At 41.1% G+C, this 144179-nt stretch overlaps 3 protein-coding genes across 11 annotated transcripts in view; 2 read left to right on the top strand and 1 right to left on the bottom strand.

The window, feature by feature from the left end:
* The window catches only part of MAVS (mitochondrial antiviral signaling protein), an 11783-nt gene extending 9824 nt beyond the window's left edge, over window positions 1–1959 (top strand). For all 5 annotated transcript variants that reach the window (XM_060613241.2, XM_060613230.2, XM_060613247.2 and 2 more), the window contains one exon: window positions 373–1959. In XM_060613241.2, the coding sequence (XP_060469224.1) occupies window positions 373–810 (438 nt within the window). In that variant the 3' untranslated portion in view covers window positions 811–1959. The remainder of the gene's footprint in view (window positions 1–372) is intronic.
* Window positions 1960–28483: 26524 nt separating this feature from the next.
* PANK2 (pantothenate kinase 2) lies at window positions 28484–59966 on the top strand. 2 transcript variants are annotated; one of them, XM_078444236.1, is made up of 7 exons: window positions 28484–28860; window positions 45469–45821; window positions 50292–50545; window positions 51622–51798; window positions 53854–53977; window positions 55849–55974; window positions 59407–59966. In XM_078444236.1, the coding sequence occupies exons 1-7, from the start codon at window positions 28593–28595 to the stop codon at window positions 59455–59457; spliced, it is 1353 nt and encodes a 450-aa protein (XP_078300362.1). In that variant the 5' UTR covers window positions 28484–28592; the 3' UTR covers window positions 59458–59966. The 2 variants fall into 2 exon arrangements, with proteins under 2 accessions (XP_078300362.1, XP_060469316.1); XM_060613333.3 differs by lacking the exons at window positions 28484–28860; window positions 50292–50545 and having other exon boundaries at window positions 45592–45821.
* Window positions 59967–62906: 2940 nt separating this feature from the next.
* Window positions 62907–141575, bottom strand: RNF24 (ring finger protein 24). 4 transcript variants are annotated; one of them, XM_078444238.2, is made up of 8 exons: window positions 141366–141575; window positions 116052–116187; window positions 95685–95856; window positions 94202–94351; window positions 88036–88078; window positions 85516–85557; window positions 69903–69982; window positions 62907–68930 (listed from the first exon to the last, which is right to left on the bottom strand). In XM_078444238.2, exons 4-8 carry the CDS (start codon window positions 94342–94344, stop codon window positions 68792–68794), a joined length of 447 nt encoding a protein of 148 aa, XP_078300364.1. In that variant the 5' UTR covers window positions 94345–94351; window positions 95685–95856; window positions 116052–116187; window positions 141366–141575; the 3' UTR covers window positions 62907–68791. The 4 variants fall into 4 exon arrangements, with proteins under 4 accessions (XP_078300364.1, XP_078300365.1, XP_060469378.1 ...); XM_078444239.2 differs by lacking the exon at window positions 116052–116187; XM_060613395.3 differs by lacking the exon at window positions 95685–95856 and having other exon boundaries at window positions 141366–141573.
* Window positions 141576–144179: the final 2604 nt, after the last annotated feature.

The raw sequence follows: 144179 nt of genomic DNA, 5'->3' as shown, positions 1-144179 counted from the left end.
ATGGCCAGGCCTCTGACCCTGTGGCTGCTCCATGGCCTCAGCCCTGGCAGAATGTTGAAGTAGGATGGGGCCACAACTGCCAAGGGCTCTAGGAGGGCGGGGGTGAGCTCACAAGCAGGCCAGTGAGTAGGGAGAGGGGTACCTTGGAGAAAGTTACCACTGATACCACTGCAGAGGCTTGGACACCTCCTCTCTCAGTGCCCTCCTGCACCATCATTGGGTTGAGTCTCCAAGAGAGGGTGGCTTCCTCCCATACTGTGGGCTGGGAATTGGAGGGTTGAGATGCTAGTTCATGTATTGGCTGGGAATGGGGCCACCCATTTGGGTGTCCGGCCATCCCCAGTCCCTTCCAGCCCTTCCTTTCTTTCTCAGGAGACTCCTCCAGTGGCTCCAGAGCCCACAGGCACCTCCACCAGAGACAGCTTGCCCAAGCCAGACCACAACTCTGCCACCTGGGGCTCCGAGTTGGAGCTGAGCAAGCCTGGCCGGCTGGTCTCCCACATGGACAGTGAGCCGTTCTCAGGCTGCTCTGCGGACCTGGCCCTCAGCTGCAGCAAGTCCTTGGGCGCAGGGCCTGACAATGTCCCAGAGGAGAATGAGTACCAGTCAGTGGATTCCATTAGGATCCAAGTGGCCCAGGATCCCAGCATTGACCTGGTAGAGGGTAGTCCCGGGCCTCCTGCTGCCCCACAGCCCTCAGTCAAGGACAAGTTTGTCCCGGCCAGATTCTATGCTCCATGGCTTGGGGCAGCTGCAGCTGGGGCTCTCTTCGCCATGCTCTTGGCTGTGCTGTATAGGCGGCGCCTGTGAAGCCCCTAGGGCCTCCCTGTCCCGAGTCTGCTCCCTTCCCTGCAGGACATCTAGCCCAAGCACGGACTGTGCTATCTCCCCGTCTTGTCCCTTTCATGGGGCTCGTGGAGCCTGGGCCTGAGGAGAGCCGGGGGGGGGGGGTGGTGGGGGGAATTGAGTGCAGACCAGATTTCTGTCCCAGCCCATGCCTTCCCCATGTACTCCAGACCTCACACACCCCACAATCTGGGCTGTGGCCTTTATTCTCTGGAGGAGGTGAGGTACCCCCATCCAGACCCTGTTTGCTCAAGTCCACAGATGAGGTGGTGCTGCTAGATCATGCAGGGGGTCAGAACCCCCCCCTCCCACCCCGTCCTGCCCTGGTGCCTGGTGGCCAGCAGATGTGCGGGGTGGGGGATCCCACAGGACCTTGCTCCAGACCCTAAAAGCCCCAGGAACATAAGGGTGATCCATTTCCAGGGACCTGGCTGCTTGAGGTCCCCCAAGAAGCGAGGGAAGTCCAGAGGTTCCCCTGGACCCCTAGGGAACCTAAGGCAGCTGCTAGGCCTGAGGACTGTCTCTGAAGCCCCTCTCCAGTCTCCTCACCCCCATTTTCCCTTTCCCTCCCTCTGGTCTCCGTGGTCTTTAGCTTGGTGGTGGTGGGGAGGGGGGTTTGGGAAGGAGAGACCTGCCAGGGTAAGCTCAGGCCAAGGTTTGGATTTCAGTTCCACCCCTTCCTGGGCTGTGTGGCCTTGACAAGATGATCAGACTTCTCTGGTCTTGCTTCCCCACATGGCCAGTGAGTATCATGGCTCATTTCCACTGGGCTCTTCTGAGATTGAAGCACACAAGTGTTTGTCAAGTGCCTGCCTTCCCCAGAGTAGGTGACTGCTGATAGCTGCCCCTACCTCTCCCCTGCCAAGCCTGGTAGACATGAGGGTATAAGAGGCAGAATGCCCAGTGGGTAAGGGTGCAACTCTGTAGTTTGGGGTGGCCTGGGCCTGTACCCTACTCGAACTTTCACTCACTCTGTGCTCTGTCACTGTGCTCTCTATTAACCTCTCTGTGCCTCAGTTTCCTCAGCTGTAAAATGAGGATGAATAGTAAAATTTTATATGTATATAAATATCTCCTAGTGTGATGAGGATTAAATGAGTTTATCTATATGAATCTTAGAATGGTTCCTGGCATTTATTAAGTGTTGGATACATGGTGCTGTAAATGTGGAGGGGTTGGAGTGATTGGCTACACCTTACGAGGCAGATCCAGACCCTGCTACCTCCCCTCACTCCCTTTATATTTGTTTCTTATTCATCTTGTGCCTTGGGGAGCGGGGAGGGAGGCATGTCTAGTGGCAAAGCAGTGCAGGGTGAGGCCTGGGGCCCCCCAGCAACCAGATGGGTTGGGGAATATCCTCATGGGTTCTTTTCAGGCAGTCATCTCTGGACAAGAAGCAGGCATAGGAGACCCAGAAGCCACTTCCATTCCTGTTCTCTGCACGAGACAGACTAGCACTCTGGGGGGATACTGGGGGTAGTAGCTGTGTACTCCCCCAAATGTCAGCTGGTAAGTCCTGTACCCTGCTTTGGCTGCTAAGGCCTTTCTTTGCACTGCCCTAGGGGGCTTCAGTGACCTCCACCTTGAATGACCTCTCCTCCCTCTGAATTTCTTTTCAACCCTCAATCCAAACCCAATAGCCTACACCCTAAAATCAGGAGAGGTCCTTACCCAAGTTGTCCGCACCACTCCCCATCACCTTTGCTCTTAACCAGCCCTCTTTTAGCCCTCCCTCATTCTCAGATACCCAGGTCAGTAAAAAATTCATGGACAGGTACTAGTTTTATTATTTTTTAAATTTTCATTCATTCATTCATTCATTCATTCATTCATTCATTCATTCATTTAAAGTAATCTCTATACCCAACTTGGGGCTCCAACTCACAACCCCAAGATTAAGAGTCATATGCTCTACTGACTGAGCCAGCCAGACACTAACCCCTGGTACTAGTTTTAATGTGTTACCCTCCCAGGATAGCTTTGGAAAAGAGTATCTCAAGAAAGTAATGTGTAGTCCCAAAGGACGTTACTTAGCTGGTGGAATTTCAAGCACAGTGACCAGCCATGTGGGAGAGACCTTTGTGTAAGGTGTATAGGAATCATTCAGGGACCTACCAGGCATTTTTCAGATTTTTAAAGATTTTTTTGAAAGATGGAGAGCACATGAGTAGGGGGAGGTGCAGAGGGGGAGAGAGAGAGAGAGAGAGAGAGAGAGAGACAGATAGAATCTCAAGCACAGAGCCTGACATGGGGCTCAATCCCATGACCATGGGAAAATGACCTGAGCCAAAATCAAAGAGTCGGATGCTGAACTGACTGAGCCACCCAGGTGCCCCCTACCAGGTAGTTTTCAAATGATGCTGCCCAGAAGCCCTAATCCTGGCCTACGTGAAACAGCATCCCTACTTTGGCTGTTGTCAACTGAAGGCCTCTAAAATGCCAACTTGAAGCAGGGTTGGGAATTGGCCAGTGCAGTGAGGCCTGTGGCCAGGAGAGGACTTGGGATAGTTGGTAAGATATGTCAGATTTCAGGAATCCTGGGGTTTGAAGTGAGGCTTTCAGCTGCAGGAGGGTGTGTAGGAGGAGGATGACACAGGTAACTCCCACCACCATGGCCTGGACCACATGGAGGCCAGAACCCCAGGAGAGGACAGAGAACCTCTACCCTCAGTAGACTGGGAAACTTGGCACCTATACTGGGAGACTTGGTAAAGCACACTTCACCTCAGGGTGAAGGCCGGGGTGGGGCCAGAGGCTCAGTGCCATCCTGATCCGTTAGGGACTCACCACCTGTCAAAATACAATCCCTCTCTACCTTGTCTCTCCTGCTAAAACATTTCCCTCAGAACGTCTGAGCCACCATGGCTTTTTTCTCCTTGGGAAATATAGACCTTGCTTGATAATCTACTGAAGCCAGACCAAGGCCGTACCTTCCCCCTTTTCCTTGCTGGATACGCTCAGATTTAATTGGGTTTAGGGGGAATTTCTGGTCAGAGATCAAGAAGATGCCCTTTGCCCTGCCAGGCATTAGATCATTCATAGCTTCTTTTAAGAAACATTATTTCTGACGGAAAGCTTTCAAACACACAGAAATAGAATATAAGAAATGTATATAAGAAATATATATAAGAGAAAACAGAAGGAGAACCTGCCATGTGCCTACCACCCAGCTTTTTTTTTTTTTTTTTTTTTTTTTTTTAATGTTTATTTATTTTTGAGACAGAGAGAGACAGAGCATGAACGGGGGAGGGGCAGAGAGAGAGGGAGACACAGAATTGGAAGCAGGCTCCAGGCTCTGAGCCATCAGCCCAGAGCCCGACGCGGGGCTCAAACTCACGGACCGCGAGATCGTGACCTGAGCTGAAGTCGGACCCTTAACCGACTGAGCCACCCAGGTGCCCCCACCCAGCTTTAATAATTACGGACTCATGCCATCGTTGTTCATCCCTGCCCGATTCCCCCTTTTCTGTACAGGCTCCTTTTGTAACTCAGAGTGAGGGGTTCAGAAACCCAAGGGGCACATGTGGGTTGGGAGAATTTTGTGGTAAAGGCCCTCTATTTTTTCCCAAGGCAGCATTAGGCATTCCCCTGTTGGTTTCTTGGCCATGTGTGGCATCCCATTTGAACTAGTTCAAGGAGTGAGCAGCACTGGGTTCCTGTCCTAGTGGGAGGGGACCAAAGGGGGTTCTTCCACTGACAAGCTCCTTGGAGGTGTCTGGCTACTGCTTCTGTCCCAGAGAGGCAACAGTTGGGGGTGTCCCGTGGCAGCTTGCCCATTGCACCAGGGGCCTCCTCCAGGTTCTGACAGAGCCCTTCCAGCAGGCAGAAATTACCCAACTGGGCCGGTTCAAATTCCACAGCATGTTTCCTGCTCTAATAGGAGTCTCCCAGGAATGGAGTCGGTCAGGCCTTGAGGTCACTTGCTTTCCATTGAAGGACTGTCACCAAACCGATGGCCGAGAATTGCCCCCTACCTCCCCACAGGAAAAGTAGTGTTGGCATTCCTAGTCTGATCAGTGGTGGAAGGGATTCTATAGATGAAAATCACACGCTCTCCCTGTGCTCACCTTTCTGGTCTTTTCCTTGTAGCCTAGGGCCGTGAAGTTTACACCTGGTATTGGGCATGGTCACCCAGTATTCCTCACTCCTGCAGCTGCTGTTAATAACAACAGCAATAATAAAAAGGGCCACTGCTTACCCCATACTTTGCTGTGTGCCAGGCGCTGGGCTAAGCACTTTAAATATATTAACTCATTTAATCCCCAAACAACCCTATAAAGGAGGTACCATTATGACCCAATGTATAGCTAGTCTGCAAGACTGGGAGGGAGGAAGGACCAGAGGAGACAGTACAAGGGAAAACTCTGACCCCTGAGCCCCCAGAGCTAGACATGTTCTACGCTCATGACCCACAGCTGATTGGATGCCTTGGAGCCGGGACCCCAATTGAAGTGAGATTTCACACCAACACATTCCTGCCCAGGGTGCCAAGATCTGCCCCATGGTGTAATAGTGTAATAATGTGCAGTATTATAATTAATAGTTTTGGAGATATTGTAACAATTGGACTATAATCGTTGTATGTGTGCTCAGGCTTAATGGCCTAAGGCTGTGTGAGGCAAAGCAGTCGGCTCGAGACTAAAATGCCAGGTCTCCAGAGGCCAGTTTGGTGTAGCATACATCGTTTATTAAAGGATTCTCCAGTGCCAGGTCTAAGGCCTAATATGAGTTAAGACCCTTGGGGCGCCTGGGTGGCTCAGTTGGTTAAGCGTCTGACTTTGGCTCAGGTCATGATCTCTCAGTTTGAGCCCCACGTCGGGCTCTGTGCTGACAGCTCAGAGCCTAGAGCCTGCTTCAGATTCTGTGTCTCCCTCTCTCTCGGCCCCTCCCCTGCTCACACTCAGTCTCTCTCTGTCCTTCAATAATAAACGTTAAAAAATTTTTTTTTTTTTTAAAAAGACCCTTGCTTACTCTCCAGTGGTTGGGAATGGCTCACAAAATGTGGTGGAGACAAATGGGCTTTCATATCATATTTTCATGTATTTATACAATATTTTGCACCTCCTGTGTGCAGAGTATTGGGAAATGCCTTGGAGACACAGGATAACAAAGCAAAACCCCACCCTAAGGGCCCCCTTCCACCACCTATTGTTTCCAGTCCAATAGTGAGCGGTCTAAAGGGGGATGCCTGAAGCAAAGGTGGGGGTAGGGAGAAGGGACAAGTGTTGTTTTGATCAGTTATACACTATTAATAATTACAATAACTAGGGTTGCCTGGATGGCTCAGTCAGTTAAATGTCCAACTCTTGGTTTCGGCTCATGTCATGATCTCACTGTGTGCAAGATCGAATCCAGCGTGGGGCTCTGCACTGACAGTGCAGAGCCTGTTTGTGATTCTCTCTCCCCTCCCTGCTCCTCCCCCTCTTGAACACACGTGCACGCACTCACACGCTCTCTCTTCCTCTCTCTCAAAAATAAGTAAATAAACATTAAAAAAAATAATTGCAATAACTAAACCCAGGAAAACAGTAACACTTAGAAACTATAGGGAATAAGGAGAAAATGAAGTGTAAATTTACAAAGACGCCTAAGCAGAAAGGCTATATAGTGAAAGTGTCTGACAAGATCAAGTGCTGGGGCACCTGGGTGGCTCAGTTCGGTGAAGTGTCTGACCTTGGCTCAGGTCATGATCTCACGGTGAGTTGGAGCTGTGTGTCAGGCTCTCTGCTGTCATCACAGAGCTTGCTTCAGATCCTTTGTCCTCCTCGCTCCCTGCCCCTCTCCCACGCGCACGTGTGTGCTCTGTCTCTCAAAAATGAATCAACATTAAAAACAAGCAAAACAAGATCAAGTACTGATGAAAACACAGAGCAACTGAAACTTTCACAGACATTTGGGGGGTATATAAATTGGTAAAACTGTTGGCAAACTGGCAGTACCCTACTGACAGTGACCATATGCATAACCTAGGAGGTAGCAATTCCGCTCCTGGGCATGAACACAACAGAAACAAGAGCTTATGTCTACCAGAATGTGTGCAAGAATGTGTCTTTTTTTTCTTTTCTTTCTTTCTTCCTCCCCTCCTTCCTTTCTTTTTCTCCTCTTCCTCCTCCTCCTCTTCCTCCTCCCCCTCCCCTCCTCCTCCTCTTCCTCCTCCCCCTCCCCTCCTCCTCCTCTTCCTCCTCCCCCTCCCCTCCTCCTCCCCCTCCCCTCCTCCTCCTTCTCCTCCCCCTCCCCTCCTCCTCCTCCTCCTCCTCCTCCCCCTCTCCTCCTCCCCCTCTCCTCCTCCTCCTCCTCCTCCTCCTCCTCCTCCTCCTCCTCCTCCTCCTCCTTCTTTTGTGCAAGAATGTTTCTAACTGCACTGTTCATACTAGCCCCAAACTGGTATGAGTCCCAATGTCTCTCCAAGGTAGAGTGGATAAGATAAGCTGTGGTAAAGTCACAAAGTAGAATGCCAGCATATAGAAATGAGTACAAATGAACCTATTGCTCTACACAGCAACGTGGATAAATCTCACAGACCCGCTGTTGAGCAAAAGAAGTCAGAACGCACACACAAAGGTCATCGCTGTGGGATTCTGTTTCCATAAAAAGTACGGAGATTAGCAAAAATGATCCATGGCTTTGAAAGACTGGTTACCTTTGGGAGGGACAGGGAGGGACATTCTAGGGGGCAGCCCTACCTCCTGATGTAGAAGTACAGCATGATTCCTGAATATGTTCGGCTCCTGTCCAGACTCCCTGCTGGAGATACAAAAATAAACCAAGATCACCCACACGAGAACACACGGAGGCTGTGCATTCAAAGCTTGCAAAAGAGTCGGCCACTATCACTTGCATTTGGCAGGAAGGGACTCCAAGGCAGGAAGGCGGAAAGTGTTCTGGTGGAAAAGAAAGGGAGCTCCAGGTGTGTTATGATTGGAGGTTGTTTGCCCCGGATGCTGGAGGCTGGCTAACTAGAAGGGGCGCCTCGGTGATTGGCTAGGGAGCATATTTGGCTTTCTCTGGTTGGTCCTGAGTTGCAGAAATCGGGACCGGGAAGAAGCTGGCAGACACGGAGTCCTGATTGTTCTGAGCCCACCGCTGCAGACGTTATGGTTTGGCTTCCCAGGCTGGTTACTGCAGACGTTTGGGGTAAGAATGCTAGCGTCGTATATGTGTTGGCCACTGTCTGTTTGCATATTCAGTCTCTCAGGGAAGAGTATGGGCTCTGAGAGGGGCCTCTGCTGCTGGAACAGGAGGAGAGTGGGCACATGCACATTTCCTTCAGCTCCCTATCCCTCCTTGGGATAGCTGCTATTGGAAGCCTTCTTTGGTTAGACCCCTCTCATTTACTAGGCTTCCTAAGTTCCCATGGCTTGCCTCAAACCCTGCATTTAATTCCCATTTCCTTGCCTGTATTTTATTTTATTAAGTTTATTTACCTTGAGAGAGAGAGAGAGAGAGAGAGAGAGAGAGAGATGAGGGGCAGAGAGACAGGCAGAGAGAGAATCCGAAGGAGGTTCCGCATCGTCAGCGCAGAGCCCGACTCGGGGTTTGAACTCACGAACCGTGAGTTCATGACCTGAGCTGAAATACGAGTCGGACACTTAACTGACCGAGCCACCAGTCTCCCCTACTTGCCTGTGTTTTAAAAGCCCATACCGAATATCTTTTTTCTATATACTCAATGCTGTATCTATAAAACAAAACAAAACAAAATAAAAACAGGGACTCCCGGGGAGCTCAGTCAGTTAAGCCTCTGACTCTTGATCTCAAGCTCAGGTCTTGATCTCATGGTTATGAGTACAAGCCCCACATCAGGTTCCACGCGGGGCGTGAAGTCTACTTAAAAACAACAACAACAACAGCACCCAAAATGCCTGCTCCCACCAAACACAGCTTTCTATTGAAGTAAAATATACCTAGTGGAAAGTGCACTCAGCAAGGAGGTAGGGGTCTGCGGCAGGAAGGTGGAAGTAGGCAGAGAAAGCCGGTGGGGTGTGAACAGCGGAGAAGGCGAGGAAGCTCTGGCTTATAGTTCTGGGTCCACAGCCAACTCCTGTCATCCCTTATCATTCTGCACCCACAGACGTTGAGGCTGGACCAAGTGATGTCAAATCCTTCCTCCTCCAAGCCTCAGCCCCGTCTGCCCTTGACTGTCCTTGGCACGGATGGCTGTATGGGCTTCCTCCCCCTCCTGTTTTCTCTTCCCCCATCCCCAGGTGCCATTCCATGCCATCTGAATCACTGATTTCCTAGCAATCAGACACTGTCTTCTATTTAATCAATTCACTTGTATTTAACATAAGAAGAAAGAAAAATCCTCTCATTATCACATGCAGCTGGAAATCGGCTTCTTGCAGGAGGCTGATCCAAAGGAATGGGGAAAGAGAGAAACTGGTAATTGTGGAAAGAATGACTTCTCCTACTGGCTGTCACGACGTCCTTAGAGTTGTGAGTCCACGGACACTCGTTTGCAGTCATTCAGCTGTCATCACTGCTAGAACTTCAGATCCTTGGACATTTCCTGCATTCAACTTGCAGTTATGAGGGTCTACTGGGGCCAGATGTCTGCTTGTAGCAAGCTTACGGCAGTGAGCAGAAACAGAACTTTCAAGCTGGGGCGCTTGTCCAGGACCTCTCCCCCTCTTCTCTCCTGCCCTCGTTCTCAGTTTTCCACCCAGAGAGCGGCACCTTGGCTCTCAGGGGATGTGGCAGCCTGTTACCTCCTGGACTGGCTCTGCAGACTCCTTCCCATCCAGTCCAGCAGGGGTCAGTCTCCTCCCTGAATTTTCACCTTCTTTATAATCTAGTCTCTTTAAAACCTCTTTTGATTACACAGGTAATACGTGAAAATGTGCTTGCTGCAAAACATCAAAGCTCCCAGCCAAACAGAGTTACGTAGGCCAGAGTTTCTCAAACTTCCGTGTAGACACAACTAGTCTGGAGATCTTATTAAAGGCGGGTGTGACTCATGGAGTCACTGCATTTCTTTTTTTTTTTTTAATTTTTTTTTAACGTTTATTTATTTTTGAGACAGAGAGAGACACAGCATGAACGAGGGAGGGGCCGAGAGAGAGGGAGACACAGAATCGGAAGCAGGCTCCAGGCTCTGAGCCATCAGCCCAGAGCCCAACGCGGGGCTCGAACTCGCGGACTGCGAGATCGTGACCTGAGCTGAAGTCGGACGCTTAACCGACTGAGCCACTCAGGCGCTCTGAGTCACTGCATTTCTAAGGAGGCTTTGAGTAAAGACAAGGAACAGTAATTGAAAATGTCCTTCACGCCTGGGTGGCTCGGTCGGTTAAGCATCCGACTTCGGCTCAGGTCATGATCTCACGGTCTGTGAGTTCGAGCCCCGCGTCAGGCTCTGTGCTGACCGCTCAGAGCCTGGAGCCTGTTTCAGATTCTGTGTCTCCCTCTCTCTCTGCCCCTCCCCTGTTCATGCTCTGTCTCTCTCTGTCTCAAAAATAAATAAACATTAAAAAAAAAAAAAAAAAAAAAAGAAAATGTCCTTCACTCCCCTACAAGTTCGAGAGACATCGTTCTTTGTCTATGTGCTGTGCCATTTGGTAATCCTAACTTAATCCCATCCTTGGTTTGAAAGTGAGGACTCTCTGAGGTCCTGTTCAGAGCAGTAGGGGTGCGGGGTGTTCTAGCCTCTAGCTTCTTCTGTAGTTCCTCGTAGCACCCCACAAAGTATCATTGCCAAGCTTACTAGGTCTTTGTTGAATTGAATTTAGTTCATACAACAATCCAAACGGTTTGGTCCTTGTTTCAGTTGGTTGAGGTTCCTCAGGTTGTGGATTTTTTTTCCTCTCCGTGTGCGGGATGAGGCAAATCGCTGATGAAATGGAGAACAGGGCAAAGCCAGAGCCAAAGACCCACACAGTGCTACTCAAGACCATTGGTCAACTGCTGTCATCAGATGACCTCACTGTTACTCACTAAGTCACGACTCTACTCTCCCTACAGTCATCCAGCATTAAGGTATGTACAGCGCAGTTCCAGTAGAGGTGTATCTGCTAATGAATGCTGGGTATAAGAAATGATGCCAAAATTGAGTAGCTTAAAACTTAAAAGTAGCTTTAAAAAATTTAGTTATTCCGTGGTTTCTGCGGGTTAAGATTTCAGGTGCAGGCCCTGTGGGTCATCTGGCTGAGGGTCTCACAGGAAGCTGCCATTGAGGTGTTGGCTGGGGGCTGCAGCCATCTTAGGGCTCAACCTGGAGACGATTCACTTGCAAACTCGCTCATGTGGCTGTTGTAGGATTCAGTTCCTCGCTGAATTGTTGCTCTGTGGGCCTCACTTCCTTGCTGGCTGCTAGCCCCGAGGCTGCCCTCCACTCCCTGCTGCACAGGCCTCTCCATAAAGCAGCTCCCAACGCAGTAGCTTGCTTCATTCCGGCAAGCGGGAGAAAAGAGCTAGAGAAGAGTGAGAACAAAACAGAAGTCACTGTCTTTCAGAACTTAACATTGGAAGTGATATCTCATAAATTTTGTAGTCGCACTCAAGGGGCAATTTGCCAACACGTGGCGGACACTGGGAGCATTAATGTAGAATGTACATTAATGTACATTAATGCGCATTAATGAGCATTAATGAGCATTAATGTACTATAGGATGGGAAGTTAGCTCTGACCAGCAGCAGAGCATAAATATTAATATTTATGCTTAATTCTTAGACCCAGCATAAATATTAATATTATTCTTAGACCCAGCAATCCCATTTCTAGAAATCTAAGCCAAAGATACACTGGCAAAAATAAACAAAGATGTATGTACAAGGCTAATTATTGTGGTACACTTTGTAAATGGCAAAGGACTGGAAGTAACCTAGGTGTCTGTTAATGGGACATTGGCTGAACGAACCATGGTATCAGTGCTCTGCAGCTGTACGTAAGGATAAGAAGTATCCATATGCTGCTGTGGCGTGAACTACATGTTTAGTTAAACGAAAAAAAATCGTGGAGGGGTGCCTGGCTGGCTTAGTCGGTAGAGCATCTGACTCTTGATCTCAGGGTCGTGAGTTCAAGCCCCATGTTGGGTATGGAGCCTACTTAAAAAAAAAAAAAAAAGGGAGGGGGTGGCACCTGGGTGGCTCAGTCGGCTAAGCATCTGACTCTTGGTTTCAGCTCAGGTCATGATCTCATGGTTCATGAGATGGAGCCCCACATGGGGCTCTATACTGACTGTGCAGAGCCTGCTTGGGATTCCCTTCCTCTCTGCCCCTCCCCAAATAAATAAATATTTTTTAAAAATGGGGCACCTGGGTGGCTCATTTGGTTGAGCATCTGACTCTTGATTTTGGCTCAGATCATGATCTCACAGTTGTGAGCTCTAGTCTTGAACTGGGCTCTGTGCTGCATGTGGAGCCTGCTTAATATTCTCTCTTTGCCTCTCCTCACCTCAAGAAAAGTGAAAAAAAAAGAAGTATAATCTTTTATTTAAGAAAAAAACAAAGTTTTTAGTTAAGAGTTGAGGCTTGATGCCCCATGTGACTCTACTGGGAGAGGACTTTAAAATCTTGGGTCTGGGGGCTCCTGGGTGGCTCAGTTGGTTAGGCAACCAACTTCCACTCAGGTCATGATCTCACAGTTTGTGGGTTCAAGCCCCGCGTCGGGCTCTCTGCTGACAGCTCAGAGCCTGGAGCCTGCTTCGGATTCTGTGTCTCGCCCTCTCTCTGCCCCCTCCCCTGCTCCCACTCTGTGTCTCTTTGTCTCTCAATAATAAATAAACGTTTAAAAAATTTTATTAAAAAAAAATCTTGGGTCTGGTTTCCTCTGGACTCTTCTCCACACAGTTTTCCCTTTGCTGATTTTGCTTTGCATCCTTTCCCTATAATAAATCTTAGCCATGAGTATTACCCAAACAAAAAGAATTTGGACTGGAATCTCTTGTCTATTTTCATGAAAGGGTAAACAAAAACTAATTGAAAAACTGGTTACCTGAGGTGCCTGGATGGCTCAGTCGGTTAAGTGTCTGGCTTTGGCTCAGGTCATGATCTTGTGGTTCGTGAGTTTGAGCCTATACCAGGCTCTCTGCTGTTGGCATAAAGCCTGCTTTGGATCATTTGTCACCCTCTCTCTCTGCCCCTCCCCTGCTCATTTTCTCTCTCTCTCTCAAAATAAATAAATAAACTTTAAAAAAAAGGTTACTTATACAGAAAGGGCAGGAACAGAGAAGAAGGTTCAAGGATAGAAGCTAGACTTTTCTGGATGTACCTTGTTTTGTAGATTAGACTTTGGAACTATGTTACTATTTTACATAATTATATAACAAAGTTAAATTTAAATTTTTTTGTATTTCTAAAAATTGAATCAAAATGGGGGAAAAAATAACCCAATTGTGCATGGAATTGATGCCGAACCATACAGAGAGGAATTATTTCAACTTTAAAGCACAACAATTTGATGTTTCATCCCCAGTGCAATATATTCTAAGGACAAAAAGAACTGCAAAGAAATCTTTTTTTTTTTTTTTTTCAAAAAATTTTTTTTAATGTTTATTTTTTTTTTTGAGAGAGACAGAGACAGGATGCGAGTGGGTTAGGGGCAGAGAGAGAGGGAGACACAGAATCCGAAGCAGGCTCCAGGCTCTGAGCTGTCAGCACAGGGCCCGATGCGGGGCTCGAACTCACGAGCCGTGAGATCATGACCTGAGCCAAAGTCGGATGCTCAACCGACTGAGCCACACAAGCGCCCCCTGCAAAGAAATCTTAAATAGTATTTAGTAATCACATTTTTGGTAATAATGTTGATATTTTTATCCTGAAATTATTATCTCTAATGATAAAGCAAATAAGTAGTGAATGTTGTTAAGAATTTAGATTTTCAGGGTAAGATAAAACTGAAGAAATTAAGAACTCGATAACCTTAAAAATGAATGGAAAAATATTAGTATAGATTTATGATATACTTTTCTCTTTAAAAATACATTTTCTAGCTCTATCTGCCAAAAGAGACTAGAAACAACGAACAACCCAGTAGCAATGTGCATGCCTAGTGTCCAAATTGTGGCCTCTAAACAACATTTCCCACTGATAGAAATAATTACTCCTTGGAGAAATGTCTGATTCAAGATCTGGGCAGGAAATTTACAGGGCTGAGACTGGAATCTCCTGTCATAGCAGAGAACAAAGAAGTTATTTAAGACTACTAGAGCAGGGGCACCTGGGTGGCTCGGGCGGTTGTGCATTCTACTCTTGATTTCAGCTCAGGTCATGATCTAATGGTTTGTGAGATTGAGCCCTGCATAAGGCTCTATGCTGACAGCATGGCGCCTGCTTGGGATTTTCTCTCTCCCTGCTCTCTGACCCTCCTCTCTCCCTCTATCTCACTTTCTCTCTCTCTCTCTCTGTCTCAAAATAAATAAACTTAAAAAAACAAACAAAAAACCTACTAGAGTCATGTTTAAATGACTACAGAATGAATCTGAGGGGCTTCCATTGGCCAAATGTGGGACAATTTGAACATCAAAAAGAAGAGTGACTCCAATGGATTGAAATTCATCAAATGTTTTAAAAATGCCTGAGTTCATAATAATACTACAAAGAAAAAAAGATGCTAGAAGACCAATTCATTCTGAAAACCGGTCAATAAAGAGAAAAAAATCAATCCTGCCTTAAAAAAAGAATGGGGTGGGGTGTGCCTGGCTGGCTCAGTAGGTACAGGGTATGACTCTTGATCTGAGGGTCATGAGTTTGAGTCCCATGTTGGGTGTGGAGCCTACTTAAAATTAAAAAAAAATTTTTTTAATTAAAAAAAAAGAATCAATCTTGCTTTTTCTATACAAGTCGTACTTTAGGATACCAAAGACTTGAAGGTTCTTTATAAGAGAATTCCAGTTAATTAAGTGCAGAAGAGAGAAAAGAATTGGAATATCACAATTTTGCAGCCTCTAATAAAATAGTGACTATCACCATTAGGCGGTATCATCAATCGTTGCTAAAACCAGTCGGTAAAAAGCTGATGGACAACTTTATAATGGATGGACCAATCTGATGATCCCTGACCAAACGACCAATCTTAAAGTCTTTTTTTTTTCTTTAAATATTAAAAAAATTTTTTTTCAACGTTTATTTATTTATTTTTGGGACAGAGAGAGACAGAGCATGAACAGGGGAGGGGCAGAGAGAGAGGGAGGCACAGAATCCGAAGCAGGCTCCAGGCTCTGAGCCATCAGCCCAGAGCCCAACGCGGGGCTCGAACTCGCGGACCGCGAGATCGTGACCTGAGCCGAAGTCGGATACTTAACCGACTGAGCCACCCAGGCGCCCCTAATCTTAAAGTCTTAATGCAAATAATTAGTTAATGTTAAGAAATAGGATTTTCCTGTTCTCCTGATTAAATGAATAGGAGGTAAATAGCACCACCTATGAGGAGTTATTTTAAATAATGCAAACCTGAATCTCATCAAGCCTTTAACCTACAAGGATGGAATCATCAAAATCTGGAATGTAGGCGTTCTTCAGGACAAACAACCTGGCTTCTTCAATAAACAAATGGCAAGAAAAATAAATGGAGAAAGAACTTATAGGTTAAAAAAGATTTAAGAGACAACGCAATGAAGTGCAATATGTTGACCTTGTTTGGAAAAATGAATTTGCCACAACCATTATAAGAGCAAGATTGACAATCAGGGAGATTTAAATAATGTGATGGCTCATGGTACTTGAGTTTTGTACATTTTTTATTTTTCATAATCAGAAGTTAAGCCCACATCTTTCTTTTGTGTCCTGATAGCATGAGACTTCCCTAGGTGTCTTGCTGAAACTACAGAGCCATGGCACCCCCATCATCTCTTTGAGCTACCAGCTAGTAACTGCATCAACAAAGGAATAATAATAGCTGATAATTTGTTAAGCACTTACTACGTGCCAGAAACAATTCTAACCGCTCCACATATCTTGTTTAACTTTAACCCAAAGCCCATTACGCTTTTTTTAAATCTTTCTGTTAAAATAGACAATATATATTTTTTTCAGTGTATACTGTGGGAATCACTCCATTGCATCTCAAGATGTTACAATTCCTTTTGATGGCTGCATAGTGTTCCATTGTGTGGACCTGCCATTGGTTATTCAACTGAGGTTAGCTAGGTTAAGCAGCTTGCCCCAAATCCCTCAGCTGGTGCCTGTAGAATTAGAACCAAGGTCTGGCTGGGGTGCCTGGGTGGCTCAGTCGTGAAGCGTCTATCTGACTTTGGTTCAGGTCGTGATTTCATGGTTCACGAGTTCGAGTCCCACATTGGTTGAGCTCAAGCCCTGCTTCTCTCTCTCTCTCTCTGCCCCTTGTTCTCTCATGCCTTCTCTCTCAAACAAAACAAAACAAAAACAAGGTCTGACTCACTCCAAAGCCTGTATTCTAAACTCGTGCTTCCCAAACTTTAATACATACATGAATCACCTGGGGCTTTTGCTAAAATTGCAGATTTTAGGTGGGTCTGGAGTGCGGCCAGAGATTCTGCATTTCCTACAAACTACTAATTATGCCAAAGCAAGGCCAGCCTAGAAAACTCAGCCAGGGAATGAAAAACTACTGATGCCTGAGTCCCACCCCCAGAGAGGCCAACTAACTTCATTTGTCCGGGATGTGGCCTGGCTTTCTTTCCCCCCCCACCCCTGGCAAAGTTCCCCAGGTGATTCTTGGGTGTAGTCCGGACTGAGAACTACTGTCTCAGAAGCCTGTTTGTTTTGAGGAATTCTTCCACCATGACTAATCTGCAGCTTATCAAGCTGGCTCCTGGGCAGTTAACTGGCATCAGGTGCTTTAGAGCAGCCTGGTGCCGTTTTACAGCCTACTTCAGTGACCTTATCAGGAGTTCTTTTACATTTGATGGCCTGCTGTTTGCCAGCTACATATCTATTGGGTAGGGGAGACTATAGAAAAATGATAAAGTCATGGCTCCTTCTCTCAAGGTGTTTACAACCCAGCTGTTTTTACCTCTGGGTAAGCCCCAGAAACAGTAGAAAGAACAGAGAGCGTTGAAGTTTACGGGCCCAAAGGACCATACCTATCTGTGCTTCTCTGAGAGACAGCTAGGAGTCAGTGATCAAAAAAAACTTTAGAAGTTTTTAAACTTTTGAAGCTGGTTGGAGAATATGGTTTTAGGTCTATAGCTAAGTGCTTTAAGCCTTGAATTTGACGGTCTTGTCTACCTGTTCATGGTGGTTCTGGATACTGCAGGCCTCCCCCCAGTCCCCACAAGGGTAGGCCCTTACGCGGTGGCAGATGGCAGACCAGAAAGCACACGCCCCACAAGCCCCCTGACACCCGCAGGGGCGGGAGTTAGGGCCCAGCCAAGCACGCTTGGTTCCTTGTTTCAAATTTACCAATCAGATAATGCATTCCTCTTCCTACGGGGAGGGAAGTGTCCTTACCTTGAACCGAACAGGCAGCTGCCTTCTCTGGCCACACTTAGGGCCAGCCCCAGTGCCACATGATAGTTGTGCACATGACAGGAGCTCGGTGGCTCTTTGGGTCTGTCAGGTTGATTCATTGGCTTCCCAGAACCCCAGCTGCTCCAATCTCTGCAGTCTCCAAGAGAGTTAGGTCACTACGCATACCTTGTCATTCCGTACTGATAGGGTGTTTTAGATTCCTTCGGGCTTATAGTTAAGGTTTCATTCATTGGGAGCCCTTTGATTTGAAGACATTTCAGGCAGGGAACAATATGATTTCTATTTTATTCAGACATATACTCAATCAAAAATATTCATGAAGAGCCCTGTGCTAGGCCCTTTGGGCACAGTGACAAACCAATGACCCAGGGTCCCTGCATCATGCAATTGCAGTCTAGTGGAGAGATGGGTGTGAGAGGAGAAAACAAACAAGTATACAATAAAAAAGGTTTTGGACTTTGGTTCAGGTCATGATCTCGCGGTTTTTGTGAGTTCGAGCCCCGCGTTGGGCTCTGTGCTGACAGTTCAGAGTCTGGAGCCTGCTCTGGATTCTGTGTCTCCCTCTCCCTCTGTCTCTCCCCTGCTCACACTCTGTCTCTCTCTCTCTCTCTCTCTCTCAAAAATAAAATAAACATTAAAAAAATAATAAAAAGGGTTTGCGTCCCTTGAAGGGAACTATGGCAAAGAAGAAATGAAGGAAATTTTCTTACAAAGTTCAGCAAACATTTACCATTTGACCCATTCCTACAGATGAGATCATATGTCCCCAGAGAGACATGAACACACATTTCAGAGCAGTTTTATTCAAGATAGCCAACAAGTGTAAGTGACCCAAATGTCCACCAGCTGGTGAATGCATAAACAAAATAAGGTATTTCCATATCATGGAGCAGGAGTAAAAAAGAACAAACTCCTGAGACACCAACAGCCTGGATGAATCTCAAAAATGTCACACTGAAAGAAGCCAGATTCAAAAGAATATGTACTAAACGATTCCATGTATATAAAACCCTGAAAAAGACTGTAGAGAGAGAAATCAGGTCAGTGGTTGCTTGGGACCCAGGGGTGGGGAATGCTAGGGAAGGGGCACAAGGGAACCTTTGGGGTGATGGGGGAGCCTTGATGTGGTGATGGTGCCCACATTTACCAAAACTCACCAAACTGTGTGCTTAAAATAGATGCATTATATTATATATAGTAAATTGTGCATCAATAAAAGTTGATTAAAATGTAACTGGAGTAGAGACGAAGGAAATAAAAAATAGAAATGGGGACGAGCAGGAAGGAGAAGGCACATGTATTTAGAGAAGGTGGGGTAGTGGGGGGCTCTTGGAGGGAGAGGACATTAAGCTGAGGCCTATGCGTGAAGAGGGCCAGAGGAGGGAAGCATGAAGATGGGTGGTGGGCTGGAGCGGGAGAAGCTCTCCAGGCAGTAGGAATGGCAGATACAAAGGCCCTGAGGTAGGAAGAGCCAAGGAAAATTGCTCTTGCTATGATAATTAATTGGACTGAGAAGACTGACCTGGAGATTTTTGGCCTACCTAAAAGTAACAAAGTACCTTTGAAGAATTTGAGTATCACCCCCCGCCCCAACCTGCAAACATTAACAACTAATAACGAGGCATCCTCTTCTATTCATTGGTACAGGACCCATAGTGACCTCTTGATGACACTTTATAAGCCATTCATTTAAGTTGATGTTCAAAAGGGGTGCCTGGGCAGCTCAGTCGGTTAAGCGTCCGACTTCGGCTCAGGTCATGATCTCATGGTTCATGGGTTCGAGCCCTGCATCAGGCTCTGTGCTGACAGCTCAGAGCCTGGAGCCTGCTTTGGATTCTGTGTCTCCCTCTCTCTCTGCCCCTCCCCCACTCATGCTCTGTCTCCCTCTGTCTCAAAAATAAATAAACATTAAAAAAAATTGAAGTTGACGTATGAGGGTATTGGTGAGTCATGCAAACAGTATTTCACTGAAATGCCTAATTTCACTTTAATATATACTGGTGTTCTCTTTCAGTGAATTTCACCAGTGACAGGGATTCTGAAAGGACAGCACAATAAAGTTCTATGGTAGCCTCCATCTGCCACAACGAGGTAGATGATTCTTCCTGTGTACATTTGTCTCTCCAGTTGCCTGAAATCTAATGATCCTTGAGAAATGGGCTCTGAGCCCTTTGGTGGGAAAGTTATAATTCAGGATATTGGATCATGGGAGAGGACAGGATGAGAGGCCTTGATAATCAGGGCTTGGTTTCCATCATTATTGTTTTAAGACTCTGGTTCCAAGTAAGAGAAGACAATGTCAGCTAGATTAAGAAAAAAAGGAGTGTTTTTCAAAAACATTTTTTAAATGTTTATTTATTTTTGAGGGGGGGAGGGGCAGAGAGAGAGGGAGACACAGAATCCAAAGCAGGCTCCAGACTCTGAGCTGTCAGCACAGAGCCCAAAGCAGGGCTCAAACCCATGAACCGCGAAATCATGACCAGAACTGAAGTCAGACACTTAACAGACTGAGCCATCCAGGCGCCCCATAAAAGGTTTTTTATTTTTTTTTTTTTTTATTTTTTTTAAATTTTTTTTTTTTTTCAACGTTTTTTATTTTATTTTTGGGACAGAGAGAGACAGAGCATGAACGGGGGAGGGGCAGAGAGAGAGGGAGACACAGAATCGGAAACAGGCTCCAGGCTCCGAGCCATCGGCCCAGAGCCTGACGCGGGGCTCGAACTCACGGACCGCGAGATCGTGACCTGGCTGAAGTCGGACGCTTAACCGACTGCGCCACCCAGGCGCCCCTAGGGTTTTTTAAAATTTAAATGTTTATTTATTTTGATAGAGACAGTGTGAGTGGGGGAGGGGCAGAGAGAGGGGGAGAGAGAGAATCCCAACCAGGCTCTGTAACATCAGCACAGAGCCCACTATGGGGCTCGAACTCACAAACCACAAGATCATGACCTGAGCTAGAATCAAGCGTCAGATGCTGGGGTGTCTGGGTGGCTCATTCAGTTAAGCGTCTGACTTCAGCTCAGGTCATGATCTCGTGGTCTGTGAGTTCAAGACCCACATTGGGCTCTATGCTGACAGTTTTGAGCCTGGAGCCTGCTTCACACTCCGTCTCTCTCTTTCAAAAATAAATGAACATTAAAAAAAGAAAAAGAGTTGGACGCTTAACTGACTGAGCCCCCCCAGGGACACCAAGAAATGTATTTTAATGTTACAGGAAGGGACCCAAAGACAGGAAAGTAATCAGCCCAGGAAAGGATGGAAATGGGCAGGCCTGGAAGAACTGGAAAAGCACTCTCGTTTTCCTGTTTCGCTCAGCGCATCTGTTCATTCTTGGGTCTCTCTGCAGACCAGCTTTCTCGGTTCTTTTGCCTGCATGGGGGATGTGGCATCACACTTGGAGAAGTGACTCCCCAGTCCAAGCTGGTGGTGTTATGCAGTATGAACAGAGTCGTTGGGGCCTAATCTATAGGTGGGTAGGGGGATTTCTGGGAGAAGAAGGAGTGGTTGTGAGGTGGCAGGTACCAAACATTATCTACGGCAAAGATTTTAGTATTTTAAAGGATCCTGAAATTGTTATTGCCACTGTAATCATTTGTTAACACATTGCGTGTGTGTGTGTGTGTGTGTGTGTGTGTATTACACTGTGAAAGGCACTGTGGGGAATATGAAGATGCAAACTCTTATTCTAAGAGCTTTCGTAATTTAGTTGATATTATAAAACATGTACACCAAGGATGTGAAAGAAGTATGTGATACATGTCATTAAAGGTGACATATTATAAAAGATTGGAAGGTGGTCGTTAGTGAAGACTTTAAGGAGGAGGTTATCTTTTGGGCTAAACCGTGGAAGTTGGGTTGGATTTTGATAAGCAGAAATGTCGCGGGAAGGAAGTTTGTGTAGGGATGAAGGATGAGGCTTATAGCTGGGTAAGAGTCAAGTCTGTCTGGAGAACTAGGAGATTCGTTTTGCTAGAACATGCTACATAAGCATATGGGAAGTAATGAGGAAAAGTGGAAAGATGCTAAATGTGGGGCTTCTTGGATTTTTTTTTTAAGTTTATTTGTTTATTTTGATAGAGAAAAAGTGTGAGTGGGGGTGGGGTAGAGAGAGAATCCCAAGCAGGGATTTGAACCCATAAGCTGAGAAATCATGACCTGAACTGAAGTCAGATGCTTAACCAACTGAGCCACCCAGGAGTCTCAGATATTCAGTGTTGTGGACTTTGTTCTGTAGGCCAAGAAGCTATCAAACCCTTTCATTTATTTTTTTTTTATTTAAAAAAAAAATTTTTTTTTTTTTTTTTTTACATTTTATTTATTTTTGAGACAGAGAGAGACAGAGCATGAACGGGGGAGGGTCAGAGAGAAAGGGAGACACAGAATCTGAAACAGGCTCCAGGCTCTGAGCTGTCAGCACAGAGCCCGATGTGGGGCTCGAACTCACAGACTGAGAGATCATGACCTGAGCCAAAGTCGGACGCCCAACCGACTGAGCCATCCAGGCGCCTCTATCAAACCCTTTTAAACAGAAAGGAGATTATATGAGAACAGTGGTTTAGTACAATTAACCTGGGAGCAGTGGGCCTGGAAAGTAAACCAGAAGCAGAACAAATGTTTAGGAGGCAACTGAACTGTTACTGAGTAGGGCTTTTAATGGGTCTAATTTGATAGCCACTAGACATTTGTGGCAATTGACCACTTTTTTTTTTTTAGTTTAGTATTTCTGGGGGGCATCTGGGTGGCTCAGTCTGTTAAGTGTCTGACTTCAGTTCCAGTCATGATCTCGCAGTTCGTGGGTTTGAGCCCCACGTTGGGCTCTGTGCTGACAGCTCAGAGCCTGGAGCCTGCTTCAGATTCTGTGTCTCCCTCTCTCTCTGCCCCTTCCCTGCTCATGCTCACTCTCTCTCTCTCTGTCTTTCAAAAATAAATAAACATTAAAAAAAGATCCTTAAAAAGACAGTTTATTTTTTTAGTAATCGCTATACCCAATGTGGGGCTCGAACTCATGACCTAGAGATCAAGCATTGCCTGTTCTTCCAACTAAGCCAGCCAGGTGCCCCTACTGATTTTTTATGTAGGGCCACATGTGGCCACATGAGAAAAGAATGTTTTAGATATATTGGGTTAAATAAAATATACTAATAAAATTAATTTTACCCATTTATTTTTCCTTTTAAAAATGTGGCCAAATCCTATATATACAATGTTTTTCCTGTACATACACACCTATGACAAAGTTTCATTAAAAAAAAATTTTTTTTTTAACGTTTATTTATTTTTGAGACAGAGAGAGACAGAGCATGAACGGGGGAGGGGCAGAGAGAGGGAGACACAGAATCTGAAACAGGCTCCAGGCTCTGAGCCATCAGCCCAGAGCCCGACGCGGGGCTCGAACTCATGGACCGTGAGATCGTGACCTGAGCTGAACTCGGACGCTTAACCGACTGAGCCACCCAGGCACCTCAAAGTTTCATTTTTAAATTAGGCACCGTAAGAGATTAATAACAATAAAAACAAAATAGAGCAATTGTAATAGTCTATTTAAAAAATTTTTTTTTAATGTCTATTTATTTCTGAGACAGAGAGAGACAGAGCATGCATGGGGGAGGGGCAGAGAGCAACAGGGAGACACAGAATCTGAAGCAGGCTCCAGGTTCTGAGCTGTCAGCACAGAGCCCGACACAGGGTTCGAACTCACAAACCGTGAGATCATGACCTGAGCCAAAGTTGGTCTCTCAACCTACTGAGCCACCCAGGTGCCCCAATAGTCTATTGTGATAAAAGTTATATGAATGTGGTCTTTCTCTCAAAATATTCTTTTTTAAATTAATTAATTAACTTATAGAGAGCGAGTGCGGGAGAGGGGCACAGGGAGAGAGAGAGAGCGTCTTAGGCTCCATGCTCAGCACTGGAGCCCGATGTGGGTCTTAATCCCACAACCCTGGAATCATGACCTGAGCCAAAATCAAGAGTCACCGTTCCACCAACTGAACCATCTAGGTACCCCTCAAAATATCTTACTGTACTGTACTCCCCCTTCTTCCTGTGATGATGTGAAATAATACGATACCAACGTGATGCGACGAACTGTGGTAAATGACGTAGGTATTGTTGTCAATATGTATTGACATAGCAGTTCGCTACTATTGACCTTCTGACAGTATTTCAGAAGAAGGATCATCTACTTCAAGACTGTGGCTGACTGCGAGTAACTGAAGCCCTAGAAAGTGAAGCTATAGATAAGGGGGGGGACCTACTGTAGGTTTATTTGGGAACAAAGATAGTAACAGCCGTCAAACTCTTAAAACGGAAAGAACTAGATCTCCATTGCCTTTAATATAACAGAGACGTGGGGGCACCTGGGTGGCTCAGTTGGTTAACTGTCCCAACTTCAGCTCAGATCATGATCTCGTGAGTTCGAGCCCTAAATCAGGCTCCTTTGCTGGCAGTGCAGAGCCTGCTTGGGATTCTCATTCTCTCCTCTCTCTCTGCCCCTCCTCTGCTCACGGTTTCTCTCTCTCCCTTTCAAAACACAACACAATACAATACAACAGAGATGTGACTTTTATATCTAAAAATGAATTTCCCAGTGTGTCTAAGGAAAAAATTCTGTGAAAAAAGGGTTCCATGGTCAATTACATTTGGAAGATAGCTACATACCTTAGCCTCCTCTTGGAGATTTATCATGCCCTTCAGAATATTAAAGCTTTAAGAAAATGACTTAAGTTTATCTTATATTTCCCAAACTTACTTGGGCACAGTGCTAAGCCATTAGTTGTTATCTGGTAATAGTATCCAAATCAGGGATATTTAGTTGAAGATAAGATAGGCCTTGGGGTACCTGGATGGCTCAGTTGGTTAAGCTTCTGACTTCGGCTCAGGTCATGATCTCGAAGTTTGTGAGTTCGAGCCCCATGTCGGGCTCTGTGCTGACCGCTTGGAGCCTGGATCCTGCTTTGGATTCTGTGTCTCCCTCTCTCTCTGCCCCCCCCCCCCGCTCATGCTCTATCTCTCTCAAAAATAAATAATAAAAAAAGATTTTTAAAGAGAGATAAGATAGGCCTTGAGGTTGAAAACAGAAAAAGTTTTCAATCCTTTCAATACTTGGGAAAGGATAGAATCTTCCATGTCTAGGAAACTGAGTTGTTCTAAACTCATTACATTTCATCTTCGATTTTCTATCTTTATCCTCCTGAGACAAGTTGAGCTTTATTTCTGAAAGCAGGTAATATTCATATTGCCTGTGAGCTCTGGTGAGACCACTAGAATGCCACATGCTAGCTATTGTGTGTGTGTGAATGTGCACATGCACATATAACACACATCTCTATCCCTCTTCAATAGCGCATTCTGGGCCAGGGGCCAGGCCTTGGAAGAATGTCTAGGGGCTTAACAACTTCATGTTCTTCATATTTTTGTCCTTTGGGAGAGATAATAGCCAAGGTTTTCCCAAATTTTCACCATTATACTCTGGAAAAAAAGACCTTGGACTTGACAGGGGCCTAATTCTATGCTTTTCCTTTTCCTGGCACTAATACAGCCCAATGAAAGGAGAGAGAACTTGATCCATAAACCTCTGTGGCTTGGTGCTCTGGTGATCATACTTCTGGTTTTTTTTACTCCCCAGTTGCTCTACTTTAGCTGCAAGAGACCTCAAGGGAAACTCAGAGAGGGGTCTGTCCCCTGGCTCTTAGGAAGCAGTAAGAGATGAGAATGTGAAGCTTCTCGCATCCCCTGGGATCCAGAGGGCAGACTGTGGGCCCTAAGATGGCCTCCAATGACTCTCTTCTTCCTGGTATTGGTGTCCTTGTGTAGTATGAACCCACTTTGAAGAGGGCTGATCTGTGTAATAACAGGATATTGGATATTGCAATAGGGTGTTGCAGAAACGATGGAAGTATGACTTCCCAGGCTAGATCTTAAAAGATATTGTGACTTCTGCATGTTTTTCTTTGAATCACTAGCTTTGGGAGAAGCCAGCTGTCATGTTGTGAGGACATTCAAGCAACCCTATGAAGAGGCCCATGTTGTGGGAGCTGAGGCCTCTTGCCAACAGCCAGTACCAGCTTGCCAGTCATGTAAATAACCCATCTTGGAAGGGCACCCTCCAGCCCATATGCCCTCAACTGACTGCAACTTCATGAAAGGCCCGGAGCCAGAACCACCCAGGTAAATCACTCCCAAATGCTTGACCTACAAAAACGGAGATAACATATATTCATTACTGTTCTCAGCCACTAAGTTTTGGGGTTATTTCTGACCTAGCAGTAGGCACCTAATATGGTAGATGTGTATTCTATATGATGTTTTGTCACTGAAATGGCTCTATCATTAATGGCTCTATCAATGGCAAATCACTACTTTAGAATTTGATTAGTTCCTCTGAAGCACTATGCTTACTATGACCTCTGTGCTTATTCTGATGTATATACCAGAAAACTGGTTTCTCCCCAAGGGTAAACTGAGACAAATGGTAAAAAACTTAATGATTCTGTCCCTCTAAATGATGCTGTGTGTTATAATAACCACAGAGAAAGGAAACCTTTTTTTTTTTTTTAAATTTTAAATGTTTTTTAATTTTATTTTTTGAGAGACAGAGTGCGAGCATGGGAGGGGCAGAGACAGAGGGGGAGACACAGAATCCAAAGCAGGTTCCAGGCTCTCAGCTGGAGCCTGACTTGGTGCTCGAACCCACAAACGGTGAGATCATGGCCTGAGCTAAAGTTGGACGCTTAACCGACTCAGCCACCCAGGTGCCCCAAAAAGGAAACCTCTTGTTACTTTCATTTGACTTTTTTTGGGAAAAAAAAAAAATGTAAGCTTAATCATGGGCTTCCTTGGTCCAGGACAAATCTTCAATTTTTAAAAAAAATAAATGCCATATTTAAGTATAACACACATAAAGTGCACAAGTGAACATCTTGATGAAATATTGCAAAGTGAACACACCCACGTAGCCATCACCTAGACCAAAGAAATTGAACCTTACCAGCCTTACAGAAGTCTAATCTGTTGCCCTCTCATGCCTACTCTCTTCCCTTCCCCCCACCCTCAAACACCATTATCCTGACTTCTCACATCATTTATTAACGTTGAACTTCATGTAAATCATATGGTATGCATTCTTTAGTGTCTGGTTTCTTTTGTTCAGTTTATTTGCATTTTTACTTTTAGGATTATAAACATCTTGCCTAATTGTCATTAGTATATGCTTCACCTGTTATTTTGGATAAACTTTAATGATAGCCACACACTGTAAGCTTACACCAGGGAATGAAGAAACATATTTATTTAAGATGACAAAAAGCCTTCCACTAATTTATTGGAATTTTACTGAATCTGTGCCTTTTGGTAACTGTAACGCAGAGGGTAGCTGAACTTCTCAGGAATCCAGGCTCTATCATTTAAGCTGTGTGCCTCTGGTTAATTTGCCTCATTATCCAAGTGTTGCTAGATGAAATGACATGTAAGGGCATTACGTGCACTGCAAAACACACACACACACACACACACACAACCCCCCCAAAAAACCTCTACACCTATTTTCGGTGTCATTTTGATATTGGGGTTCATCTTGGCAGCCTTAGGTGATGATTCTTGATTCTTCAGGATGATCTATCACAGCTCAACAGGCTTGGAGGAAAGCTCCCTCAGGTCAAGGAGGACCAGATTGGTGAGGTGTAGGCAGAAAGATAAGCAATACTGGGGACTGGGATTTTGAAGGCTAGCTACAGGTGTTCTTAGTTCTTGTAGGATCCATCTGGGATGGGTTCTTGCAGGAGCCGGGATTTCCAGAGTTTGGATACAGGGTTTCCAAGGTTATTCCTACAATGAGGGGGAACTAGTTTGGAGTGAGCCTGGGTAATTCTACTCAACAAGCAAGAGAGAAGCTTATCTTTCTCGTTCTGTGGGCTACTAGCAGTTATTACGGCAAAGGTAAAAAAAAAAAAAATGAGGTCTGGGACGCCTGGGTGGCTCAGTCGGTTGAGCGTCCGACTTCAGCTCAGGTCATGATCTCACCACTTGTGGGTTCGAGCCCCGCGTCGGGCTCTGTGCTGTCAGCTCGGAGCCTGGAGCCTGCTTGGGATTCTGTGTCTCCCTCTCTCTCTGTCCCTCCCCTGCTCATGCTTTGTCTCTCTGTCTCAAAAATAAATTAATAAAAACATTAAAAAATTAAAAAAAAAAATGAGGTCTATCACCCAAGGGACATTACAGTGTCCCGGGAGAGGCACTTAGGAATAATTAGTAAGAAAAACTAATAGTCCTGTTAAACTTGACGGACTGAGGGAGTGCCTTGAGGGTACAGAGCAAGGTGGGGTCATTCCAGGCTTGGATAACCTTTGGAGAAGGGATGGGTGGCAGGGCCTTAGATAGGTGTGAATGGTCAGTATCTCAGGGCTGGAGGTGACTGTGGTCTCGCCCCCCAAAAGGGAATAAGATGATTAACGCTCGCGCGCGCGCACACACACACCCCTTACAACCCAGGTTCCAAGGCAGCCACCAAATCCTTCTATGTCCCCCTAGTGCACCGCACGGAAAAGGAATCCACACTGTCCTTCAAAACGCAAACCCTACTCCCCGGCTCCCACACCCCCTCCTTCAGCACTGAAGGGTGGCGTAGGATTTATAACCCACCTCTTTCTTCCAGTTGCCATGGAGACCAGCCCCAGACCTTTCTTTCCTTCTGGTACCGGGTACGTTTCTCCAACGCAGGCGGAATGGAGGGGGCTTAGCCCAACCACGCCAGTGGCAGTGCTGGGGGAGAGGGTAAAAAAGAGCGCGGAGGGGCTGGTGGTCTCGACGGCAGTGGCGGAACCAGGCCAAGGGACAAAGGCTAAATCAGCCGCGGTTCAAGCCCTTCGGTCTGCCAAAGACTAGCGGCCAGACGCTGGGGGGCACACTGCTGGGCTGGCGGAGGGCGCGGGCAGGGGGAGAGGGATGCAGCAGCGAGGCGGGACTCAGGGGCAGGGCCCCCCTGACCTGTCCGCCAGTGCGGGCGGGTGAGCCAGCCCCTCCACCCACACGTCCATTGGGCGGCGCCGCCATCACTCTCCCCTCGGCAACACCGCCTTCTTCGCGGCTAAGCTTCGATCCCCTCCCCCGCCACTCTCCGCCCCGCCCCGTCCTGGGAGCCTTTCATTGGACGGACGCGCGGTCGATCCGCCTCGAGTGAGGGAGGCGATTGGACGCGAGGCCTTCGGGCCGCCCCCACCCTATTTGGATTGGCTTGCTGCGCGTTGGCGCAACGGAAGAGGCGGACGGTGGAGGGGGCGCCTCTGCTTGGGCTGGACTGCCGCGGAGGAGGCGACGAGGGTTTCGGCGCTGGGGGGGCTGGCTTGGGCGGCAGCGGCGGCTGCTGCGGATGGGAGCGGGCCGGCTCGGCGTGCCCATGGAGCGCCGCGGCAGAGCGGCCGACACCTCCGCCTCGGCGGGGGAGCCGGCGCCCGAAGGGCCTGATGGGCGGCGGCGGGAGCTGCTGCGGCGCCGGGCGAGTAGCGCGTCGGAGCCCCCAGTCGGGTCCTCTGCCTCGGCTTCGGCAGAGGGCATTAGGCGAAACCGGCCCGGCTCCTACAGCGGCGCTCCCTCGGCCTCCCGCCAGCGCGTGGAAAGCCTCAGGAAGAAGCGGCAGCGTAAGTGCCCGGGGGGTCGTCCTCGCGGCTCGCCCTGCCCCCTTCCGGCGCGGCCGCCGTTTTTCCCGCGCGCTCGTGTGGGGACAGTGCCCCCGCACGGTGGTCCTAGGTTGGTGCATGGGCTGACTCTCGGCTGGAGGCCTCAGGTCCAAGTTTGGGGCATTAGGGTCCGGCCCCCGCCCAGACCTCGGGCGCAGTGGTCCGCCCTTGACGGTGGTGGAAGTGGAGCGTCTTTACTCAGGACCCTTTCTTCCTCTCCTTAGCTCCTTGGGCATTCTTTGCCCGAGAGTCACATGATTTTATCGTCGAGAAGGCTTCTTTTGACTCATTCTCACCTCCTCCTTTCCCCCTAAATCCTTTGAATCCCCCGTGTCTGTTTTCCGTGGGTCCCAAAGAGCGGTGTCCAAGACGTTAAATCCCTTTAATCTGGAGATTTCGGCCTTCCTAAAAATGGTTAACTAGCCCTTGAGTTGCTGCAGGCCTAAAACTGGATTCCGTGTTCTGTGCACTTAAGCTTTGGCTGCTTTTCTTCCCGTGAGAATTCGGGTCATCTCTCACCCAGATATCTCTGTTTTCTTTGCATCTATTTGCTGATACTCACGATTCAGGTCTGTAGCATTCTGGGCATTAAGGCTTTTTATTTTGAGGGAATCTCGCCTTGGCAGTTGCACATGCTCTTTCTGGAGAATCGGTTTCTCCATTTTCTTATCAGGCTTCTTTTCCTGCGTTGTGTTCTAGTCCATACATTTCCACCCCTTTAAAGGTCTTCAGTTAGCATCCTCAGTCTAGTAGCTATTGCTACTGTTGAAAGTATCCACTGTCTTAATACTCTAATATAAGCTTTATCATTTAGTGACGTTTTACATATGGTTAGATTTTTGTCTTGTTGCCAAATTCCTCTTTCAGGAAATCAGTCTGTTTTAAATGCAGGTTACGAGAGTGAGGTCTTTATTGGATGGTCTTGTACCTCAGCCAGCCACCAGGTTGCTGTACTTTTACATGATTTGGATGATTAAATGTTAAATGTAGCCCTGTTTTGCTGTGAAAAATTTGGGAGTCTGAATTACTTTGTCTTTTCCTGTCTTGAAAGAAATTTGGAAAACAGATTAACTGCTCTCAATCGATACCATGTTTAGAACCAGTTACCTGGTTTGTGTTTTATTTGAGAAGCACCTGATTTTTTTTTTTTTTAATTTTTTTTTTTAAGTTTATTTATTTTTGAGAGAGAGAGACAGAGCATGAACGGGGGAGGGTCAGAGAGAGAGGGAGACACAGAATCGGAAGCAGGCTCCAGGCTCTGAGCCATCAGCCCAGAGCCCGACGCGGGGCTCGAACTCACGGACTGCAAGATCGTGACCTGAGCCGAAGTCGGACGCTTAACCGACTGAGCCACCCAGGTGCCCCGAGAAGCACCTGATTTTTAAGCAATGCAAAACGTTAATGGTTTTGTACTACATCATCAGAGATGGTTGTAAATTTCAGAGATTCACAGCCCTCTAGCCAGCTGTCTTTTAGCCATTGACCATAAGAATTCTAAATAAGTACTTTTTTTTTTATATTAAATATAATTTATTGTCACATTGGTTTCCGTACAACACCCAGGGCTCATCCCAACAGATGCCCTCCTCAATGCCCATCACCCACTTTCTAAATAAGGATTGTGTTTTGGGTGTTTGCGGAGGTCAGGCACTCTACTGAGAGCTTTAATAACTCATTAGTATTCATAACTTGTTTATTCCATTTTACAGATGAGAAAACGGGGGTACATTTGCCCCCTGTCAAATGACTTGTGAGTAGTGGGATAGAAATGTAAATTCAGGAAGTCCAGCTCCATACGTCCTCTCAACCACTGTGCTTTATTGAATTGTGTATATTCTATTAGCTGTTTCTTCATTGCTCTAAAGCTAAGCATAATCACTATCTTTTGTGTTCAAGACTTACCTGGGGTGAAAATTTCTAGCTACTGTGGAAGTACTTCCAAATTTTGAGCATAAAAATGACCTTGGGAGTTAAAAATGCAGATTCCTTGGGTCCAACTCCATCTTTTTGAATCAGAATCTGGGGAGGGTTCTAAGAAGCTGCATTTTAAAAAATTCCTCATATCATTTAGATACAGCTGCTCAGAGACACCTGTGGAAAACTCTGGTTTAGATTGTATTGGGGGGTGGGGGTGGTATGTAAGGTGGTTTTGAGATGTCTTTTTTTTTTTTTTTTTTTTTGTTTTTAGAGAGAGAGTGCACCTGCAAGCAGGAGAGAGAATCTCAAGCAGGCTCCATGCTAAGACCGTGGAGATCATGAACTGAGCTGAAATCAAGAATTGGATGCTAGGGGCACCTGGGTGGTTCAGTCGGTTAAATGTCTGATTTTGGCTCAGGTCATGATCTCATGGCCTGTGGGTTCGAGCCCGCGTGGAATGTGGTGCTAACAACTCCGAGCCTGGAGCGTGCTTCATATCCTGTGTCTTCCTCTCTCTCTGCATTTCTACCACTCTCTCTCTCTCTTTCAAAAATAAACAAACAAACAAAAAAAATTAAAAAAAAAAAAAAAAAAAGAATTAGATGCTTAACCGACTGAGCCACCCAGGCGTCCCTGAGATATCTTTTAAGGAACCAAGACAGATATTCATGTCGGATTTATTTATTTATTTACATATTTATTTTTGTTTTTATGTCTGATGTTTGTCATGGTTGCCTTTATTGCTTTCTCTGATAAATCATGAAAAGCCATCTCTCAGGTAATGAGACCTGCCAAAAAGGTTATTTCTTTCTTCCATTTGTTTTTTCTGTTACTGTCCAGGGGTGCACCTGTTAGATGGAGAGGCAGCCTCTTGATTTCTGAACCCTCCAAGAATGGTTTCACCTCTGAGAGAATTCAGTAAAGACTAAATAAATCTCCGTATTTATTTTTGGTAAAGTTGGGTATAGGGTGGTGCCATCTTTCTTTGGAGGTTAGAGAGCTTCATTCTGATGTCCTTAAACTACTTGTCTAAAGGTAGGAGACTAGATGTCATTTGAAACTAGAAGGAGCTATTCAGTTTATCTTAGGAATTCTTGTGGGCCCTGGTCATAGTCATGTTCTGCCACACATGTTCCCCAGAACAGTGTAATTCTCAAACCTGTTCCCATCCCATTAGGGATGAGGCTAGGCATGTCTGTGTGTAAGAAGTTCTTTAAAAGTTTTAGATTAGGTAGAGTATGTCTCACAGGACAGAGAAATACCAAGTAAAGATTGATTTAAAGTGATGGAAACCAGGGGTGACTGGGCGGCTCAGTCAGTTAAGTGTCCGACTTCGGCTCAGGTCATGATCTCACGGTTTGTGGGTTTGAGCCCCGCGTCAGGCTCTGTGCTGACAGCTCGGAGCCTGGAGCCTGCTTCGGATTCTGTGTCTCCCTCTCTCTCTCTCTGCCCCTCTCCCGCTCCTGGTCTGTCTCTCAAAAATAAATAAACGTCAAAAAAAAAAAAAAAAAAGGAAACAAAGATGCTAATGATGGTAATGTACTGCTTGTGTTAGACACTGTGTCAAATATGTTAAAAACCTATCATTGAAGTCTCACAGTTACCCTATGTGGTAGGTATTTTTTATCTCTAGTTTCCAGAAGAGGAAACTGTCAGTGAAATTTTTCCTTTGTCCAAGGGCATGTAGTGAGTTAATAATGAATCTGTGTGGTTAGGTGTCTGACTTTCAGACCCAGTGTTCTTGACTTTCCCTATTTTTGAGTAGGGGAAGGTACATGCAGCATAACCCAGAGCAGTGGTTCTTACATGGAATTACTTAGAAGCCTAAAAAAAAAAAAACCAAAAACCCATTCAGGTCTGCAAACAAGTCTAAGAACATGCACCTGTTAATTTTTTTTAATGTTTATTTCTATTTGAGACAGAGCATGAGTGGGGGAGGGGCAGAGAGAAGGGGACAGAGGATCTGAAGCAGGCTCCATGCTGACAGCAGAGATCCCAGTGCGAAGCTCTAACTCACCGTGAGATCAAGACCTCAGCCGAAGTTGATTGCTTAACCAACTGAGCCACCCAGGCGCGCCCCCCTGCTTTTTTAATGCATCTGTTAATTTTTAAAAAAATTTTACTGAGGCATAATTACATACAGCAAAATGTATACTTTGACAAATGTATACAGGCATGTCACAAGAGAACATGCATTTTAATCAAGGGTCCCAGTTGTGCAGCAGATGTGTTAGAGGTGTGGAACCTGGGATGGGAGTATCCCATGTGGCTGGTGGATGAGCTGGATTTTTGAAGGTGACTTCAAAGCATGAAGCATGTTGTAGCACTCCAGGGAGATCTTTGGGACACGTTGATTTTCGACTCCTGTTAGTCGTGGAATATCCTTAATTTCCATTGATCTAGAAAAAGCTTTTAGGGGTGCCTGGCTGGCTCAGTTGGTAGAACATGCGACTCTTATCTTGGGGTTGTGAGTTTGAGACCCACATTGGGTGTTGAGATTACTAAAAAAATAAACTTAAAACTCTTTAAAAAAAAAAAAAAGTTTCTGTAGCTTGATAATGCCAGCCTAGCAAATGGTTGCTTTTCCTTGGCTTTTGGGGAGCGTCAGTGTTGGCAGAAAGGAATTGGTGCTGGGGCCCTGGGAGACTGCCCCTTATTAGGTGCAGTGTTTCATCTTCAGTTAGGGAATTAGGGAAGACTGCCCATTAGGAGCTCAGTGAAAAGATTTCTGTTGCTTCGTAGCCTATGTTTGAGGTACAGAATGGGAGAGGATGCTTTTTAACCTTTTTATCAACTTTAAATCTAAATGAAATCAAAGTAAACATGGTCCTTCACTTTGGTTGTTCAAAGAATGTGAAGCATTAAGCAGGGCCTAAAAATAATCCAAAGTATGCAGCTGTGTAAAATGGTACAGTATGTTATTTTAGGGGCCATGTGTATTTAGGTAATATGATTGTTCAAACAGTGTTAGCATCCCTACCCTTTTTTATCTAGGGGGTACCATAAAGGAGAAGTGATGTATGCTATTAAAAATCTTTTGGGGCACCTGCGTGGCTCAATCACCCGACTCTTTTTTTTTTTTTTTTTAATTGTTTTTATTTATTTTTGAGAGAGAGACAGAGATAGAGTGTGAGTGGGGAAGGGGCAGAGAGAGATGGAGAGACAGAATGTGAAGCAGGCTCCAGGCTGTGAGCTGTCAGTACAGAGTCTAATGTGGGGCTCAAACCCACGAACTGTGAGATCATGGTCTGAGCTGAAGTTGGACGTTTAACCAACTGAGCCACCCAGGAGCCCCAATTGCCTGACTCTTGATTTCAGCTCAGGTCATGATCTCACGGTTTGGTTCGTGAGTTTGAGCCCTGCATTGGGCTCTGTACTCATAGTGCCCCTCTCTCGCTAGTGATCTCTTTCTTTCAAAAGAAATAAGTAAACTTAAAAAATCTTTTAGGGGTTCCTAGGTGGCTCAGTTGGTTAAGTGTCCAGCTTTGGTTCAGATCATGATCTCATGGTTCCTGAGTTTGAGCCCCCCATCAGTGCAGAGCCTGCTTGGGATCCTCTGTCCCTCCCTCCCCCTCCCCTGCATGTGCGCAAATGATTTCTCTCTCTCTCTCTCTCTCTCTCTCCCCCTCTCCCCCTCTCCCCCCCTCTCCCCCCCTCTCCCCCCTCTCCCCCCCTCTCCCCCCCCTCCCCCCCTCTCCCTCTCTCCCTCTCTCCCTCTCTCCCCCTCTCCCCCCCTCTCCCTCCCTCTCTCCCTCTCTCTCCCTCCCTCCCTCCTTCTCTCCCTCCCTCCCTCCCTCCCCCCCTCCCCCCCCCTCAAAATACTAAAAAAAACCTTTTGCTTAAACACATGTTAAAAGGAGAGAGAAGGAACAAGACAATAGACTGTAGGCTGTTAGGACCTTATCAAGCAGAAAAGAATAGTTATTTTGGTCATTTAGAAGAACAGTGATGTTTCTTAGGCTTAAATTTATAACCTGGTGAATGTTTTTTCAGGTTCATACCTTGGGATATTTTTATCTTCAGGCACGGTTCTTAGTTTATTATGTTCTTTCTCAGTGTATGTCAGTGAGACTGACCAGCATGTGAAAACTTCTCTTGTAAATAACAGCTTAAAGTTTGCTTTCTAAAAGTGGAAGCCATCTTTAGTAGTCTAGTAGTTTATTAGGTTTTGTGGGTTTATATTTCCAAAATGTAGAATTTATTATTGAGTCTACTGGTTTGATAATATATATTATATAGGAATCTAGTCCCCAAGTTAAAACTATTTTGAGAATAATAGTTTTTATTTAATTAAAAAAAAATTTTTTTTTATGTTTATTTTTGAGACAGAGAGAGACAGAGCATGAACGGCGGAGGGTCAGAGAGGGAGGGAGACACAGAATCTGAAACAGGCTCCAGGCTCTGAGCTGTCAGCACAGAGCCTGATGCAGGGCTCGAACTCACGGACTGCGAGATCATGACCTGAGCCGAAGTCGGACGCCCAACCGACTGAGCCACCCAGATGCCCCAAGAATATTATTAAAGTAGGCCTTTTAATTGGTGCCAAAGATTGCTGCCTAGATCGGCCCAGAGATTTGGGTTTGCAATATCTTAACCACATCGGTCTGGTAAAGATGTGGTTCATAGTATTGGAAAACAGCACATTCTTATACACCATTTATTTCCCATTTGAAAGCCTTTCAGTTGTTGAGACCTATTATGAGACAGACGTGGTGCTACAGATGGTTTTACATAAATAACCTGTGAGGCAGAGTTTAAATTCTAAGTCAAGTGTAGATTGTCTAGACTGAGTGCCTTGGAGGCCTTAATACCAGGATATATGTGAAGGGTTGCAGACAGACTAAAATATCTGTGAAAATTAATGGAATAATTCAGTAATTGGAAGTGATGAATAAGTATTCTGTTGGTGAGATATGAAGACTGATGGTATAGCAGAAGTTCCTTTTCCCACCAGAAACAGTGTTTTGAACAAGGATTAGAAAGCTTATTCCAGTATTCATTCTGTTATAGTATATGAGGCAGTCTGCAGTCAGTGATGGGAATCTAATCCCTTTGGGCAGTTGAATGTTTTGAAATAACAATTATATGGCCTGGCATAATTCTCTCAGCCATTATCAGAGAACATGTGTCTAATGGACCTCCTGTGCTTCTCAGTGTTTCTCAGTTCTTGGGTACGTAAATCGTTTGATGAGTAGTACAGAGAAAAATCCAGAAACCGTTAAAGTCTGTAACAAGCATATGAACTGAGCTCTGCCCAAGACTCCTTATTTTTCTTTATATATTGTTGATCCTCCTAATTTTTTAAAGTATGTGATTTTTATTAAACTCCTAATTTTATTTTCTTATTAACTCAAGGGTGTGTGTTTTGTGCTCTTAGGTTTGTATAGACACTTGTTGAAAATGCTTGTGAAAGGATTTAGGAAATCTGGGTTTGAGTCCCTACCTCTGCCTTTTCTTGATTGTGACCTTGGACTCTTGTGCACTTCAGTTTCTTAATCTGTAAAGTGGGATGATTATAGTACTTGCCTTATATGATCGTTGCAAACATTAAATAAATTTATGCAGTCAAGTGCCTAATAGAGTGCTTGACTGTTAATAACCATTTAATACATAATAGCTATATGTTAATGTTTAAATTTTTTAAATCTAAGGAAATGGGAGTAAAGCTTAAGCTTTACTCATTTTAAGCATTTAAGCATTTAAGCTTTAAGCATTATAAAATCTTCCATTGGTCTTAGGTTTGTCCAGACCTTCAGATTCCAGTCCTATTAAAAAAAAAAAAAAATGTTTATTTATTTTGAGAGAGAGAGGGAGAGCAGGGGAGGGGCAGAGAGAGGGAGAGAGAGAATCCCAAGCAGGCGCTCCACGCTCCCAGCACAGAGCCTTATGCCGGGCTCGAACCCACGAACTGTGAGATCATGACCTAAGCTGAAATCAAGAATCTGACTCATAACCACTGAGCCACCCAGACTCCAAGATTCTAATCCTATTGATGTGATATGTTTGTTGGTGGAGTGCTGTGTCTGTGGTAATTACAGGTTGGTGGCCTCCTAAAGTTGATGGTTAAAAGAATGGCACAGGGTGCCTGGGTGGCTCAGTTGGTTAAGCCTACGGCTCTTGATTTTGGCTCAGATCATGATCTCACCGTTCATGAGCTCGAGTTGGGCTCTGCGCTGACAGTGCGGGGCCTGCTTGGAATTCTCTTTCTCTCTTTTCTTTCTCTGCCCCTCCCCTGCTTGCTTGCCTGAGCATATGCCCACTCTCGTTCTTGCTCTCTCTCAAAATACACATTTAAAAAAAAATGGCACTACAGGTCGGAAAATAGGAATCTAATCTCCTTGCTTCAATCCTATTTAGCACTATTGCTTTCTTGAGTGAAGAAACTTTTCTTATAGGTGCCAGGGACAGACTTTTCATGACCTGTGCCAGTTTGGGTCAGGCCTGTCATTGAGAATGGAATTTTTGTAGGTGTAAAAAAAATTCAGGACTGTCCCTGCCTGGGACTGAGGTGGAATGGCTTCTGGGGAGTCAGCCATAGTGTTCTCATTAGAATTGCATTGACATTGTTAGGTTAACTTGGAGAATTGACATTTTAATAATACTCAGTGTTTTGTCCTGGAACAGGAATCTTTCCGCTGCTCTGATTTTCAGTACACTATTTTAATAATAGCTATTGTACATATTTAGTACTAAGATTTGTCTCTAAGTATTGTTGTTATTTTTTGGAATCTAACGTGAAAACCATCTTTTTGCATTCCTGAGAAGAATATCTGTTGACTATGGTTAATTACTCTTACTGCACAACTGGACATTGTTTAGTAATTTAATGCATTTTGTTGTGAGAGGTTTCTTTTCTAGTTTATTTTTTTCCAGAGAGAATGTGGGGAGTGGGGGGGGGGGGGGAGAAAGAAAGAGAAAGAAAATCTTAAGCAGGCTCCACACTCATTGCAGAGTCCAACATGGGGCTCAATCCCACGAACTGTGAGATCATGACCTGAGCCAAAATCAAGAGTGGGATGCTCAACTGACTGAGTCACCCAGGTGCCCGTCTTTTCTAGTTTTGATATGAGGTTAGAATGACTTAGGAATCTTTTTAGATTTTTCTGTAACCTAGAAGCTCTTAAAGGTTTGCCTGGAAACCATTAAGGCCTGGTGCTTTTTTGTTCTTGTTTGGTTGAAAGATCTTTCACATCTTTTTAAAATTTTTCAGTGCTTTTGATTTGTGTTTTTGATCTTATTTTGAGCCACTTTTTGTACTCTATTTTTTCTTGCTAATTTTCTGGTGTACATTTTAAACTTAATATGAAATTGTACACTCATGTAGTCTCTGGTTACATACTCTTATCTTTGATTTTTCTTTTTTTTTTTAAAGAAAAGCTATATCTTCTTTCTTTTTCTTGGATATACTTACCAGAAATTTGTCTGTATTAATGGCTTTTTCAAAGCTTGATGTTATTGGTCAGCTCTCCTGTGGTGTTGTTCATGATGATCATGTTTTTCTAATTTCATTTACATCTCTTTAAAACATTTTTTTCTTTTTTTAATGTTTATTTCTGAGAGAGTGTGAGTGGGGAAGGGGCAGAGAGAGAGGGAGACATAGAATCTGAAGCAGGCTCTAGCCTCTGAGCTGTCAGCACAGAAGTTGGACATCCAACCAACTGAGCCACGCAGGCACCCCTACATCTTGCTTTTGTTCTTAATAATTCCTTTCTGCTTATTTTGGATCTAATTTATTCTTTTTCTAGCATTTCAAATTGTGTGAGTTGTGTGTGACATTTCCCTTTTTATTCAGGTTTTCTTTTTTGCATCCATTTGATAAACTTTTAAGGCCAGAAATTTCCCTTCGGGTACCATGGAGGGTGTATCTTACTGATTTTGATACATAATGTTCTTATTGTCATTCATCCAAAAATAAATTTTGTTTTGATTTCTCCTTTTATTTCAGAGTTAAAAGAAGTGGGTTTAAAAATTTTCAGGTGGAGAGATTTATTTCTTTGTGTTTGTTGGATTAATTCATAATGTTGAGTTATTGTGGAAAGTGAATGTGGTTTGTTTTTGTTCTTTGGAGTTTGAGGTTCTTTAAGCTTGTGCAGTTAATTTGTATGGTTTATAGGTATTTGAAAGGAAGGTGTATTTGTGTTTTTTTTTGATAGGGTTATTTATGTTTCATAGATTGACCTTACTAGCTTTATATTCAAATCCTCCATACCTTTATTTTGTGTGTGTGTGTGTGTGTGTGTGTGTGTGTGAGAGAGAGAGAGTACAAATTTCTGATACCTGTGTCATTCTCACATTGTTGTGTAGATTTGTCAGTTTCTCCTTGTTTTTAATATTTTTGAAGCATTTGTTAGGATCACATCAGTTCTACTTCTTTTATGCTCATGATACAGTTTCTTTTTATTCCCTTTTAATCCTTTTTGTTTTGAATTTTATTTAGTCTGCTAGTATTGTACTTAATTTCTGTTAACATTTGCTTAATACGTGGAGTAGCATTATTCAGGAATTCATTTTGCTTACCCAGATTCAAGTATATATATATTTCAAGTCTGTTAAATAAATGGTGCCAGTGATTCTACCCACCAAATTGGTCAGTGAATGTATAATGGCAAGTGAGTGTAAGATGGGAGTTGTGAATCCTATTTCCTTGGTAGATAGCTGTTTGGAGGGGCACCTCTCATGTGAGCAAAGTAGTCCCTGTTAAGTGCGGTGCTGGTCTTGATACATAAGGTTTGACTTTAACTTATCATGGTTCCTAAATATGTCACCTGTTCTATCTGGTATATCAGTCTCCAGTGAGGTGCTTAAGATTTTGATTTGAGTATTTTTGACTGAATGCTGTTTTCATCTTAAAGCATCCAACTCTTTATGATAGGACTCTCTCTGTGTTTTGCCATATATTTACCTCAGTCTACTTGTATTATCTTAAATGTATATATAATATATAAGCATATAATCAAATTTCTTCTGTAGAAGGGTAATTTGACCTATTAGTGATTACTGATGTATTTGTGTTCATTCCTGTCTTTTTTTGTTTTGTGTTTGCCATATTTTTTTTCTTTGTTTTTGAACTGATTTGTTTCCATAGTTGTTTGGAGGTCATATGTTCATTTTCTTTTCTTCTAGAGTTACCTGTACATTTTTGATGTATTTAAACTATCACTTTTTTCTCCTTATTTAGAATTAATCAGAATTTGTATCTTCTTTTCCCTATCAAGACAGAGCTACTGTTTGCTTCACTTGTCTCTCACTTCCCTTTTCAGCTTCCTATGTTGAAATCATATATTTTAGTTCCAGATTGCTGATTTTTCAGAAAGTCACATGTATTGTTTCCTTTGCTGATCATTGTTTCTTAAAGCTCATATTTGGATGCTTTTAAAATTATATTGGAAGGCATTTACTAATTATTTCAGAGAAGGTCCTTTTTTTTTTTTTTTCTTTCTTTTCAGAGAAGGTCTTTGAGTAGTAAACATTGAGCTCTTTCATGTGTGAAAATTTCTTTTGCACTCCTCCTTGAAAGCTGATTTGGCTGGATATGTTTCAAAGTCTTTTTCCTTATAACTTTGAAGCTAGTGCTCCATTATCTTCTAGCATCTATGTCGCTGATGAAAAATCCATTTCCACCTTTATGTGATTTATGTATCTTTGTAGGAATATGCTTTTGTCTTTGGAAGTGTTTAGGATTTCTTGACATTTCAATAGAATGTGTCTAAGTCTGTCTGTCTGTTTGCCACTAATTGGTTCTGCTTGACACTTAGTGAACCTGATGATTTATGTCTTTTCCTCCTCTGCCTTCCCCAGGAAGTTTCTGGGACTCACAGAAGTTATGGTTCTGTATTTCTATATATATCTACTTTTCCTTCATACCTGAGAGGATTTGGGGAGAATTTCTTAGTTTTGTTTTCCATTTTTTTCTTTGCCTATTTTGCTGTTAAATACATCTTTTGAGCTTTATTTTGGAAATAGATTTTTTCCTTTTTCTTATTTTATAAAACTCTTTATTGAGGAACAATTTACATACAAGCAACTGCATCTATTTAAAGTGTATAGTTCCATGCATTTTGACAGATATATAGACACACCCATGGAGCTCTCCCTTCACCTCCAACAATCAAGATTTGGGTTACTACCAAATGTCTATCAACTGATGAAGGGATAAAGATGTGCCCCCCCTTTCCCCCCCGCAATGGAATACTACTCCACAGTGAAAAGGAATGAAACCTTGCCATTTGCAACAATGTGGATGGAACTGGAGGACATTTTGCTAAGTGAAATAAGTCAGAGGAAGACAAATATCATGTTTTCACTCATTCGTGGAAGTTCAGAAACTTAACAGAAGGCCATGGGGGAAGGGAAAGAAAAAAATACATGAATAGTTACAAACAGAGGGAGGCAAACCATAAGAGACTTTTAAATACAGAGAACAAACTGAGGCTGGAAGGGTGTGGGGAGGCTGGGGGGTGGGGAAAATGAGTGATGGGCATTGAGGAGGACACTTGTTGGTATGAGCACTGGGTGTTGTATGTAAGTGATAAATCATGGGAATCTACTCCCGAAGCCAAGAGCACACCGTATACACTGTATGTTAGCTAACTAACTTGACAATAAATTACATCTATATTTTAAAAAAAGGTTTGGGTTAATACAGAAAGTTTTCTTCTGCTCCTATAGTCCTTCCCTCCACTTCCTCCCCCAGCCTACAGTCTACTTCCTATCAAATGCAGAAATGATTGCTTTGCATTTCCTGGAGTTTCATATGCGTGGAATCATATAGCATGTAGCCTTTGTGTGAGGCTTCTTTTACTCAGCCTGTTTTTGAGACTGATCTCTGTCAAGTGTATACTAGTTTGTCCCCTTCCCTCTTTTTTTGGTTTCCAAAGCTTCACAACCCCCAACTAAGAAATTAACACTGATACAGTTCACAGACTTGACTTAGGCCTAACCAATTATACAAAAACTCTTTTGTGTGTACGTATTTAGTTCTGTATAATTTTATGTGTGGATTCGTGCAGTTACAACCACAGATGGCAATCATTTCTTAGTTTCTTCTTATTTTACCCCTGAGGATAATTATGATTCTTTTTAAGTCTCCTGTTTGTTTCTGAAACTCTTTCTAAAGATGTTTAGTTTCTCGTTTTTGTGGTGTAGATATCCCTTTTGGTGATTCTAATTTGTGAAGTGATCATCTCTATTTTGAGGATTGCTTTTCTGTCAGTGGATGCAGTATCTCTTTACCAGTTTCTGAAGGTGGATTGTAGGGATGTATGTCCAGATACATGTCTCCTCATTTCTTCTGGGGTGATAGTAGCTACTTGGGTGGGTGCCATTCTGAGTCTTTGGCTGAAGTGCTTGTGTTTTTTTTTTTTTTTAAATTTTTCTTTTTTTTCAACGTTTTTTATTTATTTTTGGGACAGAGAGAGACACAGCATGAACGGGGGAGGGGCAGAGAGAGAGGGAGACACAGAATTGGAAACAGGCTCCAGGCTCCGGGCCATCAGCCCAGAGCCCGACGCGGGGCTCGAACTCACGGACCGCGAGATCGTGACCTGGCTGAAGTCGGACGCTTAACCGACTGCGCCACCCAGGCGCCCCATGAAGTGCTTGTGTTTAATGAAGACTTTGCCTCTGGAGGGGTGGAGGTGTGGGGAGTGGTTCTCAGTAGAGGGAAGTGGTTGGTCTGTTCAGTTGCACCAGATGCATTCCCCACCAGATCACCCATGACCACCAGAGCCTGTCCCTGTTTCTCCATGGCAGCCACTCCTATGTACAGCTTGATGGAGCACCCGTGTACTCTCCCAGCCTTCATAGCTGCTCCCAATTTTTATTTTATTTATTTATTTATTTTAGAGAGAAATTGAGAGCTTGAGTGGGGGAGAGGGGCAGAGGGAAAGAGAGAGAGAATCTCAAGCAGGCTCCCTCCTCAGTGCAGACCCAAAGAGGGGCTTAATCCCTGGGATCATGAGTTGGATGCCCAGCTAACGAAGCCACCCAGGCAGTTTGTTTATTCCCAGTTTTTTTTTTTTTTTTTTTTTTTTTTTTTATAGCATTCTTCTTTTTAGGGTTCTGGACAGTTACTGCCCTTATCAACTTAGTTTTGCTGATCCTATCGTTTCTTGTTTCCCGGAATTATTTTGGAAAATAATACATCAATAAATCTGTATCTTTAGTCATTTCTGTGATCTAAGCTAGGAGGGCAAGGCAGTCTGTGCAGTCCATTTTGATCTGATCTCCTGAAGCTATTTTTTGGGAAGGATTTTTTTGGGAACAGATATTAACTCTAAAATATGTTACCATAAAGTCCTTTGAAACCTTTTATTTTAGGGACATCAGGTTTTGAGAAATTGACCACTGGAGCTTACATGTTACATAAGGTTGGGAATTTCCTCTATATCTAGTTTGCATACTAAACCAGAGCTCTGAAAAGTTTCAACATTTCTTCTTTGAGCCAAGAGGAAGGATGTAGATTTTCATTCTCAATCTTTTTTTTTCTTTTTTTCAAAGTTGAGATTCATGGGTAGTCATTTTGTTGTTTTTTAATATTTCATTGTGTAGTTTGGGCTTATTTGTGCAAGAGGGCTGGGTTGACTCAATATTTTGATGTTTTTCTTCCTGATCTTTGTGACTTTTTTTGAAATAATACATTTTTAAAAATATGTTTTTTATTTTTATTTTTTTAAATTTACATCCAAGTTAGCATACAGTGCAACAATGTTTTCAGGAGTAGATTCCTTAATGCCCCTTACTCATTTTGCCCACTCCCCCCCATACCCTTCAGTAACCCTCTGTTCTCCATATTTAAGAGTCTCTTAATGTTTTGTCCCCTTCCCTGTTTTTATATTATTTTTGCTTCCCTTCCCTTATGTTCATCAGTTTTGTATCTTAAATTCTTTGTATGAGTGAAGCCATATGATACTTGTCTTTCTCTGACTGATTAATTTCACTTAGCGTAATACCCTCTAGTTCCATCCACGTAGTTGCAAATGGCAGGATTTCATTCTTTTTGATTGCTGAGTAATACTCCAGTGTGTGTGTGTGTGTGTGTGTGTGTGTGTGTGTGTGTGTGTATGTATATATATATACACACACATAAAGATATGTGTATATATACATATATATACACATTTATATACATAAAAGATAAAGAAGATTGTGTGTGTGTGTATACATATACATGTATGTGTATACACACACACACACACACACACACACACACCACATCTTCTTTATCCATTCATCCATCGATGGACATTTGGGCTCTTTCCATACTTTGGCTATTGTTGATAGTGCTGCTATAAACATTGGGGTGCATGTGCCCCTTTGAAACAGCACACCTGTATCCCTTGGATAAATGCCTAGTAGTGCAATTGCTGAGTCATAGGGTAGTTCTATTTTTAATTTTTTGAGGAACCTCCATACTGTTTTCCAGAGTGGCTGCACCAGTTTGCATTCCCACCAGCAGTGCAAAAGAGATCCTCTCTCTCCGCATCCTCGCCAACATCTGTTGTTGCCTGAGTTGTTAATGTTAGCCATTCTGACAGGTGTAAGGTGGTATCTCATTGTGGTTTTGATTTGTTATTTCCCTGATGATGAGTGATGTTGTGAGCATGTTTTCATGTGTCTGTTGCCATCTGGATGTCTTCTTTGGAGAAGTGTCTATTCATGTCTTTTGCCCATTTCTTCACTGGATTATTTGTTTTTTGGGCGTTGAGTTTGTGTGATAAGTTCTTTATAGATTTTGGATATTAACCCTTTATCTGATATGTTGTTTGCAAATATCTTCTCCCATTCTGTTGGTTGCCTTTTAGTTTTGCTGATTGTTTCCTTCCCTGTGTAGAAGCTTTTTAAAAAAAAAAAAAAAATTTTTTTTTTAATGTTTATTTTTATTTTCGAGCATTTTGAGAGAGCATGAGCAGGGGAGGGGCAGAGAGAGAGAGGGAGACACAGAATCAGAAACAGGCTTCAGGCTCTGAGCTGTCAGCACAGAGCCCGACATGGGGCTCGAACTCGCAGACCACGAGATCATGACCTGAGCCGAAGTCGGATGCTCAACCGACTGAGCCACCCAGGTGCCCATTGTGCAGAAGCTTTTTATTTTGATGAGGTCCCAATAGTGCATTTTTGCTTTTGTTTCCCTTGCCTCCGGAGACGTGTTGAGTAAGAAAGTTGCTGTGGCCAAGGTCATAGAGGTTTTTGCCTGTTTTCTCCTCGAGGATTTTGATGGCTTCCTGTCTTACATTTAGGTCTTTCATCCATTTTGAGTTTATTTTTGTGTATGGTGTAAGAAAATGGTCCAGGCTCATTTTTCTGCCTGTTGCTGTCCAGTTTTCCCAGCAGTATTTGCTGAAGAGACTGTCTTTATTCCGTTGGATACTCTTTCCTGCTTTGTCAGAGATTAGTTGGCCATACGTTTGTGGGTCCATTTTTGGGTTCTCTGTTCTGTTCCACTGATCTGAGTGTCTGTTTTTGTGTCAGTGACTTTTTTTTTTAAAGATATTTTCCAGATCAGACAGAATCCTGTTTCTTTTCCCAACGCCCTTTTTGTTTCTCTAGTCCTTGGAAACCTCAGGGTATGAATAAATTGCTAATCTAGTACGTATGTGTTTAGTTTTCAGAAAAAAAAAAGTTGTTCTGACTTTTTTTTTTTTTCCCATTTAGTTTTTCCATGGTTTGGCTTGGATATTGGTGGAACCCTGGTTAAGCTGGTTTATTTTGAACCCAAAGACATCACTGCTGAAGAAGAAGAAGAAGAGGTGGAAAGTCTTAAAAGCATTCGGAAGTACCTGACCTCCAATGTGGCTTATGGGTCCACAGGTATTCGGGATGTGCACCTGGAGCTGAAGGACCTGACTCTGTGTGGACGCAAGGGCAATCTGCACTTTATACGCTTTCCCACTCATGACATGCCTGCTTTTATTCAGATGGGCAGAGATAAAAACTTCTCGAGTCTTCACACTGTCTTTTGTGCCACTGGAGGTGGAGCGTACAAATTTGAGCAGGATTTTCTCACAGTATGTATTTTTTTTAGCTTACATACAATTTATGGTAATCTGATCGTTAAAAATAATACCAGTAGCAAGTGGTGGAATCATTTCCATTTCTAATGGAACTTGAGTTTTCACCCAATTAAGATTAGAGAGATGTAAATCGAGTCGTAGTCTGGAGTTGCCATCTAGAGATTATAATAAGCTGTGATAAGCAGTCTGAGGAACTACCTACGAGGAACAGGTCATTAGGTCTGAAACTATGAGGGGCATCTGGCTGGCTCATTTGGAAGAGTGACTCTTGATCTTGGGGTCATGAGTTTGAGCCCCATGTTGGGTATAGAAATTACTATTAAAAAAAATCTTGGGGCACCTGAGTGGCTCAGTTGGTTGAGCTTTTCACCATTGATTTAGGCTCAGATCACAATCCCAGCATCGTGGGATCAAGTCCTGTGTCAGGCTCTGTGCTGAGTGTGGAGCCTGTTTGGGATTCTTGTTCTCTCTGTCTCTCTCCCCCTCCCCCTCTTGCCTTCTGCCCTTCTCCCCCGGTCACTCACACTGTCTTTTTCTAAAATAAAAAATGTTAAAAATCTTGAGCAATGAGATTGGAAAAATAATTTTGGGGCACCTGGCTGGCTCAGTTGGTGTAATATGTGACTCTTGATTTCAGGGTCGTGAGTTCAAGCCCCACATTGGGCATGGAGCCTCCTTTAAAAACAAAAAAAAATTTAAAAAAAAAATGTCATTTCATGTCATAAAATTTCTTCCAGGGGCGCCTGGGTGACTCAGTCGTTAAGCATCTGATTTGGGCTAAGGTCATGATCTTACGGTTCATGAGTTCAAGTCCCACATTGAGTGAGCTTGAGTCTTACTTCTGGTGAGTTTGTGCCCTGCATCGAGTGAACATGAGCCCTGCTTTGGGTGAGCCCTGTTTCTCTCTCTCTCTCTCTCTTCCCCTTACTCACTTGTGCCCTCTCTCTCTCTCTCAAAAAAAAAATTGTTTCCAATTTTGTCTACCACATAATTTCTCTTGTCCCCCTCAATTGTTTCCTGGCAAGGTTACTATTAAAAAAACAAGGAACGCTGGTCCAAAGCAGTGGCCTCTTGGTCTCAGGGCTAGTCTGAAATGGTTAACAGCAGAGCCTTCTCTCCCCAAATGCCTTCTGATGTGTACTGTTCTGCACTCTTGTTATATGTGTCTCTGAATCATGTCTGGATGCTGGGGGAGTGCCAGTGGGTGTCTGACTTTGTTTTCATTTAGTAACACTGTGTGCAAGGCCTTGAGGCTAGGTCCATTGAGGGTGGATGTGGTTGTGGGGTTAGGTGGGAGAGTAGACAAGTGAATTGGCCAAAACTCTGACTTTCAGGGTCAGAATAGATTGAAAATATCTTCAGTGTCTATGGTTTTTAAAAAAAAAAATTTTTGTGTGTTTATTTACTTTTTGAGAGAGAGAAAGAGAGAGACAGGGGTGAGCAGGGGAGGGGCAGAGAGAGGGAGACACAAAATCCAAAGTAGGCTCTAGGTTCTGAGCTGTCAGCACAGAGCCTGATGAGGGGCTCGAACTCATGGACTATGACATCATGACCTGAGCTGAAAGACACTTAACTGAGCCACCCAGGCATTCCCAGTGATTGTGTTTTTAATGCCACTAATGAGAATGTTATTCTAGAGATTCTGCCTTTGCCTTTGTTGTTTTACCTTTCTTTTTTTCTCCATGTGTCAATGTGTGGTTTGTGACATCCTCTTTCTTTGTCTTCTTTCTCCTGACTTCCTCCTGTTACTGACCATAATCCTAATATAGAATTGACATGAATTTTTATCAAGTTTTAATATTCTTTGCCTGAATTTCTTTTGGTGGTTGGTTTTTAGTGGTTTCTCTTCCAGCAGTGAGGAAAGAGGAAGTTTAGTTGGAGTAGAGACGGTTCCCTTCCTTTGTGGAAACCTCATAGTGGACTCTGGATCATAACTGATGGGTAAAGGAGAAAACTTTTTGCAGGACCCTGTATAGATGCCCTTTGGAACATATTTGAAAACCATTCAGGCTGTTTCCAGAGGTTCAGCATTGTATGGTAATTCAAGGGGACGGTGCAAAGTGAATTTTAGACCTTAGAAATCAGTTCTTAGGCTTTCGGGTTTCTCATTTGAATGCAGCAGTGCTGTCCTTGAAAATTATAGGAAAATGAAATGCCTATCAAATGCTCTTTGTGCATTAAGAGTAACTAGTATTTAATAAACCACAGTGGAATGTTTTTTTAAAATACTGAGTTTATTTTGTTGCCTTTTTTTTTTTTTTTAAATTTGAGAGAGAGAGAGTGCAAGCCGGGGAGAGGGGCAGAGGGAGAGAATCTTAAGCAGGCTCCACGCTCAGTGTGGAGCCCGATATGGGCCTCTATCTCACAACCAATCTCATGACTGAAATCATGACCTGAGCTGAAATCAAGAGTTGGACGCTTAACTGACTGAGCCACCTAGGTGTCCCTACTTTGTTGACTTTTAATGTGAATCAAATTTCTTAACATACTGGGTTTGCTTGTTGGTGTAACACATTATGTTATGAATACCTTGCATTAGTGAAATTAGCTATGCATTTATTCGTCTAACTATCACTTAGGGGCTGGGATTCATTAGGAATTAGCAGGACACTCAGGATGACAGGAATTCTAGAAAGGAAAAGGAAAAAAAAAACTAGAAGGAAAAAGGAGACCAACTGTTTGGGCTCCACTAGGCCACCAGTGTAAAATGATGAAATGAAATGAAAATACAGAAAAGGAGATACAGAAGAGGAAATTCAGATTCACATGCAGGAAGTTGGTTTTGAATTCATCTCAGTAGAGAGGGCATGAACAGGTGCCATAGGGACAGTGATGAATACTTCAAGGGCTTGGGTTTGGTCAGAGGAGTAATTTAATATTCTTACTTAGGGATTAAGGATTAAGATGAAGTTACCTGTTAATTTCCCTCTTTGCTGTGGATCAGAATAAATTGAGTAGAAATGTAATCAAGTGAGAGTTGACTTAAATGGGGAGGACTTGCAGGGCTGGACCCACTTGTAAACAGAAGTAGGTGCTGTAAGGGGGTTAGGAGGCAGTTTTTACCTTTGTCACTCAAATATGTGGAGTGTATGTGCTTGCAAACATTCACGTGGGTTAGAAGTTCAGGAAGTAAAGTGGGGAGTTTTTTTTAATGTTTATTTTTGAGAGAGAGAGAGAGAGATCAAGCAGGGGAGGGGCAGAGAGAGAGGGAGATACAGAATCAGAAGCAGGCTCCAGGCTCTGAGCTGTCAGCACAGAGCCTGACACAGAGCTCGAACTCATGAACCTGGAGATCATGACCTGAGTAAAAGTCAGATGCTTAACTGACTGAACCACGCAGGTGCCCCAAGTGGAGATGTTTCTTTATGCCATCTCTCCAGAGTCACCACTGTTAGAAGTTTATGTATCTTTTTAGTGTTCTCTGCATGACTGTATGACACACACAGGTGCATGTAAACTTGGCTTTACACATAGGCAAGTTAGTTAGGGTCACGTATTATGAAGTGTTTCTCAACTTGCTTTTTTGACTGACAGCATGTCTTGGAGTTCTTCCCACCTCAGTTCTTAATTACTGAAGATCCTTTTCGTTCTTAATTGATCCTGTACATTGCTTTCTAATATGAATAATAATCATTCTGTTATTTAAGTGGATTACATTGGTAACACTTGGGAATTTTGATACTGCTAAAATCTTCTCATCCTCCAGGGACTATAGTTGGTTTATTTTTTATTCATTTAAAAATTAAAAAAAAAAAGTTTATTTTTGAGAGAGAGACAGAGTGTGAGTGGGGAGGGGCAGAGAGAGGGAGAATCCAAAGCAGGCTCCAGGCTCTCAGCTGTCAGCCCAGAGCCTGATGAGGGGCTTGAACTCAGGAACTGTGAGATCATGACCTGAGCTGAAGTCAGACACGTGTCCGACTGAGCCACCCAGGTGCCCTGTATTTGGTTTTAGATAGTGAAAAACCTTATTACCTTCTAATTATATACTTTGCAGCCCTTTGACGTCTGTTTATTAATAACAAAGTGAGGCCTAGTTTGATACTGTTCTACAGCTTCGAAGACGGTTGTTCAGAGGGTAGATGTCTGAGTCCTTGTGGCTCCTGCCTTGTGTCACCAGGTGTTTGAGTCACTTGAATTTCTTGGAGTTGGCTTTCTAATAGGGCGGTGATCTCACCTGTGCTCCTGACTCATGGTCCCTGTGAGTAGATATCTTGTTTTCTGCTTGGGTTTTGGGCACATTTCTCTAGCTGCTGCAGTGGTTTGTAGGTGGAGTGTATTTGGGTCTGTCTAATCAGATCGTCCCTATGTTTTTTGTCTCCAGCTTTGTTCTGTAAATCATATGTACGAATAGTACACATCTGTGAGCACTTCTATGGTTTGTTTAATGTAGAAGGGTGCCTTATTAAGCAGAGTTTTTATTTTTGGCTTGTTAGAAAGTCTGAATGTATTTTTATTTCATTACAGATAGGTGACCTTCAGCTTTGCAAACTTGATGAACTAGATTGTTTAATAAAAGGAATTTTATACATTGACTCAGTTGGATTCAATGGACGGTCACAGTGCTATTACTTTGAAAACCCTGCTGATGCTGAGAAATGTCAGAAGTTACCATTTGATTTGAAAAATCCATACCCTCTGCTTCTGGTGAACATTGGCTCTGGGGTTAGCATTTTAGCAGTATATTCCAAAGATAATTACAAGCGGGTCACGGGTACCAGGTAGGTCTTTTATATAAAGGTCATTGTTCTTGATATTGTGATGAGCTAAAACTGAGTTTTCAGGTATTGCATATAAGTACACCTTTAAGAATGTGTTAAAATTATGTGAAAAGTAAAAAAAAAAAAAAATGTGAAAAGTGGTTTTTTTCTGGAATTATGCAAACAAATATCATTTCTCTTTGAAAATTCTGATTTCTTGACTTTAATCTGTATTGTTCAATATTTCATTATCATAGTTCGGTAAAATATTTCATTGGCAGATTCGTTGAAGCCCACAGTCCCTGCCCTCAGATAGTATATGATGTGCATATACCATAAAGTTACCAAAGCTACTAGTTAGCATCTATAAGGAGAAGACAAGGCAAGATCCCAGCTTTGAAACTTGGCCTGGATTTTATACATACGTGTGAACATGCACACACTCACACTCACACACCCACGGGATGATCTGAGATCTAGAAGGTGAGGTACTGAGCAACAGAAACATGATTGGAGGAGGGTAAGCCGAAAGGGGTGGAGAAGTGAGTGGCAGGCAAGAGTGAATATGCTGTGGTTTAAGGATTAGAGATCGTTAGATGCAAAACAAGGAGCTGGGGTTTGGGATAAACAAGGTTTTTTAACAGGTGTGAATTAAAGAATGAGAGGAGTAATTTGGGGGGAGAAAACCGTTAATGGAGGAGTTCTTTGCGGGGTGGGGGACTGATGAGCCAGGATGACAGGGGGTTTAGAGAGACAAAGGGAGGAGGTGTTAGCGTGGCCTGGGTGTGTGGCGGGCAGATCTGCGCCCAAAGCTCCTGACACTCAGCAGATGCCCATACTGCACTGGGGGTGCAGGCAGGGAGGTGAGCCCAGTGTTTTGCCTCACTGTTTTTGGCTCACGTGAGTATGTACCTTCAAGGTATGTATCAGGTGCCCTGAGTTTATCTTTCTGCAGTCTTGTCTGCCAGTGGCATCTGCAGGATTGGGTTAGGGCAAGAGTGAGTTGATGTACGGATACAATTTTCAGTTCATAAATAATTACCTTCCCGTTCTTATTTTTAAAATGTTCTAATACTGTGTTGTTTGTTTTTAATCAGTCTTGGAGGAGGAACTTTTTTTGGTCTCTGCTGTCTTCTCACCGGCTGCAGCACTTTTGAAGAGGCTCTGGAAATGGCATCTCGTGGAGATAGCACCAAAGTGGATAAACTAGTTCGAGACATTTATGGAGGGGACTATGAGAGGTTTGGACTGCCGGGCTGGGCTGTGGCATCCAGGTAAGGGGGCGTGTGTGTTCTGAGAAAGACAGGAATAAGATACTAAATATTGGATGTATCTTTTTCCTTTTAAACGGTTTTATCCAGCTATAATTTACATACTGTAATGTCACCTGTTTAAAGTGTAAAATTTAGTGGTTTCAAGTATATTTACAGAATTTTGCAGTCATCACCATAGTCTAATTTCAGTACATTTTCATCATCCCAGAAAGAAACCTTCTATCCATTAGCTGTCACTTCCCATTTCCTCTACCTCAGTCCTTGGTAAACACTCATATGTTTTCTGTCTGTAGATTTGCTTGTTCTGGACACTTCATATAAATGGTGTCCTATTATGAGATTTTTGTGACTGGCTTCTTTTCACGTAGCATGTTTTCAGGGTTCATCCATGTGGTAGCATGAATCAGTAGTTTGAATTTCCATGTGAATTAAAAAAAATTTTAATGTTTTTATTTAGAGAAAGAGAGAGAGCATGAGCAGGGGAGGGGCAGAGAGAGAGAGAGAGGGAGACACAGAATCCGAAGCAGGCTCTAGGCTCTAGGCTCTGAGTTGTCAGCACAGAGCTGGATGTGGGGTTTGAACTGGTGAACTGCAAGATCATGACGTGAGCTGAAGTTGGATGCTCAACCAACTAAACCACCCAGGAGCCCCTCCATGTGAATTTTACCATCACCTTGTCAGTGGCTGCAAAAAAGGCATTTAGGATTTTGATAGGGATCCTGTTGAATTTGTAGGTCATGTTGGAGGGTATTGCCATCTTAACATTATCAAGTCTTCTGATCCAAGATAAAATGTCTTTCCATTTATTTAGAATTTTACTTTTTTTTTTTTTTCGTTTTAATGTTTATTTTGTTTTGAGGGGAGGGGCAGAGAGAGGGGGAGAGAGAATCCCACTGTGAGTGCAGAGCCAGATGCAAGGCTTGATCTCACAAAGTGTGAGATCATGACCTGAGCTGAAATCAAGAGTTAGATGCCTAACTGACTGAGCCACCCAGGCGTCCCCTGGAGTTTTGCTTTCTTTCGCCAAAGTTATATTTGTAGTTTTCAGTGTACGGTTGTTACACTTCTTTTGTTAAATAGATTTCGAAGCATTTTATTCTCTTTGATGCCATGGTAAATGGAATTCTGTAAAAATTTTATTTTCAGCTATTTAGAACACTTGTTTTTTTGTATTGGGACACATTAAAATTTTTTTTTAATGTTTATTGTATTTTGAGAGAGAGTGAGAGTATGAGTGGGGGAGGGGCAGAGAGAGAAGGAGACACAGGATCCGAAGCAGGCTCTAGGCTCTGAGCTGTCAGCATAGAGCCCAATGTGGGGCTTGAACTCACGAACCGCACTTAACCGACTGAGCCACCCAGGCACCCACACGTGATTTTTTAAAATGATAGTAAAGGCCCACATATATATGTGCTTATGTGCTAATTTCAGGGACTTTGTAAATGCTGCACATTTTATGTTTGAGTTTGCAGCTTTTGTGCACTGTTAATCACTTGCTTTTCTGATTGGGTTTGTGTTTTGATCGGTTATTAATGTAGCAGTGCTGCTCTACAAGTACTTTGAAGTACTTGGTCTTCTAGGGAAATCTGACACTCTTCCGTAGTTGACTCTGGGACGCCACTTTGCTTTACTCTGATAAAGCAGTTTCCGAGCTGCGAACGTGACCATTCAGCTGATCGGTATGGCTGCGCAGCTGGGACCGAATCGCCAATAGAGGTGTCTCCCTGGAGCTGTCCTCTGGCTGTGGAAGGCACAGTGGCGCCTTAGAGTGGATCTGATGAGGTCCTAACTGGACGTACAAAGATCTGTTATCAGTGCTAGATGTCACTGGGAGCTGTGGGGAAAGGCATTTACTTACTCAGAATGCTTGAGCGGTTTCTTCCAAGTTGCATTTCTCTTTGAACAGATGCTCTGTTATTTTGTAATAAATGGTTTGAAGATTTGAACAGTGTCGCCCTAAAAGTCGCATTTATCTTAGTAGAGTAACATTCAAGTTCCGTTGGGCTGTGTTGCCTTTTGGTTCAGTGGCCGCATGTTTTTTTTCTTCCTTCACAGCTTTGGAAACATGATAAGCAAGGAGAAGCGAGAGGCTGTCAGTAAAGAGGACCTCGCCAGAGCAACGTTGATCACCATCACCAACAACATTGGCTCAATAGCAAGAATGTGTGCCCTTAATGAAGTAAGGGGACCTGGATTTCTTTAGATGCTCTGAGGAGAATACAGAACTTACTAAGTGGGCCTCAGCCCTGTGTACAACGTCTGTCTTGTCCGCACAGTACCTGAGTATAGTTGTATGGGGTGGAGTTTCATTGGCCATGTTAAAGCTCTTCAAGTGTAGACTGCTCTTAACTGATGTTTTTTCCTCAGTGAAGATAAATATTGCCACTATGTAAAAGTAAAATCACATCTTTTGAGGGGAAAGTAGGAAGGTAGGAAGGCAGTGAGAAGTCCTGGTGATGGGGCAGCAGGGGGCGGGGGGGGGGGGGGGTGGGTGGGTTGTAGGCAGGGTAGACAGCAGCCCCATCGAGCCTGGAGTCCCCGGGAAGGCATCCGGAGGAGTCGCCGAGGCCGGGAGAAGAGAGCGGGCAGCCGAGAAGCGCTCGCCCCGTGCGCCGCCACGAGCTGTCTTTGTGCTTTCAGCTTCTTTACAGTGCTGCCTTGTAGCATTCGGGTCAAGCAGCATTGTACAGGGCTATGAAAGAACCGAGAGCGGCCTTCCCCGGGGTCCCGATGCTGCGGCTCCGCCACTTGTCCCTGCTCACGCGGTTTTGCTTACATTTACTCTGCTCGGTGGATCGTGTAGGCATGCGGCTTAAAAAAGAAACTTCGAAAGGCACAAAAGGGGATTGTCTCGTTTTTAATTAAAAAGCTACTGTATCAGCATCAAGTAATTAAAAACATTCTTCATTTGAATATGTTAGTTACTGTTTTCTTTATCGCTTGTTCCTTTTCCTGTGCTTTTATAAGATATATTAATTGGTGTCGGTGTACGTGCCAATTGACATTTTTTACTCAAGTATTTAAAATTACACAGCTGTGTTCTTGGTTTGTTTCTGTGTCATAAGTCACTCCCGTAGAGCTGGGTGTGGGTTGCTCGCCAGTGATCGTTCTGCAGTAAGGCATTTTTAAGCGTGAAGCTTTTCTTTTGAATTTTACTCTTTTTTTTTTTTTAAATGTTTATTTATTTTTGAGACAGAGAGACAGAGCATGAACGGGGGAGGGTCAGAGAGAGAAGGACACATAAAATCTGAAGCAGGCTCCAGGCTCCAGGCTCCGAGCTGTCAGCACGGAGCCTGACGTGGGGCTCGAACTAACGGACCGAGAGATCATGACCTGAGCCGAAGTCCGACGCTCGACTGACTGTGCCACCCAGGTGCCCTGGTTGAATTTTACTCTTGATGAGGGACTTACTCAGGAGCGAAGTCTCTCATGTAGAGAATATGACTGTACTTACGCGTTTTGGTAGGAATTGCCAAGATGCTTTGCACCAGGGCCGCATTAACTTAGATCTGTTTAGGCAGTGAACGAATGGGTTGGTGTTACCACAACTTTACTCACACTGGGGTAGAATTCCAGTTAGTTGTTCTGCTGCTAGCTTTTAGTAGGTTTAAAATATTACTCTCTCGGATTACTGGTGAGGTTGAATTTTTGCCCCTTATATTTCTTGTATAATTTGCTTATTTGTGTCGCTTTCCTTCGTTTGAATTGGGGGTCTTACTTTTTTTTCTTTCCTTTTTTTTTTTTTTTTAAACTTTTCTGTATAAAACTTTTACCAGAAGTTATTGTTTGTCATACTTAATACAAATGTTTTTCCTAATTTGTATTCTCTTGTGACATTTTCTGGCATGGCTTGAGGTGGGTCCAGAGTTGTCTGGGTTCAAATTTAAGTAGCCTTGGACCAACTAGATTAAATGTAAATACTTTTTAATTTTTTTGCTCAGCAGTCAAGTTGCTGCTAAAAACTATGCACGTGGTGCTCTGTTTGGGGTAGCTTTTACGAGAGAACAGAAATTAAGATGAAAACTAATTACCTTTTTTTAATGTGCTCAGAACATTAACCAGGTGGTATTTGTTGGAAATTTCTTGAGAATTAATACGATCGCCATGCGACTTTTGGCATATGCTTTGGATTATTGGTCCAAGGGGCAGTTGAAAGCACTTTTTTCGGAACACGAGGTAAGCGGACTTATTTCTCGCGATGTGTTACGAGTGTAAAGGGCATGCAGTTCCCACCGCTTGGAACTCGAAGTAGATGTGAAATGGACTGCACTGCAGTTCTTACTTAATTTTTTGTAGACGTATGATATAGGGTTTAACTTTGTAATGTTCAAAAGCAATTTCTTACCTGATTTACTGCAAGGGAAATTTTTGGTTAACTGTGAATGTCAGCAATTTAAGATTAAAACAAATTTATTTCTTTATTTTGAGAGAGCACGAGCACACACAAGTCGGGGAGGGACAGAGACGGGGAGAGGGAATCCCAAACCGGCTCTGTGCTGATAGCACAGAGGGGCTCAGTCTCATGAACTGTGGGATCATGACCTGAGCTGAAATCAAGAGTAGGACACTTAACCAACTGAGCTACCCAGGCACCCCTGAACGTTAGCAATTCTAAAGAAAAAAAACCTTGATAAACATTCACCTCTATTTCTAGTGTTACTTTTTTCCAAACCATCCATTATGTTTTTCCCATTACATTTTGTAAATGCACTTGGGGTTCTGCTTTTTTCATTTTGATGTTGGCTTTTGTGTATTGATACAGTTCATGGGCCACTTATATAAGATGTGTGTTCTGAAAACAGAGAAATACATTCCAAGATTAGAACCACATAAGAACCTCATACCTAGACAGGCTAGAAATGACAGAATGGAAGAAAATCATTGAATTGCTCCACTTGAAATTCTGTATGGGAAAGTGCCTTTCTATTTTTCCAGTTTGGGGAAAAAAATAGGACCATAGCTATGGAGGGGAACCTCTCTTCTGTCCCCTTGCTTGTGGGGCATTTGAACTATTTATTTCCAGTGTTGCTGGATCTTAGTGCTATCACAAACATTTTTCAGAATTGTTTGTGTATATTTACTTAATAGTATTTATAGGAATCGGCAGAATAAGATTTGAAGTGCTACAGGGATTGCTTTTTCCGTTAAAGTTGCTCTGAGTTTTTCCTGTTTAAGTGCCCTTATTAAGTTCATTGTTAAAATTCAAGGTGCACAGATTCCCCTTATCAAAGCTTAAAGGTTAGTCATCTAATTGTTTATTTTATTAAAAAAAAATTAATTGAATAAATTTCACATGTAACATTGTGTAAGTTTAAGGTTTACAGCTGGTCACTTTGATACATTTATGTGCTGGGAGGTGGTCGCTGGTGTGGCCACCTGGCCTGATGTGATGGTGCTGCATTATTACTGGCTTTGCTTGTCCTGCTGTGCATGAGATCTCTCTGGCTTATTTACTGCCCGTCAATTTGTACGCTTAAACATTTTTTGCTTTTAATGTTATTAATAAATCAGTACCAAATTATCTTTCAGTTTCTTACATCTTTTATATATATCTTGCTTTTTGTGATTTTTGACCTGTTCTATTTTGCTTTATGTTAGAATAAAAAGAAACTCTCTTTAATGTTACATTGCAGTAGAACTTTCCTCCTGCTCCATTTCTACCTCTTGAAACTTTCCTAGGCAGAATGTGGAGATTCATTTCTTAGGTTAACTTTTCTTTTTTTTAATCTTCACACCGTAACAGTTATAATTTGAACACTTTGTGGAGTCTTGGTTTTACGTTTTGTCATTCTTACTGCCTGCTGACTTCATGTTCCTCTCTGGTTATGCTTGCTGGCCCCGCTGTCTCTTTTCCAGTTGCATCTAGGCTTCTGACTCCAGGGTTGATCGCCGCACTTGTGGAAATTTGATATGTTAGGCTCTGACATATGAAGCCTTTTCCCCTGTGAAGTCGGGAAGTGAAAGTTTTGTATAGATTTCTCTCTGCCCTCTGTCTGCCTTTGCTCTTCTCATCTTAGCATTTTGTAGCTTGTAACGACTTACACCTTCTGCTCGGTGGTGGGTTTTGGGTCTTCAGTGGAGTGCATTACATTGGTTAACTTCATCTCTTCTTTTGTTGCAAAATAAAAGATCCAGAAGGCCACGGGAAACAGAGTGCGTAGCCAGCTACTAAAACGAGTGCCCGCCGGTGAGCCCACCTGAGCCCACCCTCCGCCAGCTGGTGCACTTGTGGGTGTCCTCTCAGGATGCTCATCGTGTAGCTGGCTGTTTTTAAAACCAAGAAACAGAATGAGAGGAGAGGCTTCAGCTTCTCTCTTGTGTGGCCACGTTTCTTGGAGAAGCTTTCCTTGGAAAACGGAGTGGACTTCAGTTGTTTATGATATTTAGAGACCGTTAGCACGTTCTTTGCAATCCGTCAGCATGTCTTTCAGGATCTTCCCACTTTCCTTTTTAGTCGTTTTTGTCTTTCTTAAAGGACTTTGCTAACTGCCCGGCTAGCTCAGTCAGTAGAGCATGAGACTCTTAAAGGACTTTGCTGTGGCATCTTATCCCTTGGAGACCTTGACGGATCCTGTATCCGGGTAGGACTGTTCTCTGAGGCCCGCAGGCACTGTCTTTTTACCAGTGTGGGTTTTGTCTCATTTTTCTGTTACAGTCCTTTTCTTTTTCTTGTCTGTTTTTGGGTTTTCATGTCTTGGTTCTTGGTTGTATTTGACCTTGGCTACTTACTTCTGGAGATGGGCTTGCATTGTCCTCCTTCAGCTGCTGCTTCTCGCTCTCATGCCTCTGCTGTCTCTCCAGGCTCTTCTGTTGCTCTTTCACATGGTGCTTTTCTGTCTGTGTCCCCCTCTTCATGTCCCATTAGGGCACGGTTGTCTACTCCTCTGCTGCCCGCCTCTGCCAGTGCTGCCCCGACCACTGCCTTGCTCCAAATGCAGACATCCAGTTACTTCCTGGGTGCGGCTGCTTGGCTGCCTGGGGCACTCCGGCCTTGCACGTGCTGTATGGAAGCCGTTCTTGCTCGCCACATCTCTTGCTCCTATACCCTCGTGGCTGTCACCAGATGTATGGGGGACACCTAAGCCTCCCTGCTGCCCTCTTCCCCTTCTTCAGGCAGGTCTTGAGTCAGTCCCAATCTCTTCTTGCTCCTTTCCATCCCCAGCCCAGTCAGGCCCTCCCCCTCCATAACCTGCCCCTGCCACCCCCACCCCTACCCCCCCAGCTTTTCCTGCCCCATCAATCTTCAGGTCCCGTCTTCCCTTCATTCCTTAGTTGTCTGGAAATGCTCTGGGCCTCTGCTGCTTCTCACATCCTCCTTCTGCAGGAGGCAGCCCAGGTACGGGCTCTTTCCAGAGGGAACTGAGCTGCCATGGGCTTCATAGCTCCTGCAGCCCTCACCGTGGGTTTTGGTCTCACATGCTGGCATGCCCGGGTGTTTTATACATCCAGCCCTCCTCCTCAGCCTGGGAGCTCCTTGGAGCTCAGCAAAATAGGTGCTCAGTATCGGGAATTAAGGGCACTGTTGGCTTTAACACTAGTAATCATATTTAGGTAATTTAAATAAGTCTAAGGAAAATTGCTCTCATTTGTGGTGTACTTTTTTTTCAGGGTTATTTTGGAGCCGTTGGAGCACTCCTTGAGCTGTTGAAGATCCCCTGATCACCTGGGGAGGGTTCCTGGAACATTGCACAATGGGATCTGTGAACTTTTGTTTTTTAAGAGACTCAATTTTATGATGGTGTACTACCCAAATCAAAGCAAGGAAGGATGAGTGTATTTTTCTAAGTCATCAAGATAAATCCTTAAAAATTTAGTCGAAACTAGTAACCACTAAGGAAAGATACATATAAAAAAAAGTGGACATGTCCACGGCAGTGAGGATTTGCTGTAGTTAAGTTGCTCTTCAGTATAGCTTTGTTAAACCTGCCATGTGTTTTTGAAATTCCCCGTGTCACTTACTGGGAGCCACTTCAGGGGAGAGCTGTTCAGTGTTCAGCTGGCTGGTTTTGTGTCTTGTTGAACTTGCTAAATGTAAGGCAAGTACTGTATCTTGTAATCTCATCACAATGTAGTCAGTATAGCCTTGGAGATCATTATCTGTGAATTAACTCTGGTGTTCATTTAGCCTCTGTGTGAACATATTGAAAAACATGTTTTATTTAAGGTTCTGCAAACTTAAGAGTAATTCTGTACTTGTAATTTTGGCAATTGAGCAACTTTGGGGAAGGGCAGTTCCAGGTTACTCTACACTGCAGATCCTGGGAAGGTGTGTCTGGAAAGATGGGACTTAGTCCACCCTGGGAAGAATGCCCTTGGGGCGGCGTGGGGGGGTGGGAGGTAGGGAGTTAAGCGGAGTTAAGCTAGTAGAAAAAGTGCACCTGGAAGACTAAAACCAGATTTCTCGAATCGACATTTTCAGGGAATCGGGAAGAATCTGATTGTTTCCGGCTGGTAGAAAGTGAGGAATTGAAGTCCATTGATTAACTCCTGGGGGCAGGGTAGGGAACTTTTGCCTTCCTCTCCCACTCAAGGTTTTTACTTGCTGGAAGCTGGCAAGGCTGGCTCTGAGCTTGGGATAGGACTGAGTATGAGGGCTGCATGTGTGAGGCTCAAAAGGCAGCTTGAGGAGTCTTGGTAGATAGAGATTTAAGATGGAGTCTCGGTAGAGATTGACTTAGAGCGTTTTCTTTCTGCTGTGCAGAATAATTTAAATAACCCTTCCCCTTGGAGATAGAATATTGTTTGGAGTCATATCTTGTGTATTTTTGTGCCTGCATTGCTGTTGAAGGCCATGAAAGGTCTGTATAAAGCAGGCTTTGAACTAGAAGGTAATCTCAAGGCCCTGCAGCCTCCTTGCGCCTGGCAGGGACCTAGGTTGGAAGAGTGCAGGGCTGGGTCACCAAGGGAGGAGGGGCGGCCGGATCCCTTGGCACCCTTTTGTGTTGGCCGCGTGGGGGCAGCAGAGGCACGTGCCAGCTCTGGGACCAAGGGCAGCTGCCTGCGGGGCAGGGAGTGGCCATTTCTTAAGGGCGCCCCTCAATGCAGCTGGGCATCAGCGGGTTGTGGGTACTGTCAGCCTGGTGCAGGCCAGCAGAACTGGAGGAAAGCTGTGGGAATGGGACTTGTGGCTCCCGGGAGCCAGTCAGCCTCTCTTTTGCTGCTGTTGGCCTTTGCGGGCCTCTGCCCGAGTCCCCTCTAATCTCGTCTGCGCTTGGTGGCCCCACCTTCCCTACAGCCATCAAAGACCATGTCCCTACCCACCTGCTGATACGCAGTTGTGCTCTTGGGAGCCCCTGTGCCCCAGACCCTCCTCCCCGCTTGCTCTTCTCCAGAGGAGGTGGGGGAGGGAGGGAGCCTGCTTCCCTGGTGGAGACCCGGGCGCCTGTGCTGGGGTCCCCTGCTCTCCCCACACGTACTGTGCTCATGAGGCTGTGACCAGTGCTTACATGGCTGGCCTCATACAGCCTTTGTTCTCCCTGCAGTTTAATGGGAACAGACCTGCCTGAGGTCACACAGCTAGACCTGGGCAGAGCCGCCTCCTGCATTGCGTTCACCTTCCGTGTTCTGCATCCTTGCCACTTCCTGCTCTTGAAAGGCTGCCTCTGTGACTTCTCTGCACTTTGTGTCCAAAGTGTCACTGCCTGGGAGGGTGCCTGATCAGTCACCAGTGGGTCGTTACTAAGTCTAACGGACATTTCACGTCCTCTTCTTCCGTTCTAACACAGCAGACCCCTCTTGCTTTTCCTTCTGCCTCCCAGGCCACCTCTGCCCATGCCAGCCACTTCTCCTCTGAGGACAGATCTTGCCAGCCCCCTGGGCGCAATTCTGGACTTCCCTAAGCAGTCATCAGCCCTGGACATTGATTTCCAAGGTAGCGGCCCCTCACAGCCCTTTCCTTTGAGTTGTAGCCCCCCGGCAAGGACTGCCTTCCCCTCTTAGCACTGTGTGTCCCCAAGGCCATCTCTGCACGGGAGTTGCTCACATTCTCTTCTGAGCCTGATCCCAGTTTACTGCCACTTTGCTACCTCTGGCTTGTGAGATGCATGTAAACTCCCACCGCCTGGCACCACTGCCAGTCCCTGGTGTAAGCTACTGCCGTCTCAGCAACGTCCTTTCCAGTCTGCCCTCCGTGAGTTGGCGAGGGCCCCCCGCCCTCCACTGGAGGCAGTATGTGTACGTGTGGGGTGGCTGCAGTTAGGACCCAGGTGGGAAAGGAAGGTGGCCTAAGCCAAGATTGGAGCAGTAGACGAAGGCTGGGTTGCGGTGACTGGATAGTGGTGAGGGAGTCCCAGTGAGGCACCCAGTCTTGTTGGGAAGGCTTGGTTTTGGATTGCCAGGTCTTGATACCAAAAAGGCAGCTGAATATTTGGGTTGGAGATTAAAGACCTGCAAATGATGTCTATCTAGGTGGGAATTTAGTGAATATGAAGGTTAGAGGGAGAATAACTAGATGGGCAGAGAAGGAAAAGGCTGCAGAGCATGGTCTGAGAAGGGGCTGAGGGAGAGGAGCTCTCCAGGCACCTGCATTCAGAGGAGGTTTAAGAAGTGGTCCAGATTTGTTGCAGGGTCACAGATGGCCTTGAGGGGGCCAGTTTCCCCCAAGCTGCGGAGCCAATGCTGACCTGCAGGGCTTCTCGTGAGTGGCGGTGAGGAGAAACAGCAGTCACCACGGGGGGACTTTGGAGTCTAGGTGTGTTTTTTCCCTCCTGACAGAATAGTTGGTATTTCCAAGCCGGAGATGCAGCTAGAGAGGTGGGGGGCGGGGTGGGCTAGTTCCACCACCTCAACCCCCCTGGGCGCTGACTCCTGCATTTGTGAGACAGCTGGTGTGTCCCGTGGCATCTGCAGGGCTGAGGCCAGGGGGGCAGGTGGGGTCTTGGCCACCTCCTTCCTCGCTGTGGCCTGGTGCTCTGCTCCTCACCTCTGACCTGCTCCTTGCCCCATGGGGGTGCAGGCCCGAAGCTCCTTCATCACAATCACATGTTGCTGGGGACCAGCTCATTTTGATCAGAGCCACTTACCTTGACTTTCTGTTGCTACACAGGCTCAAGAGGGGTGTAGGTGATCTCAGGCTCCTCTGAGTTGAAGGGTACATGCTCGGCACAAAGTATTTTCAAAACCTGCTTTTTATTTACATTTAAGTCAATTACATGCATGTTTTGTTTTTAAAACAGGAGTAATTAGCCAAAAATGCATTAAAATTTTAAAATAGCAATTAAATATACAAAAATATAGCTTACAAAAAACTGCGGATGTTTAAAAATATTCTGCTGCAGAATTCTTAGTGTACAAACACGTCTATGAAACCTGAGGTTCAGAGTTTCATAAACTTTTTTTTTTTTTTTTTTTTGAGGGAGTTATACAGTATCTAGTGAGTAAACCCCAGTGGGCTAAACTACAGGACTAAACTACCCCCCTCCTTCCTGGCAATGATGTCGAGAAACCCAGAGACGACAGTTATGAGGAACACTCTTGGAAGACCAGGCTCTCTCCAGGAGGAGCTTCCCTAACACCGGCACCACCGGCCCCACCTACCCACCTGGCTGTAGCACGGCCTGGGAGGGACCGTGTGCAGCTGGCCCTAGATGCAGGTACAGGGAGCTGAGAGGAGCTTCACCAAGTACAGACCGGTCCCTTGACAGTGGCGGGGACCACATTCTAGGTCCATGTCCCTGGAGCAGGGAGGGTGTTCTCCCTGACCTGAGAGCCACAGAAGTGAGCACTGGATTGGTAAGCAAGGGTGCAATGCTCGGTCTGAAAATGGAACCAAACTATTAGCATTTTGCAAAGTTGGGCTCTAAAGCTGAACCGGACAAAGACAAACTTATTGAACAAGCCCCTCTATTTTTCTTGTGATATTCCCACTCAAGTGGAAGCACAGTCCATGGCATGGGGGATCTTTCATTAATATTATCTACTAAAGAACCACTCTGGTTAACAACTGCAGGTTTCACCAGAATTTAGACATTGTGAATTTAGACACATTCATCTCTTTTACTTAAGCAACTCGTAATAGCTGATGTGAAAGACATTCTAACCCAGGGCCAGCTAGTCAGGTGACAGAAGGGTGGCATTTCACATACAATTCCTTTCAAGTTTCAGGTTAGGGGCCTAAATTGCACTTTTAATCCAAGGAAAGCACTGGGCTGCTGCTCTGGGAGGCAGGAAGCCAGGGAGGGGGGTGAGAACCAATGTAGGAGTCCATGCCCCTCACCCTAGGGCTGCCTGGAAGAAGCAGCTTTGTAAGACATTTTTTTTCTTAAAAGATTTCTGTTGTCGAATGGAAAAAATGCTGTGGCAAGCATTTTCTTTTTAATGTGTGCATAAAGAGTGGGGAGGGAAAGGGAGCAGAGCCAGGACCTTGAAGATGGACACTGAAGTGTGTGTATCTATGGTTAGTCTTGAGGAGACTGGCCACCTACCTGCTTAGCGTCATCTGAGACATCTGTCCCCCAAACAGAAGGATGCCTCAGGCTTCAGTTGCTGCTGCTTATCAGACTCCTGCCTCAGAAACACAAGAACTCGCCTAAGAAATGACAGTTGTAGCCAGACGTCACCCCATCGGATGGGGTTGGATGGGGACCAGGGAGGTGTAAAAGCTGTTGGACCTGGACGAGAGGCCTGCATTGCTGTTCTCAGCAACACAGCAGAGCCTGCTGTTGGGTGTCCTGTCACAGACCAGACTGTCCTTGTGCAGTCTGGAAACTGGTGGTGCTCTCATATTATCTGAGTGTGTGGTAAGGGTCAGGGAGGGATTGCTATTTCTGCTTTGTATGGAAAACTAGAATTTTAGTATGCTGCAATCAATAAAAAATGCCTTATTCAAAAGGGAATGTGATTGCAAAGACATCCTCCAATTATGGGCTCACCTTTTACAGGTATTCGGACTTCTGAGATGGCTCTTCCCCCATGAATAGGAATGCTCCTTGGATATACTGGTCTGGTATCACATGAGTAAAAGAGAAGAGTTATATATACACGTGTGTAATCCCTGTTTATGCGTAAATGGTCACTGGAAGGATCTACATGGAACATAGTGGAACACAGCGGGTGTTCAAGGGGCAATAAATTGGGCTCGCTAGGTCAGGGATGCAAGGAAGACTCATGATTTGTGAATTATATGAAGGGATTACCTATTCAAAAATTTATGGAATAGCTGCCAAGGAGCACCATGGGCAAAGACAGATGGAGGTGACTGGCAAGATCAGGAGAGGAAAAGGAAGGGACCCAGGTAAACGCAGGCCTTACCCCAAGGGAGCTCCTGTATCTCAGGAGGCTCTTGCTGAGGTTTTGTTGCTACCTGAGCTACAGAGGAGCCCTATGTGACTGGCATGATCCTGCCTATAATAAGGAACTTCCACAACCCCAGGCCTACTGCCCACCAGGCTTTGGACATTGTATGGTCCTCATGAGAGCCAGCAAAAATGTCACTACAATTCTTAGAGGGCAGAGAAGGAAATCAGCTTCGGGAGGCTAACTTGCATAAAGACACATGGCTGGTGAATGGCAAGGGATGATTAAACTCACTCAGCACTTTTTCTGTCCAGAGCCTCCCCGTGTTCATTCCATAATTCTCAGAAAGCCTTTCAGAAAAACTACTACAGTTCAGAATAGCTTAGCAGAGCAAGACCAGGCCACAAAGGTGGCAGGCTTTGGAGTGGGGCTGTGGAAAGGTACAAATTGGTCCTCTAATGGGTCCAAGGGACTTGGCACTGGGGCAAAGGATCTTAATTTTGTCAAGATGTGTTAAGAACAGGCTATCTGGCAATGATGGAATGTTCCCTGTATTCCTCAGCTTAGACTTCGCCTTGGGCCATCTACTCGCATCTGGCCATTTCTGTCTAGTCCAGCTCCCTGCCTTGGTGGGCACAGGCTACGAGGACCTCACCTGCCAGGGACAGGCCCAACCACATCACACTGTGGCAGAGAGAAGCGGCAGATGACAATGTCTTATGCCTACTTAATCAGGAATCAAGTCAGGCTGGTTTTGTTCCCTGTTTCTAAAGCCACCTGAATTCAGCTGTACTCCTAGCAACAACTAGATAATGATGCAGCCACCCATGGAGTTCAGTTGGGGCTGAGTTACATTCTTTTAACCCACAGCATACAAGTAACATCCGATCTTTGAGCTGCTTAGACACAGCAAGACAAAGTAAAAAAAAAAAACAAACAAAACAACCAAAACCTGCCATGTCACCCCCCAGTGGCCCAAGAGCAGACCAAAGTCCCCACGTGTCTGCAGATTAACAAAAGATCACCAACAACTTCCCAACAAAAGATAGATGTGGCCAGGGTGGCCTCAGTGTAAGGTGTGAGCCTGTGCCAAGAGTATTAGGGGATCCTTAACTCATTCTTTAAAAAGTTCAGATGAAGATTTAACCTTGTCCACAGACAACTGTGTTTTAATCAGAATTGAAGATGTAAATTAAGCCCTGGCCATTGGCAATAATGACAGTGCAGCACAGAGTCCTGGAGGAGGAGGACCCAGGTCTGGGGAGCAGGTGCATTCAGGTTGTCTTGCTAAGAGTGGCAGGAACTACTACTCTGGGTGACACTGGCCGAGCTGCAGTGGGACACCGAGCCAAGAAAGGAGATGGTGAGCAGAGTGAATATTCACCACTCCATATCCAGCCCCACCCTGGTGAAAGGGTGGCATTTAAAAAGCCCTCCGCATTCACAGGTGTGGAGGTCACGTTAGTGGCACCTCGTGGGGGTTGGTGCCCAATGGAGAGTGCACGGCATTCTGGCGCTCTCCTCTAATGGCTGGAAATATGCACCAACCATATCAACTTGCCCTTCCTGTGACAGGGAAATGAACTAATCTACCCACACATACAGGGGCAGAAAAAAGCTGCAACTGATGAGTTATAATCTTGCCAAAGCTGTGAGCTGAAATCATTTGCAGTTTTTAGAGCATGCGAATTCCTCCCTTCAGGGGAAAAATTCTCTTTCCTGTTGGAACCTTGTAACAAGGTGAGATCTGTCCCAAGCCATCCCATGGGGAATGGTGGGTGTTGGCCACAACTGAGGCTAGTCTAGAAGCAGACCTACTTTTGACACTGGTCACTGGAAACATTTCACTGTAAACTGGGTGCTTTGCAGCATTCAACTCCATTGTGCTACCAACACAATGCAGAAATGGTGAAAGTAGGAGCGCATGAAAATCTTTTCAAGGATGCCCAACAGGCTAAGGCTTTCATATAAAAATACCCCACACTTCCTTGCTCTGTTGAAGCAGCCAGTTGGCGTGACATGAATAGGTCACAAGGAGGAAACAGCCAATTCTGACCAACTGGATTTGTAATTTTCCAAACTGGATTTTGTCCAGCACTTTCCTAGGCTAATGGGAATTTTCCTCATCTGACCCCAGCCATCTGAGCCAAGGACAGGTTCTGTCTCCCATTCTAAGATGGTAGAGACGAATCCAGAAAAAAATCCCTGGAGACATGCCATGAACAGAGTAGTAAAGCTTCCCCCATTCTCTCTCCATACCATGCAGACCACATTTCCAATGAGAAACTGTCCTCACTCACACCTGGGGAATGGAGCAGAGGCAAAGCTGTTGACGAAGAGTCCACCCTATAACAGAAGGAGGTGGAAAGCAGTGCCGTGGAAAAGAACTTTCTATCTGACCCAAAGCCACTTCAGATGGCAAATTTATACAGTATTCATGAATCCGAATGGACTCTTCAGTCATTTCTAGAAAAGTTGGACAGAAAGAGCCAAAGAGCAGCATGCATTTCTCTCCTATAAAGACACTTTAAATTACTTATCGCAAGTCTGAATACTGAGGCACACACCAATGGGTGAACAGCCCTACGGGAGCTTCCTGAAACTACTTACAATTTCAAGTGGATCCCTCGCTTCAGAATTACAGAAAGATCTTATTTGGGATGCTTCAAATTGTTAAAAAGCCAATGACAGGCATTTTCTCTTAAGTAGAAACACAGGGCAGGAGAGGGAAGGAAACGGAAGGAGTGGAGAGAGGCAAGGGAGTCAGCATCCTCTCATCTCAGCAGGGCCCGGAAGACTGGCCATTCTCAGGAAGAAGCTCCCCTTGGGAGCCATCTGAGAGGCTCACAGCAGCTCCTTACTGAGGCAGTGGGCTAAGACCAGCAGCTGCACTGGAACCCCACTGTAGGGGTGGGCAGCACCCTGAGGCTCCCTGGGTCACACACAGACAGCACATCCCCTGCTGGGGCTCCAGATGGGCGGCCTGGCTGGGCTTCACTGGGGAGTTTGGGGGGGGCGGGCAAGAATAAGAGGAAATGACTTCTGACCAAGCCTTTCCAAGCGCATCTAATGTGTTTAGATGATTTGATAAGCAAGTGTCACGAACTTGAGGGAGAAGGAGTGGCAAGGGGGCACTGCTGCTCTGTGGTAACCAAAGCCCCTGGGTTCCAAGATGACCTTATCAAAGGAACATAATGTGAAAAGCCTCGTTGGCACTGCCTCACCAATCACTGGCAACCAGTCGGGCAACTGAGGTAACCGCTGGTTTTACTTGGCTCAGGGACTGCCAGGAGGGTCTGCTACTGCAAAAGCATGCACGGTCTGCATAGAAGCTCATCTGTCCGCAGGGTGGGGGTGGGGGTGCGGGGGGGGGGGGGGCTTTAAACACCTGCCCTCAGTTCCCTTCTCTAACAGTCCTATCTTCCCTTCTGCTTGATAAAGATTCACCTTGACATGGAGAAAAGTATCTGGGAGACAGAGTAATGGCGTCAGCAAGAGACCCTCGTGAAATTTCTTGAACGTAACCGGAAGGCTTATCCATCATCCACTCCTCTTCTCTTGGCATGGGGTAGTGTCAGCGTGCTTTGGTTGTCACAAGACCCAGCAGTCTGGCTTCCCAGTGTAGCTGGCCCGAGTTCTTCATGAGGCAAAGGAAGTGGCAGCTGGTGCCCCAGGTAGAGCAGCCAACGCAGAGACCGCTTGTGTTCCTCCTGGCTCCATATGGATGTCGGATCCCACAGCAGTTTGGTCCTTGGGGGAGCTATACGATGTTCTCTGCCCCGGGCAGGGGCCCCTGCGGGGGTCCACGGTCCTGCTTACTGTGCAGCTGGGCCAGCTGCAGAACTGGCATGTTGCACAGTGGACATACTTTACGAACCTCGAGCCACTTAATAAGGCACCTGCAGGATGAGACAACACAGGAGGAAGATGTCAGTCCCAGGCTTATGGCGCCCCCTGCCAGATGCCTCATGGGTTAAACACATCTGCCCCTCTAGCCAGGGGCTGATGTGAACACTCAGATCCCAAGCAGCTCCACCAGCAGGTGGAGAATGCCTGTAACCCTCTGGAGAAATCAAAGCCTCTAATCTTCTAAAAGGTGATACGAATCAGCCACAGCATGCTATACCCTCGAATCATCCATGACTTCTTAAAGGATGAAGTACACTGAGGAGGGTGGTGGGAAGTAGGAGAAATAAAAGTTTTTAATAGAAATGAAAACAAAAAATTGTGAGAGAAGAGGGAATATTAGTATGTTGGCATAGGAGATGGCTTCACACTCCCACTTACATTCATACTTTATTTATTTTGATTTAAAATAACTGGTTTTAAGTTTTTAGGAATAGAAACTCTCGTTGGAAAATTCCATTTAAAGCAGCTGTTCGTAGCCTCAGCTCTAAGGAGGTGTGGGCTTATTTGGCCCTCTGCCCAAAGTCCTGCCTGGCAGTCATGTTCCACCACCCCGGTCCCTCCTGATGTCACGTATGTACACACACACACGTGCACGCACACACCTCACTCCACAGGGTGCGTTGAGCTTGCTGCATTGCAGACTAATCATGAAGCTGTCCGGCTTGTCTGGCACTGCTCTAAACCCACAAGTAAGTGGCTCAATGTGCCTCAAATTCAGGTCCCTTTAAATAATTCCACACCAGGGGCACCTGCGTGGCTCAGTCAGTTAAGCGTCCAACTTTGGCTCATGATCTTGCCACTGGGTGAGTTCGAGCCCCGCGTCGGGCTCTGTGCTGACAGCTCAGAGCCTGGAGCCTGTTTCGGATTCTGTGTCTCCCTCTCTCTCCCTCTGCCCCTCCCCCCTTGCTCACTTGCTCTCTCTCAACAAACATTAAAAAAAATAATTCCATACCAATACTCACTTTCTGTGAAAGGCATGCTTACATGGACAAATGCCCAACTCATCTCGAGGCTTGAAGTCTTCTAGACATACTGCACAGAGCTGAAAGACAATTGCACACATGAAGCAGAGTGCTAAATACTCTCCCAGGCCCAAAAGTAAAGTGCAGGCCCCCCGAAGCCAGCCATTTGAAGGGACTTACAAGGTCCCACAACTCCTTAAGTGAAAGAAGCAGGCTTGAATGGGCGAGGTCTTCTGAAGAGTCTCCTGCTCTTCCTGTCATACATCTTCAAGATGGAGGGCAGACAGGAGAAGACAGAAAGCAAGAAGCAGCTTCCTTTACTTCAGTAGTCAGAAGAGTCTGACTTGGCTTATTCTCAGTAGACAGGCTAAACATAAAGCGGTTGTCCTGGGTGGGTGAGGGGCTGGCTTCGCCAGGGAATGCTCTGCCCGCTCAGCAGCACGGCCCCTGAGGGGAGTGCTCATGCCCCGGGCCAGGCCCTGGAGCCCTCCTTTGGTTTTCACAATGTAGACACTATAAACTACATGGCACAGCCTGTGGTGACGTGCTTCTCACAGTCCCTGGGGTCCCTCACTTATGGGCTGCCTTGTCAACGTCTTTGTCATATATAAAGTTATTCAAGAGTCTCTAATAGTTAAACTTACGAAAATACACAGACGGGGCCAGGCTCACTCTCTGACAGGTGGCTAGGCTCCACTGCCTGGAAAGAGGCCTTCACTTCCAACCACTACTCCTTGGGCACACAGCAGCGTCCAGAGACATCAAGTATTGTTGCATATACCCACTTCACAGGCAAGAAAACAGAGGCCTGGAGCCACCCTGGTGAGTGGCCGGACCTGGCTGAGGACCCAGGTCTGTTGCACTGATGTGCTGCTGTCCTACTTGTCTCCTGCCCAAAGGTTGAACTCCTCCCTGCTTGTTTCCCTGTCCATCTCCAGGGATCCTGATTCAACCGTCACCATTTCTTGTCCATCCAGCTGACACGGCCTCCCTGTTGCCTGTTTCTTAACCTATGATGTGTAGCCCAGTGTCTTACGTTATGTGATAGGCCACGTGGCTCTTGGTGCCCTGTGGCCAGTGCTGTGAATCTCAGTTTTCCAACACCCTTCTCTGGGGAGCTCTCAGGAGCCTTGTACACAGCAGATAGGATCTTCACAGGAGGAGAATGGTAACTGTCTTATCAAGACTCAGCCTTACCATGGAGACAGCAGGAGAGCAGGGGAGGAGGAAGGACAGAGAGCTGGCCTTGGCTCAGACACCCACTAGCTGTGGGACCTCTGTTCTCATGTGGCCTCTCAAGCTCTGTTCCTTCATCTGTAGAGTGGGGACACTACCTGCCCCACTGTCATCAGTTCAGACTGGGGACAGGGCTGAGGAGGCAGTAAGGCAGTCTACCAATACCAGTTGTTTTTATTTATGTTTAAATTTCATGATGGGAACACTGTTTTTAAGCCCATTTTTGACTTCTGCAGGAAGGCTGAGAACGAGCTGTGTGGGTAAAGGTGAGAAACTAGCAGTTCCAGCCTTGGGGGTGATTTTTTGGGCTTCTGCTTAAAAGGAGAAATGATGTTCCCATCTGGTAGGCATTCTGGGAAGGCCCAGCTTTCCTCCCAGCACAGGGAGGGAAACAGGGTCGGGACTGCTGGCTCTGCCCCGTGGAGATTCAGCACTGATCCTACCAAAGGGCAAGAAGTTGGACAAGCCACTCAATTTTAATTTGCTTATTTTTCTAGGATCCAAAATTAGATGTGTAGCCTTTTTAAAATGGAGTTACAATTAATGGTTATAATGTGCTATTATGTTGTTAAACAAATTCTAAAACCATAGTCACCTGTAAGGAAAAAAAGGTTAAATTCTGACATGTTAAGTGCCAAAGGTGACCAAAAGCAAGGGCAGTCATGAAGAGAAAAGCCTCCGATCTGACTTTTCAGAAGTTCCATGAAGGGCCAAACTAATTTTACAACTTTACAGGTCCTATTTTGCACTTTATAGTATTTCAACAACAAACTGCTTCTCCATTGTAACTTCCCATACCTTTTTAAAAAGGGAGGTATATTTCACATAATATTCATCCCTTTAAAGTATACAATTCAGCATTTTTTAGTATATTCACAGAGTTGTGCAACCATCACCACTATCTAATTCCAGAACATTTCATTCCATGCTCCCAAAGCCCACACCCATAAACAGTCACTCCCCATTCCCCCTTCTCGCAGTCCCTGGCAATCACTTACAACTTTCTGTCTTGATGGATTTGTCTATTCCGGTCATTTCCAGAATGGAATGGAATCATGAAATGGTATCATACAATAAGTGGTCTTTTTTTGTCTGCCTTCTTTCATTTAGCAAAATGCCTTCAAGGTTTATTCATGTTGTATCATGAATCAATATTTACTTTTATGGCTAAATAGTAGTATGGATATACTATATTTGTTTATCCATTCATTAGTTGATGGTTACTTGGATTGTTTCTACCTTTTAGCTATTATGAATAATGTTGCTCTACTCTAAACAAGTAACACACGTTTTCAATTCTCTGGGTATATATCTAGGAGTAATTGCTAGGTCATATGGTAATTCTGTATTTAACTTTTTGAGGAATTACTAAATTGTTTGTTTCCCAGAATGGCTACATCATTTCACATTCCCACCAGCAGTGTATGAGGGTTCCAATTTCTCCATATCATCAGGTAATTTTTATTGTCTTTTTGATTATAACCATCTTAGATGGTATGAAGCGGTAATCTCATTGTGGTTTTGATTTGTACTTTCCTAATGACTAATGATGTGCTTATCGGCCTGTTGTATATCTTCTTTGGAGAAATGTCTGTTCAAAATTCTTTGTCCACGTTTTTAGTTGGGTTATTTTTCTTTTTACGGGTTGTAAGAGTTCTTTATATATTCTAGATACAATTCCTTATCAGATAGCCAACTGATTTTGACAAAGGTGCAAAAAAGCATTTCAATGGCAGGACAACCTTTTCAACAAATGGTGTCGGAGCAATTGGACATCCATAGCTGGCTATCACCAAAAGCCTGATATCACCCCTAAAGCATAAGCAATTGAAGGAAAAAAGTAAATAAAATGGACTTTATCCAATTAAAAAACTTTTGTTCTACAAAAGACCTTGTTAGGATAAAAAGGCTGATATAAAATATTTGCAGTTCTTTTTATTTTGTAGGCTTTTTATTGAATTGTAACTGTTATTTCTATGTTGTGGATACTTCCTACTCTTATCAGATAGAAGATCTCCAAGTATTTTCTCCCTGTGGGTTATCTTTTTACTTTCTTGATAATAAGGGTTTTTAAATTTTGATGAAGTTCAATTTATCTTTTTCTTTTGGTTGCTTGTGCTTTAGGTGTCATATCTAAGAAACCATCGTTTAACCCAAAGCCACGGAAATTTAGATCTATGTTTATTTCTAAGAGTTTTGTAATTTTAGTTGTTACATCTGGGTCTTTGGTCCATTTTTAATTTTTATATATGGTGTGAAGCAGAGCCCTAACTTCATTATTTTATACAATTTGGTTATCCCAGCACCATTTGTTGAATCAACTGTTCTTTTCTTATTGAATTGTCTTGATGCACTTGTTGAAAATCAATTGACCATAATTGTATACATTTGTCTTTTTTTCTTAAAATAACTTTTTTGGGGGTGCCTGGGTGGCTCAGTCAGTTAAGCATCCAACTTCAGCTCAGGTCATGATCTCATGGTTCATGAGTTCGAGCCCCGTGTCAGGCTCTCTGCTGACACCTTGGAGCCTAGAGCCTGCTTCGGATTCTGTGTCTCCCTCTCTCTCTGCCCCTCCCCTGCTCTTTTTCTGTCTCTCTCAAATAAATAAATAAATAAATAAATAAACAAACAAATAACTTTTTTTTTTTTTTTAAGTTTGAGAGAGAGAAAGAGTGTGTGCATGCGTGTGTGAGTTGGGGAGGGGAGAGAGGGAAAGAGAGAATCCCAAGCAGGCTCCATGCTGTCCAGCTCAGAGCCCCGATGTGGGGCTTGAACCCATAAACCGTGAAATCATGAGCTAAGCTAAAACAAAAAGTTGGATGCTTAACCAACTGAGCCACCTAGGTGCCCCATATAGGTTTGTTTCTGAACTCTCAATTCTATTCCAGTGATCTGCACATCTCTCCAACTGGTAGGATCACACTGTCTTCAAACTGAGGCTTTGTGTTAAGTTCTAAAATTGGGAGATGTGACTCCTCCAACTCTGTCCTTTTGCAAGATTGTTTTCAGCTATTCTGGGTCTCTTGCACTTTCATGTGCATTTTAGGATCTGCTTGTCAATTTTCACCAAAAAAAAAAGGCAGCTGTGATTTTGATCGGGATTTGTCGATTCTGTAAATATTTGGGGGAATATTGCCATTTTATCAATAGTAGGTCTTCCAAACCACAAACATGGTAGGTTTTTCCACTTACATAGGTCTTCTTTAATATCCTTCAATGGTATTTTGTACTTTTCAGTGTACAAGTCTGAGCTTTTGTTAAATTAATTCCTACCTGCTCTTTTTGATGCTGGTGTAAATGGAATAGTTTTCTTAATTTCACTTTTGGATTATTCATTGCCAGTGCATAGAAATACAGCTGGTTTTTGTATGTTGATCTTATTTGTTGCACTCATTTATTAGCTCTCATGATTTTTGGTGGATTCTGTAGGGTTTTCTGTTTTTATAAATTCATGTCATCTGAAAGTAATAGTTTTCCTTTTTCCTTTCCAATCTGGATGCCTTTTATTACTTTTTCTTGCCTGACTGTTCTGGCTAGACCCTGCAGCACAATGCAGTACAATTGCAGTACAATGCTGAATAAAAATGGCAAGAGCAGACATCCTTGTCTTGTTCTGATCTTAGGGGAAAAAGCTTTCAGTTTTTTACCATTAAGTATGATGTTAGCTCTGTGTTTTCCATAGATCAAGTTGAGGAAGTTCCCTTCTATTCCTAGTTTGATGAGTGTTTTTATCATGAAAGAGTTTTCAATTTTGTTAAGGGCTTTCTCTGCATCTACTGAAGTGACCATGTGTTTGTTTGTTTTTTTTCTTCTCCCTTTATTCTGTTAATAGGGTGTATTACATTGATGGATTTTTCTTTGTTAAACCAACCTTGTATTCCTTGGGATAAATTCCATTTGATTATAGCATATAATTCTTTTTATATGGTGGTGGATTTAGTTTGCTACTATTTTGTTGAGGATTTTTTCTCCTATGTTCATAAGAGATACTGGTTTGGAGTTCTCTCTCTCTCTTTTTTTTTTTTTTTGTGTGTGTGACGTCTTTGTCTGGTCTTTACATTAGGGCCTGATAGAAGGAGACAGGAAGAGTTCCTCATCACTCTTCATTTTTTGAAGTCAAAGAATGGACTATGATAATGTTAGCCCTGCCAGAAGCTGGGATAGGAAGACACATTTACTGACTGGTTAGTCTATAAATACTTGAGTTTGCTTGTTTTACATGTTAAAAGTAGAAAAGTTCTTAACTGATGGCACCTGCAGAAAGCAGAAGGAAGCTGAGTCAAGTAGCTCCAAAGTAATTTTTTTGCAGGTTGGGGAACAGCAGAAGCTTCAAGTCTGTGGGGGCAGTTGGGACAGCATGTGATGACTCCAGACTCAACACCTAGGGCCACACTATTTTTTTTTTTTTTTGTATCCAAAATGTGTTTATTGGGATGGTTTCCCACTCGTCTTGATTCAGGGTGCTTTTAGTGCTGCTTTTATCTGAAGGAGCATCCTTCTGTTAAGTCTTACTTTTCTTTGTGTAGGTTGGCAGAGGAGAGTGAAATAGCTAACGCACAAAATTACTATTTGTGCATGGTCAAAGGTGGTGGTGATTTTACAGCAACCTGGGCATTTCACATTCATGAAGTAGGAACTGGGGCTCTGCACTAGATGCTTCTTCTTGCGTTTCCTCTTCTCCTCTTCTGGAGAGGGAATGGAGGAGCTTCTGTGTGAGGGCATTTTCTGGTTGGGGGAGGTTATCACCATGGGAAAGGCTAGGGTCACACTCTTTCCCTATGCTCAGAAGCTGGATAATATACCCATTCTACTCAACTTTCTTAAATCTCAATTTCTACAAATGCAAAATAAGGAATAATACCTATCTTATCTGAGTTTTTAAAAATGTGAGTTACCTTGCTCTTAAGATAATTATATGAAGTAACAGACATGTTGGTAATCTTGCCACCTTGTACACTGATTCCAGAGGCAGCATTTCTAGTTCAGAGGTGTCATTTAAGGTTGGAATCTTTGGGAACTATGAAAGCAACCTACAGATGGTTCTGCCATTCAGGAAAGGTCCAGCTTTCTGGTTCCAAATGAAGTACAGTGGACAGTCCCTTCCATGGCCCTCATATGTTCATATCCTTGGCCCACTGCTGTACATGCCTCATTGATTTGTGACCTTCTCTCCTACGGGGCCAGTGTTCTCTAACGGAAGGGAGGGACTATACCCACTCAATCTCTAGGGTCCTACATACTTTCAGTTCTTTAGACACGCTTTGGATTTTTGTTGTTGTTTGTTTTTAACTATTTTTGCAATTTTAACAAACCTTGGACAAACCTCAGTTGGGCTCCAAATATTTGTATATTTTTAAAAGTAAAATTCGAGAATGTGATATGTAAGAAGATGGATCAATAGTCCTAGAAAGACTGAATGGGTTTAAATCTCTTTCTATATAAGACAAGGATGTGGTAAAACTTGCACTGCCAGAGCCACCTCCTCAATGGAGCAAAGGGAAGGGGATGAGCCTATGGGGAGGTGAGGAGAAGAAGGAAAAGATATTTTTTACTTTACATAGGGGGCAACTCCAATGGGTCCAACCTTTCTGTAGTCTCTTCTTATGGAAAGCAGGGCAGAGCAGGGCTACAGTGTACCTGCCACATTACTCCTCTGCCTGACCTGAGAAAACCGATGGCTCTTTCTAGTCCTTGTGCAGCTAGGTTCCCAGCTGGTGCCGAGATGCAGAGGGAAGCAGGGTGTCCTTTCCCTTTTGTATGTACAGGCAATACCTGATGGAAGGGGGGTTGGGCCTGAATTTATTCAAACTTGGAAGCTACATGGATGGCTCTACCACTGTATTGTGGATGTGGACTCAGGGTTCTACAAAACTATGCATATTCTGATTGACCCATATAAGCACAGCAGGTAGATGAGGCCTTCTCTGGTGGGGTGGCAGGACAGAAAGAGTGCAGTGTGGGGGCACATGGATGGTTCAGTCAGTTAAGCATCTGACTCTTGATTTCAGCTCCAGGTCATGATCTCATGGTCGTGAGGTCATGCCCCTCTTCAGGCCCCATGCTGGGCGTGGAGCCTGCTTAAGATTCTCCCTTTCTCTCTCTCTATCTCTCTCTGTTCTTTCCTCACTCATGCATGAGCTCTCTCCCTCTCTCTCTTCCCCCAACCCCCCAAAAAATGCAATGCAACAACAAAATCTGAATAATGGCTGAAAATCAGCCTTGGTTAAAGTCAAACCTACATATTTATGAAGCTGAGTAAACCACAAACAGGATAAATCCAAAGAAATCTATGCTCAGATATATCATAATTAAGTTATTGAAAACTAAGGACAAAAAAAACCTTTGAAAGCAGTTGGAGAAAAAAGACACTGATAGAGGATCAATGACTTGAATGACTGAATTTCTCATTGGTAATGGTGAAGGCCAGAAGAAGTGGCACATTTTATTTTTATTTATTTATTTTTTCAATATATGAAGTTTATTGTCAAACTGGTTTCCATACAACACCCAGTGCTCATCCCAAAAGGTGCCCTCCTCAATACCCATCACCCACCCCCCCTCCCTCCCACCCCCCATCAACCCTCAGTTTGTTCTCAGTTTTTAAGAGTCTCTTATGCTTTGGCTCTCTTCCACTCTAACCTCTTTTTTTTTTTTTCCTTCCCCTCCCCCATGGGTTTCTGTTAAGTTTCTCAGGATCCACATAAGAATGAAAGCATATGGTATCTGTCTTTCTCTGTATGGCTTATTTCACTTAGCATAACACTCTCCAGTTCCATCCATGTTGCTACAAAGGGCCATATTTCATTCTTTCTCATTGGAAGTGGCACATTTTAAAAGTGCTGAAAGAAAAGAAGTGTCAACCTAGAGTTCTACGCCCTTCCTTCAGGAATGAAAATGAAATAAAGACATTCTCAGATGAAGGCAAACTAGTAGAATTCAGAACCAGCAGATTTGCTCGAAAAGAAATGCTAGAGGAAGTTCATCAGATAGAAGGAAAATGACATTAAGAAGGAAACCTGATGGTAATGCAAGCTGGTGCAGCCACTCTGGAAAACAGTATGGAGGTTCCTCAAAAAATTAAAAATAGAACTACCCTATGACCCAGCAATTGCACTATTAGGCGTTTATCCACAGGATACAGGTATGCTGTTTCAAAGGGACACATGCACCCCCATGTTTATAGCAGCACTATCAACAATAGCCAAAGTACGGAAAGAGCCCAAATGTCCATCAATGGATGAATGGATAAAGACAATGTGGTATATATATACAATGGAGTATTACTCGGCAATCAAAAAGAATGAAATCTTACCATTTGCAATGACGTGGATGGAACTGGAGGGTATTATGCTAAGTGAAATTAGTCAGAGAAAGACAAAAATCAAATGACTTCACTCATATGAGGACTTTAAGAGACAAAACAGATGAACATAAGGGAAGGGAAACAAAAATAATATAAAAACCGGGAGGGGGACAAAACAGAAGAGACTCATAAATATGGAGAACAAACTGAGGGTTACTGGAAGGGTTGTGGGAGGGGGGATGGGCTAAATGGGTAAGGAGCACTAAGGCATCTACTCCTGAAATCATTGTTGTACTATATGCTAACTAATTTGGATGTAAATTAAAAAAAAAAAAAAAAAAAAAGTGCAAAAAAAAAAAAAAGAAAAGAAAAAAAAAGAAAAAGAAAGTATGACCCAGAAAAAAAAAAAAAGGAAACTTGAAGGGGCACCTGGCTGGCTCAGTTGGTTAAGTGTCCGACTCTTGATTTCGGCTCAGGTCGTGATCTCACAGTTTATGAGCTTGAGTCCTGCATCAGGTTCTGTGCTGACAGCATGGAGAGTGCTTGGGATTCTCTCTCTCTCTGCCGCTCCCCTGCTCTTTCTCTCTCTTTCTCTCTCAAAATTAAATAAACATTAAAAAAAAGAAGAAGAAGAAGGAAACTTGAAGGGGCATCTGGGTGGCTCAATCAGTTAAGCGTCCAACTCTTGATTTTGGCTCAGGTCACAGTCTCACAGTTCATGGGTTCAGGCTCTGTACCGATGGGATGGAACCTGATTGGGATTCTCTCTCTCCTTTCTCTCTGCCCCTCCCCTCAGCATATGCACACACATGGACTATATATATATATATATATATATATATATATATATATATACACACACACACACACACACACACACATTAATAAAAGAAACTTGGAATATTAGGAATGAAGAGCAACAGAAATGGTAAATATCTGAATATTTATGACTATTTTTCCTTTCCAGAATCCTTTAAAATATATTTGACAGTTATGAGTAAAAAATATAACACTGTCAGATGGATTTTCAATGTATATAGATGTAATATGATAGCAACTGCATAAGTGGAAAAAGGTAAAAGGGTCTATCTACATGGTGGAACGTTTCTACGTTCCAACTGAAGTGCTAAAAAAATAGTTCCAGGTGTATTTATTTTGTAATTCTCTAAAATATTACACAAAAAAGATAAAGCTAAAATCACAAAAGATATTAAAAATGGATTACTAAAAGTCTGCAAATAATCCAAAGGTGGCAGTAAAAGGGAAACGAGAATGAAAGAGGGAAAAACAGAAGACAGGTAATAAAATGGTAGACCCAATTACAAACATCAATAACTGCCTTGAATGTAAATGGTCTAAACACACCAATTAAAACAAAGATTGGCAGAGTAGATTAAAAAAAAAACCATCATGACCCAACTTTATGCTATCTATAAGAAAACTCACTTCAAATATAATTCTATGGGTAGACTGAAAATAAAAGGATGGAAAAATACAGGCCATGGAAACATTAATCAAAAGAAAGCTAGAGGTGCTGTACTAATATCACACAAAGATTCCAAAGCAAAGAAAACTGCCAGAGATGAAGAGGGATATTATGTCTTGACAGAGGGATCAATTCACCAAGAAGACATAAAAATCCTAAATGTATAATAAGCACTAAAAACAGAGCTTTATATAAAGCAGTATATACATACATGGAAAGACATAATGTGTTTTTAGATCGTAAGACTCAACATGGTAAAGATGCCAATTTTCCCCTGACTTACAGATTCGATGCAATCCTAATCAAAATCCCAGGAGGACTTTTTCTTCTTTTTCGTAGATATAGACTAGCTGATGCCACAATTTAAATGAAAGAGCAAGGAACTAGACTAGCTAAAACAGTTTTGGAAAAGAAGAATAAAGTTGGAGGAATCCTATTGTCTTATTTTGACTTATTATAAAGCTGTGGTGTTGGTGAGGGAATGGGTGCATAAATCAATGGAACAGAATGGAGAACTGAGAAAGACAGTCACAAAATATGGCCATTTGATTTCTGACAAAGGAGATTTAATGGAGAAAGCAACTACTCAACAAAAACTAGAGTTGGGGACACTGTGGTGAACAAAGACTAAATGCAAATAGGGAGCAGATCATAAACTAATGCCAAGATTCTCCAGCTTTTCTTGAAGAAACCCAGATCTGGCAACAAGTGGCCATGACAACAATTAGCTAGAGCTGAGTGCTAGCAACTCCTTTAACAGGACCTGCATTCCCCAGTATGTCACAGATTCCATAGCACCTTTCTGTTTTTCTCGACACTAGATGTCAAGAAAATGTTTTTCTTGACATTAGAGGTCATTTAGGACTCCACTTACATGACTGTTCTGTTGTTTCTCTTAGAGATCTCCTTCTCTGTATCTGTTTCTCTATTAAAAGATGGAGAAATAAAAACAGGGAAGACTATGGGTATTAAGAGGATATTTTTCTTTGTAGAAGGATAATATATTATGTTTTGAATATGTATATAGTACCTCCTTAGCTTCACTCAGTGTAAGTGTTGCTTGACCCCTATACTGGTAGAAAAAATTAAACAAAAATGATACAGTCATAGATGTAGAGCTAACTAATAAGCTGGAGGGGGCAGGGGTGGTGTCTGGGCATCTGAGTTGGTAAGGTCCCAGGAAGGCTCCCTTAGGGGAGCAAAAGCCAAGAAGTAGCTATGTGATTATGCAATATCAGACCCCTTAAGAACTTCTCAGTATATGTCCCAGATAACACACAGCACCCTTTTGCACACCCCAGTGTGACTTGCTTGTTTACAGTCTTCTCTACCAGATTGTTAACTGCCTAAGGGCAGAAATTAGTATTTTACGCTCCTTTGTGTCTCTGTAGTTTAGTAAGTGTCTGACATGTTTTACGTATTCGATAACTCTAAAATTACTGTAAAAGTAATGTATTATTTTCCTTCTTTAAGACCATTACATATAAAACTAACATTACTTTTGGGGCGCCTGGGTGGCTCAGTCGGTCAAGCATCCGACTTTGGCTCAGGTTATGATCTCGCGGTTCGTGGGTTAGAGCCCTGCGTCAGGCTCTGTGCTGACAGCTTGGAGCCTGGAACCTTTTTCGGATTCTGTGTCTCCCTCTCTCTCTGCCCCTCCCCTGCTCGCACTCTGTCTCTCTCTCCCTCAAAATAAACAAACACTAAAAAAAAATTTTTTTTTTAAACTAACATCCCTTTGACCAACTTCCCCTAATCTTTTTTCTCTTCTCTCCATGTCCCACGTGATCATGTGTCCTTCTCAAACCCAGTAAAACACCTTGCAGTATGCACATAAATCCATGAACAATATGGTGTTTATTTTAGTTTACATATGTGATATAAACATTTATATCACTTTATAACTTGTTTTCAGATCCCATTAGAGATCTATCCCAATTGACATATTTACAGATAGAGCTCAGTCCTTAATTTTGTCTGCTTTTATAGTACCTCACTGTATGAATCACTAGATCAGGTTTCTCTTCCTTCCCCCCCTCTCTTGGTAGATAATCTTTGGTAGTATATCATGTTTTATTTATTCACTACACCACTGAAGGACATTTAGCTTGTCTTTGATTTTTCACGATTCTAATTATTCACTAATAACAGTATCCATATCAAAATTCCATGTGCTTACATGGGACAAAGCTATGTCATCACTGTATAATTAGGCTACAGGAATGCACACACACATAAAAGTCTGACAAAATAGTTTCATCACCAAGAAATGCAACTGGAAAAAACCAAATGAACTGCAAAAAATACATGATTGCCTCTGGAAACAAGCTATATATAGAGCAAGGTTAGGTTTTCCTAGCTACAGTTTCAAATAACAGGGAGAGGGGATCAGCAGCTTAGTCCAATTTAGCAAAATTGGAATTGGTGAGTGCAAGTGAAATACTAACTCTGATACATAATGATGCAACCAACACAGTGTACTCATTCAAGATAAAAGATCCATTATAAACTAATGGGTCAAAACCAATAAGGAAGACTTCGTTCCTGAGGAACCTGGTTATTCAATATGGGTAATGTATGTCAGAATTTAATTTTTCCATTTATGGTCATCAAAGAGACCCCAAATAGAAAAGAGATCATCCTCTATTACTTTATGTTAATTTTGGGAAAATTTAAAAATCAAACAGAAATTGATGCTTGGGTTTATTCCAAGGTTAGATCTAAAATGCTATAACACAGCAACTCTTTGTTAAAAAAATGCAGATGAACTATTGGGACTTCATCAAGATAAAAAGCTCTGCACAGCAAAGGAATCAGTCAACAAAACTAAAAGGTGATTCCATTCCAGTGGAATGGGAGAAGATACCTGCAAATGACATATTGGATAAAGGGTTAGTATACAAAATCTATAAAGAACTTACCAAACTCAATACTCAAAAAACAAGTAATCCAGTGAAGAGATGGGCAGAAGGCATGAATAGATACTTTTCCAAAGAAGACATCTAGATGGCTGACAGACACACGAAAAGATGCTCAACATCACTCATCATCAGGGAAATACAAATCAAAACCACAATGAGATACCACCTCACACCTGCCAGAATGGCTAAAGTTAACAACTCAGGAAACAAAAGGTGTTGGCGAGGATGCAGAGAAAGGAACTCTCTTGCACTGTTGGTGGGAATGCAAACTGGCACAGCCACTCTGGAGAACAGTAGGGAGGTTCCTCAAGAAGCTAAAAATAGAACTATGATCTAGCAATTGTACTACTAGGTATTTATCCAAAGGATATAAAAATGCTGATTCGAAGGGGCACATGTACCCCAACTGGTGTGTGTGTGTGTGTATACATACACACACATACATGTATAATGGAATATTACTTGGCAATTGAAAAGAATGAAATCTTACCATCTCCAACAATGTGGATGGAACTGGAGGGTATTATGCTAAATGAATTAAGTCATTTAGGAAAGACCAATATCATATGATTTCACTCATGTGGAACTTGAGAAACAAAGCAGATGCACATAGGGGAAGGCAAGGAAAAATAAGATAAAACAGAGAGGGAGGGGCACCTGGGTGGCTCAGTCGGTTGGGTGTCTGACTTCGGCTCAGGTCATGATCTCACAGTCTGTGAGTTCGAGCCCTGTGTCGGGCTCTGTGCTGACAGCTCTGAGCCTGGAGCCTGCTTCGGATTCTGTGTCTCCCTCTCTCTCTGCTCCTCCCCTGCTCATGCTCTGTCTCTCTCTGTCTCAAAAATAAATAAAAACATTAAAAAAAAAAAAACAAAAAAACCCCAAAAAAACAGAGAGGGAGGCAAACCACAATAGACTCTTAAATACAGAAAACAAACTGAGGGTTGCTGGAGGGAAGATGGGCGGGATGATGGGCTAAATGGGTGGTGGGTACTAAGGAGGGCACTTGATGGAATAAGCACTGGGTGTTATATGTAAGTGATGAATCATTGGGTTCTACTTCTGAAACCAATGCTACACTATATGTTAACTAACTTGAATTTAAATAAATTAAAAAAAAAAGGAAAAAAAATATGCAGAAATAGCAAAGGTGCAGTAGAAATTTTCAAAGTGTTTGACGATAACAGAAATCATTGTTTTATTATTATTGAAATAATTTCACAAATTAACTCTTTTTGAAGAGACTGGCAATGTAGCTGCCCCACAATGAGATTATATAAAACACAGATATTATAATTTGCAGCTTTCCAACTCCTTGCTTTACAAATAAATTAAAGAACTCAGAAAGGAAGAGAAAAGGGTCCTAAAATTAAAAATAAAATCACTGGGTTCTACTGAACGATTGTAGTCAGAGATGACACAAAGAGTAAAATGAAAAAGAATTCTGGGGCGCCTTTGTGGTTCAGTCGGTTAAGCATCCGACTCTTGATTTCAGCGCAGGTCATGATCTCACAGTCCCTGAGATTGAGCCCCACATCGGGCTCTGTGCTGACGGTGCAGAGCCTGCTTGGGATTCTCTCTCCCTCTCTCTCTGCCCCTCCCCTGCTCGTGCTGTCCCTCTCAAAATAAATGAACATTAAAAAAAATTCTCATAGACAATGTGTATGAAAGTGTACAGCAGGATACACACATACTTTTGATTTACATTACAAAGCACAGTAAAATTGTGAACACCTGGGAGCCAACCATGCAACCTCATCACTAGACAATCCCAAGGAATCATATCTTCCCTTATGTTCTTCTCTATTCTATCCCCTTGCCTCATCTCCCCAAATCCCCACCCCCAAGAAGTAATCATTGTCTCTTTTGTGCCATTGATATGAAGGAACTACTAGGAATATTTTTAAGAGTGAAAGTAGTGCAAACTCATCTTGAGTAGAAAAACAAATTTGTATCTATCTACTACTCATATCAGGGACAACATGCAGCATCCCTATTACTATGAAATCTTACATCAGCACCATTTCTATTAAAAATATGAGTTGTATTACTCTTTTTAAAAAAAATTGCTTTTAACGTTTATTCATTTTTGAGGGATAGAGTGTGAGCAGGGAGGGGCAGAGAGAGAGGGAGACACAGAATCCAATGCAGGCTCCAGGCTCTGAGCTGTCAGCACAGAGCCTGATGCAGGGTGTGAACCCACGAATAGGGAGATCATGACCTGAGCTGAAGTCAGACACTTAACTGACTGAGCCACCTAGGCACCCGAGTTACATTACTCTCTTATGTCTTCTCACAATTGATTTTTATGTGACCTCACTTTCAATTATCCTATTAAGGGCTGATAAAAATAAGCCTAATTTTTTTAACTTCTTAAAATAAAGATAGTTAAGCATATCACTTCTATTAGATAATAGCTCAAGAAAAGATTAAAACGCTTAACAGGGGGCCTGGCTCAGTTGGTGATCGACTCTTGATTTCAGTTCAGGCCATGATCTCATGGTTTGTGGGATCAAGCCCCACGTCTAGCTCAGCACTAACAGCATGGAGCCTGCTTGGGATTCTCTCTCTCCCTCCCTCTCTGCCCCTTCCCCAGTCATTCTCTCTCTCTCTCTCTCAAAATAAATTAATAAACTTGAAAAAAAGATTAAATATTTATAGGCAACTTACCTCATGTAAATTCAGTTCTTTTACTTTCTCTTTTAATATAACCTGTAAGACATAAAAGTATGTCATACTCATTTAAATGTGTAATTAAAAAATATCTCATTATACTCACACATATTTTTCTATTGTATATGTTACTCATTTCCCCTCTTATTCAATATTAGAGAAAATCTCTTTTATAGCTTGAGACAGAACATTTTTTTAGCAACATTCTTTCTTTGAAAAAAAAATTTTTTTAATGTTTATTTTTGAAGGAGAGAGAGATAGACCACAAACGGGGGAGGGGCAGCTAGTGAGGGAGACACAGAATCTGAAATGGGCTCCAGGCTCTGAGCTGTCAGCACAGAGCCCAACACAGGGCTCAAACTCATGAACCGTGAGATCATGACCTGAGCTGAAGTCAGATGCTTAACCAACTGAGCCAGCCAGGTGCCCCAGCAACATTTTTTCAACTTGAGCAATGATGCAATGTTCTCCCAAAAAGCAATTTTAAATCCCTTTGGGTATAGATTAACTTTTAGGAAAAGACATTAATACATTCTCATCTGGACTAAGTGCTAACCTAGGAGGAAAATAAATGAGGTCGACTCTCATGGTTCAGTAAAACACAGTATTGGCTGATGGGAAGTGAACGATCACTAATATATAAAAGATTAAAAAATAAGGTCAATCTTAATTTTAGAAGTTTTGCTTATTATTTTGCATTACTATCCCCAGGAAATTTTAGCTCTACCCAGAGTTATGTAAATGAACTTAAAATTCATCCAGTCCCTAACCTGACTCTGTGGTGACTGGATACCAGTTAAAAAAAAATGCCAAGTGATACGAGGATGGATTATTATTTAAAAAGAAAGTTTCTGAGAATAAACAGCTTATTAGAACTACATGCCATCTTAAAGTGAAAAAACAGGCAAGTGAAATTTGGAGAAAATCTCCCAATTTTGAGTATCTTATATTCCTGAACCAAAAGTGGTTTTCAGGGCATATTACATTATCAGAAATCAAAAGCTACCATCCGGCTACACAGGGATGTACTAAATTTCCAACTCAGTAGATTTTAAAGACCATTTTACTTTCTGTCTTCTTACTGTATTAATTCTATCAGTCAATTTCACTTCTTGAATAACCATCAAGGCCAATTTTACTTTCTACTTAGCTTACATACAAATCTTATAGGCTGTCAAGTTTACGATAATGTTGAGACAACAGGATTCATTCATTTAGAAAAACTAAAACATTCAACTCTGTGTATAAATCCCACATGAGACCTATGGGAAAGAGCGTGGGGTTACCTATGAACATCAGTGTATACATCTAAGGAACTTGACAAGGAGCTCAGGTTTCAAAAAGACACGAACAAAAGATGTATAAAAAAAGATACGTAATCCTAAAACAGTGACATGGTCCTGTAGTGTCAGTGTCAGTTAAAGGTTAAAGGCCCAGGGGCGCCTGGGTGCCTCAGTTGGTTGAGCGGCCGGCTTCGGCTCAGGTCATGATCTCACAGTCTGTGAGTTCGAGCCCCACGTCGGGCTCTGTGCTGACAGCTTAGAGCCTGGAGCCTGTTTGAGATTCTGTGTCTCCTTCTCTCTGACCCTCCCCCGTTCATGCTCTGTCTCTCTCTGTCTCAAAAATAAATAAACGTTAAAAAAAAAAAAATTAAAAAAAAAAAAAAAAAAAAAAAAAAGTTAAAGGCCCAAATAAGCTAAAGCTTGCCCCACAACCCTTCAAAAAAAACCAACAACAAAACCCAACAAAACAACTAAAAAAAAAAAAAAAAAAAAAAAAAAAAAAAAAAAGCAAACAAAATCTAAACAACAGAAAGCAAAAAACTAAGGACAACAAAAATAATTTCATACTTTTGACCAAAACAAAATTAAGGAACACCTAGACCCACTGTTTGGAGTAAAATGTTAATGGATGACACATGGAAGAAAAAACAAATTTTACTTGGCCGTCAAGAAAAGCTAAGTTTATTACCTTAAAAAACAAATCAGTAAAAGGATGATAGTACAAAGGGCTAGGGGTTAACAATAATGACCCAAGTATTTGGATTTCTGGTGGTGTGACATTAATAGAAAGGGGGAGGAGATGAGATCACTATAATACAACTGGTCCCCTCTGAGGAACTGGTGTCTTCTACTGGAAGAGGTGAAAAAAAAAAAATTCATTTCATGGAATCTCTGAATGCCACTAGATTAACCATAGCTTTAAGGATTATAAACCACAGCATCTCCCTTTAGCAAAATGTTGGCTAAACCTCCCTGTTATATTATTATATCATCTGAACTTTCTATAACTTCAAATAATACTTAAAGAAAATACTTAAAGAAGTTGACCTATTTTGTATTACAAACTGGCAAGTGAAATGCTAAAATGAACGCAAGTAAATTCAGCCCCAGATTAAAATATGAGTGGAAACCTAAATTCTCATTTTTTGGCAACAAAACAAAACAAACAAAAAACAACCAAAAAAACAAAACAAAAAACATAAAGATCAAAGCCAATCTGAAGTAAATTTCTCACCTGTTTGTAGGCATAAAATTCTTTGTGTGCTTGATGTCTTAGCCTAAAAGACAGAATATGAGTAATGTGATATTGAGGTTTCCAATGTAACAATTTGATAAAAATCTTAAACAGATTTTTGATATTAATTTATATCATTTATTGTTTAAAATCCAAAACCTTTATCCTGAAAAATACCCACATGACCTGTTACCATGTTATGACAATAACCATAAAATATTATCAAAATATTAACTCAAGTGAAATCTCATTAAAACAAAATCTTAACACAACAAATATTTTAATGAACAAGCCTCAATTTATATTGGTGATAGTCCACTGGTTTCAGTAATATTTAATATATTACATTTTTCTTAATTAAAAAAATTAAGTATAACATCCATCTAATAATGTACAAAAACTTTAAGAATACAGTTAAATATGTTAAAATATATGTATTTATACACTGCTGTAACTATCACCCAGATCAAGATATAGAACATTTCCAGGACCCTTGAAATGACTCGTCCCAATCAGTATCTACTCCTAAGAGGTACCCACTATCTTGATTTCTACCATTACAGATTAACTGTGCTTGTTTTGAGCTTCACATAAATGGATCATTTGGTACACTTTTTATGTTGGCTTTCAGCTAACAAATACTTGTGAAATTCATCCATATTGCAGTAAATCTTTCTGACTGACATATAGTGCTCCACTGTGTGAATATAAGACTATCCATTCCACTGTTGATGAATATTTAGGTTACTTCCAGTTTGGGGCTATTATAAAGCTGCTATACAAATTCTTCTACATGTCTTTTAGCAGACATATAGACTCAATTCTGTTGAGTATATACGTAGGAGTAGAATTGCTAGTCAAAATGCTTATACCAATTTCTACTCCTAGATGTAATGCATGAGAGCTCTAGCTGTTTTACATTTTTGCCACTACTTGGTAGGGTTGATTAAAAATTTTTTTAGCTGGACTAAAGCCCAGGGCTCCGTCGGTTAAGCATCAGACTTTGGTCAGGTCTTGATCTCATGGTTCGTGGGTTCGAGCCCTGTGTTGGGCCCTGTGCTGACAGCTCAAAGCCTGGAGCCTGTTTTAGATTCTGTGCCTCCCTCTCTCTCTCTGCCTCTTCCCCATTTGTGCTCTGTCTCCCTCTTAAAAATAAACATTAAAAAAAAATTTAGCCAATCTGATAGGCCTATTCAGTGGTATCTCATTTCAGTTTTAATTTGCATTTCCCAAATGATGTTAAGAACCCTTTTATATGCTTATTGTCCATTTGTATATCTTCCTTTAAAAAATACCTATTTGGGTCTTTAAAAAATGAGTTACCTTTTTCTTATCAATTTTTCTTTACATATATTATATATATATTAGATATCTAATATATCTAATATATATATGTATACATACATATATTAGATATACTCTGTTGGGTCTATGTACTGCAATTATCTCCTACTCTGTGGCTTGCATTTTCACTCTCTTGATGGGTGTATCTTTTGATGAACAGAAGCTTTTAATTTAAATTAAGTCTAATTTATAAACTCTCCCCAATAATGTCAGTTCTTTTTGTGTCCGGTTAAAGAAATCTCTGTCTACCCCTAGATCATGAAGATATTCTCTTGTGTGTACTGTGAAAACAATGTGTTATTTTACCTATCACATTTAGGTATCCATTTGAAATTACTTACAATCCATCTGAAATTAGTCTTTATATATATGATGTGAGTAGGGGTTAAGATTCTTTTTATCCACATGCAGATTTTCATTTGACTCATTTATTGAAAAGTCCCTATTTTCCCTTTTGCATTTCAGTGGCATATCTGTTGGAAGACAGACCCAATATGTGGGTCTGTTTCTAGAGTTTCTATTCTGTTCCACTGGTCTATTTGCCTGTTCTTGTATACTAGGTTGAACAGTGTAAAAAATTCATGTCTGCTGGAGCCTCAGAATGTAGCCCTATTTGGAAATAGAGTCTTTGTAGATTATTTAGTTAAAATGAAGTCATATTGGGATTAGGGTAGACCCTAAATCCAATACAACTGGTGTCCTTAGAAGAGAAGAGAGAACATACAGAAACACAGGGAAGAAGGCCAGGTAAAGATAGAGACAGACTGAAATGATACAGCTACAAGCCAAAGAACATCAAGGATTTCTGGTAACTACCAGGAACTAGCAGAGGCAAGGAAAGATCCTCTCTTAGAGCCTTTGGAGGAAGCATGGACCTGCTGACACCTTGATTTCAAACTTCTAGCCTTCAGAACTGGATTTAATGTTTATTTATTTTCGAGTCAGAGAGAGCGCGAGCAGGGCAGGGGCAGAGAGAGAGGGAGACACAGAATCCAAAGCAGGCTCCAGGCTCTGAGCCGTCAATGCAGAGCTGGACATGGGGCTCGAATCCACAAATCATGGGATGAGATCATGACCTGAGCTGGCCAAAGTTGCATGCTTAACTGAGCCACCCAGGTGCCCCTAGTGGGTTAGGTGTATTAAATGCATTTTTGATTATGATATTCTCAACTTACATTGGGTTTACTGGGATGTAACCCCACTGTAAGTTGAGGAAGATCTGTACGTGTATATTGTTCTCCAGTTACTTTCATCTCTGTCTTAAAAAGGTATTCTCCTACTTAAAACTAATAGCAGTATAGGGATGCTTGGCTGGCTCACTTGGAAGAGTTATGCAACTCTTGATCTCAGGGTCGTGAGTTCTAGCCCCACATTGGATGTAGAGATTACTTAAATAAACTTAAAAAAAAAAAAAAAAGAACTAATACCACTATAACTTTTAAGTGTGTCTCCTCTCACCTCTATGGTTCATTCCTTCTCACAAATCCTTCACAACTAGCTCACTCTCCTTAATACTATTTATATTATACTGTATTTATTAATATGCCTGAATCTCTTAAGACAAACACCAAAATACTTCCTTGATTCTATAGCAAACTGCACACCTACCCTACCCCAACCTAGTCTTTTCTCAGCCAAGATTCTTCAAAGAGGAGGTCATATTTCTTGTATTCATTTTCACCTGCTGGTCAGGCCTTGCCCCATTACAGTCCACCTTTCATCACCCCTGTATCCATGCTACTGAAACTTTTCTAACTAAAATTATAGACGCAAGCTTAATTGTCAAATGTAATGGGAACTTTTGACATAACTGACTTAATCCACTGAAATGCTACTTGTGGGGTTCCTGTCCTATGATTTTTCTTCCTATCTTCTTCTATCCCCTTCTAGTCTCTTCTATGGGATCCTCTTAAATATCAGTGTTTTCCTAGGATTTTGTCCTGGATCCATTTTATTTCTCTATACACATTCTTTCTAGGGGACCCTCCTGGCCTCAGCTTCTACCTATTATTACATGACTCCCTTTTTCTAGACAGATTTCTTATAAGCTTTAGACCTATATATCCAACTGTGTACTAAATATTTTGACTGTTACACAAAAAAACTGTCATCCCATGTCTAAAATGGAATCTATCATCTTTCCACCCCAAACTTGCCTGTTTAGCTCTATAAAGGGACTGCTATCTTCCCAGCTGCCTAAACCAGAAGTCCAGGAACAATTCTGAGCACATCTTTTCTTGTCCATCATTAATATCTGGTCACCAAATTCTGTTTATTTTCACCACCCAAATATTACTCACAACCATCCATAACACCCTATGTAGCTCTACTGTCATTATCTTGGTTTAAGACCTTAAAATTTTTGTTAGATAACTCAAAATCCCCCCTATAACTTTAGTTTTCAATTTTTTCTTATTTTTAAGTGTTTATTTTTGAGAGAGAGAGAGAATATGAATGGCCTGAGAATGAGAATGAATGGGGGAGGGGCAGACAGAGAGGGAGCCACAGAATCCAAAGCAGGCTCTGGGTTATCAGCACTGAGACCAATGTGGGACTCAAACCCAGAAACTGTGGGATCATGACCTAAGCTGAAGTCGGATGCTCAACTGACTGAGCCACTTAAGACGCCCCAGCTTTGATCATTTTAAAGGAGCTGAATCCATAAATCTCCAGATTAACTGCAAATGACTTGTTAAATCCAAATTTAATATATGAAAGGTTAAAACTAACACTAGGTTCATCAGAAAGGAAAAGCTCCTTGCATCATGATTTAATTTTCAAAATGGTACCACTGACTTGTAAATGAAGTTTAGAAATGTTTGAACATTTCTAAAAGATTGGTTTCTCTAATTAGACAAGATAATTTTATTTTAGTATAGCAGATCCCCACTTATTTGCTTTGTTAGATAAATAATAAAAAAGATACAGAAAGGATAAAATGAAGTACAATGGTAATATATGAAGACAACCGTTATCATTTTTTTCCCTTTCTCTACCTATTTGCTTGATTATTCAAAGGAATACAATGAAGTAAAATGGTGTTTCACAATTGATTTCTCAAAAAACTTACCCAGAATCACAATTGGTATATTAGTGTTTTTCTTAAAACAAGGTTAAAGGCTTAATTCTTAGACATAGTAATAAAAACTATACTATGAGCTAGCTTGAATATTTTAGAATATTTTACATATATAAAACTCCTTCATTAATGAATCTTTAAAAAATCTTTTGTGGGGCGCCCGGGTGGCTCGGTCGGTTAAGCATCCGACTTCGGCTCAGGTCATGATCTCACGGTCCGTGAGTTCGAGCCCCGTGTCAGGCTCTGTGCTGACAGCTCAGAGCCTGGAGCCTGTTTCAGATTCTGTGTCTCCCTCTCTCTCTGCCCCTCCCCTGTTCATGCTCTGTCTCTCTCTGTCTCAAAAATAAATAAATGTTAAAATTAAAAAAAAAATTTTTTTTTGTTATATTATTTTATCTTTTAAAATATAATTTGGTTTCAAATATTAAATTCACAAATTTCTTAGTTAAAACCACTATTTATAGCGAAACCAAAAAATTTAGTAGATCTGAGAAAAGAAATAACAACAACAAAAAATCAGCAGTCCTCTGCCATCCTCCCCAAAGATAATCATATTTTAAGGTTATGAGGTCCTGTTTTTGCTATGGCTAATTCCTTCATTCAAAAAAAAAAAGCCAAATATTTACATAACATTTATCAAACTATTATTAAAAAAATGTTAGAAAAAAGAAATTTCTGCAAATAACATTTTTCCTAAATGCTATAATTATATTAGTTAAGTGTTTATTTATTACTCTGAGAAAGACCTAAAAATCCTAAGTAGCCAGCATATCTATGAGAGGTAAGAAGTGATTACATTTTGTGAGAACTTCAAAAAAGATTCAATTTCTGTAGGAATGTAGACTTATTTATCAGAATATTGGAAACAATACACTAAATTCATTCAAATTTGACCATCAGTGAGTAGTCACTGGTGGCAACAATTAATTATTGCTTAAAGACATCTGATGAGGGTACGTATCGTAACCATAATCACATTCTGTACAAGCACTAAAAATTGTTAGAGGTGTAGGTGTTTAATAAAATCCAACTTTCTACTCTTTTACTCATAAAGCTCTTTGAACAATACAGTATATTAATTTTTACAGTCTTTAAGTTTCAGCTTTGAAAACTTAAAAAGAATAAGACGTCTGTTTAAACAATTATGAGTAAGTCAACTGTGAATCTTTACTGGCCAAATCCATTACTCCTTCATGTGAGGTGTTATCCTTTGTCACTTCTCCATACACGTGCTGCAGAGCTTTTGGAATATTTAGTGTTTTATGAAGATAATCAATCACCTGAACACTTGACCAAAGGAACTTAAAATCTTAAGAGACCACAAGAACCTGTTTAAAGGCTTGGACCTTGTCTTGGACATTGTTTTCTAATCCCTAATGACTTTAGCTAACAATGACGCAACACCATCCTTGAAAAGATATCTTGAAATCTTTGTGAATGTAGATTAAATCTTGGGAACAGATAGTAAGTGTATCTGGACCAGGTGCTAATATGTTAGAAAAATAAATGGGGACAATTTTCTTCTATAGAGTAAAACACATCCATCAACAAATAGGATTGAAGACTGTATAAAGGTGTTTTATTCATTAGTAACTAACTCACAGAAGGTTAAAATGTTTAGCAACCTTAATTTTAGAAAATTTGCTAATTATTGCACATATACAATTTTTTAACCTAAGGGCAAAAAGCTGATTTATAATTGATTAATATATTCTGAAGTAACACAGAATGAAAATTGATTACCTAATCAAGTAGCAACAGAAGAGTAAACTAAGGATGAAGACAAATATAGCAGTGCCAAAAACCACAATATATATGTTGAGAGGCAGATTCTGGAATCCAATATTAGGCATCCTGAAGTTGTAATGTGGGAAATCCGAGCTCATGGATGAACTGTGGGGGGGAAGAAAAGAAAGGAAAAAAATTAGGTTATAAAGACTAAGAACCAAGATAGCATTATCTTTGAATGTATATAGACGCAATAATTTTCTTAAGACTTGACCCCATTTGAAATAAATATGATAGACAAAGAGTTAATATTCTTGCCATTCATTTATCATGCTATAAATATATTTTATTTTTAAAAATTTGTTTTTTAAAGATCATCAGTTTATTTGAAAGGTGATCACCAGAGGATAGCACTTTAAATTTCCAATATTGATAAATTTTAAATTGTGACAATTTAAAGTTATAAATAAGGTTATTTTCCCTTCCTTTAACACATCATAATATTGTTTTAAGGACTACAATGAAATATTTTAGGCTGAAAACTTTCTTAGTATCCTCTTAAAAAGGTTTTGAATTTCTTGTCTAGTTGTGGGGTTTTTTTCCCCCTTTCTTTTAAATTTAAATTTTAGTTAATATATAGTGCAATACTGGTTTCAGGAGTAGAATTCAGGGATTCATCACTTACATACATCACCCAACTAGCCCATCTCCCACCTCCCTCCCTCTGTCAACCCATAGTTTGTTCTTTATCATTAAGAGTCTCTTGTGGTTTGTTTCTCTTCTCTTCCTCCGCTCCTTCCCATAAGTTCATCTGTTTTGTTTCTTAAATTCCACATATGAGTGAAACATGTTATTTCTCTTTCTCTGACTGACTTACTTCATTTAGCATAATACACATCATTGCAAATGGTAAGATTTCATTCTTTTTGATGGCTGAGTATATATATATACATACCACATGTATGTATATATCCATTCTTCTTTATCCATTCATCAGTCGATGGACATTTGGGCTCTCTCCATAGTTTGGTTATTGTTGATAATGTTGCTATAAACATTAGGGTGTATGTACCCCTTTGAATCTGTATTTTTGTATCCTTTGGGTAAATACCTAATAGTGCAATTGCTGGATAGTAGGGGAGTTCTACTTTTAGCTTCTTGAGGAACCCCCATAGTGTTCTCCAGAATGGCTGCACCAGTTTGCATTCCCACCAACAGTGCAGGAGGGTTCCCCTTTCTCTGCATCCTCACCAACACCTGTTATTTTTTGTGTTGTTAATTTTAGCTATTCTGACATGTGTGAGGTGGTACCTCATGATGGTTTTGATTTATATTTCCCTGATGATGAGTGTTATTGGGCATTTTTTCATGTGTCTCAGCCATCTGGATATCTTCTTTGGAAAAGCGTCTATTCATGTCTTCTGTCCATTTCTTAACTGGGTTATTTGTTTTTTGGGTATTGAGTTTGGTAAGTTCTTTATAGATTTTGGATACTAACCATTACCAGATATGCCACTTGCAAATATCCTCTTCCATTCCACAGGCTGTTTTTTGGTCTTGTTGATTGCTTCCCTCACTGTGCAGCTTTTTTTTATCTTGATGAGGTCCCAATAGTTCATGCTTGCTTTTGTTTCCCTTGCCTTCGGTGACAAGTCTAGTAAGAAGTTGCTCTAGACAAGGTCAAAGAGGTTAATGCCCGTGTTCTCCTCTAGGATTTTGATGGTTTCCTGTCTCACATTTAAGTCTTCATCCATTTTGAATTTATTTTTGTGTATAGTGTAAGAAAGTGGTCCAGTTTCATTCTTCTCTATGTTGCTGTCCAGTTTCCCCAACACCATTTGTTGAACAGACTTTTTCCATTGGATATTCTTTCCTGCTTTGTCAAGGATTAGTTGACCATATAGTTGTGGGTATGCCACAAATATTTATTCAGTACTTACTATGTACTTGACACTACTCTAGAAACTTGAGATCCTACCTAAAACACCTTTACAAGTTACATTCATTCATGAAAAGGTACTTCACTGAAGTAATGCCAGGAATCAATAGACATATGAAAAAGTTCAACCTCAAAGTGCAAACTGTGCCCCACCCCGCCAAAACAAAAACAGAACAAGTCTTAAGATCTTAAAAACTTTGTAACCTTTAAAGTAAGGAACATTAATAATGGTAAAATATTGGCAATAACTTAGATATCTCACAAGGAGGTAATGATGAAATAATTTTGTTAAGTCATGTTACAGTATTATGAGGTCATAAAAATCTGTTTCGGTAAATTTTAATGTCAAGGGAAATATAAGGATATGTGGGAAAAATTAAGCAGGATATAGATTGTATATTAAACATGATCCCATGGGGCACCTGAGTGGCTCAGTCGGTTGAGCATCCAATTTCAGCTTAGGTCATAATCACACAGTTTGTGGGTTCAAGCCCTGTGTCGGGCTCTGTGCTGACAGCTCAGAGCCTGGAGCCTGCTTTGGATTCTGTGTCTCCCTCTCTCTTTTCCCCTCCCCTGCTTGCAACTTTGTCTCTCTCTCTCAAAAATAAACAAACATTAAAAAATATTTTAAAAAATGATCCCAATTTTGGAAAAGGTTAAAAAAAAGGATATATATGTACACCTATATGGGTAGTACACACTGGTATGTATGTGTGCGTGTATGGCAGAAAAAAGCCTGAGAGCTAATATGTCAAAATGTTAACGGTGGCTTGTGGTTTATTTATTTTTTTATTTTTTAATGTTTCATTTATTTTTGAGAGAGAGAGAGAGAGAGAGCGAGAGAGAGAGAGAGAGACAGAGAGAGACAGAGAGACAGAGTGTGAATAGGGGAGGGACAGAGAGAAAGGGAGACACAGAATCTGAAGCGGGCTCCAGGCTCTGAGCTGTCAGCACAGAGCCTGACGCGGGGCTCAAACCCACAAACCGCGAGATCACGACCTGAGCCGAAGCTGGATGCTTACCCAACTGAGCCACCCAGTCGCCCCCATTTTGATTTTCTTCTTTTTTTAACTCCCTTTATTAAGTCAGGCCCTGTTCTGAGCATTTTAATGACTTTATTTTATCTCCACATAAAACTTCTATGTAGGTAGGTACCATAATATCTCCCATTTTATAGATGAGGAAACCAAAGATTAGAGAGTTTTGGTCACATAGTCATGACTGACCAAGTATGTACAGGAGCCAGGGCTTCTCCACCTCCAAAGCCAGTGCGCCCTCACCCTATATGTTCTACAATCTTTTTCTTGTTTTGTTCTTATAATCAGAAAACAGCAAATATTGTTTAAACCTTAAAAAGGGGGATATTTCTGTCCGTTTGTTTGGTAATACCGATCTCACCACATAGTTCAAAACCCAAGAATGGAGGCTGCCCCCTTCATTAGATGATGAGCTACAGTAATAAAGTGGCTCATCACACCTTCTCACTAGAACTTTTCTTGTCATTTGGATCCATTGCAAAATGGTCAAAATGAAGACCAACTGCCAGGCTTGATTATCAAGACCACATATTGATAACTGAATTATAACAATCATTACTGCCAAAATCAAAACAAAAGTAAACAAAAACCTACCAAACAAAGCATTTCAACTTTTATTTATATAAGGTAAATTAAAAATATGTTTACTGATTTTTAATGTCTTTCTTGGTTCCCAGAAGAGTATACTTAAATTGCAGACACTACTGAGATATTGACTGGCTGTATCTAAAATCTAATGTCTTATTATTACTTTAATTTCCAGCTTCTAATAACTTATACCAGGAAGTCAACAGCACAAAGAACAACTTCATCCCATGGAAACTCTTCTCTGAGAACTTCCAAACATAAATAATGGTTAATATTTAGTTTTGAACTTTCAGCCATTTTCTGCAAGTGCTTTTTTACTCAGATACATAATTTCCTTTTTCCTATACTCAGATCATCTTGGAAGGGAAGGAAAGAGTTAAGGACAACTTTACTAAATATATCTAGCACATACATTATAGAGTTGTAAGAAAAGTACAGCTGCACAAAACTTCACCCTTAATCTCCACATTGCTGACAGGGCCTCACCTGATGACCCTTGCTACAGTCAAGACTTTGATGATGTCCTTCAATCCCTTAGAAATATCCCTCACCAGACAAATTGGGCTTGGTAAAAGAACTCTCACTTTAGGAAACAAGAGATTAAACATCCATGCTAGAAGGGCTAACAGAGAGGAAATAGGCAAAAAGAAAGTGGTGTGGTAGAAAAAAGGACAGGTTAATAGTCAGCAACTTCAGATGTTGCTCCGAGGATAACAGTAGCTAGATGTCAGCATTTGGCCCATCTATACCTTAATTATCTCATCTTCAAATGGAGTAATGCCTATGCTACCAACTTCATTGGATTCCTGGAAGGATAAAATGAGACCACAGATACTGAAGTGTCTGAGAACTCTAAGAGTCATGACCAAATACTAAAGTTTTAGTGTGTGTGTGTGTGTGTGTGTGTGTGTGTGTGCGTGCGCGTGCATTTGGCAGGGACTGGAGGAGGGGTGACATTAAATAAAAGAACATAAAAGAAGCTCTGACAAAGATCAAGTCTCTGGAGAGGATTTCACCAAACCAAGCACTCCTTTCTCAGGGAGCTCCTCTGCACACACTGTCAAGCTTTGTGTCAAGGGGCCTGCCAATCCAGTCCCCAGTGGTAGGAACTGGAAACTTATCCTTTCTAAAGGCAGCCATCAATACAGGCCAGCAGAGCATGTGTCAGTGGTGTTGAGAACACTGCCCTGCAGGAGTCCTTGCACTGGGTGGCACCACCAACAAAGTCTTAAGGAATTTTGAACAGGTACACAGATATGCAGACTGAGAGGTAGCGCTGCCATTAGAGGGGAAAGACATCTACCTCGGTGCTCCTGAGAGCTGGCTGGCTGCTGAGACTTTCCTAGGAGTTCTCCCTTCTTAGCAAGGCCTTACAACCTATTACCAGAGGGGTGAGGTTGGCAGGGGATATGCTGATGCTGAACACATTTTAGGAATTTTCTCCTTTTCCTTTGATGAATGAAATTGCTTAGCTACAATTGATATGTTGGCCCAATAGCTAAGTAGAGGGTGTATTATTCCAAGATGTTAATCCTGGTGTAGTGACACATTAGTTTTAGAATATTTTCATCATAATATCTTTTCAGTATGAGTATTAATAACCCTTTAAAATGTCATCTTTAAAAAGAGAGCCACTATTCATCATCCTAGTAATAAGCATACTTTGCTACTGAGGTATCACAAATGTAAAAGTTACTTAGGAACTGCTCCTTGTGAGGAGAAACAACATACAATATGCTACTGGATTTTACTTGCCATTTCTGACTTAATTCACGTGAAAACCTTTTTCCTCCTTATGAAATTCATAGTTGCTGAGATCTGTAGTTTCAGCCTAAATTTCAAACCATCTATCTAATTAGGTTATTTATAAAAAGAAAGAAAAAGAAAAACACAGAAGATCTGAGTATTTTATGAGCAATGGGATTTCCCACCAAAATACAAGAGATATGGTTCCACAGGGGACCTGAGTTGAACACAATGCACCACAGCTAGACAGGCTACAGTAGTGTTCTTGAAGTGTGTTTGGTAGCCACATACTTCCTAGGCCAGTTCCTGTTCCCTGGACAATATCACATCATCATCTTCCCAGTAGTTAGTATTCTACTTTAGCTTCAAAAACGCTCAGATAGACAGACACCAATAATCAGACTGCTGTATTTTATAATTTATGGTTCACAAACCATTAAAAAAAATCCTATACTTGTTTCTTATAATACAAAAGCCCAAGAAAAACTTAAGAACAATTATTTTGGGTTTTTAAAATCTTTTTTTTTTTTTTTGAAACATGAGATTTTTAATTTACATTAAAAAAATGCACCCATGTTGTATGTACCGGTCAAAGAGTCTGGACAAACGAATACACCCATGTTACTACAACCCTAATCAAGATACAGAACACTTCCATTTACCCAGAAAGTTCCCTTGTACCCCTTTGCAGTTAATCACCACTCCCACTGATCTGATTTCTATCATTACCGATTAATATAACAGAATTCCTGGTTATCTTTTTTAGTTGTATTACTGATTTCATGGAAGAAATTTTCACTATGTCCTTTATATAGGTGTTCCTTTCCATTTTTTAAGTCCTTCTTCAGTGGAGCACTTTCTTTTTTCCTATTGTTTTTTAGGTCTTCAACAGAAGAAACATACAATTCACTTGCCATGTTTTGTCCCAATCAAATTCTACAAGAAAATAAGAACTCTGAGGTGCTCATGAATGAAGCAGTCAAGCCCCTTCTATGGTGAGGCATCTGCTGATATGGACAAGTCTCTAGTAGCTAAGAGAACAGAAGTGCTAGCTACAGCTTAGTCCAGTGGGCTCCCTCATTAAGCTAGGAGGGAATACAAAGGATGTGGATACGCACAGAATTTTCTTTTACTGATGTTGTTCTCTAATAAAAGGTGGTTTTCACCTTTTATTTTCATAGAATCATGAAAAAACCTTCAAGTCTATGGTCCTATACAACTGTTGGTGGGCAACATGTATGGCTAATGCACACATAACATGGTCGACACCCAGGACTGCCTAAACATTCTTGTGCACTTCTGCCCCAGTACTATTTCTTGAAAAGATATCGCCTGCCCCATTGAATTGCCTTGGGACCTTAACAGAAAATCAGTTGACCATAAATATGTAAAGATTTATTTCTGGGCTCTGAATTACTTCATTGATCTGTATGTCTTTCTTTATTCCAATTTCACACAGTCTTGACTACCATAACTTTGTGGTAAGTTTTGAAATAAAAAAGTGTTAAGTCCTCCAACTTTGATGTTTTTCAATATTGTTTTGACTATTTTGGTTCTTTGTTATTACAAATAAAATTTAGGATCAGCTTGTTAATTTCTGCAAAAAAGCCAGCTGAGATTTTGAAGGAGATTGCTTTAAATCTATAAATTTGGGAAGAACTGCCATGTCAATAATATTGTCTTCAAATGCATGAACATGGAATTTCTCTCATTTAGATGGTCTTTCATTTCTTTCAGATATGTTTTGTAGTTTTCAGTGTATTAGTCTTGCACTTCTTTTGTCAAATTTATTCCTAAGTGTTTTATCCTTTTTAATGCTACTGTGGATGGAATTGTTTTTTTAAATTTGTTTTGGGTTGTCCAATGTTTATATATAGAAATAAACTGATTTTCTCTATAATGATCTTATATCCTGTGACCTTACTGAACTCATTTATTAGTTTTTTTTTTATTCCTTTGCATTCCCTAAATGCAGGATGATCACTTCATCTGTGAATAAAGACAGCTTTATATCTTCTTTTCTAATCTGATTGTATTTCATTTTTCTTTCCTGAATTAATTGGCTAGAACCTCCAGTACACTGTTGAAAAGAAGTAGTGAATGCAGACATCCTTTGCTTCCATTCTTAGAGGAAAAGCATTTAGCATTTTATTATTAATTATGATGTTAGGATTTTATGTAGAAATTTTATATGCAAATTTCTTTTATTCCTAATTTGCTGAGAGTATTTAATCATAACAGTCTATTATATTAATTGTTTTCTGATGTTAAATTAATCTTGCATTTCTGGTGTAAATCTCAGTCACAATCATTTTTATATATTCTGGAAATCAGCTTTGTGGAGGATTTATGAAGCTACAGTCATAAAAGATATTGGTCTATAGTTTTCTTTTTTTTTTTTATAAAGTTTATTTATTTTGAGAGAGAGTGAGTGAGTGAGCAGGGGAGGAGCAGAGAGAGGGAGAGAGAGAGAATTTTAGGCAGGCTCCATGCTGTCAGCACAGAGCCTGATGTGAGGCTCTAACTCACGAACTGTAAGATCATGAACTGAGCCAAAACCAAGAGTTGGACCTTTAACCAATGGAGCCACCTACAGGTGCCCCTGTAGTTTTCCTTTCTTGTGACTTTTTTTTTTTTTTTTTTTTTGGCTTTGGTATCAGGCCAATACCCAGGATACCAAGGTATCCTGGTAAGATAACATACTAGTCTCAAAATGAGTTGTGAAGTGCCCCAGTTCCTCTATTTTCTGAAAGAGTTCATGAAAAATTGGTATTATTTCTTCTTTAAATGTTTAGTAAAATTCAGTGAGCCTATCTGGGTTTGGGTTTTTCTTTGTGGGAAGACTTCATAAGTTATTCAATTTGTTTACTGTTCTAGGTCTATTCAGATTTTTTATTTCTTGAGTCAGTTCAGTGATTTGGATCTAAGAATATGCCCATTTCATCTGCATTTTAACATTCATCGTTCATGGTATCCCTTTATAATTCTTTTAATTTTTCTAAGATTTGGTAGTGTGTATCCTCTTTCATTCGGGATTTTAGTAAGTTGTATCTTCCTTTTTACTTGATCAGTTTAGCTCAGAGGTTGGTAAACTAAGGCACATGGCTTATTTTCACATAGTCTATAAGCTAGGAATATTTTTCACATTTTAAAAGGTGTGCTAAAAACTCAAACAAACAAGAATATATGAAAAAGACCACCTGTGGCCCTCAAAGCCCCAAATATTCACTCTCTGGTCCCTTATAAAAAAAATTACCAATTCTTGCTTTAGCTAAAGTTCTCAATTTTGTTAATCTTTTCAAAGAACCAACTTTTAATTTTACTGATTTTCCTCTGCATTTCCTTGTTTTGTATTTCATGGATTTCTACTCTGATCTTTATTACATCCTGCCTTCTACTTGGTTTGGGTTTAGTCTGTTCTTTTTCTACTTCCTTATAGTGGAAGCTTAGGTCATGGGTTCGTATTCTTTACTCTTTCACTTTAAAAAAAAATTATTTACTTATTTGGAGAGACAGTGAGTGCATGCATGAGCAGGAGGGGCAGAAAGAGAAGGAGAGAGAGAATCCCAAGCAGGCTCTGCGCTGTCAGCCTACAGAGCCCAACATGGGGCTCAATCCCACGAACCATGAGATCATGATCTGAGCTGAGACGAAGTCAGATGCTCAACTGACTGAGCCACCCAGGTGCCCCATCTTAACTCTTTTCTAATACAGGCATTTACAGCTATAAATTCTCTCTCTAACCTCTGCTTTAACTAGGTCCCTTTAATTTTTTATAATTATCAAAGATCTATTTTTTTGAGCAATAATTAAAAAAATAATTTACAGAATTTATAAAAAAACAAGTAGCAAATGATTATTACAAAAGTGATACCTTTGAATATAACTTTCAAAATTTTACTTTGTCACTTTTTTTTTTTTTTTTTTTTTTTTAGAGAAAGAGAGAGAGCGTGATTGGGGTCGGGGCAGAAAGAGAGGGAGACACAGAATCTGAAGCAGGCTCCAGGCTCTGAGCTGTCAGCACAGAGCCTGATACGGGCCTCGAACTCACAAACCATGAAATCATGACCTGAGCTGAAGTCAGACGCTTAACCAACTGAGCTACCCAGGTGCCCTTTGTCACAACTTCTTAAGAGGCATACCCTGCATATGCTTAAAAATTTTTGAGGTGAAATTCACATAACATAAAATTAACCATTTTAAAGTGAGCAATACCAGTGTTATTTAGTGTCTTCACAATGTTGTGCAACCATCACCTCTAAGTCTAAAACATTTCATTACTCTAAATTCAGAGACACCCTGTATCCATGAAACAATCATTCCCTACACCTTCTCTACTCCTAGCCTTGGCAATCACCAGGCTATTTTCTCTTTCTATGGATTTATCAATTCTGGATATTTCATATATATAGCATCATTCAATAAATGACCTTAGTATCTGATTTCTTTCTTCGCATGTTTTTGAGGTTTTTACCCATATTGTAGCATGCATCAGTACTTCATTCCTTTTTATGGGTGAACAATATTCCATTGTATGTATATATTACAACTTGTTTATCCATTCATCCGTTGATGGACGTTTGGGTTCTTTCCACCTTTTGGTTACTGTGCTGCTATCAACCTTTGTATATAAGGATTTGCTTTAGCACCTGTTTTAGTTCTTTTATATATATTCCTAGAAGTGGTATAAGTGGGTCATATATATTTCTACATTTAACTTTTTGAGGAACCATCAAACTGTTTTCCACAATGGCTATACCACTTTACATTCCCAGCAGCAATGTACTTTCTTCATAATTCAACTTTCTTCATATTCTCAATAATATTTCTTATTTTCTGTGATTTTTATTTTTTAAAATATCCACTCTCATGGGCATAAAAGTGGCATTTCACTGTGATTTTGATGTACATTTCCCTAATGAGTAGTAACGTTAAACATCATTTTGTATGCTTATTTCACTTGTCTATATTCTTTGGAGAAAAGTCTGTTTAAGTCCTTTGCACATTTTTTAAAATGGGCTGTCTTTTTGTTGCTAAGCTAATAAGAGTTCTTTCTGTATTCTGGATACTAAACCCTTAATAGACACATAATTTATAATTATTTTCTCCCATTATGTAGTTTGTCTTTTATGTTTTGATAATTTCCTTAAATGTACAAAAAGATTAAATTTTGGTGAAGTCAAATTCATCTTTTTTCTTTTGTGGCTCATGCTTTTGGTGTCATACCTAGGAATCTATTGCTAAATCTAAGATCATGTAAGTTTACCTCTATGATTTTCTTCTAAGAGTTTTCTAGTTTCAGTTCTTATATTTAAGTCACTGGTCCATTTTGAGTTAATTTTTATGTAGGATATGAGAAAGGGATCCAACTGTATTCTTTCGCATGTGAATATCCAGTTATCCTAGCATCATTTATTAGACTGTTCTTTCCATACTGGTCTTCACACTCTTGTCAAAAATCAACTGGCCATAGCTGGTTGGGATTCATTTCTGGACTCTCAAATCTATTCCATTGGTTTATACCAGTACCACATTGCTGTGATTACTGTAGCTTCATAGTAAGTTTTGAACTGGAAGTGTTAAGTTTTCCAACTCTGTTCTTTGTCAAAACTGTTTTGGTTTTTTAATTTTTTTATTTAAAAAAAAATATTTTTTTAGCGTTTATTTATTTTTGAGACAGAGAGAAACAAAGCATGAACGGGGGAGGGTCAGAGTGAGGGAGACACAGAATCTGAAACAGGCTCCAGGCTCTGAGCTGTCAGCACAGAGCCCGACGCGGGGCTCGAACTCACGGACCACGAGATCATGACCTGGGCCGAAGTCGGCCGCTTAACCGACTGAGCCACCCAGGCGCCCCAAAACTGTTTTGGTTTTGGGGGCCCCTTACAATTCCATAAGAATTTGTGGACTGGCTTTTCCATTTATGCAAAAAAAATGATTGAAATTTTTATAGAAATTACACTGACTCTATATATTGCTTTAGGTAATCAATCCATTATTTTGGTTATTGTATTTTCATTTTCATCCAGTTCAAATGTTTTCTAATTTTGTGTTTTCTTTACCCATGGGCCATGTAGAAATATAGTATTTAATTCCAAATATTTGTGGGTTTCCCAAATTTCCTTCTTTTGGTGATATCTAATTTAATTCCATCATGATCAGAGAACACATCTTGTCAGGTTTCACTCCTTTTAAATTTATAGAGACTTGTTTTATGACCTAGCATAAAGTTTCCACTAAAGTTTAGTGGAACATAGTCATGCTCATTCATTGATGCTTTGTCCATGGCTGCTTTTGAGTTAAAACAGCAGAGTTGAGGCTGTGACAGAGACAATTCAGGTAATAAGTCTAAAATACTATGTGACCCTTTAAGAAAATTTTAACCAACACCTGGTAGCATATGGTCTATTTTGGAGGTTATTCCATGTGTGCTGAAGAACAATTGGTATTCTGCTGTCATTAGGTAGAGTATTCTATAAATGCCTGTTAAGTCAAGTTGGTTGATAGTGTTGGTTCAACTTTCATAGATCTTTGGTGATTTTTGGTGTAACTGTTCTACCCATTATTGAGAGTGAGGTCTTAAAATTTTCAATTCTTATTGTTGAATTACCTATTTTCCCCTTTAATTTTATCAGTTTTGCTTTGTGTATTTTGGGGCTCAGCTGTTAGGTGGGTATTTGTTTTTAACTGTTATATCTTCCTGATAAATTGATCATTTTATTATGAAATGTCTTTGTCTCATAATTTTTTTAAAAGTCTATCTTGTCTGTTGTTGGCATAGCCACTCTAGCTCTCTTATGCATATTCTTTGCAAGATTTCTCTTTTCCCATCATTTTCTGTCTTTGAATTTGGTGTGTCTCTTGTGACAGAATACTGTTGGACCTTTTTTTAATCCAGTCAGCCAATGTCTGCCTTTTAGTTGAAGTAATCTAGTCACATTCAATGTTATTATTGCTATGCTTGGGTTTATGTGCCATTTTGCTATTTGTTTTCCATATATCTCATGTCTTTTTTCTGACCTTTTTTGTATTGAGTGGATATTTTCTAATGTACCATTTTAATTCCTTTTTTGAATTTTAAAATATTTTTCCCTAATTGAGAATTTATTGACATAATTGTAGATTCATATGTAGTTGTAAGAAATAATAGATCCTTTGTACATTTTGCCAAATGTCCCACAGTGCTAACATTTTACAGTATAAATCATAACTATACAGGGCGCCTGGGTGGCTCAGTCAGTTAGGTGCTTGACTTCAGCTCAGATCATGATCTCGCAGTTCGTGAGTTTAAGCCCCCATTGTGCTCTGTGCTGACAACTCAGAGCCTGGAGCCTGCTTCGGATTCTGTGTCTCCCTCTGTCTGCCACTCCCCTGCTTGTGCTCGGTCTCTCTCTCTTTCTCACTCAAAAATAAACATTAAAAAATCATAACTATATATTAGTTATATTTATAACGATAACATCACAAACGGGATAGCCATTGATATAACCAAGCTTACTCAGATTTCCTCAGTTTTCCTTATGCTTGTTCCTGCATGCATGCATGTGTGTATCTACCACCACAGAGAAGAATACTGAACAGTTCGAACACCAGAAGGATTCTTTCCTGACAACACACTACTGCCCTTCACTCTCAGGACCTAACCTTTGGCAATGACCAGTATGTCCTCCATGTCTAAGATGCTGTCATATCAAAATTGATACATAAATGGAATAATTATGGAACTTTTTAGAGTTAGCTTTTAGCTTTTTCCACTCAGCCTAATTCTCTGGAGATTCAGGTAGGTTATTGCATGTATAGTTTGTTCCTTTTTATTCCACAGTTATGTATGTACCACAGTTTGTTTAGTCATTCATCTGCTGAAGGACATCTGGGTTGTTTCCAGTTTTGGCTATTACAAAAAAATCTGCTATGAACATTTGGGTACAACACACTTCTAAAATCCGTGGGTCAAAAGAGGTCTCAAAGGATACTTACAAAAAAATACAGTAAAGTTGACTGAAAATGGAAATACAATACATCAACATTTGTGGGACACAGATCAAGCAGTACCTAGAAGGAAATTCATACCACTAAAATGTATAACATTAGAATAGGAGAATTTCAAATCAATCTAAACTCTACATCAAGACTCTAGAAAATGAGCAAAATAAACCCAACTTAAACAGAAAGAAGGAAATAAAGAGCAGAAATCAATGAATTAAAAAAAGGAAAATGATCTAGAAAACCAATGAAACAAAAAGCCAAGACTGTTCTTTGAAACGATCAATAAGGGGCGCCTGGGTGGCTCAGTCGGTTGAGCGTCCGACTTCGGCTCAGGTCATGATCTCGCGGTCCGTGGGTTCGAGCCCCGCATCGGGCTCTGTGCTTAGAGCCTGGAGCCTGTTTCAGATTCTGTGTCTCCCTCTTTCTCTGACCCTCCCCTGTTCATGCTCTCTCTCTGTCTCAAAAATAAATAAATGTTAAAAAAAAAAAAAAAAAAGAAAAGAAACGATCAATAAAACTGACAAACCTGTAGCAAGGATTAAAAAAAAAAAAAAGGCACAAATTACCAATATTAAAAATTAAACAGGGGGCGCCTGGGTGGCGCAGTCGGTTAAGCGTCCGACTTCAGCCAGGTCACGATCTCGCGGTCCGTGAGTTCGAGCCCCGCGTCAGGCTCTGGGCTGATGGCTCGGAGCCTGGAGCCTGTTTCCGATTCTGTGTCTCCCTCTCTCTCTGACCCTCCCCCGTTCATGCTCTGTCTCTCTCTGTCCCAAAAATAAATAAAAAACGTTGAAAAAAAAAAAATTTAAAAATTAAACAGGAGGTATCACTACAGATCCTGCAGCCATCAAAAGGATTAGGGCATACACACATAAATTTAACAACCTAAATAAAAAAGACCAATTCCTCAAAAAACACAAACTACCATAACTCTAATATAAAGTAATCTGAATAGCTTTGTAACTTTTAACAGTTGAGTGTGTCATTTAAAAATACACAAAAAAGAAAGCTCCAGGCCCATATGATTTTACCCGAGAATTCTACCAAATGTTTAAAGAAGAATTAAAACCAATTATTGAAGATCTCTTGTGGAAAACAGGAGGAAATACTTTCTAATTAATTTTTTGAAGCTAGTATTACCCTGGTTGCCAAAGCCGATAAGGACAGTATCTCATGAACATAAACATAAAAATTCTCAACAGAATTTAGCAACTAGAATTCAGCAATATATAAAAAGAATTTTATATCGGACCAAGTGGAGCTTATTCCAAGGATGTAAAGCTGGCTTAATATTTTTTTAAAAAATCAATGCAATCACTATATTAAACAGCTAAAGGATACAAAAAATCATATAACCATAATAATTAATGCAAAAAAAAAGCATCTGACAAAATTCAACATCAATTCAATATAAAAACCCCCAGAAATATAGAATTAGAAGGGAACTTCCTTGACTTGATAAAAAGCATCTACAAAAAATAACAACAAAAAAATCAAACACAAAAATACATGTGTTAAAATGTAGTGAGCCACAAATGGGATGTATAGCTTTCATGACTAGGAGGGAAGACTATGAAGCAAAGAAAACTGGATCATTTTAGTAAAATCTGAGAAGGAACAAAAGTTGTATGTGTGGGGGAGTAGTCATAAGAAAGCAAATGAAGGAAATATAAAATAAAATGGTAGGAACAAGATCTAAAGTTAATTATGAGGAAAATAAATGGTTTAAATCCCCTTAATAAAAAAGAGACTCTAAGACTACATAAAAACAATAATCAGTTATATGCTGTTTATAAGAAAATACTTAAGACAATTCTAAGAATTTTCTAAATGAGGATGGTGATAGGAAAAATGAGCAAAAATATTTCACGTAAATATTGTATAAGTGTCAATTTCAAACAAGTAGAAATGAAGGCAGAAACAGGTTACATGGAACAATGATGCTTTATGATTAAAAAATTAGAGGTATATATAACCAAATAAGACATATAGACATAAACCTTTACTTAACACAGCATCCAAATACAAAAGCAAAGGTTATTAGAAACACACTAAGAATTTGGTAAAAATATAACCATGGTGCAGCCTAAAGAGAGAGAGAGAGAGAGAGAGAGAGAAAGAGAGAGAGAATATAAACAATACCATTAACAAATAATAAATATACATTTAGAACTTTGTATCTTACAGAGAAAACATATTCTTTTCAAATGACTCTGGAACATCTACATTTAGATAAACTGTTTATTATAAGGAACATTTAAAAGACCACATTCTGTGCCCACAATGCAATAAAATTAACTCAACAGTAAAAAGATAAACAAAAGAAAACTAACTACTTGGGAATTCAAAAAATAATCTTTGAAATGACTTGGGTCCAAGAGGTAATCAAAATAAATTATAGGCCATTTAGAAATTAATCACATTGGAGGCAAAAGCCTTGTACTAAGAGAAAAATTCATAATCTTCAATCTTGTATTACCAATCTTTATGAAAATAAATGAGCAAAAGAATTCACTTTAGAAGCTAGAAAAAGAGTAAATCAAACAGAATAAACTAGAAGAATGTATTAATAAAGGTCAAACAGAAATAGATGGGTTAAAACAAACAAAAAATTCCACAGGGGAACTGAAATCAACCAACTAACCAATAAAATATTAAGAACGTGAAAAAGATAAAAACTAGGGTTATGCTGACATTTAAAAAAATCTCTTATAAGAGAATTCATTTATAAATGTATGATTTTATAGGAATATATAGAATTTTATAGGAATAAGAACCAAACTGGCTCAAGAAGAAATCTTGAAAATATACAACTGTGTCTTCATAAAAAGGTCCAGACACTGATGGCAATGGAGGTGGAACTCCATCTAAACTTGTACAGATAATTCCACTACCAAAAAAACTGACCCAGAGTACAGAAACAAAGAAAAAACAAAAAAGGTAGAGAGCATCCCAACATCTTTAAGCAGGTAAGCATAATCACGAAACCAAAACTAAAACTATATAGTGGAGTTCACAAACTTGAGGCTTATGTGCTAAATCTGGGCTTGTGAATATGTTTTGTTTGGCATATACAAAGTTTTAAAAATTGAGATTAACAGTTTAAATTTGGGAGATATACAATTTGTGGGGCACCTGGGTGGCTCTGTAGATTAAACATCTGATTCTTGATTTTGGTTCAGGTCACGATCTCACAATTTGTGAATTGGCGTCCCAAATTGGGACTCTGTGCTGACAGTGTGAAGCCTCCTTGGGATTCTCTCTCTCCCTCTCTGCTCCATATATATATATATATGTATGTATATATACATATACATATACATATATATGTATACATATATATGTGTGTGTATATATATATATACATACATATATATATATGTATATATATATAATTTGCAATGTCCAGCTTTACATGGAAAAAGATCAGAAGATCTAATAATTTTGGGCTTCATTCTTGCAGGGCAACAATTGCTCAGTGGCCTTGAGGCCTCCAAGCTACTATGTTGCTGTGCAACTGGGAGGTGAGGAGGGGACATTCTTACATAGTAGGGTAAAGCGCACCCCTGGGCTAAGTCACTATGCTCTCATTTATCACAATTTCCACTATCCCCTAATACTCCCTAACTCTGAACCAAATGTCAGTAGGTCACTTGTACTTATCCTGTTACTTTTCTCAAAGTAGATAAATATTTCTACCTCTATCGAAAGAAAGAAAGAAAGAAAGAAAGAAAGAAAGAAAGAAAGAAAGAAAGAAAAAGAAAAGAAGGAAGGAAGGAAGGAAGAAGGAAGGAAGGAAGGAAGGAAGGAAGGAAGGAAGGAAGGAAGGAAGGAATCAAGGACTGTATGATTTTGTTTTCTACCCAAGTGTACTTGAGTGATTCAATTTTCTGCCTGGCCCTATTGCCACCAAGTTTGTTGCCTTTCCCTTATGATTTCTATCTTTGCTTTTCCCACATCAGATAATAGAAATTCTCACCTATATTCTTTCTTAATACCTACATGGTATTTAACCCATCTAGAAACTATTGCGTGGAAAAAAGGCCTAAAATTGTTTTTCCAAATGGGTAGTCATCTATTGCAAAAGCATTTGTAAAGCTCTTTCTCCACTGTCTTAAAATTCTACCTTTTTCAGAGTCACTTTTTACATATGTCTGGGTCTGTTCCTGGATTCTGCAGTCCCTTCACTTTTTTCTATCTATTATAATGGCCTGCACCAGCATGCAATGTTTTGTTTTAATATAGCTTTATCATACCAATAATTAATACATGATAGGGCAATATTTCCATTATTACTCTTCTTTTTTAATATTTTCAGTAAGTCTTTATGTATTATTATTATTATTATTATTATTATTATTATTAGAGAGAACATGTGCATGCATATGGGAGAGGGGCTGAGGAAGACAGAGAATCCTAAGCAGGTTCCATACTCAGAGTACGGAGCCCAACATGGGACCCTATCCCATGACCCTAGGATCACGACCCGAGCTGATACCAAGAGTTAGATGCTCAACGACTGGGCCACCCAGGTACTCCTCAAGGCTTTCTTATACCATTTTTTTTTTTTTCAGATAAACAAAAGATATCCTGTTGGGAAGTTGACTGAAAGTATATTAAATTTATAGCTTACTTCAGGGAACTTATTTTTCATTTATTCTAGTTTCATTTTATGCCTTTCAGTAGACTTTATAGCTATATTCATACAGGTTTTATACTTTCCTTTAGTTTATTCCTAGTTATTACATGTACTTTTGCTGTTATTATGAATGGGATCTTTTCTTCCATTATGTTTTCTAAGCTGGTTATTCCTGGCATAGAGAAAAGCTACTGCTTTTTGTATATTTACTTTGGAGCCTAACATGGAAAAATTTTTTAGGGTAGGTGTGACTAAATGCCTACATAAAAATAAATCTTAATAAAGCACTCACAGCTCTGAGCAGTGAGACCCCAAGAACAACTAGCTACAAAACATACACCAAGGCAAATGAACATAGTGACTTTCAATCAGGCTTTTTACTTATATATCACCTAAAATAATTGTTATAAATATATTCTCACCAAATATAACTTTACTTTGAACTAGGTGATCTCTGGCTCATTGTTCTGACAATAAAACAGAAAATTTACAAGTTGTCTCTCAAGACCCTGCCCAAATGGTACAGTGCCCAAACAGTATGTGCTTTAGAAGATGCAATCTTTTTGTTTCCTAAGCATAACCAAAGATGGTCTCAGGAATGAATTACAAATATAAGAAAACCAAGATACATCCTTGTTTGTTTAGCTAGAGCATAGGAAAACAACTGCAGAAGAGATTATTCTCTCAGACCTGTGACTGAGGTTCAGCTGATGAGCCACAGTGTGGCCTTACTAGGCTGGCCAGGACCTGGCTCTACTGCAATAACTTGAGCCTAAAAGAATTAGATGGCAGGTTCTATGTCTCTATTAATAGTCAGGAGCAGATGTGGAGCCTCTGCAGCTCAGTCCAAGCTGACTGTTCTCTACTTTGTCAGAGGCCAATAAAACCACAACACATCTATTATGAGTTGGATTTGGTATATTTCACTACTAAAGAATACAGGAATTTGAATGTGTGCATCTCTGGAAGGATGCCTAAGAAATTGATAACATGAGCTGCTTTTGGTGAGGGGATGAGGTATCTAGGAGGACAGAGTCTTCATTATAGAATTTTCTACATCTTTTTAATTTTTTGTATTTAAAGTAAAAGAAAAAATCCAGTGATGTATCTGACTAGTATTTGTCTATGTCTATAAAAGCTGGTAGAGCCAATGGTATTAAAAGATTTAATGTTTATTTTTGAGAGAGAGAGGAGCACAGAGTGCAAGTGGGGGAGGGGCAGAGAGAGAGGGGGAGACAGAATCTGAAGCAGGCTCCCTCTGAGCTGTCAGCACAGAGCTCTGCGCAGAGCTCGAACTCACAAATGGTGAGATCATGACCTCAGCCGAAGTCGGACGGTTAACCGAATGAGCCACCCAGGCTTCCCTGGTATTAAAGGATTTAAAGGGAGCAAGTATTAGAAGTCCATTTGTATAGAAGCATAAAGTATATGTACAGAATTAAGCATACATTTCCTGCCATATCTACAGTGCACCAGTGAATGTCAAGCATTTAGGTCCCCCAGAAAGCATCCCTATACCACGTTAGAATACTTCCAAGTTTAGCAGAGAAACACTGCTTAAAATCACTTACACTCCTTGATTCTAAATCTATTCTAATGTACCAAAGTTATACAGTAATTTTAATTCCGTTTCCCCCATGTGACTTACATAAGAGAAAGTACAAAAGTTTTACTCATGCCTAGTCAACACTTGAGTTCACCTGAAAATTCCTTTTTTTTTAACAAAAAACTTTTTAAGTTTATTCATTTATTGAGAGAGAAAGAACAAGAGAGGGAGGGTCAGAGAGAGCGGGGGAGAGAGAGAATCCCAAGCACTCGACGCTGTCAGCACAGAGCTGGATATGGGGCTCAAACTGTGAGATCATGACCTGAGCTGAAACCAAGAGTTGGATGCTTAACCAACTGAGCCACCCAGGTGCCCCTGGTTCACCTGAAAATTCTATTTCTCATGATAAGTCTGTAAATTGACAGTCTTCTGAGCTTTGGTCAACAAGATTTTCCTAGGCCCTGGTTATCCTTGAGTATAGGTTAGGGTTGCATTTCCGTATGTGCAGAGGCCCAAACCCCAGAATGCAGAACCTCAGGTAGAGGTCATGCCCTGAGGTGCTTTGTGCCTGAGTACCTAAGCTGCTCCTCTTAGATGGTACCACCAACTCACTTCCTTCAAAGTGCTCCAGTCTATCACTTTCAGAAATTTCCTCTGCATTCCCAGTCTTTTATAATCTCCTCTGGTACTGGGCTATTGGAGATTCTAAGATATCAGGGCTCAAAAATCTTTCATCTTCAAAAGGCAGACAACTAGACAAGATAATTGGTTGGTATTCTGTAAATATTTCTCTAAATGCATCTTGTGTTATCTGAGTTACAAGTCTAAGGTCATTTTTATCTTTCATCCTCCAGAGGATAGTTATTTCCAGTGTTAAACTGGTAAGTAGGTATGTGAGTATACTGTCTTTAAGTGTCAAATCTGGAAAATAAGTACATGCCAAACTCTCAACCTGGAGGCAAAGGTTGGTTTTTCTCTACAATAACTTCAGTTTTTCCTTTACTGAAACTTCTTCCTATTTATAACACTCCCCCCCCCCCCCCCATTATTTGGAGGAGAGTTGCAGGAGCAAAAAACTAGGTATACAGGATTTGTTATAACCTATTTGTCTATTCCATGAATTTTAACCTGAATCTTTCCATTTAGCCTTAATTTTATTGACCACTCCACTATTCTTTAAAAATTTTTTTAATATTTATTTTTGAGAGAGAGAGAGAAAGAGAGAGACAGAGTGCAAGCGGGGGAGGGCAGAGAGAGGGAGACACAGAATCTGAAGTAGGCTTCAGGCTCTGAGCCGTCAGCACAGAGCCCGATGCAGGGCTCGAACTCACCAACTGTGAGATCAAGACCTGAGCTGAATCAGATGCTCAACCCGCTCAATCCACTGAGCCACTAGGTGCCCTGACCACTCCACTATCCTGATAAGATTTTTTTCCCCTTAAGGGATGTACATTTTTTTAAAAAATATTTTTACCACGGTGCTTCAAGGTGTTTTTTTTTTTTTTTAATTCTAACTAGTTCTTTTTAATAGTCTTTGTGTCTTTTACTCTTTTCAGTCCTATTATTGACAATTCCATTCCTTCTACATTTCAGTTTTTTTTTTTTTTCCTGCTTCTTCTATTACCATTGTTTTCTCTGGTTTTGTACACAGCTTTTCTCTTTGTTGGTATTGCCCAAGTTCTAAAATCAAGGCTGTGGTGCTACCTTTGCTCGCCACAACTGAATTCTGTCTTCTTATACATTTTATATTTCAGATGTTTGTTATTTTGGTGGGTCTCTTTTTACTCTGTCATATTCCCAGTAATTATTCTGTGTTGGCTCCATAAAGACTTTCTCTCCATTTTTGTGTTAAGTCTCTATTTTCAGTTTAAATCATTCCATCAGATTTTTATGAGACTTCACTTTGATGATGGTGAGGTATTCAAATTTGATGTCTTGTATTCCTTTCTGACCTCTGTCCTAAGCACAACCATACATACAATATAATTTCACAAATAATCCGCTTATCAGCACTTAATGACCAACTTCTATTTAATTCAGTCTTGTGATTCAGTCTTGTGATTAAGGACGGAACTCTTAAAAGAGTATGGATTGTAGGAAAAAGAGCAGAATAATGCTGAGATAGGAGTACAAAATGAGAAGTTGTAAAGAAGGAAAATACTCTCAGGTTGAACTTTACATCATAATTACAAAGGCAGTACAAAGAAATGAGATGTAATGAGCAGTTCTCATTCTTAGCATGAAAACAAACCCTAAATGTAATATACCTGCTTACTTTTAGAAATAAGCTGATTCCCCCCACAAATGTTTTTTCTCACAACAAAAGAAATAAAAATGTAACAGGAGAGCAATGCCTGTGTCACTCAAAACCATACTCTAATTACCTGGGGATGTTTAATTTTCAACATCTCTCAAGTTTGATGAATGGGCCAGTGAGCCTCTTTCTTTAGAGCCAGATCTTATTCTACATTAATGGCTCATCATCTCCTGGGTTCTTGTACAGGTGGGCATAATAGACACCTGCAGAGCACAAAACAAATATAATTCTTAAAAACTGGTAAGTGCTTCTAGTTGCTGGAGTAAATGTATTATTGTTGGTGTAATGCTAATCTACTTATTTACTAGAATTATTAAAAAGATGGATCATGAAAAGAAAAATCTTCAGTATGAACTTTAAAAAAATTTTTTTGATTATGTTATGGATATGTTATTTGAGAAATGGTTATCTTTTCTATTCCTTCAAGAAAACCAACTTGATTATACAGAAGGAATTTAAATGATTATTTGCAGATGACAGTAAAATAAAAAAGAATACTTACTAATAAATATACACAATCTATATTAAGAAAATATGAAAGATACAAAAGAAGATGTAAATAACTGAAAATATATATCTGCTTCTTGGTTGTGGAAACTCAATATTATAAAGATTATCAATTTTCTTTAAATCTATAGATTTAATGCAGACAAAATGAAAAATACTGCCATAATTTGGCTTTTTTTCTTGAGGCTGGAGGGTAGTTAGAGAAGCTAGTTCTAGTTCAACAGGAAAAATGAAAATGGGAAAATAGCAGACATATTCCAAAAAAGAAAAACTTGTGTTACTACCACATGAACTGACAGATTACAGGACAGAATAGAGATGTGATAATTAATCATAGCTGCAGTTTGCCAAATATCTCCAGTTTTCCATCTTCTGGGCACATGTATGACTATACTGATGGTGTGAGACTCTTCAGGGCCCTCTTCCCTTTAGCCAGGACAAAGAGCAATGTTCAAGATGGTGGCAACCCTGTTGGCCTAAGTTACTGAATGAAAGTCATGGTGCTGAGCCTCCAGCAACCCTTGATGGACATGTACCAAAAGGAAAGAAATTTCTTATTATAAACCACTAAGAGTTTGAGGTTGTTATGGCGGTTTAACCTAGCCTACCCTGGTGGATACAAGAAAGCTGGAGAGCAGTCTAAATTCATATAGGAATCTAATATATTATAAAGTTGATATTATCCAGTAGTTGATATTACCCATTAGTAAGCACTCACACATTAGTGACATTGCCAATTAGTAAAACTGTCAGCCTCCATGAGAACAACTTGACAAAATTATGCATGAATTTACCCATTGACCCAGCAATTCCACATTTAGGAATTTAACTTTCAAATGTGCTTACATGTCTACTCAAAAACACATATATACCAGGCTCTTCTTTGCAGTCCTGCTTGTAATAGCAAAAGGTTGGAAGCAACCTAAATATGTAACTGGTTACAGTTTATCACCATAAACTAATTTTGCAGTTGTTAAAAAATGTTGTAAATAAGATACCTAGGAATAAACCTAACCAAAGAGGTGAAAGACCTGTACTCTGAAAACTATAAAACACTGATGAAAGAAAGTGAAGACAACATAAAGAAATGGAAAGACATTCCATGCTCATGGATTGGAAGAAAAAATACTGATAAAATGTCCATACTATCTAAAGCAACCTACACATTTATCAACGTTTTTTATTTATTTTTGGGACAGAGAGAGACAGAGCATGAACGGGGGAGGGGCAGAGAGAGAGGGAGACACAGAATCGGAAACAGGCTCCGAGCCATCAGCCCAGAGCCTGACGCGGGGCTCGAACTCAACAAAACAAAACAAAACAAAAGCAAAAATAAGCTATTGGGACTACATCAAAGTAAAAAGCTTCTGCACATCAAAGGAAATAATCAACAAAACTAAAAGGCAACCTACAGAATGGGAGATGATATTTGCAAATGATATATTCAATAAAGGGCTAGTATCAAAAATACATAAAGAACTTATAAAACTCAACACTGAAAAACAAATAATCTAATTAGGAAATGGGCAGAAGACATGAAGATATTTCTCCAAAAAAGACATAAAAAACGAAACAAAAAAATTAACCAAAAGACATACAGATGGCCAACAGACATATGAAAAGATGCTTTACCATCACTTATCATCAGGGAAATGCAAATCAAAACTACAATGAGATATCACCTCACACTGGTCAGAATGACTAAAATCAACACAAGAAAACAAAGGTGTTGGGAGGATGTGGAGAAAAAGGAATCCTCTTGCACTGCTGGTGGGAATGAAAACTGGGCAGCCACTCTGGAAACCAGTATGGAGGTTACTCAATAAGTTAAAAATAGAACTACCCTACGATCCAGCGATTGCACTACTGGGTATTACCCAAAGGATACAAAAACACTAATTCAAAGGGATACATGCACCCCCATATTTATTGCCCCATTATTTTTTATTTTTTTATTAAAAAAATTTTTTTAATGTTTTTATTTATTTTTGAGACAGAGAGAGACAGAGCATGAGCAGGGGAGGAGCTGAGAGAGAAGGAGACACAGAATCCAAAGTAGGCTCCAGGCTCTGAGCTGTTAGCACAGAGCCTGACGCGGGGCTCAAACTCACAGACTGTAAGATCATGACGTGAGCTGAAGTCGGACGCCCAACCGACTGAGCCACCCAGGTGCCCCTGCCCCATTATTTACAACAGCCAAAATATGGAAACAGTCCAAGAGTTCACTGATTGATGAATGGATAAAGAAAATGTGGTATATATATATATATATATATATATATATATATATATATATATACATATACACATACACACACACATACAGTGGAATACTACTCAGCCATAAAAGGAATGAAATCTTGCCATTTGCAACAACATGGATGGATGGAGCTAAAGAATGTAATGCTAAACAAAATAAGTCAGTCAGAGAAAGATAAATACCATATGATTTCACTCATATGTGGAAGTTAAGAAACAAACGAGCAATGGGGAAAAAGAGAGAGACAAACCTAGAAACAGACTCTTAACTATAGAGAACAAACTGATGGCTACCAGAGGAGAGGTGGGGGGTGGGGGGAATGGGTAAAATACGTGATGGGGATTAAAGAGTGCACCTATAATGATGAGCACTGGGTGATTAAAAATGTATTTTGTGCTGATTTGGCACAGTTTGCATGATAATATTACTAAGTAAACAAAATAAAAACAAGGTACAGATCTGTGTATGTGGCACATTACCATAAATGTAAAAAGATTAAGAGAGAAACTAGCTTTGCATATGCCTAAAACATCTCTTAAAGGATATATAAAAAACTGGCACCAGTGACTGTTTCTGACAGGGCTGGAGGAAGACTGACTTTTCATCAAATATCTGTTTAAAATACTGAACCTGGGTGGTTCAGTTGGTTAAGCCTCCAACTTCGGCTCAGGTCATGATCTTGTGGTTCACGGGTTCGAGCTCCACGTTGGACTCTCTCTGCCCCTCCCCTGCCTATGCTCGCTCTCTCTTTCTCAAAACTAAATAAACATTAAAAAATAAATAAATAGAATACCTTTTATATCTTATAATATGTGCATACATTACTTACTAAGGAGGCTACAACAGAAATTTAACTGTAAATGTAAATAGAAAAAGGTTCCCTGTGTTGTTTGTAAAGATTTGTAAGGATTTTTCAAATTTGATTATTATTTAAAAGACTTGGTTGAAAATCCTGGCCTTTTTGGGACAGATTTGGTGAGGAAAATTTTCCATAAGGATTATTAGATATTTCATAAATATCCTATGGCTATCCATCTTAAATCAACATTTGCTTAGGATAATTATCTAATGATTTTAATTCTACTTTTACAAATTATATAAATTGTTTCTTCTCTCATTATCTAATATTTCTAGAACAATGTTAAAAATACAATGGAAATTGTTTTCCTCATAATCTTATGAGATTGTTGTTTTATCAATAAATAAGATGTGTAGGGGTGCCTGAGTGTCTCAGTAGGTTGAGCATCCGACCTTGGCTCAGGTCATGATCTCACAGTTCGTGAGTTTGAGCCCCACGTCTGGCTCTGGGCTGACAGCTCAGAGCCTGGAGCCTGCTTCGGATTCTGTGTCTCCCTCTGTCTGCTCTGCCCCTCCGCTGCTTGCACTCTGTCTCTCGCATTGTCTCAAAAATAAATAAGCATTAAAAAATAAAAAATAAAATATATAAATAGGATGTGTATAGCACTGAGACACAGACACAGGCACATATATACATACCACATATTAAGGAAGTTTCCATCTATTCTTAATAAACTACTTTTTTACTAAATTGGAAAATGCATTGCTTGAGGATAACAGATTTTATTTTTTCATTTTACCAACTCGGTAACAATCTTTTTAATATTTCTCTTCTTCAAAGATAAGCAATTGAAAAAAAAAAAGAATCTGCTGCAGATCAGCATTTTTAGAATGTACCAATATATTGATACTAATACAAAGTTTAAAATTATGTGTTTCTGCCCTGTCTTGAGAGACATTTTGTTTAATTTGTGGTTCACTAAAACTAGATACTCCAAAAAAAAAAAGATAAGCAATTGAGGACTACCGATGAGCAGCTCTGACTTCACGAGATCTTCTATTTCTTTGGCCTTTTGGTCTTGGCTTTAAATTAAAAAAAAATTTTTTTAATGTTTACTCATTTTTGAGAGGGAGAGAGAGAGACAGAGCACAAGCAAGGGAGGGGCAGAGAGAGAGGGAGACACAGAATCCAAAGCAGGCTCCAAACTCTGAGCTGTCAGCACAGAGCCCAGTGAGGGGCTAGAATTTACACTGTGAGATCATGACTTGAGTGGAAGTTGGATGTTTAATCTACTAAGCCATCCAGGCACCCCTGGTCTTGGTTTCAGATTGGGATTTTTGAAAAAGAGCCTGATTGATCTACATGAGGCTGCTTTAATGAAACAGCTAAAAATCAAGACAAAGCAAGAAGAATAATTAACATCTGATTGAAACCAGACAGCAGTCCTTCACCAGGTACTGAATCAGAGCATTAAACCACCTGAAATATGGATTTAGAATCAACTTTATAACCCTTAGATGTAAAATTTAAAAAAATTAAATTTCGCCACAGACACCTCAGCACTACTTAAATATATTGGCTGAGCTTTTTTTTTTTTTTTTTCTCCAATTTGTTATAGAATAACTTACTTTTGGAAACAAACTACAAGTTTGTATATAAGCCTCATATAATTGGTAGACTGGACATTGTACCTTTCTAGGGTCTTTTTTGAAAGTAGATCCACAGCTTCCACTGATGACTTTCACTTTAAATTTCAGGAAAACCAACAAATTTGGAGCTTTCATATTTGAAATTCTCTTCTTAGTGTTATGACTTCTAAAGCAAAAGGGCTAGACATTGGCTTAAATAAGTAAAAATAATGTTCATGTAAAATCTCTATATTAAGTATACTATACAATATTCAGCTTACTGCTTTGTGGTTCTTAGTCATATTGGTTCAAGTTCAAACTGACTGTTAATGATAAAAGACTCAAAATAATGTAAACACAATTATAAATATATCACCTATGGATTCTGATTGCACTCAATGCTACAATACAATTAATCTAGGGAAAAAAATAACCTTAAAAATCTCTGAAACTGGAGAATCTTTTTTCTTCAAACAATTCTTTAGGATATGAACCAAAGTGAACATTTTGCATAGTGTTTTAGAGTTTATAACTAGCATTCACATATATAAATCTCATTTAATTCTTAAAATCACTGTGGGATGGGTATTATACTTTGTATTCAGATGAAGGAATTGAGACTAACAAAGGTCAAGGTAGCTGCCCTACAGAAAACAATAGTGAATGGTGGAAGAGGGACTGAAACTCACATCTGAATCCAAATCCTTTCTTCTTCCCATAAGATCCTACTGCATCCTACTGTTAGTGTTTCAATGGATGTACAAATGATTTCTGGGATTCCTGTGAGCAGTGAGTATGCTGATGCATCCTGGTTCATTGTTGTTGCCTTAGAGAGAGACTCAAGAAAGGCCAACAATATAATTACCAAACAATTTGGAGCTGTGAATATACATGTATATTTAAACTTTTAATTTTGAAATAATTTTAGATTTTCAGAGAAGCTGCACAAGTTACCATAAACCTTTCACCTAGCTTCCCCTAATGTTAAAATCTTACACAACCACCAGGACAGGAAATCAAGACTGGTGTAACACTACTGTACTGCCGACTTCATTCAAATTTCACCAGTTTTTCTATTGATTTTTTTTCTTTTCTAGGATCTACTCCAAGATCTCACATCCCATTTAATTGTGTCCCTTTATTTTTCTCCAATCTGTGACAAAGAACTGTGTCTTTTAAATTAAAATTAATTAAAGTTTATTCTGATTCTGAAAATGTCATGGCATTTCTGGAAACAGCACTGACTATTGAAAACATCACTTGGGAATGGCTGGGTATACATGATAACCAAGAACACATCCTGAACAAAGAGCCAGAGTGGCCTGAAAGACAGAAAAAGAGCCACTCTTTAAATAATGGAAAAAGTCAGCTGTGATAATCTGGAGAGGTCAGTTGTATTTAAGACGTTTGTCTACAGAAAATACACGAACAATCACTTGTAACTCCCTGGAAAAACACAGGTTACCAGACAGAAATCAATGCAACTCTGTTTAATGGAGCCGTCATGAAAGGTTATTATTATTATTATTATTATTTTTAATTAAAGGACTTGAGTTTGTTCAGTCTATAGATAAGGTAACTTAATAATTATATTCAAGTATACGAAAGGTTATTAGAAGGCACTACATTTCCTTTACATATGGATCACCTTTTGTAAATTGTATCATAAAAGTGGCTGAGTTGTGGCTAACTCTAAATCAAACCTGAACCACTGGGAAGGTGCACAGACAGACCCTGTTCAAGTTACTTTGGGGGAAGTGCCAAGAAGGTCCTCTATAAACTTTTATAGGTTACCTCCTATTCTTGAAAGTTCTGGGTTGAGCACATTAATTCCAGAACTTTATTGGTGAATTCTCAATTACCAAAAAGGTAATGGTTTTTTAGAATTCATTCGTACAGCTTAGAATCCCTGAAGAAGAAAGATTACATGGCATAAACTATACGTACTAAAACCTAAACAAGGAAGTTAAGTAAACCACAAGCACTTCTAGAGCAGTAAAACAAGAACAAGTTAACAAATGAAAAAGATTCTGTTGATTGAAGATTCTGTTATTGTACAGCCTTAAAATGAGAGAAAACAATGTCTCTGTGGTTTAGAAATTCATCAGCCAGGAAATGAGGGTAAATCAGAGGGCTCCACCGCAGTAAGTGAGCTCTATGGAAGATGCCATAGCAGAGGCATTAAGTGCAGATTCAACCTTAGCCATTTCCCTCACTATGGCTGTGGGCAAGTCTCAATTCCCTCATATGTTAAGTGGGGATAGTTACCACATCTGTCTCTGGAGGGTGTACCTGGTATATAGTGAGTGTTCATCAACATTATCAGGGTCTTTTCTAGTTCTTTGTTGCAAGGTTAGCATTGGAATTAGCGTCTGAATTTTCTCGTGTCAGGGATAATATGAGTCTAGGCCGCGTTTTCCTGGGTCATTCTTTTCCAATCCAAATCTTTGAGCCTGGGCCACAAGTGGACTTCTTTCTGATGTGACTTGGAATAGGGAATTCTGGGAAATGGGAATTAGTTTAGCTACATTTCTTCAACAACAGTTATAGATGGCTGATCTGTGTAAATCAAAAGCCTATCAGTTTTTAGATCTTAATTTTGTAGGAGAATTCTACAGCCATAAAACACCATCTAAGATGTTCATGACTAACTTAGCAAACCTCAAATAGTTATGAAGCCAGCGAAGTGTACAGGCTGTCTGGTACTTTGACACTGGTGATGATTACCTTAAGTTTATAGATAGTTTACCTTGTATTGCCTCAGGTTTATAGATATTATAGTCCTATGCATAGCCTCAAAGGCTCTCCTTTGTCTACTGGGATCGCTTTGTTCTTTTAAGAAAGATATGGGAAGACATCATCCTTAAGAGGATTTTAGGCAGACTATGGAACAGCTGAGATAATGGCACAGATGAAACATGTTATTTCAATATTCTGGGGGTGAGTCTGGTTCTGCTGATTTTGTATTTTCAAAAATTCTGAAAAGGTCATAATCATTCCAAAACAGTGAATAATTCTTCTCTAAATGGGTTTTTAAGAGTCAAGACTTGCAATATCATTAGCCCTTAGAGGCTCTTTCCTATATAAAAAAATTTTTACAAGACCACTACTAATCTTCATCATGCAAAACACTATTATTTTGATTTTGTAGATGGATATATTAGAGACTATTTATAAGTTTGTAATTTTTCTCCCTTTTCAAGATCAAGAATAAGATGGGTGGCTCAGGTCAAATGAAGCCTTACAAGGCATATGTTCTCTCTAAAGTCATTGTACATCTAGGGTTGGGTCTATTCTCTGCTTGATCAGTTCTCTTGGGGGCTACTGGGCTCAGTGGGAAAAATTCACACTAACTAAACTCACAAGAGCCTGGTTCATAAATCTTAATATCAACTCATGAATTCAAACCAGGAAATTGACCTAGCAATTCTCTCTTGGAAGATCTTATGCATTAACCCAGTTACAGAAAAGAGAATCACATATTCTTAAGAGATGTTCCCATTACATTGTCAGCTCTTCACCTATAAAATGACATTTCCATTTTGAGAACCAGTATCACCTACTAGAAATAGAAAACACTCCTTCTTTAATGGAAGAGATACAATGGCAAATGCTCCTTAGTTTTCCCTTTCATTTATCATCAACCAGATTGTAGTGGACTCCCCACCCCAGTATCTTTTCTTCCTTTCTTCCACTATAGGTAGAACTTTTAGTGAGGCACATGGCTATACTTCCCACCTTTCCTTGCAGCTATGCATGGCCATATGTCTCACGGATTCACATGTGATGATTCACACGGAAATATCTCATAATTATGCTTAACAGAGCAGTGAAGGTACCTTCTACTTTCTGCTTCATCCCTCTCTCCATTCTGCTTCCTGTAATGTGGATATCACCATCTTGCTCAATAAGAATATGGTTTACACCCAAGAGGGAGGGTAGAGTGCTAAGAAGGAAAAAGGGACAATTTTAGGTAAGCAGTCCCTGATGTCATGGAGCTCCATACCAGACTTGTGCCAACTATTACATGAGTGAGAAATAAAATTTAATCTTGTTTTAAGCCACTTTTTGTTTTGGGTTTTCTGCTACTCATAGCTGAATATTTATCTCATATATAGATGTTCTGGGTGAGTATTATTTTAAATTATTTTATACTAATAGTCCATTTGGAATATCAGACCATGGCTCCAAATTCTATTTCAGAAAAATCTGATTTTCGCTAAATTGATATTTAGCCTTCTGTCATGACACCACATTAGAAAACTAATTAGAACACAGGAAATCCGACATTACAACACCCTAACCTCTTGATGTAATGTAGGAAGTAGCCTGGGCCCATCAGTAGTACATTTACCAATTACCTTCACAGAATCACAGAGTTAAAGACCATCAGCACTAATTAAGTATCATAGTCCAATTGCTCCAATTTATAGAGGAAGAACCTGAGGCACAGAGAGGTCAGGTTTTTCAAAGTCAAAAGGCTGGCCTTTGTTTTTTGTTCTTTTTTTTAACTACATCCACAAATTTGAGGGGGAAGATGCTCTGAAGATTGTATTTCTGTGTATCCTATCTCCAACATTTATACTAATATCTATCTATCTATCTATCTATCTATCCATCTCATTGGTTATCCCCAAATAAAATATCTAGGCTTTAGCTCACCAAGCTCACATAAAAATAAAAAATGCAGTATGTAACCACAGACATTAGCACGTAACAGGTAGCACGTAAACACAGACATTATATGATAATGTCTGAGGTATGCAGAATATTCAACAGGAAAATTAGTTACAAAAGGAAAATAGCAAATAAAAATGAGAGTGTGCAACAGTTTGTTACAACAGTCCCACAGAGTTATATCTTATTATCCATATTGAATGATGTACCTATAATTATGACATTATTCACATACACAAATGAAGCTAAAAAGAATGCTGAGACATGAATGAATCTTTTCCACAGTCTATGTTAGAACACCATTCTTGGGTTGGCAGTTACAGTAACTATTTGTAGAACTTTTCTCATCATCTGTGATTGACAACCAGTCCTGAGATACCAGTCAACTTTACTTAAAAGAAAATCATTTCATCTCTTCTCCCTACAGGATAGGTTAGTGTACCTCTATGAATCTTTTTAAACATGTTTACTCATTTTTGTGACTGGAGGGATGGGCAGAGAGAGGGGACAGAGGATCTGAAGTGGGCTCTGCACTGACAGCACAGAACCCGATGCAGAGCTTGAACTCACAAACTGTGAGATCATGACCTGAGCTGAAGCTAGATACTAACTGACTGAGCCACCCAGGCGCTCCCAGCTCTAGGAATCTTAGTATCTCTTTTTGTTATAAAAGAGAACATAGATAGACCTTGAAAATATCATGCTAGGTAAAAGAAGCCAATCACAAAGGACCACATATTGTCTGATTCTTTTTATATGAAAGCCCAGAATAGGTAAAATCTATAGAGATACAAACAGTAGATTAGTGATTGCTTAGGGTGGAGAACGGGCGAGCAGAAGGGGCAGGATGGAAGAGTGATGGCTAGGATACGGATTTCTTTTTGAGATAATCCAATAACAATGAGAATATTGTTAATATTAACAATGAGAATATTCTAAAAGTGACTGTGGTGATGGATGCCTAACTCTGAATATACCAAGAACCACTCACTGCATTGTACACTTTCAATGTATGGGCTATACATTATGTCTCGGAAAAGCTGTTTAAAAAAAAGGGGAGAGGGAAGAGAACAGACTTAAGACAAACATTAGAAATGATGTATCCAGAATCTCCTAAAAAGTTAAGAAAGTATGCAGAGCAGTTAAGTGGTAACAATTTTTTTTAATATCATCTGACTGCTATTGGAATGGAACCAGCCACAGCTCAGTAGCCAGGTGAAAATGGCAGCATCACGGTCTCATCCTTATGAAAAGGAGATCACTGACATGTAGCGAGGATTGTTTGTTCTTGTGTTCCATTTTGTGTTCAACTCTTTCCATGTTCCATCAAATTGCCTAACAGCAAAAATCATTAGGAGAGCACTTTATTAAATGAGATAGACCATACTCACAATATCTCTGAAGTAACTCAATTATAAATTCAAAAACTCTGAAACATTCCATTAGAATTACCTTCATTGAAGCACACAGTTAACAAATAGTAGGGCCAGAACTTAAATACCACATGCCTTTTTTGCCTTTAGGAAATTAAACTTGTAATTAACTGCAAAAATGTATGCTAGGTTTATAAGAGTTGGAAAGTTAGTCTGAATAAAATCTAAATGTGAGTTCCACTGATTTCACTACATTTGTTCTTATTTATCTTAGCCTGCAGAAAGTATTGAAATTCCTTATGAGGAGCCAGTTTTCATTTGCTTTATAGGAACTTTTAAGTCAGATTATATTTAAAATGTCAGAAAAAGAATATTAGAACTACAACCTCAGATCTAATAAATTCAGAATTGAACTATACCTTAACTTCATTAAACATACTGGAGCTATTTAATAACAGTTATTTACCACAACATGTGAGATTTCTATAAATTCAGACTGAACAATACCTGGCTCTTAAAAGATACTCAGTAAGGGGGTGCCTGGGTGGCTCAGTCAGTTAAGTGTCCAACTTGGCTCAGGTCATGATCTTCCAGTTCGTGGATTCAGGCCCCGCATTAGGCTCTGTGCTGACAGCTCAGAGCCTGGAGACTGCTTTGGAGACTCTGTGTCTCCCCCTCCCTCTGTCCCTCCCCTGCTCAAGGTCTGTCTGTCTCTCTCTCAAAAATAAATAAACATTAAAAAAAAAAGATACTCAATAAGAATTTATTGATATGAATAAAGGCAAGACAGTAAATCCAAGCAGCATACTGGATGAAATAATTGAGATATTCCTAAGAAGACAAAAGCCACCCTTGTGTGAGAATACACAAGCTTTGTGGCCTCCAAAGAGGAGAGTTTCAACCCCACAATTCCAGTACTCCACCACTTTCTAGCCCATACAGCACTTAACAAACAAGGAAACAAGACAAAGGCTGCATCTTGGGGCCCAGGCCCAGGGGCTTCCTGCTGCATTAAATGAAGGTGAGGAGGCAACAGCTGAAATACAATTTCCTAGAGGGCTCTTAAAAACAACAACAACAACAACAACAACAACAACAATCTTCATCCTAATAGTGAAATCAACTCTACTACTCAGTAAGTGCAATGACTTAAAGAGAGTAGGTGTTCCACAAGCATCTGTGTTAATTCTAAAGTAGGAAAAGGTAATGGGTTTTTGTTTGTTTTTGTTTCTTGTTGGGTTTTTTTTGGTGCTGAAACCTAGGAAAATATAATTTTCAATACTAAAACCATTTCAGAGTCCTGATGAGGAATAGTTAGTTTTTATACTTAGCTCAAATGACTAAAAATAAGTATAGATCTTATTGATGGTCTCTTGAAAGATCCCTTTATAACAGCATTCTTTATCTTTCAGAAAAGACACACGGTATTATTATTTAAAAATAATAGTAGGCAAGGGTATGCCTATGAAAAATCATATTAGCACAAACTTTTAACGGCTTTCTCAAGTAACATTACAGACTCTCTAGAGATGGTCACTAAGCTAAGAACACTGGCCTCTTTAATTTTCATTTGGTATCAAGGTTACTTTCCCCACAACACACAAATTCAAAAGATGAATAAAAACAATCTGGATTAAGGTAAATGAAGCATGACAAATAAGTAAGGCTTTTTTTTCAGCATGACTTTATTTAGTAGTTTTACTGGATAAGAATATGAAGACATGAAGTTAAACAAGAAGTATTAGGAGAAATGGTGATCAAGAGACACATAAAGTACAATTTAAATAAAAAGAATGATATCCAATAAAGAATTCTCCCTGTCTTTAAAGATATTCAAACATTAGTTCTACAACATACAACTCTGATTTCTTTACACACAATTTCACAAAAACACTGACAATATTTTAAGGACACACACACAAAATGCTCAGCCCGGGAAGAATGAATGGATAGATATTCAGGGGCTGGGCCAAATTGACTCTGGAAATCCCCTGATTTTTTAATCCTAATCTAGTACTCTTTCCTCTTCACTGCTTGATTCTAGTCTATAACAGGCTTTCATATATACACCTTGGACTTTCAGAGCAACTGGAGTCCACATTCTCAATTGTAAAAGAAAAGCAATCGTTCACATTTTGCTATAGTACTCAGAATTTCACTGTGACACTCATTAAAACAAAAGATTAACTCAATTCTTTTTATTCTGATTCAAACTCATTATCTTTTATCAAGAACACAATTATTATAAAAATACTTGACAGGGGCGTCTGGGTGGTTCAGCCGGTTAAGCGTCCGACTTCAGCTCAGGTCATGATCTCACAGCTCGTGGGTTGAGTCCCGCATCGAGCTCTGGGCTAACAGAGCCTGGAGCCTGCTTTGGATTCTGTGTCTCCCTCTCACTCTCTACCCCTCCCCTGGGTCATGCTCTGTCTCTCTGTCTCAAAAATAAACATTAAAAAAATATTAAAAAATATACTTGACAGCCTCTTATACAAAGCATATTTCAGGGTAACCCTAAATAGCCCTACTTGATGAGATAGTCTTCTTTACAGAATTCCTGTTACTAAATGTGGATCAGATAACAGAATAAGAAAATCACCATTCTGCTGCAATGGATGAAATATGATACTGACATGACCATCAGTGGAGTCTTTTATCATTACTACAAGCAGGGTAGCCAGGCACAACAGCAGGCCTCTGGATGTGGTATAATATTAAGCACCTCCTAAGCATTCTTGCCAAAGCACTGAAGTCTGATTTTAGTCAAGCCTCTAGAGCTAACTTCCATTTGTAGGAAATACTAGGAATAGATTAATAAACTCACACCATGAAGAAGCCAACAGACAAATCCCAAATGTGAGATATTCCACAGGACAAATGACCTGGTTCCTGCAACTAACTAGTCCATGACATACCAAAAAAGGTGGGGAGAGAGGGTGGGAAGAGGATGTGCCCTAGATCAAATTAGACACGAGAGACAAAATGACCAAAGGTGGTCCAGGGACTTTGAATCCTGGTATGAACAAGACATCTCTAAAAAACATATTCTTGAGATAATCAGGCAAACCTGAATAGGGTCTATCTATTAGATGACACCAAGAAGTAAATGTTAATTTTATTAGGTGTGAGAATGGCATTTGGGGTCTATAAGACAATGTCTACTTTTTTTTAGAAATACATTTAGAAATATGTCAGGGTACATACACTGAAATGCTGGAGATTTGCTTTAAAATACCTCAGCAAACAGGGGCGCCTGGGTGGCTCAGTTGGTTGAATGTCTGACTCTTGATTTTGGCTCAGGTCATGATCCCAGGGTTTTGGGACTGAGCCCGCACTGGGCTCTGTGCTGAGCATGGAGTCTGCTTAAGATTCTCATTCTCTCTCTCTCTCTCTCTCTCTCTCCCTCTGCCCCTCTCCCTTGCTCACATTCTCTCTTCTAAAATAAAAAAATTAAATATTAAGAATTAAAAAAAATACCTCAGCAAATGAAGGTGAAAGAAAAAAGGATAAATGAAACAAATGTGGCAAAACGCTGGTAACAGCTGAACATCTTGTGATGGGCATATGGAGGTATGTTGTACTATCTACTTTTGAATATACTTACAATTTTTTTATAATAAAAAAATGAAAAAGAAGAACCTCACTACCAGAGAAGTATGAAAAACAGTACAGGTGGGTGTTGTATGGAAACCAATTTGACAATAAACTTCATACACTGAAAAAAAAAAAAAAAGAAAAACAGTACAGGTAAATCTTTTAAGTCATATTAATCTTGGGTAGAAAATAAACGGATCAATAAAAAAAAATCAATGGCAGTTGATTATTTAGAAATCGAGTTATAAGGAGAAACATCAATTTTCTCTCTGTACCATATGGTCAGTGCTACAGACTGAATGTTTGTATCCCCCAACCCTCAATTCATATATTGAAACCTAATCCACAATGCGACTGGTATCTGAAGGTGATTACATTATGAGGGTGAAGCCCTCATGAATGGCATTAGTGCCCTTATTTTTTTTTAATGTTTATTTATTGGGGTGCCTGGGTGGCTCAGTAGGTTAAGCGTCCAACTTCAGCTCAGGTCATGATCTCCTGGTTTGTGGGTTTAAGCCCCACATCATGTCAGCTGTGCTGACAGCTCAGAGCCTGGAGCCTGCTTCAGATTCTGTGTCTCCCTCTCTCTGCCCCTCCCCCACTCACACTCTGCCTCTCTCTCTCTCTCAAGAGAGCGTGTTCGTGTGCAGGCAGAGGAGGAGCACAGGGAGAAGGGGATAGAGGATCTGAAGCCCATGTGGGGCTCAAACTCACAAACTGTGAGATCAAGATCTGAGTTGTACACTGAGCCACCCAGACACCCTGGGATTAGTGCCCTTATAAGAGGCCCAGCCCAGATAGCTCCCTTGCCCTTATCCACCACATGATGACACAGCAAAAAAGCAAAATGTACAATCTATGCACTAGGAAGTGGGTTCTCACTAGACACCAAATCTGTAGGCGCCTTGATCTTGGACTTTCCAGCCTTCAGGACTGTGAGAAATTTCTGTTATTTATAAGACACCCAGGCTAGGGTATTTTGTTATAGCAGCCCAAATAGACAAAGACATTCAAACAGCTACGGAATATATCATTTTATTCCTGAAGTAGGTTATTCCACTGAAAATCCACAGCAGAGAACAAGCAGTTTCACAGACTACATTAAAAAAACACAACTTTTAAGAACACAGCTGTTGGCTTTCTCTCCTCAGAATTGTGTCATGCTTTTATATAATTCTGGAGTTCTAAATGGGTGGTGGTAGTGAACTGAAATAACAAAAATTGAGACACAGAAAACAGAAATCACAGCTGCATTTTGAACTGAATGCTATGAATTTTTTTCTTTTTATGTAATCATTTGATCGCTTTTCTAAGAACCCTGGACCTACTTCACATCCCTCCTGAAATAGTATTTTAACTTTTTAGTATGCAATGTTCATAATGTATTCCACACAGAGTGCTGATTAAGGCTCCTTGGAGCTCCATTTTCTTATCTTCCAAGTAGTTCAAAGTAAACCAAACAGAAAAATCAATAATCTTCCAGAAACATCTTCAAAGCATAAAACATTTCATTTCTAATGGAGCAGTGGTCCTTAACATTTTTTTTAGGGTTATGAATCCCTCTGAAAATCTTTTTATAGAAAAAAATGTAGATTTTTTTCCAAAGATTTTATCATAGCTCTGAAGGCTCCTGTTAGAAACCTTTGTAATACAGTGTTCTCATGGATATGCAACTCTAAACAAAGTACAAATTCATCAACTCAACACTAAAGGCCTCCCATGAATTGGCTCAGACTTTTCAACCCCATTCACCACTATTTCTCTAAGTACCACACTTTAGTCAAATGCATTAGTTATGGTTCCCTGAATATGCCTCCCTATCTTTGTTCTGGATATTTCCACCATCTGCACATTTCAGGCTATCTCGACCATTTATTCTTCATGGTCTGTCATAAGCAATACAACCTCCATGAAACCTTCCGATTCCCTAAACCTCCCTCTGAACTTGTCTTCTATCCTATACTTTCAAGACTTTTCCCCATTTTGTATCATGGTTTATCAAATACTTATCTAATCTGGGATTCTGAGTAACACAGCAGTGAAAAATGAAAATTATCACTAAAGAAGTTCTTACCCCTACAACAGGTTGAATGGTGGTCTCCCAAAAGATATGTCCACATCTTTACCTGAGGAATATGACCATATTTGCAAAAAGGGTCTTTGCAGATATAATTAAGAATCTGGAGATAAGATCATTTTGGATTGTCCGGGTGGCCCCAAGTCCAAGGACCACGTCTTTAGAATAGAAAGAAGAGAAGGCCATATGAAGAGAGAAGCAGAGATTAGAATTATGTAATCACAAATCAAGGAATGGGTGGAACCACCAAAAGCTGGAAAAAGCAAGGAAGGTTTCTTTCCTAGAGTCTTTGGAAGGAGTGTGGCAGGCAGCCTTGCTGACATTTTGATTTCAGACTTCTGATCTCCAGAACTGGAGAAACCTGGAAGCCATCCACTTTGTCATAATTTGTTATGACAACACTAGGAAACTATATAGTCCTTTCTAGTTATTTTTATTTGCTTCATTTTTTGTTTACTGTGTAGTTCTGCAATGGTTAATTACTTCAAGAGCATCAGAAGAGATTTTAAAAAAATGTACAGGCTCTTCAAATCTCTCCTTATTTGCTTGCTATTTTCTGCAACAGTCTCTGAATTCCCTTTATCAACAATCTTCTCAAAGTACCAGTGCAGGATAGCATCTGAATAGGAAAGAGCTGTATTCTTGTGAAAGTTGACATTATCAACTGTGACATGTGGTGGGTTGGAGGACGAAAACCTGGGTTCTAAACTTGGCTTCTGACCTTGTGAACCTGAACAGGTTACTTCTTAGACCTCTTATCATCTATGAAAAATCCTTTGAGGGTTGCTGTGAGGAGAAAATAAGCAATACATGTAAAGCTACTGACAAAAAAGGTATTTAGTAAAGGTTAGCTAATGTGAAGGATGATTTTCTGGGTATAATATTGCCCCTGGCTATTAATCTACTGTTCTATGATTAAAAAAAAATCACTCTTACTGCCATAATAGTTCATCCTGGCCTGTTTTCAAGGACAATTAATAACTTTAAGTAAAAACTTTAATTATAGCCAAGCATGAGACTTTCCAGCATATTTCCAAAGAAGTTTTGCAATTTCTTTCCTGCTAAAGGAAAAGAATGAAAGCCTACACCTCTGATTTTCCTTCCCACCCACTTCCTATAAACTACATTAGCTCATACTTTGGTGTTTCATTATCTGCCAAACTTTTTCTTTCAGTTCAAGATGAAGAGCCTATTTGGATAGGACACCTACATTCTATTTGAAGTTTATATCATTGAGCATAATTTTTCATGCTCAGAGTTGGGAGAAAATAATAAAGAGATACAAATAGTTCATAACTTTTTGGTTTGCCTAGATGAACTTAACAAATATAGATGACGCAGCACCATTCAATCTCCAAATTAAAAAAAAAAAATTTTAAAGGTAACATAAAGCGTACTGATAGACTGTGGCAAAATTATTAATTTTTAGAATTCAATAAACACTGTCATCAAATGAACTGAATGCTCATACTTGTAATGCCATATTTGTACTTCTTTTGTTCTCAAATTATTCTGACATTCCAATTTTAGTATATGCGCTGCCGAAGGGAACACCCAAATTATTCTGACATTAAGTTTGCTAATGGAAGAACTGTATCTGATATAAACACCTGCCTAGTTGTGAAAACATAAATAACAGACAAAATGAGACACAGATTTTCAGGCAACACACATAATTAACCTTCTACAGAAACCTATGGTTTATATAGGAGCAAGTTCTTTGACAAGGTGAAAATTTACTAATCTGAATGACCAAAACTTTAGAAGATTAAGAACAGGAAAACCTCACTTTAAGAAAAGTCAATAAATGGGGTGCCTGCGTGGTTCAGTCAGTTAAGTGTCTGACTCTTAATCAGGTTCGTGAGTTCGAGCCCCTCAGCGGGGGCTGTCAGTGCAGAACCCACTTGGGATTCTCTCTCCCTCTCTCTCTATCTCCCTCTCCCTCTCTCTGCCCTTCCTGGGTGCATGCTCTCACAAAATAAATAAACTTAAAAAAAAAGACAATAAAAAAAGGAACTTGGAAAGTAGGTAGGTAAACTGGAAGTTATTTACAATGTAAAAACATTCATTATGGTTACTTTAGTAGTAAGCAATTCTAATACACCTAATAGCACTAAATGCATAAAAATTCAAGTTGCATTACACTTTTTCAGAGCAAATTCACAATTTAATGTGAGATTCACTTGTAATGGCATCTAAAAAGTGGCTTTCTTTCCTTGCCACACAGGCTTGCTCCAACTCTCTGGAGTACCATGGAGGCAGAGAGCAACTCTCTGGTGTCAGACCGTCCTTAGGGCAGATGGAAGGCCCAGGCTGGTTTTCCCAGGAATGACCAACCAAAAGTAAGGCCGCTGGCCAGCTACTCGTGGGCCAGCTGGCATGGAACAAAGTGTCTGGTTCCTACCTCCAGAGCAGGGGAAACTCAGCCAGCTGGCTTTCAATGGACGGCACTAGTTGGAGTGCTCACAATTCCTTTCAAACCATCTGGCATTCTTTTTGAACCCTAAATTTACCAAGCACTACACTCTGCTCTCCGAAATGCTCAGATAATTGGAGGAATCCCCACTGCCTACCTAGATAAGAAAAGAAAGAGGTAGAATAACTGCTAAATCAATTACTTCAAGAAATAATTTCTCAAGTTAAAAGTTGCTTTCAATTTTAGCTTGTACATTATCTACCTTAAAATCTAAACTATTCCCATGATTATCAGGTAAACTTTCAAAGTAAAGATCAAGTCAAATAATAAGGAAATAGGCTAAACAGACAATTTAACATGCAGAAAAGTTGTAAAAATCCCTTAAGGCTTGCAGGACCTGACTCACTCTACTCTGAACTTCTACAGAGCCTGTCTGTATCCTTCAAAGTCCCTAAAAGTGGACTTTGTATTGCTACATATACTTATCTTCCCAGCCACCAAGTTAAGTGAAAACAACAGTGTCTTACAGCTACTTCTGAAAAAATATCTATTAATGATGTATTGGGTGTTTTAAAAGTTCCATTTCTAGAAATATTAGAAAACTTAATGTGGAATAACATGAAGAAAGGGCCTCACTTCCAGGCAAGCCAAAGAACAGGATTTGGCTTGAAATAAAAAAAATATTTTATCAAGTGTTCAAAATGATTTATTAAGTGACCAACTGTTGGGAAGTGCAGAACTTGCTATAGGGTGTTCACCTATCAATTGTAGATCATTTTACTAATCTATCACATGGGGTAATATGAGGAATAGAGATGCAAGCAATCAGAAAAAGGACAAAAACAGGTGAGTCACATTTATAGCCAATATACCTTATGTGATGTAAGTACTCTGAACAAAAATATTAGATCAAATATTAGAAACTGAAGAAGGCTATACAAATAACTGCAATTGTAATTTTCACTGTGTTTACCCCCATGCCAAGTACTGACTTTAGCATTTTACATATTATTTCATTTGACCCACACAACAAACATATGAGGTGGGTACTATTATTATTTCCGTCTTGCAGGTGAGGAAACACAGTCATCAGGAAACCTGTCCAAGATCACATGGCCAAACTGAAAGAGCTGGAATTCAACTCCAAGCATCTGGGTGCAAAAGATGACAGTATTAAGTTATACTTATGAAAGAATGAAATGTAATATAGAGAAAAATTCAATTAATATAGTCTTTGTAATGTTTTCAACTCTAAGTGTAGCATAAGGTGGTAATTAAAAAAATAAACACTGATTTTTTTGTCAGAAAAAATTTTTTTAAAAGCAAAAGCTAGTCTACCAGGTTAAAAATGTCAGTTTTACCCTTTTTTGCCCATACATTGAGTAGGTACTTGTGCCAGTTGCTATTCTAAGGGACATGGTGGTAAACAGGGCAGATGGAAGTCATTGCCTTCTTGGACCTGATGTTCCAAGGGGGTAAGACACACACACACACACACACACACACACACACACACACACACCAGTTAACAACAGAATTTCAGAGAGTGACACATTTTACAAAGAGGTAGGGAGGAAATGTACAGTTCTCTTTTGAGACATTTAACCATGACGGTAAATGAAGAGGATGGATGGGAGGTCAGAGGGAAGTTTTTAATTCTGTTGTAATTTTAAAATTATTTTTAAAGATGGGCAATGTCAGAGCATGTGTGCATGCTGACATGGATAGTGGCCGTGGAGAGTTGCTGATGATGCAAAAGACAGGCATATATTCAGAAGTGAAGTCCTTGAGTAGGTATGAGGGGGAATACAGAAGGGAGGGAAGTTAGCCTCTGATAGGAAGAAAACATGGGCCCTAAAGAAGGTGGATTTCTAGATTCAGTGAAGGGAAGCTGAGTGGTATCTGTCTTATAACTTCTAAACCTCAATGAAATATGAAGCCTGCTTATCTGCATGAGCAAGGGTGGGCTGCTCATGAGTTAAAGAGTGGGAAGAAATGATTAAATGGTTACAGGCAAAAACATTAGGAATCTGATAGCCTTCCTGGGCTGAGAGCATACTTCAGTTTTCTGGTCATGAATCTGAAGTTCTCTAATATTCAACTACTTAATGTGTACTCAAGGAAAAGCTAGATGAGGGATAAGGCAACTGTAAAAAGAAAACAATTCAAGGCTAAAAAATAAAATAAAAAATATGTATCCATGAGCTATATCAGAGTCACTGACAATGTCCAATTAAACTGTTGTCTATCTACGTAGCTCCATTTGTCTCCATCTTCTCAGAATAGAAATTCTTGTAAGTAATATATTTGTTGTATTTAGTCATGACATATTTAATTATGAAGGTTAAAGATTGTTTCTTTTTGGTCATGAATGGTTCTGTCACTTCCTAAGGTGGATTTAAAAAAATGAACTGGATAGTCTTATTGTAGATTCCAGAGGTGATTCCATTTCATGGCTTGAAGAAACTTCCTCTGTGTTAACTGAGATCCTAAAACAGAAACATCCTAAAATCTTCCAAAGTGGGAGAAAAAAGAGAATGGGGATTAGACTTGGGTTGGACTTCTTAACAGAAATACCAGAAGCCAACAGAACAATGCCTTCAGAAGAGGGTGGCTAATTTTTGATGTAGAATTCAATATTCAGCTAAACCACTATTCAAGTGTGAGGGTAAAATGAAGACATTTCCAGATACGCATCTTCTGAATTCAGGAAGAAATTCAGTTTGTATGTCCCCTTTCTCAGGAAGGTGCTAAAGAATAAGGAAGAGATAGGATCCAGGAAATAAAGGATCCAACACAGTAGGAGGGCAAAAGGAATTCCCAAAGTGATGACAAACGGAAGTCCTAGGTGACAGCTAGGAAAAAGAAATACAACAGATTACCTGGAAATACTGAAAGATTATTAGTTTTGTCAGAATTTGAGAATGAGTCAGTGACTGGGACAAAGAAAACTAAGCAAATGAAAAACAAACAAAAGAGGCAATTATTTAATTTAGAGAAACAAAGTCATACAAGACAGCAAATGTAATTGTTAGTACCCTACAGGGCTCATCTGTGAATAACAGGTACACTGTCAGTCATATAAATACTGAATACTGACTTGACTGGGAAGTATAGGTAGGAGTGGGGGGATGGAAGGATGGTTATGTAGGACAACCAAGTCCTCAACTTCCAAAATAGAACTCCGCAGATAATGTCCAATGACAGATAATCAAGAAGTTTAAACATTAAAAATCAAATATAAAGGTAAATATCCGAAGGAAGTGTTGAGAGTTGAAGGTGGTTCAACATTCTGAAATTGCTGGTTTTTCACTACTCCCTAATCTAAAAAATGGCAATTTCATATAGTTTGAACTAATACATTATAATAACATAACTTTATTACTGATTTTTAAATGAGCTACCATTTGAAACAAAACAATTATTGATAGAAAATGCTCAACAGAAAACAAAATTCTACTTTCTGTTATCAGACATTGTTGGGGGGACAACATATCCCAGTTTGGAGTAAAAAAGTATCACCATACATGCTATTACCATCACTGACATAACAATATTAGTATTGCTAACAAAGAATACATTTACTAGTAAAACAACATTTAACATAATTTAATCTATTTTCATGACAAAGACATTACTTTAGAATTTTCCTTCAAACATCATACTACACAAATGCTAATCTATGGGTCGGTAAAGACTTTGATTAACAACATGGCTGAATAAAATGGCCAAGATGTTTTTCAGTTCCTTTCTTGATACAAATAATAGCTAAGTCACTCTTGCAAAATTAAAGTTCCACAATACTGCGGTACTATGCAAGCCTATTTCAGTGATAATTCCGGTTATACTACTCTGTTTATCTAAGTCTTCCCCTTGTGGTTTGTTTTAAGGGAATTCCTAAAAAAAAAATTTCATGCCGGCAGTTATAAATTATCGGGTTTGCTTCAATATTAGTGACACTAGTTTATGAAATTAGTGAAGCCTTTATTTGTAAGTTAACTTCTTTTAAGTTCAATGACATTGAAATTTTATTTAAATTCTACCATAAAATCAAAACTTCTCCAAACTGAAAAGCCAACCTTTACTAACTTTAACTTCTACAAAAAAAGAATTTGACTATGCTAACATAGACTTTTACCAAGAATAAAATATCCTTATCCAACCAATGGAAAATTTCCCCTTCAAATTAAAAGCAAATGTTTTTAATAGAGGAAATATTCATAAACAAACACATGCTATGGAAGACTGCTTAAGTTTGGATTTCATTTTGCACTGAAAAACACCAGGAATTAAAATACACGTGATTAAAAAATAAGCTTAAAGAGAATCTTAAAACTGAACCAATTCAATTATTCACATCACCCAATAAGATCCTCTTATTTTTTTTTTTTTACCACCACTATGTTCAATCAAAAGATCATCATAAAAATATATTTTGGAAATATGTTTCTTATCAACAAGTGTAGCTAATTTCCTATCACTCTGCAAAATTGTAAGAGTAAAAAAGAAACTGAAAATGCAACCAACAATCTTCTAAAACTTACAAGATCTGGTTTAAAAAGAGAAAAAGGTCCAACCGAAACAGCAAGGAATAACTGGTACTCTTAATGCCTCCTTTTCATCGGTCTGCATCAACTGTAACTCTTCCTAACTCCACCAAGACAACAAAGTGAGGCGGTCCGGCCCACGGAACCCAAGTCTGTGGGAACCGCAGAGCTTCCCTCTCTCTCTGGGGATGAGGACAAGGATAAAAGGTGTTCTGTTTTCCCCTAGTCCTGTAAGAGGAGCCATTGAGCTGGGCCACACAACCAGACAACAGAACACAGGAAAATTCAGATCAAAGCAAGGGCGCATGCCAGGAGAATATGCAATAAAACCCTTTGCCAAAGCATTTAGGAAAAAAAAAAAAAAAAAAGGGCAGCAAGGAGGTGAAGAGACCATCTTCTTAACACAGGGAGGCAGGGAGAAACAAAATCTGCTTGTACTGAGGAGCTGAGAAAACAGTGTCCTAGATATACCGAAGTATTTCTGTGGACGTGTATAGGAGTGAGTACCTTGACACCACCAATGAACGAAACCCCAAAGGCGGTGTCCTATACGTCCTGGAGTATTCCCATACACACATATATGAGCATATTTCCATTAACTAAACCCAAAAAGCAAAGTGTTGTAGGTATAGAGAGGAGAATATTAATTTCCAACCAACATATAAAAACATTCACTTTCAATTAAAACACGCTGGTTTTGCAGTAAGAAACATACAATATTGTTTAAAGAACACCAGAGGCAGAATTGGGTGGAGGTCTGATAAAGTAGTGTCTCTTTTTCTTCAGACCCTTTTTAATGATCTTTGATTCTCTCATTTCATAGGGGACACGGAGGAGGGACACACACACACACACACACACACACACACAATTAGGTCTCCAGAAACAAAGGAGGGTCTCCGGCCTATGGAAGCACACACGCCCCCACCCACAGACAGGGGGCCACCACCTGACTTTAATTAATGGGTAAGCTGAGGCAAGAGGTCTCACCCCAGCCCACAGCCATACGCACAGTGACAAACGGGCACGAGACCAACGCCACAAAGAAAGGGGAGGGGCAGGTGGGGACCAGGAAAACACTGCCACGCCGCGCCCCCTAAAGCGCGTTCCCATCGCCAGAGCAGAGACAGCCGTCCTCACCATCCTCGTCCTCGCCTCCCCGCTTATCCAAGCCGCCACCCAAGCCCGGGGACCGACGCCGGGCAAGGGCTAGCGGGGCGTGCGGGGAGCCGCGAACCTTCCCTCTGTGACCTCCGGGTGACAGACAGCCTCGCGCCGCCCTTTGTGCGGGACGCACCCCCGGCCCCGGGGGACCCCCTCCGCGTCCCTCCCGGCCTGGGCCGCTGTGCCACCCCTCCTCGTCGAAACGCCCGGAGAGTGAACGGGGGAGGCTGGCGCGGGCCCGCGGTCTCCTCAGCATCCCGAACCCGGAGCCGCCCGGTCCCCTAAGCCCCGGCCCGGGGGCGACGGCCCCCGGCGCTCCGCCCTCGCTCCCTCACTTACTCGGGTGCGCCGGCTGCGGCGGCGGGTGTGCGGAACGGTCAGCGCCGGGAGGCGGGCGACGGGCGGCAGACTGCTGGCGGCGAGCGTCCGTCGGGACAGAGCGCGGCTGAGGTGGCGGCGGTAGACTGCGCTCGGCGGCCCCCGACGAGGGGCGGGCCCGGCGGGGGAGGGGAGGGCACCGCGCCTCTCATTCATGCAGCGGGGGCGGGGTGAGGGACCCGGATGCCCGGGCAGCTCCCGCCCACCTCACTGAGGGCGCTGTGGCTTCAGAGTCTGCAGTGCGCACGCGCAACGGTTGGTGGCGTGGCCTGGTCCCGCCCCGCCCACTGGAGGGTGGGGGCGGATACTCCACGGGCCGATTTGTCGTGGACAGATCTATCTACTCTCTCATCTGTTTAGTATTTTTGCATGTTCTATAAACATTTTTTTTCAAGAGAGGGCTTGGAACGCTACCTCCTGCCTACCATCCAGTCTGCCAGTCTCCGGGGGCACAGGAATGCCCATTAGTTTGATGGAAAGACAGCGCACACCGCCCCCACCCCCCGTTTCTCTTGCAGCAGGTCCTGTCAGCTGAATGCTGGAACCACAGTGGGAGATGAGACCCAGAATCTGAACAGAGTGAACTGTGTGCAAGAAAGAGTGCATTACATTGTTTGTTTGGGGTCCTCTCAGCCCCCAGCTGTCATTCCACAGGGCAGTCAAGAAATTGACCTTGGTTTTGGAGTGGGCTCAGCCTTTTCTGTAATATCAAAGCCTCAAGTTTTGCAGCTCCACGGATCTGTGCAGGCCTCTCATCTTTCGTAGGCAGTATATTTTGTGGAGACACCCTTCTGTTCTTAGCCCTTTAGCTTTGCCACTCCTGGGCCACAGAAATCTTTGTCGATGCTGGGAGCCTGCGGGAGGCCTCACACCCTTCCCCTCTGAGGTTCCGCAGCTGAGTGTGAGGGTACAGCTCAGTCCCCCTGTCCCCTTCTGAGGCTCTCCTTCCTTCTCTTACCTTCCAGGTTTTCCTCAATTAAGCCATAAACAACTCAGTGGCTTAATTTTGGGAAGCAAAAAGTCATCGTGGAAAGTGCCTGTAGACAAGTTCCTTCTGCTTTGGCAAACCATAAGCCTCCGGCAAGGGGGAAGTAAAGACAAAAACATCAGTGAACATCTCAAGAAGTTACTCAGTAGTTACAGGCCTCCAAGGTGAGAGATGGTTGGAGGCATGTGCTGCATAGAGTGTAGAAAAAGGAAGGATGTGGGAGACCCATTCTTCCTCTAAAGCTGCCTGTCAACACTTATTCCTCCCTGCCCTGAAAGAACCTCAGGGGGCTTTTCCTTCTACCTTCCCTTCTAGATCTCAATGAAAGCTGTTACCAGGATGGCCTTCTCAACTGTGGTTTGCTGATACCTGTCACTTTTTAAATTTAAATTTTTATATTTTTACTGTTTACTTATCTTTGAGAGAGAGATACAGAGATAGAGTGCGAGCTGGGGAGGGGCAGAGAGAGGGAGACACAGAATCTGAAGCAGGCTCCAGACTCTGAGCTGTCAGCACAGAGCCCGATGCGGGGCTCGAACCCATGAACTGTGAGATCAGGACCTGAGTTGAAGTCCGTCGCTCAACCAACTGAGCCACCCAGGTGCCCTGATACCTGTCACTGATTAAACTGGGCCTCCTCATCTCTCTCCTGGCCTATTGATTCCCATGTAAATCAATTCTCATTATATGCAAATCTGTCCATATTGCTCTTTTTCTAAAGTATCCCACTTAGTACTTTGATCCTTATTTTACAGGCATTTCCAGAGCAGCACCCTCAGTGCCTGTATTCTTGCTGTTCTCTGCTAGGAAAGCAAGCTTATCTAGGAACGCTTAATAGTTGCTTTTTAAAATATGTATTTTTAAGTTTATTTTGAGAGTGAGAGAGAGAGAGTGAGCGCATACATGAGCGGGGGAGGGACAGAAAGAGGGAGAGAGAAAGAATCCCAAGCAGACTCAGTGCTGTCAGCACAGAGCCCAACATGGGGCTCGAACTCACGAACCGTGAGATCATGATTGAGCCGAAATCAAGAGTTGGATGCTCAACTGACTGAGCCACCCAGGTGCCCCATAGTTACTTTTTAATGAAGACTTCCTATCCCTACCTTGTTGACAGACTTTCTTTTGGAAACTTTCTGGGTCCTGTACCCAAGTCCATCCCAGCCCCAGGCACACTTAGGATTCATACTCATTTGCTAGTATTTTCCTCCCCAACCAGAATGTGAACCCTTTAATGATGGGAACAATGTCTTCTCAAGACCTAGCAGGTGATTGGCAAACAATCACCAACAATGGTTGTTGGGGCAGGTGATGTTCCCTGGTAGGCCAGGAAGGTTCCACAGGTGTGAGAAGAGCTAAGCTCTCTTTTCTTTCTCCTCCCTTCTTGTGGCTTCCTTTCCCTGCTGCCACTGATATGTGTTTGAAAACCTGTCTTATTTGTTTAAAAAGCTTGGTTAGAAATTCTCCAGTCCAAGAAGGCTATAGGGTTGAGGGTGGAGTGGCGTTAGCTTCATGTCCTTTGTCCTTGTGAAACTCAGGAGAGAGAGAGTATAATAGATTGTTCCTTGTTTCTCTTGGAGAAGTCAGATTTTTTTGATCTCCTTGTGTCTCCAGCTGGAGATTCACAAGCTGATCCATGATCCTATCTGCCTACTGATACAGAAGGTTGTACTTCCCTCTCACTATACCCAGCCACCCCCACCTAGACAAAATGCATGTGGGGGTGACTGTGGGTACATTAAGAGAGGCCTGGGCAGTTTAGGTGCATACCCCAAAACAGCAGGCATCCA

Source organism: Panthera onca, chromosome A3, assembly GCF_046562875.1.
Source record: "Panthera onca isolate mPanOnc1 chromosome A3, mPanOnc1 haplotype 2, whole genome shotgun sequence".
NCBI lineage: Eukaryota > Metazoa > Chordata > Mammalia > Carnivora > Felidae > Panthera > Panthera onca.
The sequence above is the reverse complement of the archived record's forward strand: the minus strand, read 5'-3'. Positions and strand labels throughout refer to the sequence as shown.

Bases quoted from the DNA above. Each gene is read 5' to 3' on its own strand.
- PANK2 (XM_078444236.1), top strand. From the start codon at position 28,593: ATGGGAGCGGGCCGGCTCGGCGTGCCCATGGAGCGCCGCGGCAGAGCG. The intron at 50,546-51,621 runs GTAGGTCTTTTA...GTTTTTAATCAG, and splicing joins AAGCGGGTCACGGGTACCAG to TCTTGGAGGAGGAACTTTTT. The intron at 55,975-59,406 runs GTAAGCGGACTT...CTTTTTTTTCAG, and splicing joins CACTTTTTTCGGAACACGAG to GGTTATTTTGGAGCCGTTGG.
- RNF24 (XM_078444238.2), bottom strand. From the start codon at position 94,344: ATGAGCTCGGATTTCCCACATTACAACTTCAGGATGCCTAATATTGGA. The intron at 88,079-94,201 runs GTAATCAATTTT...TCTGTCTTTTAG, and splicing joins TTCTGTTGCTACTTGATTAG to GCTAAGACATCAAGCACACA. The intron at 69,983-85,515 runs GTAAGTTGCCTA...ATTGTCTTTCAG, and splicing joins AAGAACTGAATTTACATGAG to CTCTGTGCAGTATGTCTAGA.